The following is a 118,571-nucleotide window of genomic DNA, read 5'->3' on the forward strand; positions in this document are numbered from 1 at the left end:
AAGGATAACAGGGGGGCAGAAGCTAGGGCTCAGAGGTTGGGTATCTGTAGAATGGGAGAGAGGTGCAAACAGAGCAGAGGTGACTATTTGTTTTTGGTTTTGGTTTTATCCCAGGCATGTTTACTGGATGCCCTGAGGCCAGGCCCCAGGTCCAGCACTGGGATCCTCAGCACAGAATAGGAGAGAAACTAGAATCCTGGCTACTGGCCTCAGGCGTCCCTGTGGTCCTGACCAGTGGTAATAACCGGCCCTGAGCAGTGATTTCACCTGCTCTCGGGGAGTCCTGGATCCTGGCCTGGGAGATTCCAGGAAGCGGTGACTCACTCCCCATCCTGGTGGGACAGGGGCATTAGAGAAGGGCATGGAATTCCACCAGCCATCCAGCTCTCAGCTCAGCTGCCCATACTGCGCTTCAGTCTGTGATTCCGGCAGTCTGAGGGAAGGTATACCCTGGTCACTGGTGGGTATTTGTCATTTTGGATTGGATTGTCTCCAGCTACTATGACAGCAAGGACAAAGGAGCTCTCCCACATGCTGTGCCAGTGAGCAAGACCCAGACAAGGCTTATAACCTGTTTACACTACACTGACTGTTTTTAAAATGAATGTCATCAGGCTGCAGAGGTTGCTCAGTGGTTAAGAGCACTGACTGCTCTTCCAAAGGTCCTGAGTTCAATTCCCAGCAACCACATGGTGGCTCACAGTCATCTGTAGTAGGATCTGGTGCCCTCCTCTGGTGTGTCTGAAGACAGGTACAGTGTACTCATATAAATAAAATAAATCTTAAAAAAAAAAAAAAGTAGGTCTTTCCACTTCAAAAGAAAAAACAAACAAACAAACGTCATCTCACAGGGCAGTGGTGGCGCATACCTTCCATCCCAGTACTCAGGAGACAGCCAGGTGGATCTCTGTGAGTTCAAGGCCAGCCTGGGCTACATCATGAGTTCCAGGACGCCAGGGCTACATCATGAGTTCCAGGACGCCAGGGCTACATGGAGGAAAGAAAGAAAGAAAGAAAGAAAGAAAGAAAGAAAGAAAGAAAGAAAGAAAGAAAGAAAGAAAGAGCTGGGCAGTGGTGGCACATGCCTTTAATCCTAGCACTCGGGAGGCAGAGGCAGGCAGATTTCTGAGTTCGAGGACAGCCTGGTCTAAAGAGTGAGTTCTAGGACAGCCAGGGCTACACAGAGAAACCCTGTCTCGAAAAACAGAAAAAAAAAGAAAAGAAAAGAAAAGAAAAGAAGTCATGTCAGCAACTCTTGGAGGAGTTTTGTAGAGTTTATGTAGACACCAGGGAATGGAGCCTTGTATGTCTTTTGCTTTTATTTTTTTGTTTTTTAAAAAAAGAAAAGAAGGAGGCAGAGGCAGGTGGATTTCTGAGTTCGAGGCCAGCCTGGTCTACAAAGTGAGTTCCAGGACAGCCAGGGCTATACAGAGAAACCCTGTCTGGAAAATAAAATAAAATAAAATAAAATAAAATAAACTATGATAACTGGACATGAGCAGTACATATTTATAGCCCAAATATTTGGGAGGCAGAGGCAGGTGGATCTCTGAGTTCTATGCTAGCCTAGAGTACAGAGAGAGTTCCAGAATAGCCAGGGCCACAAACCATTCACCCCACCCCCAACCCCTGCCAACAACTCCCTCTAAAAATACAGATATTCAGGACATACAGAGTAGATGGTTGGAGGAATGGATAGCCTTGGTTGGTTGTATTACCAATATCAGTTAGCCACAGCTATGTAACCAATTACAGTGAGCATGGTATGAACGGTCCTCACTGTGCCCCTGGATTAGCTAGATAGATACAGCTGGGTTCTCTGCTCATGCTGTAAGGAGGGACCAATCAAGAATGGAGTCTCAAGTAGAGACTGGACTGGTGGGCCCACCCATCCTGCTAGAGCTCTTGCTCCCTGGATTAAAGCTCTGATGGTGGAGTCTGCTGGGAGAGGCATGGCAGAATTGTGTTCATGTTAGAGTCATTTGTTTTATGTGTATGAATGTATATCTATGCACCAAGCAGAAGTCCGGTGCCCATAGAGATCAGAAGGATCCATCAGATCCCCTGGAACTGGAATTATCAATGGTGGTGAACCATCATGTGGGAGCTGGGACTCGAATCCAGGTCCTTTATAAAGAACAAGTGCTCTCAACTATTGAGTTATCTCCCCAGCCCCCACCCCTGTCATCTCATGGTCTTACTGTGTGGCCCTGGCTAGCCTGGGACTCCCCATGCCAAGCAGGATTTCTTGAATTTACCGAGATCCTCCTGCCTCTGCGTCAGCCTCAGCCTCAGGAGGTCGAGTACAAAGGCATGCGCCCCCATGTCCTGCATGTGCAACTTGTAGGCTGGTTCTGTGGTGCAACTCATGTTCTCGTGTTTACAAACACGGAACCTACCACATCCATTGTCTTCTCTCCACCTGACTGGAGCGACTTGGAACGTCCAGTGCCTCTTGCAGATGTGTGTAAAAACAGAGGCAGGGTGATAGTTCATCACACCTGTGTGAGACAGGGCCCAGGGTCATTCCCAAGCCTGGAAAAAGCCTGGGATTCACAGGTACACCACCAACTCTTTGGGTCTTTTAAAGGAGGAAGCCAGGAAAATTGGAGGTTAACCTGTGCCAAATGGGTAGATTTTAGAAAGAGATAAAGGAGGGAGGGAGGGAGGGAGGGAGGGAGGGAGGGAGGGAGGGAGGGAGGGAGGGAAGAAGGAAGAGGAAGGGAGGGACAGACAGATGGTTGGGCAGATGGAAAGGCAAGAAAATCACAAAGAGAAAAAAATGGTAAAAAGGTACAGGGCTGACACGGGAGCACTGGAGGTGGAAGTTTAAGGTCATCCTTGACTACACATAACAAGTTCAAGGCCAGCCTGGGCTACTGGAGGAGACCCTGACTCCAAACAAGCAAACACTGAAGCAGCCATGAAGGTCAGGGAAGACTTCCTTGGGCCAGTGACCTTGGCTCTGCCCCATGTGCTAAGATTGCTGCAGCAGCTCATAGCCAGGGCAGGGTGGGGTCCTTAAGACAGAACCCTCAAAGGCCCAGAAGAGAAAGTCCTGCTCTTAGAGGTAAAATTAAACCAGGGCAAGGATGCCTATCAGGTGACTGAGACCCCAGCTTCTGCATCAGGTGGCTGGGGCAGAAGGCTGGCTGTGGACACGGGGAGCAGGACTTTCCTTATGTCAATTCCCAGCCCAGGCTTCTCCCAGCCTTCAGCTTGCCACACCGGAGGATGGGGACTTAGCCCTGAGGCTCCTATCCCAGACTCCCACTCTGCCACAGGCAGAGAGAAAGGTCCTCAGGCCTCTGTTCTCAGGGTACCCACTCTCACAAGGTAAGACAGCTTTGCCACATACTGAAAGCTGTCCAGCTCTTCATGCAGTGTGGGATGACCTTGATCTGATCCTGCTACCACACCTATCTTACCTATAAAATATCATATTAAAAACTATGTCCGGTGTCGTCCTGAAGCACTCGTTCTTTCCCCTTGGATTTTCTCTCTCTCTTTCTTCCTTTCTTCCTTTCTTTCTTTCTTTCTTTCTTTCTTTCTTTCTTTCTTTCTTTCTTTCTTTCTTTCTTTCTTTCTGTGTGTGGGTTTCAAGACAGGGTTTCTCTGTGTAGCCCTGGCTGTCCTGGAACTGACTCTGTAGACCAGGCTGACCTTGAACTCAGAAATCCTCCTGCCTCTGCCTTCCAAGTGCTGGGATTAAAGGCATGTGCCACCACCGCCCAGCGTATCCTGACCATTTTGACTTGTTGAAATCCTATTTATCTTCTTTCATATCTATGATGGTTTTGGCTAGCATGTGTGTGCACCACTGGCATGCAGTTATGAGGTAACCAAGAGGGTGTCGATCCCCTGGGACTAGAGGCATGGTTGTGAACCATCATGCTGGTGCCCTGAACTGGACCTGGATCCAGCAGCTGGTGTTGCACCCCCTGAGCCTCCTCTCCAGCCCCATAAACCCTTTGTTTTGATGGACTTGAACATCAAAGACAGTGCACATGATGTGTGGGCAACTGATGGTGGAGGTGAGGAGAGGGAGTCAGAGCCACACCCCACTTCAAGCTGGAGTTAAAGGCAGTTGTGAGTCACCCTAAATTCACAGAGACCCACCGGCTTCTGCCTCACCATTGATGGAATTAAAAGTGTGCACTATAGCCAGATGTGGTGGTACACACCTTTAATCCCAGCACTCAGTAGGGAGAGACAGGTGGATCTCTTGAGAGTTCAAGGCCAGCCTGGTCTACAGAGTGAGTTCTAGGACAGCCAGGGCTACTCAGAGAAACCCTGTCTTGAAAAAGCAAGGGGAAAAAAAGAGTGCTTCATGACAACACCGAACACAATTTTTTTAAAAAAGATTTATTTATTATTATATGTAAGTACACTGTAGCTGTCCTCAGATACACCAGAAGAGGGCATCAGATCTCATTACAGATGGTTATGAGCCACCATGTGGTTGCTGGGATTTGAACTCAGGACATTCAGAAGAGCAGTCGGTGTTCTTAACCACTGAGCCATCTCTCCAGCCCCGAACACATTTTTTTTTTTTCGAGAGACAGGGTTTCTCTGTATTGAGAAAGTGCTGGAATTAAAAGTATGTGCCACCACCACCCGCCTTTTTTTGTTTTTTTGTTTTTTGTTTTTTGTTTTTTCAAGACAGGGTTTCTCTGTGTAGCCCTGGCTGTTCTGGAACTCACTTTGTAGAACAGACTGGCCTCCAACTCAGAAATTCGCCTCCCTCTGCCTCCCGAGTGCTGGGATTAAAGGCATGTGCCACCATGCCCGGCTCAATTTTTTTTTTTTTCGAGACAGGGTTTCTCTGCATAGCTCTGGCTGTCCTGGAGCTCACTTTGTAGACCAGGCTGTCCTCGAAAATCAGAAATCCACCTGCCTCTGCCTCCCCAGTGCTGGGATTAAAGGCGTGCGCCACCACGCCTGGCTCAATTTTTAATATGATATTTTATTGAGACTTTCATACATGGTTTTTGTTTGTCTCTCTGTGTAGCCCTGGCTGTCCTAGAATTCACTCTGGAGATCAGACTGGCCTTGAATTTAAGAGCTTTGCCTCCTGAGTGCTGGGATTAAAGTCATGTGCCGCCACTGCCCAGTGAGTTTAGAGGTTTTCACTGGACAGTTTCTGGTGGGGTGTTTTGGCTCAAATTATCCAAACATTTATTAGAGTTTTTTCCTTTTTTTTCTTCTTGAGACACTCTTGCACTCTACAGCCCAGGCTGGCTTCAAACTCAAAGAGATCCACATGTCTCTGCCTCTGTCTCCCAAGTGCTGGCATTAAAGACATAAATGACTACTGCTGGCCTAGTTTTGATATTTTTAAAAAAGATTTATTTTATGTATATGAGTACACTGTAGCTGAACAAATGGTTGTGAGCCTTCATGCAGTTGTTGGGAATTGAATTTTAGGACCTCTGCTCGCTCTGGTTGGCCCTGCTTGATCCAGTCCACTCTGCTCCTTCAGGCTCAAAGATTTATTATTATACATAAGTACACTGTAGCTGTCTTCAGACACACTAGAAGTGGGCATCAGATCTCATTATGGGTGTTTGTGAGCCACCATGTGGTTGCTGGGTTTGAACTTAGGACCTTAAAAGAACAGTCAGTGCTCTTACCCACTGAGCCATCTCACCAACCCTAGTTTTGATATTTTTATTTTTATGTTTTCTGCTTCTTTGGAGGTTGTAATGGCTATTCCTGGTTGTCAGCTTGACTATATCTGGAATGAATTACAATCCAGAATTGGAAGGCTCACCTGTGATCCTGATCTGGAGGCTGGAAGATACAAGTTTCTGACCTGGATCTTGGCATGGAGATCTTGAGGCATAGTGACTATGAGTCCCAGGAGACTAAGACAGGGAGAGCTCCGAGTTCAAGGTCAGCCTGGGAAAAAACAAGTCCCAGATCCAGGCCGGGTGGTACACACCTTTAATCTGGGCCACACCTTCTGATAGAGACCTACAAGGACATTGGAAGAAGGAAGACTCCCTCTTCTTTGCCAGCACAGCTGTTGGAATCTACTGGCCTGTGGGACCGAGCAACTGTTAGATCTTTGGACTTCATTCACAGCTGACTGTAGTTGGAAAGTTGGACTGCAGACTGTAAGTCATCATCACAAATTCCCTTACTGTATAGACACTATCCATAAGTTGAGTGACTCTAGGGAACCCTGACTAATACAGAGATGGTAGCACTATGTAGCCCAAGCTGGCCTGGAACTCACTACGTAGTTGAGGGTGAACTCTTTCCTGCCACCGCCTGAGCCTCCTGTAAGTGTGACGTATGTGGCAGCAGGGATGGAAACAGCCTGGCTGCAGGCTTCATCTTTAGTCTGAAGTTTTCCCTCCTGGTGGCTTCTACCCCACCCCCCACCCCAGGCACCATTCCCATTGTGCTTCTATGGTCTGGAATCTGCGGCCTCTCAGGGATAATTCATGTTATTGAAGTGGTACTGAGTTCCCAAATTTACAAAGTAGCTGCTCTACTGGAAGTCACAGTTTTGGTTCTCAGCACTCTCACATGCCTGGTCACAACTATTTGCAACACCATTTCCAAGGTATCTGAGGCCTCAGTGGGGTCCTGAATGTGACAGACATACACACAGGTAAATATGATAAATCTCTAAATACTTCTAACTATATCTCTGACCCAGAGTTCTCACCAGAGTGATAACTCTTCCCGTCAGAGAATTCAGGGTAATGTCTTGGGGACATGAGAGGCTGTCACACTGGGGGAGCTCAGGTACAGATCGGGTAGAAACAGAATGTTGTCTATTGCCCCTGACTCTTTCTGGATCTGTCCTTGGAGTCTGTCAGGGGAAGGGTGGAGGTGGAGGAGGAGACTTCCTTATCACTGCCATAGTTTAAGGCAATGTCAGAGCAATGAAATGGAGGTGAAACTCCAGAGTCTCCCTGTGTGATGTGGGTGCTGGCCAGCAAACCTGTGTGCTCAGGAGAGCAGCCAGTGCTCTTCACCCCTGACCTGTCCCTCCATCCAGCCTGACTCTGTTTGTCTAGTCTGTGTTTTCCCTGGATTTCTGTCTTCACGTCTGTTTCTCTGATCTTTTTTCTTAATTTATGTGCTTGCATAAGTCAGTTCTCTCCTCCTTTTAAGTCCTGAAGGCTGAACACATGTAGAGCAAGCACTTTTCCCACCTTTCCTGGAGTCTAGGTCTCTCCCTCCCCCAGGACTCTCCTGGCAGTACACCCCGCCCCCTAGTGGCCTCGGAGGGAACCATAGACTCACGGATCTATGGACCTTGTAACCGGCCTGTGCGTAAACTTGTGTGTAGAGGGAGTCAGGCAGGGTGAGCACTCGTCCCTCAATCATACTCCAACCCTTATTTTTTATTCGTGCAGTTAAAAAAGGGCACAGATAAAAATAATTAGATTAACCACCCAAAAACACTGCAGCAGGTGAGTTGAGGCCAGCGGCGACGTCTTACCCAGCCACCTTTTTTGATAACTGTTATTTAAAATTCTGTGTTGTGTGTGTGCGCGCGCGCGCCTACCACGGAGTCCCTAGGTTCAGAGACAGCCTGAGGGAGGCATTTCACTCTAGCCACCTTGTGAACTTACGGGGATCGAACTCATGAAGTCAGATTTGACGTCAATCGCCCGCAACCTCTGAGCCATCTCACCAGCCCAGCTGCTCTTATTTTGCACAGGAAACGCTCCTCTCTATGCCATGGATCTCAGAGGCGCTACATTAAGGCTTCAGGTTCGGGAGTGTCGACTTTGGGCTACTTTTTGACCTTTGACCCCTCCCCCAAGGCCGTTAAGAGCAAGCCTGGGCTGGATCTCTTTAGGGATCCACGAGCCTCTCTCTCCACCCTCCCCCATGCCTCCAGTCGCGGCCGTTCCCCGGAGGACGTTGACGCGCGTGAACTCTAACCGGAGGCCCGAAACTCCGAGGTCACCACAGCCAGCCCAGAGGTTTCGCTGGCCCGTCGCGCTTGCTGACGGGCGTCTGCGACAGCCACTGGCAAATAAAGTCCCGCCCCCACACACCAGGGCCAACCACTGAGGGGCGGGGCTTGAAGCCACAGCCCACGGCCGCTCCCTTACAGTCGCTTGCTTACTCCCATTGACGGGCGTCTCAGACAACCAATGAGAATTTAGATCACGCCTTCTCAGATGGAACCCGAACTGTCCAATGTCAGCTCGGGCGCCCACCTAGATCCAAATAGCCCAATCCTCGTTGGCGATTGAGGCGGGTCCGAAAGGTGGGGCCTAAAGCTACAGCCAACTGCCGCGCACGTCGGCTCCGCGAGGGGGCGTGTCCACCGTTGCGACGTGCGACGACGGCGCGGCGCAGGGCGGTAAACAAGATGGCGGCGGCGTGTCGGTCTAGGAAAGGGGAGGCGGCTCACGGCGTCCGCGAGTGAGGCGCGAGTCGCCGAGGGCGGCGCCGGCGTGGAGTTGTCTCTCGCGGGCAGCATCTTTCTGCCTGGAGTTCGATTCCCCCCTCGCCGCTCCGGCCTCCTGCCTGTCGCGCGGCGGCTAGGCGGCGAGGGGGACGCGCCGCCTGGGGTGGTTTTTTTCCCCCCTCGGTCCCCGGAAGATTTCCTGTCCGGATTTCGTGTCCGCGACTTGCGGGTGTCCCGGTGTCCCGCGTCCGGGTGGAGTCTGCGCCCCGAGAAGTCGTAGAACTAAGGGGCCGCGCGCGGCTTCGGCGCGGGCCGGACATGGACGGCGCGGACCGGCCTCGACGCGGCCGCCTGGGCCCCTGAGCGCGGGGCCCAAGTGGCGAACATGACCTAGCGGCCCGCGCGCCGCGACGGCGGACCGTCGCCTCCGTCGGAAGCAGCGTCCCCGGGGACCCGAATTGGGGGGACGCGAGGGTTGGGGGGGCTCATTGCTTTTTTTTTTTTCATTCTTATTTTCATTTTTTTTCTCCCTGAGCACCTAGAAGAAAAGGGGAAAATCAAAAGTGAAGAATTGGCGCCCAGGAAGCGGACGTGGACCCGGTTGTGGGGACCGGGAGAGTTGTGGAGGTCGTTCCTGTTTTTCCCCGTTCCTTTTTTCCCCTTCTTGGAACATTTGGAAGAAGCGGGTGGGGGGGGGGGAATTCGAACTTGAAAAGAATTGGCGCTCCCGAAGGGGACGAGGACAAAGAGTGGGCCAGGATGGACGTGGCGGACCCCGAGCCGTTGGGCCTTTTCTCCGAGGGCGAGCTGATGTCGGTGGGCATGGACACCTTCATCCACCGCATCGACTCCACCGAGGTAATCTACCAGCCGCGCCGCAAACGCGCCAAGCTCATCGGCAAGTACCTGATGGGGGACCTGCTCGGGGAGGGCTCGTACGGCAAGGTGAAGGAGGTGCTGGACTCCGAGACCTTATGCCGCAGGGCGGTCAAGATCCTCAAGAAGAAAAAGCTGCGCAGGATCCCCAATGGAGAGGCCAACGTCAAGAAGTAGGTGCCAAGGGCCTGGGGCCGACGCGGGCGCTGCCTTGAGCTCCTTGGGCAGCCCTTCCTCCTACTTTCTGGCTCTTCTCTTTCCTCTAACCGTTTTCTCTTCTCATTTCCTTCCTCCTTTTTCATCTCTTTCCTTTTACTGCCTTATCTACCCCATCTATCCCTGAGCGTCACCTCGTGGGGTCTGTATGTTAGGGCAGCCTGCAGGACTGTCCTAGCAGGAGGTCGTGCAGCCAACTGCGCCTCCAGCCCCCCTCTTTGGGCCAGGTCCTGGCGCAAGTCGCGCCTGGCTTCTTTGGCGGGCGTTGCCAGGCGGGTGGCTAGTTTGTTTACGCAGCTAGAGGGAACCGGTGGGGCCAAAAATAATGGTGAAGGGGGTGGGGGGGGTAGCCGGCCAGTGCTTGCGCAGGTCCCTGCGGTGTCGTGCGCGTAGTTGGCGTCGTTGGCCCGTGGGGACTCTTTATCGCCTGCTAGGCTTGGCGGAACTTGGAAAACTTCACCTACCGGCTTCCAAGAAGGGGCCTTATCTTTGGGACCAGCACTGGCCACACTCTGCCTAACTGACCTTGCCTCTGGTCCTGTCCCAGGAAAGGCTGGCAGCTTCTTGTTTTTGCCAGCTGGGCACTGCTTTGAGTGGTACGTACAGGAAAGGAAGGTGGACAGATATCCAGGATCAGATGTGTGGACCCAGGGGTGGAGCAGGGCAGGCTGGTGGCCTAGGCTCCTCTCAGGACCTCCTTGGCCTTTTTTGTAGGAGTGGTCTTAGGTCAGTCTTGCACTGGGGAACCTGGGCACCCAGCATCAGGTGTTCCTTCAGAGGCCTGAGCTTGGAAATTCCTGGCTTGAAATCATTGTCTCAAGGTGGAGGTGCCAGAGGTTGCTCACCTCCAGGTGGTGTCTGCTGGTCTCCAAGGCAAGTGGCTTCCTTTGGCTTCAGGGTAATGGTTCTTGGAAGCCCACCATGTCTGGGAGGCTGCCCAGGCCTGCATCCTGGCTTGGGTCAGCTGCAGTCCTTGTAACACATGGCAAGCCTGTGTGCTCTCTCTGCCTGTGACAGAGGGCCCCAGAGCTCTGTCTGCGACTTCCTAGCCCTCACCTGCTGCTTTAGGCTTCCTGCCATCTCAACACCCAGGTTGGGGTGTGGCTTGCAGAGCCAGGCAGGTTCAGCTGAGAGAGATTGGTCCCTAGATCCTGAAGTAAACCCCCCCCCCCATGAATTAGTGATGCTGGACACAGTCAACACTGGAGGTCATCAGGACTGGGGAGCTCCTACACACTAGGGTGATATAAGGAGCCTGCACGGTTCCTCAAGACAGGAGTTGGTCTGGGCAAGTAGACACATGCCTCTCATTGCAGTGCTGGAGAGACTGAGGAAGGAGGATTGCTTCTGTTTCTAGACCAGCTAGGAGTGCATGGGAAAACCTGGTTTTATAAGGGAAACTGGTTGGTAGGGTGAAGGCCCCAGGACCCACAAGGTGAAAGCAGACTCAGTTCTCACAAGTTTGCTCTGACTTCCATGTGTATGCTGTGGCACATGTATATACACACACAAGATAAAAACCAGGAGGAGAAACTGAGGCAAAAGCTGCAGACTGACACACTGCCCTGCAGTAAGGTGCTTGACTGGCAGGATACAAAGCCAGGTATCTCCATGGGAGTGCTGGTGTTCCCCACTTCCTGAGTGGCTCCTGCAGGGCAAAGCCTAGGGCTGCTGCACCTGCTTGTGTGATCCCCACTCAGCCACAGCCTGGAAGGGGCAGCTTGGCGGGCAACAGCTGGTGCGGGCAGAAAGGCTCCTTTGTCTGCAGGGGCTTAATAGACTGCACTCCTGTTGTCTCTCTCACGGTGAAGTGTCTGGAACCTTCCAGGCAAGCCTCTGGGGTCCTGTCCTCCAGTCTGCACACAGAGCTTTCTCCTTCCAGTACCATACTGTGGATGCATGCCAGGGCGTCAGGTAGTGTAGTGCCTCCGTTCCTGGCAAGGCTGCAGAGACCTGTGCCCTTGGCTCCTGTCATCCCCACTGTGAGAAGTCGCAATAATTTTTTTTAATTTTTATTTTTTTTAACGTACATTGCTGTTTTGCCTGCATGTGCATCTGTGTCAGATCCCCTGGAACAGGACTTAGAGATAGTTATGAGCTGTTATGTTAAATTGAACCCAGGTCCTCTGGAAGACTAGCCAAGTACTTTTGGCTACTGATCCATCTCTGTAGCCTCAAGTAGCATGATCTTAGTACCAGCTGATAGGAGAGTTGAGGAAGTTGCTGGTGACCTGCTGCTAGCTCTATGGCTCTATGGCTTTGAAGCCCCCCACCCCTCAAGTGTACTGTGGTTGTCCTGCTCTGCCTTACCTGTGGGGCTTTGTGTGGTTAAAACCCCATGTAAACCCCCTGGGTGCATGGGCCTTGTTGCCACTTGCTTGTGCATAGATATACTTTGAGATGAGACAGGTTGATAAAGCCAACCCAGAATACGGTGGGGATGAGGCTCTTCCATTTCCATGTTGTCTGTATGGTGTAGTGGAAGGCATGGATCTCTCTCCAGCTGATGCCCTCACCACCAGGAGAATGCCTCTGTATGCTTGCTTTTTGTTGGTGTTTTGTTTTCTTGTATTGTGTTTCCCCCATCTAGCCCTGGGTGTCCTGGAACTCACTTTTAGACCAAGTTGGCCTCGAACTCAGAAATCCGCCTGCCTCTGCCTCCCGGGTGCTGGGATTAAAGGCGTGCACTACCACTGCCTGGTAACATTCTTTTTTTTTTAAGATTTACTTATTTACTTTATGTATATGTGTACACTGTAGCTGTACAGAAAGTTGTGAGCCATCATGTGGTTGCTGGGAATTGAATTTAGGACCTCTGCTTGCTCTGATTGTCCCTGCTTGCTCTGGCCCAAAGTTTTGTTTTGTTTTGTTGTTTTTTGTTTTTGTTTTGTTTTGTTGTTTTTTTCGAGACAGACTTTTTGTGTAGCCCTGGCTGTCCTGGAATTCACTTTGTAGACCAGGCTGTCCTCAAACTCAGAAATCTGCCTGCCTCTGCTGGGATTAAAGGCATGTACCACCACTGCCTGGCTCATTTGGTTGCTCTTTGCTAGTTGCAGGTCATGAGTGGTCAGCTGTGCCTGTGCTCTCTGAGTCCACTAGGTGGGGGCTCCTGCTTGTCCTTGCTCTTGACCCTCTTTCCTAGTTCCCCTTGCTTGCCCTGTAGGCAAGTGGTTAGGGCTGAAGGCCGTGCAGCCGAAAGCTGGGTCCTGGCAGTGTGGACCATGCCTAGTTGAGTTGCCTGTCCTTTGCAACTTGTCTGGCCACCATCTCTTTTGGGGATAGGGAGCACCTGCCTGGGCAGAGTGGCTTGTGCTGGATGGTCACTGGCCACTTAAAAGACAGGGCAGACAGTGTGTTCAGCTGTTGGGTGTCACCACCCTGTCCAGATCTGCACCTGTCTGCGTTGCTGGGGCCATGGGAAATGCTGGCAGCTCTCCAGGGACAACTGGAGGCCATACCATGGTGACTGGCAGGCTGTGTGATGTGGATGGTGAATAGTTAGGACATTAGCGAGGTGTAGGAAACACCCTGGACTTTGTTGGGTTTTCAGCCCTCAGATCACAAAACATCCAAAGCAGCCTTGATGAGCTGCTCTTGCTACCTCCCTGCCTGCCTGCCTGCCTGCCTGCCTGCTCCTGCTGTGAGGCCACCCTGTGTGCCCACACCCTGAGTGCCCACACCTATGCTATAGCCTCATGTGGCTTACTTTGTTGTGCCTGTGGCATCTAGAGATCATCCTCAGGTGTCACCTCTCAGTGCCCAGCACTTCCTTTCATACTGATAGGAACCTGGAACCTGTGACTAGATGAAGTGACAGGGCTCACCGGTATACACCACCACAGTCGGATATTTATGGGTATTGGGAGATCAAACTCAGATTCTCTGGCTTGCTTGTCAAGATTTACTGTCTCCCCAGTCCACTGTTAGCTGGTTTCTTTGGCAGGGAATTGATGCTTCCACAAGGGAACCATGTTGGTCCACAGACTCAGTACGGGGTAGCCAGCGCACTGGAATGACAGGATGGAGTATCTGCTGTGCGGGCAGAATTCAGGACTCTGCATCAGGCATGGGTCACACTTTTACTTTCCCAGTGCCAGACCCTGTCACTGAGCTCTGCTTCCTAAGAACTGAGTTGGGAGTGTCCCCTCTCTTAAGTTTAGAGTCTGCTTAGGATGTGGGATGTCTGTTTTATTTTATTTATATGAGTACACTAGCTATCTTCAGACACACCAGAAAAAAGAGGGCATCAGATCCCATTACAGATGGTTGTGAGCCACCATGTGGTTGCTGGGAATTAAACTCAGGACCTCTGGAAGAGCAGTCAGTGCTCTTAACCACTGAACCATCTCTCCAGCCCCTCACCTGCTTTTCTTAGTTACCTAAAAGAAATCCTGAACACAGGAGGATGGCAAAAAGCCCTGAAGCCAGGTGGTTGGGGTCCTTCCTGGGTCTGAACCTGCCCGGGCGCTTAGGCTCCCTGATGCCCTCAAGTACTTTCCTGTGGGTGAGAGTTGGATGCTGGAGGCTTCAGTAAGGTGGTTTTGTTTGTTTGTTTTTATGAAAACTTTATGAGTGTTTTGCCTGTATATTGTACTCCAAATGTACCTGGGTAACCAGAAGAGGGCATCAGATCTCCTGAAACTAGAGTTCTGGGTAGTTGTGAGCCATTGTATGAGTGCTGGGAATTGAACCAGGGTCATCATCAGCCCAGGTTAGCCTCAAACTCATAATCCCCCTGCTTTAGCCTCCTGGGTTTTGGGTTGCAGATACATAGCACCATGTCCAGTCATGAGGATGCTGTGCTACTGTCTCATCCACTTGTCTTCTTGCTGTCACCTAGCACCTGACTGAGGCCACTGAGGAAGGAAGCGATTGCAGGCAGAGTTCCTCCCTGTGGGGGAGGTACCTAATGACGAACATGTCACAGCATATCTGCAGGCAGGAGGCAGACTCCTCCTCAATCCTTTTTTTGGGGTAGGACTTTGTCCTTGCTCAGTCTAATCTGGAGACTCCCTCAGACTTGGCCAGTGTCTATAGAGTTGATCACTATTAACCACCACAACATCTGCTGTGTAACTTCTGGGGAGATGCTACGCACTGCCTGTTCACCCCAGGTAGGGAGCCCACGGCTGACCAGAGTATGGATACCACCGAGGTCTAGTGTGGTGAACCAGTGAGGTTTATTGGGGTTATTATTAGAGGAGCAGAGATGGCTGAATCCCCAAGGCCCTCCCCAGCATGGGCGACGGCTCTCAAATCTGGGAACCTAGACCACTGCAGAGCCTGTAGGCAGTGTGGCAGGCTGGAGAGTGTCCTTCAGGGTGGCTCTGTTCTAATTCTCTTCCAGGAAGGCTGCTGATGTCAGAGCTGTCTATGCAGTTCAGCCCCCCAGCCTTCGTTGCATTACTCTAGGGGGGAGGAGTGTAGTGACATTTTTAAGAATTCTGGAATTTTGGTTTCCTTAAAAAAAACACAGAAATGAGCCAGGCAGTGGTGGCACACGCCTTTAATCCCAGCGCTCGGGAGGCAGAGGCAGGCGGATTTCTGAGTTCGAGGCCAGCCTGTGGTCTACAGAGTGAGTTCCAGGACAGCCAGGGCTACACAGAGAAACCTTGTCTCAAAAAAAAAAAAAAAAAACAAAAAAACAAAAAAACCAAACAAACAAACCACACAGACATATAAGAATGTGCTTTTATTTTAATCCCAGGTGTGGGATGCGGGGCTGCTTCGAACTGTCCCCAGCAGCTATGATTTGCCTCGTGCTCTAGCAGAGGTGTGGTTTTGCCAGCTGCAGTTCTTTTCTGAGATTGTGTGACATTTGGAGTTCTGGGAATTTTCATCGGGTACATAAAAGTGAGCCCCAACCCCTAGGCAAGGTTGGTGATGTAATTAGGGAGGTTGGTTGCGGTTTGGTTGAAGAAGAAACAGAAGGAAAGAAATTAGATTCTTGGAGTTTCCTGATTTCTCTCCTCTATTCTTTTTATCTGTTTGGTTTTTCTAGACAGGGTTTCTCTGTATAGCCCTGGCTGTCCTAGAACTCACTTTGTAGAACAGGCTGGCCTCGAACTCAGAAATCTGCCTGCCTCTGCCTCCTGAGTGCTAGAATTAAAGGCGTGTGCCACCACGCCCGGCTTTCACTTTATTTCTTTTTTGACATGGTTTCTCTATATGGTCCTTGCTGTCCTGGGACTCATTTTGTAGACCAGGCTAGCTTGAGCTCAAAGAGACCTGCCTGCCTCTGCCTTCTGAGTGGAGATTAAAGATGTGTGCCACCATGGCTGGCTCCAGGGCACAGCTGTCAGCTGACTCACTGTTCTCTCTACCTTGATTTTTTTCTTTATTGGCATGAGTATTGGCCTCTCTGTCATAGGGGTGTCAACTGTGTGGCTACTACCTCAGCTCCTACCTCCCTAGTAGACTTCAAGCCCTGCCTTTGACAGTCCTTGCTGTGCCGTGGGATGTCAGGATGGCAGCCTTAGTTTTTATAGTAACTGCCTGGAAGTCAGTGTGGAAGTGGGGGGCTGGTAGAGTCTGGGGTTTGGGTCATGCTGCATCTGAGCACTGGTCCAGGCATCTTAGAGTTGGTTTCCCAAGAACCCCAAGCCCAAGACACATCTGAGTGTGTATCTAGCTGTGCTGTTTCCCTCCCGTGGTGTGGCTCCTGGGGACAGAAAGTGAACTAGGGTTGAACTGGAAGTTCTCTTCCCAACACTTTGAGGAAGGATAATTGTGTCTGTCCCAATGCAGACCGTCTCCATAAGTGCTGTGTGTCTAGGCTGGGGGGAACTGTTGACCTTGGACCCAGGCCTGCTTCCACAGCCCAGAACATAGGGTGGATGCCCAGTGGGCTATGCTCAGGGAGACTTGTAGAGGAAAGGGGTCTGGAGTGGTGAAGGCAGGCCTGGGAGGGGCACTGTCCACCCAGCTGGGCTTTTGGGTGAGGGTGCAGACTAACCTTCAGGGTAGATGATGTTGCCCTCACCCATCCTGGCATGCCAACCTCACCCATCCTGGCGTGCCAGCCAGCCTCCTGGAGAAGTGCATAGTCAATCACCCTGTGAAGCCCCTGTGAGCTGCCCACCACAGCCATAGTCCTATGCCCCAGTGAATCCTCCTGTCTCTGGAGTCACTTGTTCTGGACATCTGCTATCACGGAGGCCCACATTGTGTGGCCTTTTTGTGTCAGGGTTTCTCACTGGGCCGAGATGTCCCTTGACAAGTGTCAGAGCCTTGTTCCTGTTCACACCTGTGTGATACTTTCCTTTGTTATGTAGGTGGGTCATGTAGTGCCTGTCAGTGTCTGTTAGGGTCAGTGCCTGCCCCTTTGGCTGCTGGGTGACTTCTGTGATAAGGCTGTGCATGTCTGGGAGCTCTTGATATTGGGGTGCTGGGCCATTGCCTGGGTATCAGACCTGAGCTAAGGGAAGCTTCTGGGATAGGCCACTGGCCCCATCAACTTGTCACACAGTGGCTCTCGTGTGGGACCAGCGCCTTCCTCGATGGTATCGTGGTGGCTGTTGCCAGTCTCAGGGCTGACCTTCAGCTCATCGGGGCAGTCCAGGGTTGTGAGGTGGGGCAGTGCTTGGGAGAAGCCCCGTGGCCCTCTTAGCCTAGCCCGAGGCACGTTAGGTGCTGGACTTGTGCCGCCTCCCATGGGGCTTTGCTTGTCCTGGTGGTCCTTCTCCACTATGGCCTGAAACCACCACAGCCCAGATGACTGTCCACTCCCTGGGATTGAGCCAGGTGTCACAGGCAAACAGGAGGCTCCACCAGAGATGAGCATGTGTGCCATGACTAGATGTAGGCTTCTCACAGCAGGCAGGGTCAGCTAAGCAATGTCCTCTGTTGCAGGGAGATCCAGCTGCTGCGGCGGCTGCGGCATCGGAATGTGATCCAGCTTGTGGACGTGCTGTACAATGAGGAGAAGCAGAAGATATATCCTGTGGGTGGAGTGGGCTGGGGTGGCCCCTGTGTTAGGGGCTGGAAGCCTTCTGCAAGGCCTCTGGCAGCAATAGTGCTACATGTCATCCTGTGGTGCCTGTCAGCTCATCAGGCAGGGGAGCAAGGCATGGGGCTTCCACCTGGTGCCAGCCTGTTCTGAGCAGTGTGGCTGGGACTGGGCATGGCCTCACAGGGACTTGGGGCCTATGTACATTGACAGGGCCCCGGCTGGTTCTAGAGGTTTCCATGCTGCCCCTTCCCAGAGGTAGAGGTTGCACAGCCTACGTTGCATCTGGGCAGTCCTGGGAGCATTCTGAGAACCCAGTGCCCTGCAGCCCCAACTCCTGGTACCCATCTCTCCCTGTGGCTAGTACACCAGCTGATTTCAGTCCTGTTGTAATCTATGCTGACTCCATGTGGTCCAAGTCACTGTGGTGGTCTTGTGGACCCTGTGAGTACTGATAGGGAGCGCAGAATGGCGGGAGAGCAGAGTGGTGGTGGTCTGTTGGCCCAGCGGGGCCCTCCAGACCACTGTTGCTAGGAGCAGGGCTCCTGGGCTTGGTGTGCTGCTTTCCTTAGCGCCCTACGTATATGGTGATGGAGTACTGCGTATGTGGCATGCAGGAGATGCTGGACAGTGTGCCGGAGAAGCGCTTCCCTGTGTGCCAAGCTCATGGGTGAGTGCCCTGCTGGGTGCAGGAGGAGCAGCCATTGTCAGGAAACCCAGGTGTTTCTGGGCCCCCAGTTTTTAACCCAGCCAATGTGCTTAGGGTTACCCTCTTGTTAGGCCCTGTGGTCCCGCTGCCCTGCAGAGCCATAGTGGGTCTGAGTCCTGTTCAGTGCTCCCAGGTTCAGCAGAATCACATCCCCTGGTTAGCAGAGAACAAAGGGAAGGGAAGGGAAGGAAGCAAGCCAGAGGGGAAACCTGGCTCCCTGGGCCTGGGCAGCAGTGACTGCCAGTTGCCCTGTGTAATTTTAGTGGCCCAGCCTTCTGACTCTCAGGTCTGTTTGCCTGAGCCCTAAACATCTATCACCTTGTAGGCCAGGTCTCATGAGTCTCCCAAACTTCATATCAGACTTATGTAGGTACCATGGTATGGGCTGAGACACTGTGGGGCCTGAGCCAGTCCCACCCATTCAGGTACTTCCGCCAGCTGATTGACGGCCTGGAATACCTACACAGCCAGGGCATTGTTCACAAGGACATCAAGCCGGGCAACCTGCTACTCACCACCAATGGCACACTCAAGATCTCCGACCTCGGTGTTGCCGAGGTAGGCACCATGTGCAGGGATCATGGGCCGCTTCTCCTGAGCTGCCCTGACTCTCACTGCCCTGCAGGCCCTGCACCCTTTCGCTGTGGATGACACCTGCCGGACAAGCCAGGGCTCCCCGGCCTTCCAGCCTCCTGAGATTGCCAATGGACTGGACACCTTTTCAGGTTTCAAGGTGGACATCTGGTCAGCTGGGGTCACACTGTAAGTGTCTTGTGTGTACCCTGTAGCAGATGGGGGGCTGTGGGTTTTCCCTAGTGTTCTTGGGCCTTTTTGCCCACAGTGTGTGGCTAGCAGGTTGGACATTCCAGGTCTGTGGGTGTGGTTCCTCACCCTACCCCACCCCACTCCACAGGGTTTTGCTTGCACACAGATGTAGGTGCCATGACTGCACATCTACCAGTTAACATGTGTCCTGTCTGGGAGTTGGGGCACCTGTCCTCTGGTCTCCAGTGTGGCCAGCACTGACACTCTTTTCCTATGTGAAGTTACAACATCACCACGGGCCTGTACCCATTTGAGGGGGACAATATCTACAAGCTCTTTGAGAACATTGGGAGAGGAGACTTCACCATCCCTTGTGACTGCGGCCCACCACTCTCTGACCTACTCCGAGGTGGGCATCTCTAAATCACCCAAATGTTAGGACAGCAAGGGACAGAGCCCCTGGTCTGGAGGGGTTCTGACCTTACTGTCAGGACAGCCTTTGTCCGCCAGGATGGGAGGTTTCTGAGATTGCTTCCCCCCATCTGGGGCCGGGGTGGGTGGGTGGGGTCTCAGTGCTATGGGGCCTAGGAAGGCCAAGGGGATGGATGCTGTAGTGGTGCTGTAGCACAAAGCAGGCACCTGCTACACTCACTTATCTCTTCTGTCCTACAGGGATGTTGGAGTATGAGCCGGCCAAGAGGTTCTCCATCCGACAGATTAGGCAGCACAGGTGAGCATGGCCGGCCTGTCTCAGCCTGCTGGGGGTCTGAGCTGAGAACATGGTCTCAGAGGTGCTAGGTCATCACAGGAGTAAGGATCAGTGTGCTGTGTGTATTGATGTCTGGGAAGGCTGTGTGTGAACTTGGGGTGTGACAGGGGTGCCCAATGCAGGCCTCCCTACCTTTATCATTTTGTTCAGGAGTGCAGGCGTTATGTGGCCTGAGAAGCTGTAGATTTCAGGGCCTAGAATTAGAGACGGATCCTCCCATGGTGGGGAGGGAGGAGTAGATGGGGAAGTGTCACTTTGGATCCCAGCTGTTCCTTGGCCATCTGGACATGGAAATGTGTCTAGGGAGGCCAACAGGAAGCGTGAGGCATGGTGTCTTTCCTCACCTGAGGCTAAGAGCCTTCTGGGTAACAGTGGAGCCTCTGTCCTCCCTTTGTTTATTTACCAGCTGGTCAGAGCCTTTGGGTCCAGGCTTCTCTGTCCTCTTCTCCCTTCATGCTAGACTGAGACTGGCTCAGCTGGGTGTCCCCCAGTGAGGGCTTCTAGCCTATCCGTGTTCAAGGCGGGTGGGACTATAGGTGCAGGGACCTGATTGCCCACCCTAGTCCAAGGCGCTGTGGCTGTCATCAGTGGGTGGTGGTTTGTGCCAGTGCTATGGGTGTTAGGCTACCTCAAGCCTGTAGCCGGAGCACTAAGGCCTCGTCTTATGTAAGGACAGCCATGGTGTGGGCTTTGGTGGGTATTGGCCAGCCGTGGTCACAGTGCCTGGCACCTGATGTCTGTGCTGCACTTGGCCTTCTTTAGCTGGTTCCGGAAGAAACACCCTCTGGCTGAGGCGCTCGTACCTATCCCACCAAGCCCAGACACTAAGGACCGCTGGCGCAGTATGACTGTAGTGCCCTACCTGGAGGACCTGCATGGCCGTGCGGAGGAGGAGGAGGAGGAAGACTTGTTTGACATTGAGGACGGCATTATCTACACCCAGGACTTCACAGTGCCTGGTAAGCTGGCTTGGCGCAGCTCCTACTGGAGCTGGTGACTTTGTGCACTCTGGGGCTGGTCCCCTTCCCAAGTCTCCAGCCAGCTAACATGAGCCACCAGGACTGCCAAAGCCATCCTGGTGGCTGTGGCATTTCACTCTGGGCTAGATGAAGGGCTCCCTGGCTGCATCTAGCAGGAGGAGGGGAACCCTGGAGGGCAGTGGGTAGGGGCCCTGAGACAGCCACCTGAGGGAGGGTCCAGTGGCCCTCGGTCCTGGCCATGCCTGACCTTATATCGCCTTCTTCCCCAGGTGTCGAGGAGGCGGCCGAGGCAGGGCTTAGCGAGGATGCATGCGACACATGCATGTGGAAGAGCCAGGGCGCAGGCCTTCCTGGAGAGGAGCCCGAGGAGGGGTTTGGGGCTTTAGTGTAGCTCCCTGTCTGCTGCCCCACCCATGTCCTCCATAAAGCTTTGTCCACTGTGTCTGCAGGTGGATGCTTGCCGCGACTTCCCTCCTGTCACTACCCTGACAGGCTCCCCACCAGGGTTTCAGAGAACATGCCTGGGTCCAAGGCCTGAGCTAGGTCCTCAGTGCCAGGGTGGCCACCAGCCAGGGGCTCTTGGGGCCTTTGTTCCTGTGGCCTGCATGCCAGTCCCACTTAGCTCCTGGCCTTTCAAATAGCTTTGGTGGGAGGGTAAGGACCTTGGGCTACTGTGTCTCCTGTAGCAATTGAGAGTTCTAATAGCAGTGCCCGCTGGGTGCCAGGTGGAATCCACAAGGACAGGTATACACCTGATGTCCAGTATGGGCCTTGGCCACAGCCCTTTCTAAGGTTTAAAGCATCCCTATGTGGGAATAGTGTCTTCTACTCTGTCACGTGGAGCCCTTGTCTAGACTGTCCCACAGGCTGGGCTCCTGGCTGAGAGCTGGTTTCTCTGCTGGGGAGAAGATGTACTTAGGTGCTGGTTGCATGAGGGACCCTTAAGGCTGCTGTGGTTTGAAGGAAGGCAAGGGTCTGGGGACACTGGTTGGCCATGGAGCCCATTTGTCAAATGGGGTAGTGTTGCACAGAGTGAAGTGACCGTGCTCTGAGGATAGCCTGATCCCTCTGTACTTGGCATGAGGGTCGGACTCTGCAGCAACAGGACAGGGGCTTTCTACTCAGTGCCTTGTGTGGAGGAGGGGACAGATGCTTTCTCAGAGTCCACCTGACCTCAAGCCTCAGTCCCATGCAGAGTGAGCCAGAGTGGGTGCTGCTAGTGTGGCCAAGTCAGAGGGTTTGGGAGAGAAATTCTGGATCCAGGAGCGTGGGCAGTGGGCTGTGTGCTGGGTTCCACAGCCGCATTGCCAAGCACTGGACTGTGGAGTTACATGTAGACACTGACCTCTGGAGCCTGGGAAGCTTCAGGAGAGGCCATCTTTTGTCCCACTGCGAGGGCAGGCCAACAGAGCAAGCTGGTCTGCAGCCCTCAGCTGGATGATCTCCTTCCCGGTGCTCATCGCAGCTAGTAGCTCCCAGGCCGAATGCTTCATCTCCTTGTGCCTGTACTGAGGGTCTAGAGCCTCTCCCTTGGAGAGCTCTGTGAGCTGGTGCTGGGCTGCCCAGGCTAGACAGGCAGGTGAGCGTGGGCATGCTGCAGGAGGGCCAGGGCATAGCACTGTGAAGGCAGTGGGCCTGCTTGCCTTTGGAGCTACTGAGGGGTGGGTGGCACCAGAGGCTAGAGCACCTCCGACCAGCCTCTGTCACAGTTGGGGCTGGCTGGGCCCTGGGGCTTTGAGCTACCTGCCCCTTGGCTCAAGCTATGCTTGCCATCTTCCCGTAGGACAGGTCCTGGAAGAGGAAGTGGGTCAGAATGGACAGAGCCACAGTTTGCCCAAGGCTGTTTGTGTGAATGGCACAGAGCCCCAGCTCAGCAGCAAGGTGAAGCCAGAAGGCCGACCTGGCACCGCCAACCCTGCGCGCAAGGTGTGCTCCAGCAACAAGATCCGCCGGCTCTCGGCCTGCAAGCAGCAGTGACTGAGGCCTACAGGTGGGCATGGGCCTGGGTCCAGCCATCCCTGGTGTTCACAGTGGGTGTCTGCTGGGCTCCTAGCTCCTTCCCGTAGGGCAGTGCTGCAAGGGGGAAGGTCTGGTGGTTGAGGTGGTACTAAGTGACCACCCATTCTACCAACAGTGTGTCATCAGGATCTCTGGGCAGGTGTCCCTGCAAGGCTGGGTTTTCCAGGCCTGCCTGTCCACTCACTTCGGGACGTTGGAGCCGAGGGCGGACCTGCTGCCCCAGAAGCACTTTATGTCGAGACCACTGGCCGGCCTTGCCTGCATGCCGCCCTGCGAGCCTCGCTGTCTTTGGGTTGGTTTCTTTTTTTTTAATAAAACAGGTGGATTTGAGCTATGGCTATGAGGGTGTTTGGAAATATGGAGCAGGCGGGGCACAGGGTGGCCTGCAGAGAAAACCCAGAGCAAACAAATATGCAGAGACATTTATGATTAACCAGACAACACGACCAACCACAGAGGGCGCAGGGCAGGGAGTGGGCAGGCACTCACAGCGAGTCTGCCCTATCTTTTGGCAATAAATAAAGCTTGGGAAACTTGAAGCTGCCACCTGGGCTGTTCTGTCCGTTGTGTCCAAAGCCCAAGGCTCTCGGGGAGGAATGAGACGGGGAGCCTGTGCACATGCAGAGAGCAGGCGCGGTCGGTTATTGCTCAGAGAGGAAAGGTAGAGCGCATACCATGGACAGGGTAAATCAACTCAGAATATGGGGCGGCGAGCTCCTCTCTGATCCTCAGTGCCCCACAGTCACTTCACCTCCAGTAGGTTCGCTCACACAGTGGCAGGCAGTGTTACTGCCTGCCAGTGCTCACGAGTGGAGGGTCAGCTGATCCTGGAGGGAGGCTGCACATGCACCTCAGAACCTGCTCCACCAGCATCTGTGGCCAGAGGCTGGGTGCTGGGGTCAACCATATATGGACCGGAGAGTCCAGTCTCGTCATCCTCCCTGCAGTTGAGCCTGGGTCCTGGAGCCTCTTGCTTCCGGAGGCCACTGCGCTAAGTGCCCAGGGGACACTATATGTGCACACTTGGGATTTGGGGGCCGTGTACCCATGCACGGCCACCTCAGGTTGCTCCCGCTGTTGCCACCATTCCCACAGCAGCCCCATGTGCTGCCGGAGAAGCAGCAGAGAGGCAGGTCCAGTACAGAGCTTAGGCCGGGCTGTGGTCAGGGGATGTAGGGGCAGCAGCAGCGACAATCAGCACCTGGGATGAGGCAACTGGCTCAGCAAGACGGGGAGAGAAGAGTCTCTCGTCGAGGCTGGCTGCTAGCTTGTCTAGCAGGGCCCCGGCGGGCTCAACGCACAACCCAGAGCCTGGGCAACCACCGCCTCCACCGCCAGGCTCCTCCTCGATGACAGGAATGGATGGGTCATCACCCGTGATGGGCAGCGCACGGCCTTCAGGAGGACAATCAACGCTGTCCCCACGGCGTAATGGCGCACGTGTAGGGCGGGCCACTCCAGGGGGCGTGGCTGCACGTGCACCACCGGGGTCGCTGTGCTGCCGTCCTCTCTGTTGCCATTGCTTCCGCGCATGAGTGTGAGGATGTGCACGTGTGCGGTGACGCGGTGCATCGTCAAAATGAGGGTCATGGCGCAGGAACTCATGGAAAAGAGCGTCCGTCTTCTCGTCGATGCTGTAATCGCGGCGCGGCCTGCGTGGCCAGGCTCGCGGGCTGCGGGGAGGACTGCGGGCTGGAGCAGGAAGTTCTGAAACTTCGTCGCCTGCTCCGCGCCCCTCGATGCTCGCATAGCCACTGTCCATCTGTAGCAGGCGGCGGGCTTCGCCGTCCTTAGGCCTCAAAGCAGGTGGAGACTCCGGAGGGGGTGGGAAGGCGGGTGCTGCCCCTCCACCTCCGGAACCCGAGCCCGAGCTATCGCCGCTGCGCACTGAGTCGCGGTCATTGCCGCTGCTGCTGTGGTCCGATGCAGTGGCTGCATGGAGCTCGAGCGAAGCACGAAGGCTCCACAGGTCACGGTAGCTGCACTGTGCATGCTCGGCGTCCTGCTCTTGCTGCGGGTCCTGCTGCTGCGCATGCTCGGGCCCCAAACTGATGCCATGCTCCGGAGGAGTCTCAGGGCTCGCTCCTCCCGCCGCCTCTGCTGCCTCTAGCCTGCAAGGCCAGGCCCATGTGGTCAGAGCCTGCAGGCATTGCCCTGCCCTGCCGGCCACATGTTTGTGCTTTAGGGACTATGGACACGGAGGGTCTCCCATGGGGTCTGGGCCACTCCTAAGTAACTCTTGATTTGCAAGGGTACCAAGAGAATGGACCTGAAACAGACTCCAAATCATCAGCCCCTTGTCCTAGGTTACTGCACCCACTGGTCAAGGGCTGATACAGCCAGGTGTGAATCAATGAAGCTAAGGGTCAGCCCCAAGTTTGCAAGGCCTCAGCCTGCATCCCAGTGGTTTTAGCATTTGGGAGTTTTGTTTTTGACTTGGAGGGAGGGAGGTTATTTCTGATTGCAGCTGTTAGCAAGGCCGCTCCTTGATTGGGGTCAGGCATACATCAGGAGTGCAGGTAGGCAGAAGGGATGCTGGCACCACTGAGGAGCCCTTCAGGCCTCGGAGCCTGCCACATATCGGCAAGGCCACAGGAGGCCCCAGCCCACTGCCCTGCTCTGGAGGGTGTCTCATCTTGGAAACCCTGGGACCATCAACTGCCCACCTACCCTTACCCAAGCTCTCCCTGCTTCCCTCCTCCTTCTCCGGTCTGCGTTGGAGAGGTGGCCCCCACGAGGTGGCCAGGGTGACTCGAGTTCGTGTCCACAGGGCCAGGAGGGCAGTCCCTGGGCCACCTATGGGGGACGGGGCAGGGCAGGGGCCCACAGGCCCACCCTTAGCACCTCTATCTACTGAAAAATACCTGCCGAGAGTGGGGGGCGGGCTGGTGGGGCTGGCCAGAAAGGGGCGGGGGGGTGGGAAGGCCACCGAGTCGCCTGCGCTGGCAATGTACTGAATGAAGTCGGCATGGGGGACGTCCCCCTCCTGCTCCATGCTCTCACTGGCTGCCCGCTGCCGCTGAAAGTGGTGCCTCTTAGGGGAACCTGCAGTTGAAGATCAGGCCAGAACCAGAGATTAGGCGTGGGCTGAAAGCCCTCACAGGACGGCAGTCCGGATGACCCTGGCTGGACCCGTGTGGCCATGAGAAAGGATGCCCAGAGCCTCGAATGGCCCAGCTCTTGCTGAAGTCATGGCCTAAGCAAGCTGGGGTTGTTGGGAGCCTGCATGGGAGGGAGGGAGGAAGATGCCACCTGCAGGCCGCACCATGCCCTGGGAAGCTTAGGTGAACTGCACCACCCGTGCCCCCAGCTCCTGGCCAGAAGCCAGGATCTTACCCCAAATAGAACTGCCAGAGTGGGCAGTCCTCCATGTGGGCTGGGAGCCATGGGGCTGCACCAGTGGTTATGGCTAATCTGCACCAGGAATCCTGACTCCAGCTCAGAGCCCAGATCCTTACCAGGCAGTCAAGAGGACTGCCCCTCCCACCAGAGCACCGCAGAAAGGAAGTGAAGTGAGCCCTCTGCCACCCAGGTCCTCCCTGGTACTCCCTCACCCTGTGTCTTCCACCTCCTCCCCCACAGGAAAGGTCAGTACCTACGTGGCACTGTCTTAAGCAAGGCCAGGGCACCCTACAATTAGGCAGCCCTGTATCCTAGGGCCAGCAGGCTGCTACCTGTTTGTGTAAACTGCTTTATGGGCACAGGCCACACTCATTTGCATATGGAAGTCACTTCCTAAAGCAACAGCTGAGATGGGACACTGTCCTCACAAACACCCAGATTGTTACAGTCCAGGGCCTTATTGAAAGTTTTGGGGATTAGCTGGGCATGGCGTGTCCTGCTGCTAATCCGAGCACTTCAAGAGGGCTGCAGGAAGTTCAAGGTCTACTTGGGACACACAGTGAGACACCTCAAAATAAAAGGCATTCATAAATCCTAAAATTAGTCCAATGCTCCCTTTGTCTTTTTTTGGAGATAGGCTCTCATGTAGCCAAGGCTAGCCTCAAATCTACATAGCTGAGGCTGGCAATGAGCTCTTGTCCTCCAACTGCTGCCCTTCCATGTACTGGGAATGTGCACCAAAACACTGGAGAGGGAGCCTCGGCTTCACGCAGGCTGGCGCGGTCCTCTATCCCAATGGCTTGTTTCAACAACTCAAAGTCATACAGGCAAAAGGACCAGGTGGAGGTCCAGGGAGCTAGGGGATCGGTGTGCTGATGGATGAAGGGGGGACCACACCAGCTCTGAGCACCCCGGGGGCCTTGGAGCACCGGTGACAGGATGGTCATGTGCCTAAGAGACAGGGTACCAGCAACTGACAGCTTTCCTAGAGACATTCAGGCCCTGGGAGTCCCTGGCCATTTGAGAGGCCTCCATCAAGATGGCCCCTGGAGGTCATAGTCACTCTGGAATGCCTTACCTCTCGTGTCCAGACTGGACGCTCTCTGGCTGGGCTCCAGCTTCCATTTCTTGACCTTGAAGTAGGGGCTGGCTCCATCCAGGCTGGCATGTCGGCGTAGCCGAGTGAAGAATTGCAAAACAGTGCCCGACCCGGAGGAGCCTGTGCCCATCTCCCCAGGCACTGTTTCAGGCCCAGCAGCCTTGGCACCCCGGGTACCTGCATCTAACTGGAGAGGTGGGGGGAAGTAGGGATAACTGTCAGGCAGGAACGGGATCCCCTCCCCAGCAGGCCCTGGCCCAATCCCTGGGTCCCCATGAAGTGTGCCTTTGGCCACTCCCTTCTGGCAACCCTTCTCAAGCCAGCTCTGCCATCCTGCCCTGAATCCTGCCTTTCACGGGGGAAGGATCCTGCCTACAAGTTCTGTTCCTTGGGCTTTAAGTGAAGCTGTCCACTCTTCCCACCAGCCTGGCTCTTACAGGGAATCCTAAAGTACCATGGTCTGGGAGCAGAGTGGTTCTGAGAAAGAAGTCACCAAGATCTTGGGATACTGTAGGGACACCAGAGGGAACCCTCACCGAAATGCCCTCCCCAGAGTCACTGGAGGTTGAGGGGCTGATCTCTGAGAAGTCCACGGAGTTGTAGGGACCTCCTGGCAGGGCGGAGCTGGGGCCGACTGAGTGGCCGGTGAGGGTTTTCCCAGGGGGCTGTGAACAGAGAGGTTGGTGAGGGAGGAGGGACAGAGAGTACAAGTAGGTGAGGGGCGATCCCACCTTCCCACCCCAGCCTTCCAAGACCTGCTGAAGACCACAGGCAGCTGTAACCTTGACCTCACCTGGAAAATAGCCAAGCTGTCCTTGGAGGTGGTAGCTGGGTGGGGTGTGGCCGCTGCACTGGCCTCCCCCGAATCACACTCATGGATAGTAGCGATTTTGAGGGGCGGTAGGTGGAGGTGGGTGAGGCGGGCATTCTTGAGGTGATGGAAATCCCCTTCTGTCAGGGTGTACCTATGTTGGGGACCCCAGCAGTCAGCCCTTGGCAGTCCCTCGCATAGCACCTACATTTAACATCTTGACAGACAGGTCTCTCCCTGTTTAAGACTTTGAGCTTTTAATTCTCATGCCTCCACCTATCAAATGCTGGGGTGACAGGTTTTTGTTTAATTTCTGAGACAAGGTCTCTCTATGTAGACCAGGCTGGGCTTAAACTCACTAAATACCCACCTGCCTCTGCTGGAGACTGCCATTTGTTTGTTTGTTTTTTGAGACCAGGTCTCACTCTCTAGCCTGGGTTTGGCCTTGAACTTTGCAGCAATCTTCCTGGCTCTGCCCACCATGTGCTGGTGTTCTTTTTAAAGCAGGTCTTTGAAATACACCCATGGCTGACCTGGAACTCTCTCTGTGTATTTTCTATGCAGACCAGTCGGGGTCTGAAATTTGTAGCAATTGGGGCTGGAACCATGGCTCAGGAGTTAAGAGCACTATGGCTCTTGCAGAGGACCTGAGTTGGGTTCCCAGCACCTATACTGAGCTACTCAGAACCACCTGTAATTCTAGCTCCAGAGAGATCTGACACCCTCTTCTGGCCTCTGTGGGCACTTGAAACCACATGTACATACCCCCACACAAAGACATATAAATAGGTAAAAATTTAAAAATAACTCTAGTAATTCTCCTGCCTCAGCCTTGCTTAGACCTCGATATTGATACTTACTCTACTCTCCACCCTGCCAGCCCATACCAAGAGACCTGAGCCAGGATCCCCAGCTTTCATCACCAAGCTGCTGTGACCTCCCCCTGACTTCTCTCACCGGCGGCCCTTGTCCTGAGCCTTGCGGCTCTGTTCAAACAGGGCAGCCTCGTTGAAGGACACGCGGCGGCCGGTGGAGCTGGTGGCTAGGAAGCGCTCTGTTTCGGTGTCCTGGCCCTCGGGGTCTTCCCCCCTGCAGTCGGGGTCTGTGAGGAGAGCCAAGAGAGGGTGGGCCCGGGGTGGGCCGCGCGTGTCTGGCTGCCAGGCAGGCCGCTGGGCGGGGTGGGCTGGGAGGGGGGCACGGGCCGAGTGAGGGCAGGACGGGGCGGGCTGGGCGGGGCGGCGGGCACTCGCTCATCCGCTCACACACTCACTCGCTCTCAGCACGCGCCTGTGCGCACCTACGCCTGGGCGTTAAGGAAACAGAGATGAGTCGGACTCGAACTGCGCCCAGTCTGGTGGGGGAGACAGACAGACAGACCGTCAGGCGGCCCGAGGGGGCGGGCAGGGGGCCGAGGGGTGGGGCGCGGCGGGAGGCACAGTCAAGTGCAGCTAGGGGTGCTGCAAGCCGCGCGGGCCCCTCACCTTGTATAGGGTGGGTGCCGTTGTCCAGATAAGTAGTGGTGGTCTTCTCTGCTTCCTCCATGGCCCTGAGGAAGAAAGGGGAAGAAGAGTGAGCAGGAATGGGGCGTCTCCACTCTGAGGCTCTGCAAGCGCGCCTGGGCATGTGTCAAGTGGTTCCCAGGACAAGCACCTGTTGAAGCGCTGGTGCACCTCCCAGCAGCGTTTGCAGAGCAGAAGAACGCCAGACAGCACCACCAGCGTGCCTCCAACGAACAGCGACATCACCACCACCAGCAGCACATAGTTGTCCAAGATGGGGTCAGGCTCCGCCTGAGTCGGGGTTGAGTGCACAGGGCGGGGCATGTCAGGGCTCCACCGCAGAGTGGGGTTTCCATCCCACCTCTACCCCCAGTCTCCAGGAGTCACCCAACCCACCGTGGGGCGGCTGGTGGCATTGTCCCACGAAGTCGTCAGGGCAACAGTGGCGGTAGTGGCGGCCGCTGTGGCCATGGTGGCCGTGGGCTGCATTTTGAGGCTACAAGTAGGGCATAGAGCCAGCTCAGGTTCAGCTCTGCCGGCCCCTCCCCACAAGAGCCCCTGCAAGTCAGCCCCTACGTCCCCGTGCAGCAGCAGCAGCCGCCGTCACTGGGGTGACTCATGGACAGGTGGGGCCGAGTCTTACAATGTGAGTGCCCCCCCAACTCCCCATCCCCGCAGGGGTGCCTGGAGCCAAGGCTCCCCCCCCCCCCCACACACACACACGCCAGGACCTCTCTTTCGCCATCTTTATCACATAAAAGGTGTCATCGCGCTTGCGCAGCACTGTGTGTGTGTGTGTGTGTGTGTGTGTGTGTGTGTGTGTGTGTGTGTGTGTATGTGTGTGTGTAAATGTGGCTTTCCCAAATGCCAACCACCTCCCTGGCTGGCTGGGGTGGCCAGACCGGCAAGGTAGCGCAGCCATGCCCAGGAAAGGGAAAGCACCCTTGGAGGAACAAACACATGACGCCTCCACAGCATACTCAGGCAACATCCCAGGTGTCCTTCTTGTCTCAGGGTCTCATGGTGCAGAAAAGGAATTGAAGGTAGTGCACCTAAGGTGTGGGCGGGGCTGTACTAATGATTCCCCCACCCCCAGTCACGACTCGATAGGGAAAGGTCCTTGTTCCCCACACTGGTGGGAGTGCAAAGGACAAAAGACGCTCATCTGTTCCTGGCCTGAAAATTTTGGTTCCCATGGCGACGGTGCGCAGGGCCGCGCAGTGGCGGGGGGGGGGGGGGGGGCTGTTGCCAAGCAGAGGGAGGCGGGCGGGGGCGCGGGGGAGGCCGCCCACAGGGGCGCCCCAAGGCTTGGCCAAGATGGCTGCTCACCAGGCCTCTGCCAGAAGCGTGGAGAAACTGAGGCTAGGGCACATCATGGGGTGGGGTGGATTCAGAAGGGGCTTGTTAAAACTGCACCTGACTCAGTCCGGGAATGAAGATGATTCTGGAGTAATAAAGGCCATTTTGGCCATCCATCCCTACTTCCCACACCAGCGTGAGCATGCAAACCCCTTTCCCATGGAAGAAGAGCCCGCAGGCTCCACCGTCACCAGTGTTTTTCAGACTGGATGGTGGAGGAGTTGTGGGGCGAAACCTGAATAAACGATGTACCCCCCCCCAGAAGGCTACGTTTCCTCAGCGCACCCAGGCAGAGAGCAGCGGGCATCAATTTTGGTGGGTGGCATGGGGCGCATACGTAGGTCGGGAAATGAATTCAGGCTGGAGGGGGTGGGGCATGGTGAGGATGGTAATGAGAGGTGGGGGAGGAAGATGGCTGGAGACCCAAGGCGAGGAAGGCGGGGTCATGAGAGCCAGCGAGAACGCAAGCCTAGACATGGAGTCCCCACAGAACGTCCACCAGGCCCCCCAAGTAGGATACGGTGCGGAAAAGCGCAGAGAACGCGACGCCAGGCTCGTGAGGATCCAGGAGGCCAAGGCGACAACGCTCTCGCCCTGTCACTAGGGTAAACTGAGGCCAAGGGCAGGCATGGGCTGGCTCCCTCTCGGGGCTGCGGGCGGTGGGCGGGGTGCAGGGCCGCTCAGGCCGTTCCCACGCTCCGCTCCCTTCCCGGAGCCGCGCGCGACAGGACCAGTGGGCCAGGGCGGACCCTGGAACTGGTCGCCATCCCCTGGCCGCGCGCATTCGCCCGCCCGTCCCCGCCCGGCCCCGTGCGCCAGGGCCCGCCGCGCCTACCTCAGCGCCGGGGCGTGCGGCCCATGGGCGGCGGGAGGGCGGGCGGCAGATACACGGCTCTCCCGGTTGGCTCTGGAGCTCGGTGGCCGCGGAGCCGACGGAGAATTTATGAATGGGGAGAGCAGCGCACGGGGGAGGCGCGCAGGAGAGGTGGGGCCGCGCACGTGACCGCGTTGGCGGTGCTCCCGCTCCGGCCCCTGGCTCTGTGCACCCGGTAACCGCCCGGTCCCGCAGCCTGACCGCCCCCGCCGCTCTCGCCGCCGCGTCTGGCTCGCACTGCGATGGCCACCGCCTCCCCTTCCCTTCCGGCGGGGGCGTGGGGCGGAGCCTGAGCTCCCGCGCCCCCTCCCGCTGTAGCGCAGTCCCGCCCCCCTCACCCCTGCACGACTCAGCCTACCTGGTGCTGCAATGTCCCAGAACCCGGTGCGGGCGGGGCGCATTACGCCCCTAAGCTAACGCGGGTATCTCAGGTCTCTGGGACCCTCAACTATCTAGTTTGTCACCTGCCACTCCAGATGTGCAATTCCAGTTTGCATATCCCCTTGGTTTACAAGCCATGAGATATAGGTACATCCCCATCCCCACTTGCATGTTTTTCTTTTATGCTGCTCTTTGGCAGGTTCCTTTATGGGTCCAGCAGATAGCCAGTGCTGTAAAACACCTACTGGGAACTTGCCCTCAGAACTGTGATGGTCCCGCACACCTGCATTTGTAAGGTGAAATCAAGTGGATCAGGAGCGCAAGGTCAACCTCAGCTACACAGAATTCTAGGCCAGCCTGAGCAGCACAAGACCCCTTCTCAAACAAGAGAACTGTAGTGAAAGAGCTGAGCAAACTAAGGTACCTGCGGCCGAGCCCAAGCAGCCATGTTTCATCCCTCAGTCCCGAATAGGAAAGGAAGAGTGCCTCCCCTCACAAGTTGTCCTTTGACACCCAAAGATTTGCTATCCCCTTGCCCACTAACTAAATGAATGTAATAACATTTAAACTTGCATCCATAGAGGTCTGTTATGGAATGATCCATACCTTATAACTCCTTCCACTTGCAGACAGTTCTCTTCCCGGTGGTGCCTGGGTTCGAACCCAGGGTCAGTCTCATTATAAGAGCCTATGCACCAGGCGTGGTGGGGCACGCCTTTAATCCTAGCACTGCGGAAGCAGATGCAGGTGGATCTCTGAGTTCGAGGCCAGCCTGGTCTACAGAGTGAGTTCCAGGACAGCCAGGGCTACACAGAGAAACCCTGTCTCGAAAAACCAAAAAAAAAAAAAAAGAGCCTATGCTCCCAGACCATACCTGCTTATTCCCTGCTTGGCCACACAGTCAAATAAGTGTCATCATGAAGGTGGGTCGCTTACACTGACTTCCAGGACACCATCCTCCTTTTCATTTCAGTGAAGGGGATTAATCCACAGACCCGAGGCTGGCCTGCACTACCAGGATAGACTTCCGAACCCAACCAGGTTGGTCTCAAGCTCATGAGTGTGTCAGAACACATGGATTTTCCAAATACTAAATATTCTGGGGGGGGGGGTCGTGAATTTACATGCCTTTGAAGGTCAGAGGAGGATGTCAGATCTTCTGAAGCTACAGGCAACTGTTAGCTGTCCCCCATGGGCACTGAGAATGAAGCACACGTCTCTTGGAAGAACAGTGCTCGTTGCTGATCTCTGAACTATCTCTCCAGCACCCTAGGTTTAGTTTTTAGAAGACTTGTCTGGTAAGGCACAGTGGCCATGGGGGTAGGAAGAGGACACTCACCACCGGACAAGCATGATCTTTCTAGCGTTGAGTTCTTACTTCATGGAGCATTTGAGTAGATATGGGATCCTGGGACGGGTATGGGTGTGTGTGTGTGTGTGTGTGTGTGTGTGTGTGTGTGTGTGTGTGTGCGCGCGCGCGTGTGTATCTGTTTAAGAGCTGGAGTAGGGAAGGGAATGGGGTTTCTAGCTGCCCACTGCCCAGGGAAACTGTCCAGATTATAGAGACTGGGAACTAGGTGTCTCTCATAGAGATTGATTAAGGCCAGGACTGCTGGCTTTTGAGCAGGTCTGCGTGCCAGAGTCTCTAGTTAGTAGAATAAGTTTGTAGTCTAGCTTGTAGTCTTGCATCTGCCAGGCTCTGGTTCAAGGGTGACCACGACCCTCTAGCTGCCAGCTGCTCCTCTAAGATCCAACAAAGCTAATGGCTTTCCTTCTGTTTGCCCCATCAAGCCTATGCCTGCATTTTCTGTGAACCTACGTGGTGGGGCATGGGGACCAAGAGCTGAGCGGAGGCCGGAACCTGCGTGAGTGCGGGGGCAGGGTGATGACGTCATGACCGAGAGCGAGGCTGCGCGGACAAGACTGGCGTCAGTGGGGCCCCTTGGCCGCCTGCGCACGGGCTCCTGCGTCAGTGGCACGCAGGGGCGGAGGCCCGCAGGGAGGGGACTGCGGAGAAGAGCGAGTACATCTCCAGGTTTCGCGCGCCCTCTGCCGCCATCCGGTGCACTTCTTTCCTGGCACGACCTCTCCCCAGCACGCACCGCAGCGGGCATCATGAAATTTAATTATTTATTTAGCAGCTTCTCATGATGTAGTCCTGGTTGGTCTCAAACTCATGGAGCCCCGCTTGAGTCTTCCTCCGGGGAGTTGGGATTAACTGCGCCTGGCATATGCATATATATATATGTGTGTGTGTGTGTGTGTGTGTGTGTGTGTGTGTGTGTGTTTCGAGATAGGATTTTTCTGTATAATCCTGGCTGTTGGCTGTCCTGGAACTCACTCTGTAGACCAGGCTGGTCTCAAACTCAGAAAGCCGCCTGCCTCTGCCTCCCAAGTGCTGGGAATAAAGGCACGCGCCACCACTGCCCATCTATATTTGATGCACTTTTGGAAATAGGTTGTTCCGAGTGCGGGGATTGCAAGAGTGTGTCACCGCACTCTACATTTTAATTCTTCTGTTCCAACACGTTACAGGTTTGCTTCTTCTGGGCCTCGAATGCTTGGCACCTGATATCAAGCCCATATCATTTCCGCGCAAACATTCCCCTCCTGAGGGAATATGTTCGTTTGCAGAAAGAACCGCATCCCAAGAACCCAGAGTCGTTTGCTGTTAGAAGGCGAAGAAAACTACAATTCCCAGAATGACCCACCCGGCATAGGAGGATCCCACTTCTAGGCATCACTGCAAGGGGTGGGGCCAAGGGAAAGTATACCTCCCAGAATGCTCAGCGCGTACTGCATCGCGCAGCCTTCGGAGAATCCTGTGCGCGTGCGTTCTTGTGGGAACTGCGCCTCCCAGAAGGCACCGCGCGTCGTCCTTCTCCCTCCCTGAAGGCCGCCTCGCTTGCCCAGTGTGTCGGCCGCCCGCGAAGCTAGAGTCCACTGACTTTTCCGCCACCATGTTGCCCGCCTCACTGCTTCGTCACCCGGGCCTGCGCCGCCTGATGCTTCAGGCGCGTACATACGCCGAGGCCGCCGCTGCACCTGCCCCCGCCGCCGGGCCCGGACAGATGTCCTTCACCTTTGCCTCCCCGACGCAGGTACGAACTCACATCCCCCAGACTCGTCAAGCCCCTGATCTGACCCGTGGAAGAGGTTCTCTTGTATTAGGTCATTTGTTTCATCCCCATGGGGCCCTGTGAACCTCCCCCCACCCCAGACCTCACCCCTGGATGGGGTCACCTGGACCCAGGGCTCGACCTCAGTGTTCACTGAAACTTCATGCTCCACCCCTAAGGGCGTCACCTGGACATAAGACTCCACCCTCTGGGAGGTGGATCACCTATATCTGGAACCCAGATTTTGCCTTCACAAACCCTTCTGTTTTGGGGTGTTCTAGGCTCTACACCTTGGTGGTGGTCACTCAGGCCCTGTCCTTGGGTGTTGTACCCGAGATTGATATGAACCCCAGGCTCTACTCAAGGCTTAGGTGGTGTCACTTGGAGCTAGGATGAACAATGGAGCACAGAGCAATGCCTTTGGGTTTTACATGGCTCACAGTTTCTACCCGTGGGGGATTCCCCAAGTCCCCAAGCTGTTGCCCAGATAGGGGTCACCAGTACCCAGACCTGGAGCTCTTGGAAATTGCCTGGACCCAGATCCTGAAGGAGATTTGGACTCAGAACAGAAGCCTGGCCACTGTTGGGGTCACCTGGGATTGACCGAAGCTCCTCATCCTGTTGGGTTTGCCTGGACCAAATATCCTTTTTTTTTTTTTTCTTTAAAGATTTACTTATTTATTGTATGTAAGTAAACTGTTTGTTTTCAGACAAACCAGAAGAGGGCATCAGTTCTCATTATGGGTGGTTGTGAGCCACCATGTGGTTGCTGAGATTTGAACTCAGGACCTTCGGAAGTGCTCTTACCCACTGAGCCATCTCTCCAGCCCTGGACCTAATATCCTTAATTGGATAGACCTTAGCCAAGGTTTTACCAACTTACAGCCATGCTATTTGTAAGCCTGGGTTGGTTTTACACTTTTGACTACCTCATAGCAACTTCCTGAGTGGTTGTGAGACAGCCTTTGGGTTTCTCAGAAACCCCATACCAGGGGCTGGATCAGCACGCTGCACTACACTGCATTGCCCTCTGTTTCAGTCACCTCTTCTAGACACTCTTTTAGACATAGACATTTCACAGGTGAGCAAGCTGAGTCTAATGTCAGCTCTTGGTAGTGTCTGTGTCCCATCAGAATTCCATCCTCTCTGTGCCCACTGTACAGCAGGCATGGGATAATGCCTACCCCATGGTGTACACTCTCTGCAGGTGTTCTTTGACAGTGCCAACGTCAAGCAAGTGGACGTGCCTACGCTGACTGGAGCCTTTGGCATCTTGGCATCCCATGTCCCCACACTACAGGTCCTACGGCCTGGGCTGGTAGTGGTTCACACAGAAGACGGCACCACGACTAAGTACTTTGGTGAGTGTGGCCCAGGATGCATAGACGTTCAGGTTTGAGAAGGGCAGGGAGAAAGCAAAGGGAAGAAGCTTGCCCAGCCTGCCATGACAAAGATGTGGTCATCTGGGGCACAGAGTAAAGCCAGCAGCTGACCTCGCCATAGCTGGGCAGGAAGACATGGAGAAATGACGGTTGAGGAGCTAAGCCTTTAGGGTAAGATAGCCTTGGTGTAGGAGGGAGCCGGTCTGAAGGACCCACGTTTCCGGGTTGGACTTCCATCTTGCCCCTTCTCCAGATGAAGGGGTGTGTCTTGTCTTCTCTCATATCTCATTATTTAACAATACCCACGATGGAACCCAGGGCCTGGAGCTTTCTAGGCAGGGGATACAGCCCATGGTCATCGCTGGGGGATTCCAGCCGAGGGCTCCGGGCTCCGTCCACGAGTCAGGCCCCCACACACTGTTGTTCTGTATGGTTATGTTTGGGCAAGTACCAGAGCAGGCGTGGCGGTGAAGGTGGGAAGGATGTGTGCACACATGTGACGGAAGGACATTGGTGGCACCCTCCTTCATAAGCTCTTTCTGTCTTTGTTCCTTTGAGATGGGCAGAACCTGAGTTTGCCACATTCTTAGCGAGGCAGGCTGGCCAGTGAGCCACAGACACTCTCCTGCCCTACTCCTCACCATTAGGATTGGCTTCCCGCAAACTCTGCTCCTTCTCTCTGCACAGTGGGTACTCTCTCTGCACTGGCTCTGGGGCCCTTCAGTTTCCTTTTCGGTTTGCTTTCTGATTTTAAAGCAGTGTTTCCTTAGCCATGCTGACTTTGAATTTCTGATCCTCCACCTCCTGGGTGATAGGGGTGACAGGTTTATGTTGGCATACCCAGTTTCTGCCTTGCTGAGGGTTGAACCCAGGATCTTGCACATGCCAGGCAAACACAGTACCCACCGAGCCTCAGTCCTGGCTCCTCTTTTACACTTAGTTTGAGGGAAGACCTCTCTGTGTTGTCTTGAGTGGCTTTGAACTGGCAGTCCCCTACCTCAGCCTCCCCAGGGGGCTAGGCGACAGGTGTGCACCGGGCCTGGCCATCCTTTGCCACCATCCACATGCTTGGCCTGTGCCCCAGTCTTGCAGGGTCACTCTGCAAGTGGCCTAGAGTGGGCATTGGCCTGGGGAGGCAGAGGGCTGGTGGCCCTGAGCACACATGGGCGGTGAGGCTGCCCAAGGAGGCTGCTCAGACCCTCTCCTCCACAGTGAGCAGCGGCTCCGTCACTGTGAATGCCGACTCCTCTGTGCAGTTACTAGCTGAAGAAGCTGTGACACTGGACATGCTGGACCTGGGGGTGAGCAGTGGATGGGAAACTAAGGCAGGGCAGGGCAGGGCAAGTGCTGCTCACAGGAGTGTGCTTTCCTGCTTCCGGCCCTGCCTGTCCCTCACACTGGCCCACTCCTCTGCAGGCAGCCCGGGCCAACCTGGAGAAGGCGCAGTCAGAACTGTCAGGTGCGGCGGACGAGGCAGCACGGGCTGAGATCCAGATCCGTATTGAGGCCAATGAAGCCCTAGTGAAGGCCCTGGAGTAGGTGGTACCTACTGTCTGACACCCACGGGGAAACTGAGCCAGGTCCAGGCCGATGAGAAGTTCCCAGTGGGCTGAAGTGGCCACCAGGGGTCAGCAGTGCTCCAGTTGCTGGGCTTAAAGCTTCCTGGTGCCTGTCTGCCAGGTCATGGAGGATTCCCCAATCTGGCATCCCCACGATGCCTCTGGAGAGATGGCCTTGATTGCCCCTCAAAGCCACCTGAACCGTCGTCAACTTACCCAGCCTGTCTCCATTAAACACCAGGAACCAACTGAGTGTTCTGTTTCTAACTGCACAGCACAAAGCTAGGGCTCTCTTCAACCCTGCCTGGGGTTCCTGTGTCTGGCTGGGCCCCCAGAGGCAATCGGCGACTCTGGGTAGGAAACATGGTGGCTGGTTGTTGGGGTGCTGCCTGCTGGAATGGGTGGGATGGGCAAGCGTTGAGGGCAGGGCATGAAGTAATGGGTGTGACTAGTGCTGCTGGCCAGGCAAAGCGCCCTGACCACCAGCCAGGCCCCCCTGTCCCACCCCACAGGCTCTGGGAAGAATCGGGAACCACCTGCTCCCACAGAGGCTCCGCCCTAGGCACACCCAACCTGTGGGTGGCCCTAGCCTGGCTGGCTGCCTTCCCAGTCCCAGTTGGCACCTCCTTAGGCACTTAGGCCCCTAGCTGCCCCTGGGTGGGGTGGGGAGGCCTGGTAGGGGGTGGCCTTGGCACCACCCCATACCTTTGTACAACCACCCCTCCCCTTCCCACCCCACCCCCATGGCCAGGTATTATGCTGGCTTGCCCTCCTTTTATATAACCCACTTCAGCAGCCTGAGTAGAGTGCCATGGGGGGATAGGGGGAGCAGGGAGGCTTTGAGGGTGGTGAGTAGGTCTGAGCCTGCCATCACTGGGTCATCTGAAACACCTGGACAGTGACCAGGCGGGCTAGAGCCTGAGTGAGGCCTGTCGCACTGTATCAGGGCCCTGTGTGGGTGACTCCCTATGGCCACATGTGCCTGATCTGGGCATGAGTGTGCTAGAACCCTTCCCTTCCGACACTTGCAGCCTGGGGGTATTCCAAGATAAGTCACAACATGGTCATCTAGAGCCCCACGTTCCCAGCTCAGTGGTGTGTGGGCCACAGAGGTCACTGAGGTCATCGGGCTGGACAGATGTCAACAGGAGGCCCTCAGAGCAGCCTGGCCTGGCCTAGTATACCTTGTAGTGTGAATCCTTCATATCTTCCCCACCAGAACTCAGGGAGATATCTCCTATGAGGAGGTGTGAGCTTTGGAGCCTGGCCTCAGGACAGGACAGCCTGTGCTGGCTGGGCTGTGTCCTGGGACAGCAGAGCAGTAGGGCGGGACTGAGAACCTGGAGGTTGGGACCTTCCTGGAGGGCAGGGCCTGGACAGATTACTGAGTCTTGGGCTTCATGCTAAGGACAAAGGACCACACAGGAAGAAGAGACAGGAAGCAGGCAGTCTGGGCACCCTGCATTTATTACAGTGGCTTTCAGTCTGAATGGTGTCAGAGCCAGCCCACCTCACCTATCCCTTCCCTGAGGTCCCTCCAGAGGCAAACCCTGCCTCTGACCTCCACACTGCGCAGCTTCAGTTTGTACTTCTGAACAAACTCCTGCTCATCCCTCAAAGTCTCTGGGCCTCCAAGTGTTCTCTGGCCTGACCATGACCCTGGGAGACTGGGAGTGTCTGGCACGCCTGTCTGCTTGGGGGCCCAGCATGCCTGTCCAGAATGATCAGCCAGAGAGGAAGGTGACCTAGGAAGGAACTGGCCTGGGAGGGGCACCCAGGGTGGTGGTGGTGCTCAGACCAGATAAGTGCAAGAGACCGCATACGTGGACAGGAGATGGAAGGTTAGGGAAGTGATGGAGGGTCTGGCCACGCTCAAATGACAAAGGGCTGGCTCCTTGGTCCATAGGTGGGTGAGTGAGTATCCACCCCAAAGGCCAGGGCCAGGGCCAGTATGTGCCGATGCATCTGTGCTGTGAGAACAGATCACACATGCCAGGCTGCAGAAGGCCTTCCTTTGCTTGTCTGGTACTTTGTAATTAACCCAGAGGGGCCTGGAGATACAGACACATTCAGCCAAGCCCACTGATGACCTGAGCTGACTTCTGGGACCCATATGCTGGAGTGAGAACCAACTATGCTATGGTGTAGGGTGCATTAGGGACTGGGCTACTCAGAGGTCACACAGGTGACTGGCCTAGGCAAGGCCAGGGATGGATGAATCGTCACAGAAATGGCCTCTGAGGTCATCGTTAAAGGATGAGGAGGCTAGGCAGCTGTCAGGGGCACCTACTGCCTAGCAGGTGACACTACCCTGTTTTCCTGGACCTAGGCTGCTGACTAAGGAACCCCTTCCCGTTCCGCCCCCCCCTTCCACACGCGGGCGCCCCCAGGCGGAAGCACCAGGCCAACAGGAAAGGGGGCGGAGCAGGGAAGCAGGCCAAACACCCCCCCAATCCTAATGTGAGGTGAACCCCAGTACATGGGGAGGTAGGAGTTACCCAGGTCGGTGACACCCCTGAGGCACTGCTCTGTGGGTGCTGCGAAGCCCTAGGGCCGGTGTCCCTGTCCAGGCCAGCAGGCGGTGGGGTGGGGTGGGGGGGTTAGGGAATGCGTCACCATTGCCCGGCCCCCCGCCCCTTGCCCGCCCAAACTCCACCCCAGGGAAGGCGGCGCGGATAAAGGCTCAGGGGCCGCCCGCCCGGCCCCAGACCGGCACGGCCACCTCTTGCCAGGACCCATACGCAGGTCATCTGGAGCAGTGGTGACCCAGGACCTACGGAGCCGGTGAGTAGGGGCGGGACCGCACGAAACGGAGAGGGGCCCCCACCCGCCGTAAACTTCTCAGGCTGTCCCACTCTTTGTTCTTTGAATCGTCCGCACCTAGTGTGCCTCAGGACCCGGAGCCCTCCAACTTGTGGGGTGGGAGGGGCTGCGCACTATGGGCACCGCCCTGGCGGGACTGCAGCTCACGCCCCCCAACCCCCCCCCCCCCCCCGCACTCAGCCAGTGACCTTGAACTGTTTGTAGACTCAGTTTCCCTTTATGTGCGGTCTTAAGTCTTCTCTGCATTGCTAAGTATAAAGGTTCTCAACGGACCCTCCCCACATGCAGACCCCCAATTCTTGGCGCACCCCTTCCCCAGCCAAGACGCACGGCACTCCTCCCCCGGGACTCGGGCAGCGCTCCCGGGCGGGGACTGCAGAGGGCGCGCCGGGGCTGCTGACTCACCGCTGCCCGAAGCGGGGCGCGCGCGGGCGCAGCCGGGGACGCCGCATCACGTCACGGCTTGGGCGGGCACACCTCGGGAAACGGGCCGACCCGGGATTGGGAGGGGGGGAAGTCAGAAAAAAAAAAACTGAGGGTGAGTTAGGTTAGGACGCGAAGTGGCACTGGTTCGGGAGGGACGGATCTAATCAAAGCCACGTCACCGAGCTGCAGGGCCCTGCCCAAGCTGTGGGTTCCGCCCAAGTTCTCCAATATCATTGCATCCACCCACCCACGGGGGCGGAAGACAGCCCTGTCCTTGAGAGGCCAGCTCGCGACCCTTGACCATGAGGCTCAGGGCTCAAGCGACAGCTTCCGCAGGCTGTAGCTTCCCGGACAGACCCAGCGGGGAGGCGCCACGATTTCCTGTTCCTTATTCGGGAACAATGGCCGGCTCCTAGCCTTTTCTCCCGACCGCTCCCGTTGCGGACTGAAGGGGTTAGGCTCGCGCAGAGGGGCGGGGAGGGGGGGTGCTAAGTCCTAAAACTCGGGTCCGCTACCCTCAGGGCCCGCCCGCCCTTTGTTAAGGTCTTTGGGCCTTATGAATGGCTCTGGGAGCGGGTGGGGGGTCGCGGGGGCTGGTCAGGATCGGCCTCAGCCCAACCCTCTTGGCATCTCCATTGGACGCAGAAGGGACGGGGCGGAGAGAAAGGGAGGGTCTCGCTGCCACGTGGGGTAGCCCCGCGGCGATTCTCATTGGCCCGGTAGCGCGACGGACTGGGCGGTCTGTGTGTTTTGATTGGCCGCCGCCAGGCCGGCGGAGTAAGTAGTGAATGGGAGGGGGCGGTGGTCCCGCCCATTGGAACGTTGATACATGATAACTTTTTTTTTTCTTCGTACTTTCACCCCCAGATCTTGCGAGCGGCGGCTGCGGCTGTTGCTAAGGGAAGGGACGCGCGGGGTAGCACGACCCGAGAGGGATCCAGGCACCGTGCGAACCAGGATAGCTTGCCCCGTTTCTCTAGGACCCTCCCCGTGCCGTACCCAGGTCGCTGTCATCCGCCCTTGAAAACGGATCACAGACCCCACCCCGGGGCGCAACCCAAGGATCCCACACGACCCCGGAGCACCACTCGGATTCTTGATTGCCGGCTCAATTCCTAACGTTGGGACCTTCCCCAAGGGGCGCACGCACTGCTCCTGTCCCTGGGCGCCCGCGGAGCGGAGGAGGACCTTGTTTCGGCGGGGGAGTCCCGGCTAGGATTGGAGGCGACCCGCAGGCCCCCAGTTCTCCAGCGCGCGCCGGGGATGGAGCCGCAGCCCGGCGGTGCCCGGAGCTGCCGGCGCGGGGCCCCCGGCGGCGCCTGCGAGCTGAACACGGCCACGGAGTCGGCCGCACCCATGAGCCTGGCGATCCACAGCACTACGGGGACCCGCTACGACCTGTCGGTGCCCCACGACGAGACCGTGGAAGGGCTGCGCAAAAGGTTGTCCCAACGCCTCAAAGTACCCAAGGAACGCCTGGCGCTGCTTCACAAAGACACGTAGGTAGAGCGCCGCCCCCGCCTGCGCGCCCCCTGGCACCGGGCCGCCCCCTCGGGCCCGGGCCCCGGGCGGGAACAAAGAGCGCGCCGCGCGGGGAAGCAGGGGCAGCCAGACGGGGGGGGGGGGGGGGGATCGGGGGCGCGCCGCGCGCTCTCGGGCGCCCTCTGCTTGGCCTTACTTGCTTGGGCCCCTTCCCCCGCCGGGGTCTGCACAAAGGCAGGAGCACCCTGCGGGGCCCCAGGGTGCACGGGAAATACAGGGATGACAGGGGAGTTGTGGGCCCCCGGGATGGCACAAGGAGGGGTCCGTTCGCTGTGTGCCTGGGGAGGGGTGCACAGCCACCCCCTCTCATGCCGGCGGTCTCGCCGCTTCCGCATCTGCTTGGCGGCCCCCTCTGCGTCTGGCTGTCTCCCCATCACTTGCGTCTCTCTACCCCCCTTTGTTCTCGGTTCCCCACACCTCCTCCTCACCTGGTATTTAAATCGCCTCCAGGCCGGGGAGCCACCCCCCGCTCCCCCGTCCCCTGGCGGGCCTCTGGGGACACGCAATGTCCATCCCCAGCGGAGGGGCCCCAGTGGGGGAGGGGCGGAGGGGGAGGGTCTCCTTTGTTTGAGCAGCGGGCCTGCGCTGGCGAGGGAGGAGGGGGAGCCTGGGTCGGCAGAGCCCCCGAAGGCCTCTCAAAGAGGGCCGGAGCCCCGCGGCGCCCACAAAGACGAGCCCGGGCAAGAATTGGAGAGTTGTAGGCAGGAGCTGGCCTGAAGAGAGGCGCGGGGGAGGGTGGCAAAGAGCCCACGGGGGTTCAGGTGATAGCAAAGTCTCTTGTCTTTTGCAGATGGGTTAGTGCTTAGTGCTTTCACCTGGAGTTAAGTGTCAAGGCTTAGGGGGCTCCCAGGCCAGTAGGCCTCCCCACAGGCACTTGGGCCTGGAGAGCTGAGGGGTGGAAAACGCTCCTCTGTCCTCCCCTCTCCTTGGGCAGGCACAGCCCTCCTCCTCCTCCTCCTCAGCCTCCGCTTCCGCGTCTCTGTGTTGTCTCCCGTCTCACCCTCTTCCTTCCTACCCCCAGCCGGCTCAGTTCGGGGAAGCTGCAGGAATTCGGCGTGGGGGATGGGAGCAAGTTGACGCTCGTGCCCACGGTGGAAGCTGGCCTCATGGTAAATGACTGAGGGGCGCGTGCCCAGGAGGCTTTATAATCCCCTGGCCACCTCACTCCACAAATGCACCCACCATCTTCCCCTTGCAAAGAGCTCTCCCACTGCCCCTAGCACGCAAGGCTCACCCCTCAACCCCCACCCCCCTCACTGCTCTAAACACACTCTGAGGTTACTCTTCCGTCCCTCTCTTTGTAGTCCCAGGCCTCGAGGCCGGAACAGTCCGTTATGCAAGCCTTGGAAAGTTTGACCGAGACCCAGGTAAGGACCCACCACCCTCCCCCTAACAAGGGGAGGGGGGACTAGAGGCAGTGGCCACACCTAGGGACCTGGCAACTCTCGGGACACCCTTAGAGAGTCTCTGGTTGTTTGTGCTTCCCTGGTGGCCTGTGGGGGAGGGGATAAAAGCCCCGCCTTGGTGCCAGCTTGGCCTGGTCACCCCGCTTCCTCTTCCTCCCTGCCTCCCCCAGCACCTGACCACCTGACCTTGAGACATTTTCTCTCTCACGGTGGCTGCCACGGTGGGGGGGGGGGGGGCAATCTTTCGACCAGCCCTGACTGTGGGTGACCTTGGGCCATGCTCACAGGCCCCATAAACTCTCCCAGTGTGGAGGACGCAGCCCATAGGATAAGTCACTCGATGCCTTCTCACCTTTGTGAGAACAAGATGGCAAAACTTACTCTGCCGGGGCAAGGGGGGGGGGAGTCTCCCTCCTCCCCTCCCTCCTCCTCTCTCTGGTCTTTGTTCTCTGCCCCAACACGGGGAGGGACAGGCAGGGGCACCCAGCCCTGGGCCAGGGAGGCCTCCGCAGGATGTTAAGAAAATATTTAGTAAGCAGCCAGGAGGGAGGCTGGGCCTGGCTCTCAGGAGGACTCCCAGTTTTGTTGAGGGCTTCCCCCTCCTCCCTCCTTTTCTCGGATTCTTGGCCACAACAGGGCCCTCCTCTTTAGCAGCCTCTAGCTTTTCCAGTACAGTGACACAGTCGTCCTTAGCTTGCCCTGGGGAGCGGGGTGTGCACTGACTGCTGCTTGCTTGCCTTGATGAGGGGCACTGGGCAAGGTCCCTGGACTCCCCTGCCTGGGCCTACATACAGCAACCCTTCCCGTCGCTTGCTCCGTTGTCCTGCCTCCTGGTATAGGGGGCACAAGGGCTTGGGCGCTGGGTGGTCCTGCCTCTGTGGGAGGGATCTGGGAAGAACAAGGAGGTCCTAGAAACCGGACGAAGGGGCTTTTTTTCTGGGCCAGCTTTGCACAGATTTGCCTGCTGGCCTGTGGGGGATGTGCCTGGTATGAGGAAGTCAGAGGGGGTTTGTGGGTGGAGCCTCGAGATTCCCACAGTGGAAATTCTCACCTGGCCTCCCAGGGAGAGGGGTGACCCCAGGTGCTCAGGCCTTTCCCTGGAAAGGGTGGTAGGATTGAGGCTCTGTGGCTGGCAAGATGGGGGGGAGTTCAGGGTCTGTTGCCTCCCTCCCCACCCAGCTCTTTGTCCCCTCCCCATGGGGCCCCAAGTGAAGAAGGTTCCTCCAGCCCCCTGCCAGCAGAGCCAGGGGAGGGAGTTCTGCCAGGCGGTCTGCTGTGACTCATAGCCTCTATGTCACTTCTCAGAAACCTCCGCCCCCCACCCTGGCCTCTGGGGAGAACAAGGCTGATGGCCAGGGCCCCAGAGGTGGGAGGGAGGGTGCCCAGTGTATCCAAGGGTCAGGTAATCCCACAGATCAGCCCCCACAGAGTGGGGGTGCGTGTGAGCAGGTCAGAGAGCTGTTTAGCAGAGCATGTGGAGGCCCTTGGGGACAGGCTCCAGGTTTCCCCTTGTCTTCTCACAGCCTGAGACACATAAATATTTATCTTGGGAAAGCAAAGGTTAACGAAGGAGTCCCTTCTGGATTCAGCCTGCCTCTGGTACAGCTTAGCTGTGAAGGCTAGCTTGACAGGCTTCTCCTCTGCTAGATTCATAGGCAGACAGGATCTGGGCACTGAGGTGGGAAAGGGACAGGTGTGTGACACTTCAGGGAGGGCAGTGACCATCAGCTGGGCCCCACCCCTTCTGGTCTCAGTTTCCCCTTTAAAGGACCCAAGTTGGCTGAGAAGAGCCAGAGGCCGATCTGACCCACCTCTGTCCCCCCCACAGCCCCCAGCGACACCCGGGCCAGGCCGGGCTGCCGGAGGAGGCTTCCGGAAATACAGATTGATTTTATTTAAGCGTCCGTGGCACCGACAGGGACCCCAGAGCCCAGAGAGGGGCGGCGAGAGGCCCCAGGTCACATACTGCGGGGAAGAGCTGGGCAGGGTTGGGCCGGGGGCATCATAGGCGAGAGTCACGATGGCTGATGAGAGCCCCCACTTGTCTCTGCAGGTCAGTGACTTTCTGTCAGGCCGCTCGCCTTTGACCCTGGCCCTGCGAGTCGGGGATCACATGATGTTTGTGCAGTTGCAACTGGCAGCCCAGCATGCCCCACTCCAGCACCGCCATGTGCTTGCTGCTGCCGCAGCAGCAGCCGCCGCCGCCCGGGGAGACTCCAGTGTAGCCACCCCAGTGTCTTCACCCTGTAGGCCGGTGTCCAGTGCCGCCCGTGTACCCCCAGTATCCAGCAGCCCTTCCTCACCTGTATCCCCCTCACCTGTCACTGCTGGCTCCTTCCGATCCCACGCAGCCTCCACAACCTGTCCTGAGGTGAGGATGCAGATACTTATTACACGGGGGAAAATTTTGAGGGCTCCAGCCATAGCCTTGTATCAAATGCTTGTTGAGCTGATACAGTGAGTCTGGAACCTGGACAATCTCTGATGCCGACTGCCCTAGAGGCTGGGGAAGTCAGAGCCGAGGAACAGGCCCATCACAACTATACCCATTTGCCAATCTCCCACCAGCAGATGGACTGTTCTCCACCCGCCAGCAGCAGCTCCACATCCACCCCAGGCAGCAGCCCCACCCCTCGATCCCGCAAACCTGGTGCGGTCATTGAGAGCTTCGTGAACCATGCTCCAGGGGTCTTCTCAGGGACCTTCTCTGGTAGGTGTCACTGTACACAAGTGGTATAAGCATCTCAAACTTGACATCCTGTGTGCTGGCTGGAGTCTGGGCCATGCACCTGTGTGACTGTAGTTATGTGTGCTGCACTGGGACACTGGGATAGTGCCTAGGCCACCCTGCTGCTGAGCCACGCCCTCAGCGCCTTCCCCAGTGGGGGATTCTATGCAGAGGCTCTACCCTGCGTCAAGCTCCAAGCCTCCTTGGGGTTTTGGGGTTTTGTTTTGTTTTTTGAGGTAGGAGCATCCTTAGTTCTCCCACCTGGATAGGAAGGGTTTTTGTTGTTTTGTTTTGTTTGTGTTTTTCAAGATGGAGTTTTGCTGTAGCTCTGGCTGTCCTGGAACATACTCTGTAGACCAGGCTGGCCTTGAACTTGCAGAGATCTGTCTGTCTCTGCCTATGCCCATACCTCCCAAGTACTGGGATTATAAAGGTGTAAGCCACCACTGCCCAGCCCTGGCTTAGAGTTTGAAACCTCATTGTACCCTCTTGAGTAGCTAGGATGACAGGTGCATAGCACTAGCCCTGGACGCCTGCATACTCTTATCAGTGTGCGCAGGTGTGTCTGCCTTCTCTTGCTGACACCCTGCTAGAGCTCTGACCACTTGGGCTCATGACCCTCTTTCTCTCTCTCTTCCTGCAGGCACACTACACCCCAACTGCCAGGACAGCAGTGGGCGGCCTCGGCGTGACATCGGCACCATTCTGCAGATACTCAATGACCTCCTAAGTGCCACGAGGCACTACCAGGGCATGCCACCCTCACTGACCCAGCTCCGCTGCCATGCTCAGTGCTCACCTGCCTCACCAGCCCCTGACCTCACCCCCAAAACTACCTCCTGTGAAAAGCTGGCAGCCACCTCCTCCACATCCCTGCTCCAGGGCCAGAGCCAGATTCGAATGTGCAAGCCCCCTGGTGAGTCCCACCCCCCACCTTGCCTCCCTTTCCTCAAGGCTGCCTCTGTGCATGCTGGCTCCTGAGGGGACAGCTGACCTGCCAGGGGACCTCCTGGAGCTAGCAGCTGCTTCCCCCCCCCAGACCTGCCCTAGCTAGGAGAAAAGGAGGCAACTGTTGCTGCACAGTGTCCCCTTGTGTCCCCTGAAGGGCTCTCTCCACTTCCTTCCCACCCCCACCCCCACCCCAGGCTCCTCTCCAGATGGCCTTTGGCACTTTCCCTGAATGGTTGACTCAGTTCTAGCCCACCCCAACCCAGGCTGTGGGGTGGTCTACACGCTGCCCTACCTAGATCACCTGCCTCAGCCCTAGTCACAAAAGGGAAACTGAGACACAAGCTTTGTACCAATTTTTTCTGGAAACAAGATTCTTCTAGGTTTTTTTGTTTGGCTTCTGTCATTAGCAAGACCCCCACACACACCCCCAGCCCTTCCCTGGGAATTCTCCCCAAGGCTTCCTCTCACTCCATCAAGCCTACAGCCCTGTTTTCAAATGGTTTTTCCTGAACTTGAGTTTTCATCTCTGCTTCCTAGATAACTTGTGACAGGTGTACCCAACCAAAGCTTGCATATTTTTTTTCCTTTTGCTCTTTGGTCCGAGGTTTTACTAGGAAACTCTAGCTGTCCTGGAACTCACTTCGGTCTCCCAGCCTCAGCTTCTCCTCCTTGTGTGCTGGGATCAAAGGTGTGCACCACCAAGCCCATCTGACTTCCTGCTTTTCTTCTGTGACTCAACCCCTGTGCAACACTTACTCAGCCCACAGAACTGCCTGCTCTCCCAGCATGCTCCAGTAACTGGAGGAGAGAGACCGGGGCCCTGTGCTTCCTTGTACATTGCGAGGTCCTTGCTATCAGCAGTTGATGCTCCAGCCCCTTCAGAATGGGCCTCAAGATTAACAGGTGTCTGTCTCTTTTTGTAGGAGACCGTCTTCGACAGACAGAGAACCGTGCCACACGTTGCAAAGTGGAACGCCTCCAGCTCCTGTTGCAGCAGAAGCGCCTGCGCAGGAAGGCACGGCGGGACGCCCGGGGGCCTTACCACTGGACCCCCAGCCGCAAAGCTGGCCGTAGCGACAGCAGCAGCAGTGGGGGTGGAGGTGGCCCCAGCGAGGCCACAGGCTTGGGCCTCGACTTCGAGGACTCCGTTTGGAAGCCTGAAGTCAACCCGGACATCCAGTCCGAGTTTGTGGTGGCTTAAAGGATCCAGTCCCCTTGGGTCTGTACATCCCCTATCCCATACACGGGGCAGGAGGACGCCACAGACTGGACGCTGAGCGGCCCAGCTCTGGGGGGCACGAGGTCACCTCCGATGCCACTTACCAGCCTTTCTGATTCTTTTTTAGCTCCCCGATTGTCTACCCCGCATCCCTGGTCACATGCCCACTCTATTCCCTTACCATGGTCACGGCCTCTGCAACAGGGCCCTTCCCTCCCACCTCTCCAGCTCCAAATATGTAGCAGTCTGTTCCCGGATGGCCCAGACGGAGGAAGCCACCCACCCCAGCCCTTCCGCTCTGCCTAGCTCTCCCCACCCCCTTCCATAACCCAATTCAGGTTTTTAACTCAATGTAGATTCTCCAAGCACTTTACAGATGAGGGTTGGGGACCCCAGGATGAGTCCCACCCCCACCCCCACCCCAGTCTGCAGACTTGGCCACTGTTCCAGGCCAGCTGGATCCCCTGCCCCTCCCACCCCGGAAAGCTGATAGACTCACAGAGGATACCTTTGTCCACGAAGCCCACTTAACTCACAGCCTTCCTCCTGCCTCAGTCTCCCAAGTGCTACAATGACGGGCCTTTGCCACTATGCTTGGCTGGCCTTGCTCTTGCCACAAAAGCTCGTTGGATGGAAAAAGCTGAAGCAAGTGGCTGTTCTCTGATCAGGCGGGGGATGCCTCTTTTCCTCGCGAGGCGGCCATCCTCTCTGGACACTGGCCTCGCCGTCTCTTTCCTCCCTCCACACACCCACTTATTTCCTTAACCTTCTTTCCCAATGGAGCTTGGGGGACTATTTATAGATTTCATTTTTCTCACTGAGCCAGTGATGGTTGCTATCCTCTAGGAAAAAAAAAGAAACTGGGGTAGGTTGTAGGAGGGGGGCCCAGAAAGACACCCCTGTACCTCTTCTCCAGGCCCAGCCTGCCACTGGGGATGGGAAGAGGGGTTCTGGACTGTGCCTGCATTAACTCCACGCTGGGGAGGGCGCGCTGCTGGTCCACATTGGCTCCATGGGGGAGCCCTCCCCTTGAGTTGGGGCTGATATAGCAGGAGTGAATCTTGTGGGGGAGTTTTTTTCCTCCACATTTTGAGATTTTGTGATAAATGGGATGTGTGCCCACCCCTGACATCTGTCCATGTTGTCTAGACTCCACCTGTCCACGGTTCCTTTGTTCTAGGCTGTGAACCCGTCCTTGTCTCTTCCCCCACTGTGTGTTTAAACCTTAATGGTTTGGGATGTGAACGTGTGTTGGCTAGCTGTAAAGGTTTTTTGGGGTGGGTGGGTGGGAAGGGGATCCTGAACGGTAGAGGCCAAGCGAGAATTCGGTTTGGTTTTTTTTTTTTTCCTATTTTTTTTTCCAAAAAGAAAAGGGAGGGGGGTGTGAGTGGGTGCATTTTTTAAAGCTGTCTTGAATACCTATTTAAATGTGTGTTTTGGGGTGTTTTTTTTAGGGTTTTTTTTTTAAGCTGCCTGTGATATGTCCACTGGGCTGAGATTGGAGGCCTCAGGCAGGAGCCCACCCATAGTTCTCTTCCCTATGACGACTTCCCCAGATAGCATTAGCCACCCTGGGGGGCAGGGGGGGAAGAATCCGGCTGTGGGGTATCCACCTCGCCCAAGTCTCCTTTTACTGAAATAAAATTTGAGGGGAAGAGAAAAAACTTACACGAGCACCGAATTTCAAATAAACGAAAATGAGACATGACCTCTTGCCCCTGGCTGTTCCTTTAGGAGTTCCCAAGCCCCTTGTCTGGTGAGTAGTGAGCCCTAGTTCCTGCAAATGGTTTCCCAAGCAGCTCCCCCAGCTTGGGACCGGCAGGAAGCTGCTTAGGGTGGAGGGGGGGGGGGGCCTGGCCACTTCCTGCTACCGAGGACCAGGACGGAAGTACCTTTGGGCGTGGGGCCGGGGCTTGCCCTGGGCGACGCTTTCACCCTCAGTTCCTGGCTCTGAAGTGGGCTGAAGACGGGAACTTGGGAGTCAGTACTGGGGCAAGGCTTCCCAGCTCCCAGGAGTGGGAGGTGTTGCTCCAGCCCAGAAACTGGGAAGTGCCTGTGAGAGTCGCACGCCAGGCAAAGGGAGTCAGCACTGTGACTTGAGGTTCTCAGGGAGCTAGACCTCACCAGCCTCTTGTGACCTGCCTCTCCTCTCGGTGGCCACACCTGCGCATTCCACCCATAAGGATCATGCACCTTCCAGGCCTTTGCTCCAGCCATGCCCCATCTGGGCACAACAATCTCTGGTTACACCTGGGAACTTGCCAAGGTGGACGCCCACCTTTTCCTGCCCCCATTGGCAAGCCGACCTGGTGTTCCTCACGGCCCTATATCTATCAGACTGTTAATTCTCTTGTTCAGTGCTTTCCCAGGCCCACAGTCACAAGTAATTACACTCCCATTTTCCAGCCCAGAAAACTGAGCCCCCTGGCCCCCAACACAGCTCTGGGCCTGGTGGTTTAGGCCTGTGGTTGGAAGCTAGTCCTTGCCCTGAGCCTCACTGGGAGAGAAAAGCTGCCTTCCCCAAGGGTGGCTTGGAACAACTACTGAAGGGTTTGCTGCCCCTCCCTCCGCCAAGTAACCCCCAAATCGTCCCGCGCCCGCCCACACTAGGAAGGCGGATGTCCTGATCCCTGGAGAGTTCATGGTCATTGGGCTCAAATGTTTGGGGACATCTGAGGGCACAGGACGTAGGTGAGGGTGGGAAGTACCCGTGTGTCAGGCTTGGGGGAGGGGCAGCTGCTCCTTGTAGCTCAGAGCTACTTGAGGGACCAGGTAGGAGGCGAGGCGCCTGCATCACCAGCCAGGCAGGAATCTGCCAACCAAGTCCACTAGCATAGCGATGAGAGATGTCCCAGGGCACCTCAGGTCTGGCCCTTGAGATGACGTCCTAAAGGTGCACATGTGTTGGGGAGTCTAATGTGACAACCTTGTGAGGGTCTGAAACTCCCAGACCACAGTGCTTCCTGCACAGCGCGTATGGACCAACAACCCCAGGGTACAATCACCCTAGACCCAAGGCGGAGGCCCAGTGCGTACGGCAGAAAGAAAGAAACTGAGGCTCAGACAGCAATGGTTGCTGAGATCGCAGAGGGGCGGGGTAGGCCTTCACTTCCTTCCGCTCCCCCCACAACACCCCATTGAGGAAAAAGCTGAATGGGAGGGGACCGCTCCCCGGAAACCCGATGAGATGGAAACGCGGTTGTCAGGGCAACGCGCCAGGAGGGGCTCCCGACGTCATCGAGGGGAGGGCGTCCCGTCCGCCCCCGCCTGAGCTTCGGCCCAGGCTCCGCCCCCATGGGAAAGGGCTCATTGGTGAAACCTCCTTTCCGTCTTCTAGAAGTACCAATAGCTCGAGGTTGCCTTCTGGAGGCGGGACTTTAGCCTGGCAAAGCCGAATGCGCGAGCGCGGAGGCGCAGGGGCCCCGCCCCACTGCCCGCGTGTATGCAAACTTGGGGGCGGGATTCGCAACGCAGGCTTGACGGCTGCTACTGGGCGGGGACGGAAGAGGGGGCGTCACTGGGGGCGTCGCACGTGGACCCCCCAGCACAGGCGTGCCACGAGCACCCCCGCTTTGCACACTGGCATTTCCTGCCGCTTCTACTTCCAGTTGACTGACCTTCCCCCGTTCCCCTACAGTTCCCTGCCTCTTGGGAGGACTTGAGGATGGAAGGCAACCAGTAGGAGGGGGCTTTGCGGGACGAATAGGAGTTTGCCATGTGTTGTTGGAAGAGAGATAGGGTGTGTTGCGGCTGCATTCAGGTCAAGCTATGAAGGGGTTAACGAGATAGGAAAAAAGAAAAGCTGGTAAGGGCCTTGAAGGAGATCCCCCAAGTCTAGACTTGAGTAGATGGGGGTGGTGCTCCTGGCCATGACCCTGGTTATAATCACCCTTTGGGAGGTGGAGGCAGAAACAGTAGAACAGGTTTGCACTGCACGAAATTCCAATCATCCGGAATAAGCTGCGAGGGCTGATGGAAGGGATGGAGGATGGGGAGGGCAAAGATTTTAAAATGCATGCTCGCACTTTGGATGATCAGAGAACGACCCCCGGCCAGGGACACCAGGTCATCATCAGCTGTCTTTGCCCGTGGTCTCCATAAAGAAGTCAGGGAGAGGTGGGTGGCGCACAAGTGTCATCTCAATACTCAAGAGGCTGAGGTAGAAGGATGAGTGCAAGGTCAAAACCAGTCGGTGCTTATGCCCAGGCTGGCCTAGGGTGAGAAGACGAGAGTAGAGGCTGGCGACAAGGAATGGTGGTGTTTGCCAAAGCCGCAAGAGGATAACCTCGCAGATGGGCAGGTCTCTGTGACCAGGCAGCCGGGGGCGGGCAGAAAGAGGTCACTACGGGTCATGGCTTCCTGCCAGAGTCTGGAGTCCCCTGGGGGGAGGAGTGGCCACTTTCCAGTCGGGACCTGGGGACCTGGCAGTAAGTTCTGAGATGTCAGAGGTCTGGAGGTGGCTCCGCGTGGGCAGCTAGGAGGAGCAGAACCCGTGGAGGAGGCCAGAGATGGTACCCGCAGGGCACAGCCGCCCCCGTGGGGCCCCAAACAGCTCCACCCTCCTGCCGGGCCTTGGGAAGGAGGCTTTGCCGGCGACGGCTGGGCGTGGAGATCTTCCCAGGAGTCTGATTCCAGCCCCACCCACGGCCACCTAGTCCTCCCCGGTGTCACGCGGGGCAGGTGAGCCGCTCAGCCTGCCAGGTGGAGGAGGAAGGCTGTCACCTGCAAGACTCGCTGCTCCTCCAGGGCAAGGCTGGCTGGTTCCTTGGCTTGGTCCCTTCAAGGTTTTTTTTCTATTTCTGTCTCCATCCAAGCCCCTCTATTTTCGTCTTTTCACTGGCTGTCCCACCCCTCCCCTCCCCCACTTCCGCCCCCTTCTTCACCCTCCCCCCCTCACATTCCAACCTCCTCCCCCGCCCACAGACGTGGGGCCAGCTGCTGCTTTGGGTGTCCAGGGGACGGATAGGGAGGTAGGTCAGAGGTCCTCTGAGAACAGGCAGGGAGTGTGTGTGTGGGGGAACAGGAGATGGTGCCCCTAACCCTTCTGGAATGTGGGCGGAACAGGCCCTTATGGAAGAAGGAGCTCAGCCTTCACCCCAGCAGGCAGCCGCAGACAGCTGTCATGCCCCACAGTACTGAAGCAGAACACCACTAACCAAGAGGCCTCCAGACACTCAGTGCAGCTGCACAGGCCAGGAGCATTTACTGAGGACTTTGGGCCTGGTTCCCATTGCACAACACCCCATGTAACTCATCCATACCCCACACTTTGGTTCTTGAGCATCCAGGGTCATACATGTCCTAGTGAGTGTTCCTAGATGAAGATGAGGTTGGAGATTGCTAGTTCAAGGTCAGCCTGGGCAATTTAGTGAATGATATGCAACCCACACACACCCACACCCACAGCTGGGCAGGCTGGGTACATAACTTTGTGGTAAGGGCTAGTCTAGCATGCCTGACGTTCTGTGTTCCCCACAGGAAAAAAAGGAAGAAGAGTCAGCATATGTTTATGTTTGTTGTTTTAAATTGACTTCTTTCCTGTGTATGAGTGCTTTGTGTGAGAATAAGTATGTGCACCATGTTCATGGCTTCGGGCTGGCAAGCCACAAGAGGACTTGGGTTGAATCCCCTAGGACTGCACTTACAAATGGTTGTAAGTTATTGTGTGGGTGCTGGGAGTCCACTGGAACCCCCCCATCCCCAAAGAGCAGCCAGTGCTTTTGACTGCTGGTATATTGCTCTTGCCCCAAGAGTTGGGATATTTACACCCAGGTCTGAAGGCAGCCTCCTCCTTCAAACACAACCACAGGCCAGCCAAGGAGAAGTCGGGGTCTCCTTGCACTGCCTCTGGTCGGACTGGTGGGAAATGTGTTTGCTGGAGACAGATGTGCCCTAAGAAAGTGACTATTATCTTGTCATCCCAGCACTAGAGAGGCAGAGACAGGAGGATCAGAGTTCTAGGTCACTGTCCGCTACACATGGCCTTCTCGAGGCCCTGTCTCACAGGGACAAAAAGGAAGAAATTTGCAGAATCTTGGAAATCCGCACAAATTGGGGCAGTTAGGTGTCAGCTCAAGAGTTGGCAGCCAGAGAAGACATCGCAGAGGAGGAGGCAACCCAGCTGCCGCCCTTGACCTAGTCCCCATCAGACCCTGGAGGCTCCCCAGATCCCACTCACTTCTCAGATGAAGCAATGGGGTCAGGGAGGTGCCTGGGTGCCGCCTACCCAGACAGCTGGGCCTGTGGGCTACAGCTGACCCTCTGCACCTGGGTGGACAGGTGTTCCAGGGTGTCCGCTTGCATGGGGACCCTCCAGGCACCATGAGGTGGACAGATGCTTGGTGACCTGGGGATTTGTGCACACATGTGACTGTCCCTATGCAGCTAAGTGCAGAGGAAGTGCTGCAAACCACCAGCCCGAGGCAGAAGCGTCTTTGCTTACCTCTGTTTCCAGGGAGCCTGTTAGTGTGTTACCCCTACATGGAAGGCCACACTACTGTTAGATATGTGTTTGAGGGGGCATACTGTGAGTGGACAGGATGGAAGAGGGGTGGCTCTTCCTGCCCCAGGGGTGATGGGGTGGAGGTGGCCCTTGCTTAGCAGCATTTGAGAACCCTTTGGGGTAGATGCCTTCCAACCCCTCCCTTCCACTAGTTTTAGGAACCCAAATAGGTCAGTTCCCAGGCTGATGAACCTAGCTTCCAGGGCTTGCTGGGCATCACTGTAGGGTTGCTGGTGGTTTTTTGACATCTGATACAGTCCTTGTGCCTTTAGAATGAGTGCATGTTCCTGCTCCTACAGCCCTGACCTGGCTTCAGTGCACTGTTTTCCAGTCCCAGACATTTATTAAAGGCAGGCAAGTAGCCGGGTGTGGTGGCGCATGCCTTTAATCCCAGCACTCAGGAGGCAGAGGCAGGCGGATTTCTGAGTTCGAGGCCAGCCTGGTCGTCTACAGAGTGAGTTCCAGGACAGCCAGGGCTGCACAGAGAAATCCTGTCTTGAAAAACCCAAAAAAAAAAAAAAAAAAAAAAAAAAAAAAAAGGCAGTTAAGTTAAGCAGGTATAGGAAACCCGTGAGGACCTTCCACGGGATCTATCAGATACCAAAAGCATGTCGAGTCTGTGACTGTGAGCCCAACAAGTCTGCTGCAGAGGGCGTGGATGTGCATGTGTATGGCGTGGCATGTCATAGGATGTGTGTGCTGTCTGAGGCGTCCCTCTGCCGCTCAAGGCCCAGGTCTGGGCAAGAGCCTGCAGGGCCTGGCCCTCCCAGGCTTTCCTATTTCCATTCCTGGGGTGTGACTCAGGGCTGCAGGAGGGATGAGTCACAGGAACTTGAGCCTAGCCCGCCCTGGCTGCAGACCCCTTCCAGAAGCAGAATGCAGTCTCTTTGAGTGGCAGAGAAATCAGAGCCCACTCTGTAGCAGAAAGGCAAGCTTAACCCTTACAGGTGATTCTGGACTCACTAATAGGGAGAGCCCAGGTGCCTCTGACACAGCTCTCTGTTGTGCCCACCCAGGAACGTGAGTCACAGGCATAGATGGCTACATTACCTCCGTGGGTGCTGGCCCACCCAGTCACGTACACCTAACCCTGCATCTACATCCAGGTTGTGTTCGTGTATGTTGGCGTCACAGCACCCTGCCCACCCATCCTGTCCTTAGGGAAAACAGGTCAGTCATGCAAAGGTGACTGTGTCCTCTTCACACATATTTAACAAACCCATTTCCTCTGTCCACAGGATCCAGATGTTTTCTCTGAATCCTTACATTTCCATCTATGTCCCTCCGGGTCTTCTGCCCACGTGCACACATGTGCGCCACACCTGGCCACACATGCATAGGCTGCATCTTCCACCCTGGCTCTGGTCCCAGAGGATAACTAACTGGGATAGCTAACTGGGCGGGTTCCAGGCTTTGCCATCACGGTCCCACTTGTGCGCCCCCGCCGGGCAGAGGCCAGGTGCAGTGTCCCCGGCCCCCGCCCGGCCGAGAAGGGGGCGGTAATTACCGGGCCCCGGGGTGCCCCCCCCCCAACGCGCCTTTCATCCCGGGCCACGCCCGTCCCCAACCCAGACGCTTATTACCATCTCCCGCCCGGTCATTAGCCTGGGTCCGGGAGGACCCGGCGGGCGGACGGAGAACCGGGGATGGGGAGGTGGAGGCGTCACCCCTCGTCGTCTCTATAGCGACGCCCAGCAGCGGAGTGGGGTGCAGGGTAAGCCCGAGATCAGGACTGACTGGACTCGCCTTCTAGGGGTGCAGCTGACACCCTGCCCCCCTCTCGGATTTATACAAGACACATGGGATCCCTTTGGGAGTAGTACTAGTGTCCCGATGGGCGACACTGGGCCAACTGCTCTGCCCAGACGCGCAGGAGCAAACCTCGAGCGTGCAGTCCAGCTACCACCGAGCTGGGCACAGCGAAGGTAAACCAGCACTGACACTGACAGCTCTGGTTTCCGTCAGTGATAACTGTCCACGATGGCGACGTCTAGTGGCCATAGCCTGGCCAAGCAGCTGGTGGCCGCCTGGAAAGAGGTGGGACATGAGTCCTGAACACTCCAGCCGAGGCTGTAGCGCCCTCTCCTGTCCTTATCGGGCAGAGAGCACTATTTGGGATTTGCCCGTGGTTCAGGGATTCACAGCGTTGGTGGATATGAGGTGTGTGTAAGAGAGAGTTTCAGACTCCTTTAAAGCCCACCAAAAGAAACAAAGGGTCATGGTGGCAAGCTAAGCCACCTGTCCACGTGGTCACAGGTAAGTACACGGGACACGCTTTAGACACAAGTACACCAAAGGCGAAAGAAAATGCACCCTGAAGCCGTATCCATGGGTCAGACATTTTCACGCTTTTCTGGGGCTCGAAAATGGCTATGGGTAATGGTGGAGCCCGGCCCAAATGAGCCGGTTAGTAGTAAGCTTAGTAAGTGGGTGCTGGTTGAATGAATGAATGAATGAATCAAAGACTGAGTACGGCAATTCTCAAAACCAGGAACTGGAAGGTGCCAGAATGTGAGCCAGGCTAGGGGCCCAGCATGATCCTGGGAGCTGGGATTACAGGGATCCAATTTTCCCTCCTGTGGGCACATTGTAGGACTGTTGCTTCTGGCTCTGCTGGCTTGTGGTCCAGCGGTCCCTGCAAGGCACGATCCCCTCCCCTCCTGGATTGCGCACATTGAGGGAGGGAAGGCATCTTGGTCTCTCAGCTCTTTTTAATAACCTCCTTGCGTGAGTGGCTGACGCAGCAGGCTGCTCTGACGGGGATAGGAGGGCTGCGTGCAGAGAGCGAAGTGCAGAGGGGGTGGCCATGAGTCACCAGCTGCTGTCTAGGGGGAGGGGAGCATCGAATCCCTGAGGGGTCCTGGCATTCTTCTCCTGGTGACAGCTGGGTCACCTCGACCAACTTCATCTGAAGGTCAGTGAGTCTGAGGCTTAAAGCAGGGTTGGGATGTCTCAGTTCTCAAGTCACCAGACTGTACTCTCTCCAAGGGGCAGTGCTGAAGTGTGGATTTCCTATCACTGATATCTAGGGAGATGTCTGCACTGGCTTGTTCCTCAGGCCATATATTAAGCAGAAGCCATTGAAGTGAGAGGTGAACTGCCTTAGATGGGGGTTAGTTAGGATCCTTACATAAAACCGGGCGTGGTGGCGCACGCCTTTAATCCCAGCACTAGGGAGGCAGAGGCAGGTGGATTTCTGAGTTTGAGGCCAGCCTGGTCTACAAAGTGAGTTCCAGGACAGCCAGGGCTATACAGAGAAACCCTGTCTTGAAAAACCAAAAAAAAAAAAAAAAAAAAAAAAAGGATCCTTACATAGGCTACTCAGGACTCAGGACTCTCAAAACCACAGTGGAGGGAGAAGAAAATGTAGCCTGGAGACATGGGTCTGTTATCACAGCTACTTGGGATGTGAGCCTACGGATTTCAAGGATAGATTGAAAAATGTAGGTTGTCTCAAAGGATCAAATGGCCTAGTGGTAAAGGGCTCTTGCAGAGGACGTGGGTTCAATTCTCAGAATCCACATAAAGGTTCACAGCTGTCTGGACCTCTGCATCCAAAGGATCCAGCACTCTCTTCTGGTCTTTGTCAGCGCAAGATAGGCAAGTGCTGCATAGACATTCAGGCAAACACCCATATACATAAAATTAAAATACACTTTTTTGTTTTGTTCTCTGTGGTGTGTGTGTTTAAGAAGGCTAAGGATGTAGCTTGGTTTAGCCACTACTTAGAATTCTGCAGTGAGGGGTTAGGGGTGTGGCTCAAGGATAGAAATCCTTCCATGGCATGCTTGAGACTCTGGGGTCTCTTCTAGAAAATGCAGGTACACATTGAAAAGAGTGGTGTTTTGCCATCTGTGTGGTAATGTACACCTGGTTGGAGATGGGCAGAAATCAGGGTTCAAATGGTCGTTATACAGCAGGTTGAGATTTGTAGGAAAACTGAGTTGGGTGCAGGAAATCTAGAGAAAATCTTGACATTGTGATTAATACTGGGATGGAAATTTTAGGGCTGATCTTATGGAGTGTCCTTGGGGTCCAAAGAACTGTTAGGCAGCAGTTGTATTGGGAGGTACTTTTGGACTAGAGTAATTCGGTGGTTTTGGTTTCATGAGCAAGAACGGAGAAGAGGGGCAAGCAAGATGACTCAGTGGATAAAGCTGCTTGTGGCTAATCCTGAGTATGATCCTTAGGACCTACATGATGGAAGGAGAGACTCCATCTGTCTTCTGGCTTCACAAATGCGCCTCAGTTAAATAACTGTAATTAAATATTAAAAGAAAAAAAAGAACATAAAAGTGTTGAGTCGATGAGTCAAGGTTGGAGCCATATTTGGGAGTCTCATTGAGGTAGCAAAAGCTCTTTGTTCCCCGCCGCAGGACAAACGGGTCGGGAACGCGGAAGTGGGTCAGCTCCGCCTCCAAATCAGCTGTCCCCGCCTCCTAGTCGCTAGCGGGCGGGGGGTGGGGGGGAAAAATGCGGCCAGGAAAGATTCCAGCCAATCAAAACACTCAGCGCCTCCGCGCGGACTAGGGCAAAGCCAACGGAGTCCCGCCCCTCCACCGAGGCGCAGATGCCGAATCTAAGGCGTCGGATTGGTCAGCGCGGCGTGGTGGGCGGGTTAAGGGGCGTGGCTCCAGGAGTGGAGTATATCAGGCGGGACTCTTGCGCTCCCCCTCGCACTCGCGCCTTAGGAAGCTTGGGTGTGTGTGGCGCGCTGTCTTCCCGCTCGCGTCAGGGACCTGCCCGACTCAGCGGTGAGGGCTCTGGCGGCACCGGCTCTGAGGGGCCCGGGGCGGCGGGCGGCCTGTGACTCTCGGGCGAGGCGGAGCCGCAGCGGCACGCCCCTGGGACTTGGGGGCGGGCCCGGGTTGGAGTCCGCCCCGCCGGCGGCGAGGCGGGCAGCGGGACACTGGGGCCTCACGCTTGTCGGAGGGCGTCCTCCACCGCGCGTCATCCCCGGGCCGAGGCCGACCTTAACGGTGGGCTTTTTTTTTTTTTTTTTTTTTTGTAAAATGGCCGCCGCGATGCTTTGAAAAGCTTCGCCGGCGAAATGGCGGGACTGCCGAGTGCCCGGATGGAATGGCGCAGGGTGCGCGCTTGGCGCATGCGCTGCTCCGGGGGCGGGGCGCTCCTACCTCCAAAGTCCGGTTGTCCGCAGATGTGGAGCTGTGTCGCGTGCGACCCTTTTACTCCAGCTGGCTCTACCTCGGTTTTCTCTTCCCTTGTGGTTCCACGTGGGGAACAAAAAAGCACATGTAGGCTTGAATGTTGTCCTTTTGTGCCCCAAGTTTATTGCCCCCAAGGTAGACTGGTTTCGTGGTATAGTGGACTTATTTTCCAAGTTGTCGGTTGCCAATAATGACTTTGTCTAGATACCACGCCCCTTTCGCTAGCCACGCCTCTTGGGCCAACCTCCTTTCTCCCTTGAGTCCATCGTGCAAAAACATTTCTCTAGTCCTTGGCTGAGTAAGCGAGGCATCCCACAACTGGCACACCTCCAGACAGTACCCTAAAAGCGTATTTCAGTAGTGAAGTTTCTCTGGCCCAACAACTCTATGCTAGTGAGGGTAGGCAGTCACTATCATTTCTGTCCCCAACCACACACATTTGCAAAGTGACCATGCCATTTTGATCCTAACCTTGGGATTCTCTGGCCAGGTGTAATCAAGACCTAGAATCATTTAAGGTTAGCCTCAGCTGTATGACAAAGTATTCCATATGCCTTTGGGATGATAAAAGCAAAAAGAGTTCCCTCTTGTGTAGCCCAGAAGGGTATTGAACTTGCTGTGCAATTGTATTTGGTTTTGGATTCTGTTCCTTTGCCTCCAACTCCCACAGGCTAGGCGAGATGGGTATTTGTTTTGAAACAGTCTCTCAAACTGATCCACAGTGTCCTTTTTCTCATTGATCTTCCCATCTCGGTGACTTGAATGGCTGGATGAGAGGTGTGAAAGAAACCCCACTTGAAGCTGAGGTTTCCCAGTAAGACCATGGGGTCCTCTCCCCCCACCCCCATGCTTCCCCCCTAGCCCCCCCCCCCCAGTTTCTTTGTGTACTCCTGGTTATCCTGGACTCTCTTTGCAGACCAGGCTGGCCTCAAAACTCACAGAAATCTGCCTGCCTCTGTCTCCCAAGTGTTGGGATCAAAGGCATATACCACCATGTCCAGCTGTGGGTTACTTTTATTTATATACATACATACATACATACATACATACATACATACATACATACATATGTAGGTAAGGGATGGGAAGAGGCAGCTTTAACTCCTTAAAGCTTTCAGTGACTTATCCTTACAGGTGTTCCAAGGCCATCCTGGACTATAAAAGGAGACACTGTCTCAATTTTTTAAAGGCAAAGAATGTGGGGGGCTGAAGAGTTGGCTCAGGGGTTGAGAGCACTGCCTGCCTGCCAGAAGACCCAGGTTCAATTCCCAACACCCACATGGCACCTCATAACTAACTCCCAAGATCTGACAGCATCAGAGACATATATGGAGACAAAACACCAGTGCACATAAAATATGTTACTCTTTTTTTTTTTTTTTTTTTTTTTTTGAAAAGCATATTCTTAAATATGCTATTTGGCTTCAGTTTCTGGAAGGGGTGGTGGTTAAGGCAAACATCTATGGTGTGTGCATAGGCTGCCATGGCATCAGATGAAGGCAAGCTTTTCGTGGGAGGACTCAGCTTCGACACCAACGAGCAGGCGCTGGAGCAGGTCTTCTCCAAGTATGGGCAGATCTCCGAAGGTGAGTCTTGGGTCAGGATCATTGTTCTCGGCTTCTACTTGGGGGTGGGGGTGGGGGGCAGAGGGCTGACTGGGCACATCTAATGTCTCTCTCCTGCAGTGGTGGTGGTAAAGGACAGGGAGACCCAGCGATCCCGAGGCTTTGGGTTTGTCACCTTTGAAAATATCGATGACGCTAAGGACGCCATGATGGCTATGAATGGGAAGGTGAGGATCAGGTCAGCCAATTTACCTTGGATAGGTCTGGTGTGGAATCGGGTACAGTGACCCTAACTTTCTCCTGCAGTCTGTGGACGGGCGGCAGATCAGAGTTGACCAGGCTGGCAAGTCTTCTGACAACCGGTCCCGAGGATACCGGGGTGGCTCTGCTGGAGGCCGGGGCTTTTTCCGTGGGGGACGAAGCCGGGGCCGAGGGTTCTCCAGAGGTGAGTGCTGGGGTGCCTTGGCAGCTGGTGGTGGCACTGCAGCAGGAGTAGGGACTCCCTGACTCTGTTCTCGATCATCTACAGGAGGAGGAGACCGGGGCTATGGAGGTGGCCGCTTTGAGTCCCGGAGTGGGGGTTATGGAGGCTCCAGAGACTACTATGCCAGGTGAGCCAGATGGGAGCCTTGGGGAGGCTCAGCCTCGGTGGTGGCAGCTGGGCCTGGGAGGAGGGTGCACCAGGGGAAGGGCAGACTAGTGTAGGTGGTTTGGTTTTGTTCTCTACTGAGAACCAACTCTTGCCAACTATACCTGGTACGGGGCTGAGCCTGGGTGTCCATGTGTGTCCTTCCACAGCCGGAGTCAGGGTGGCAGCTATGGTTATCGGAGCTCGGGAGGGTCCTACAGAGACAGCTATGACAGTTATGGTAAGTCTAGCTCCAAGGATGCCATCTGAGTGGCTGCGGTTGGGCTCGGTGAACCCTTGTGTCCTCAGAGCATCTTAAGCCGCTCAGCCTTGGGCGCAGCTACCAGGCCTGCCGTACAGGTCAGGGCACCAGGTGCATGAAACCCTGTGCCACCTCCCACGCGCGCGGGCGGAGCACAAGCTCCAGTGACTTTACACTGTCCCGCTTCTGTCCTCAGCTACACACAACGAGTAAAAGCCCTCCGCGTCCAGATCGTCCTTCCATGGCTGTAATTAAGATGGGGGAGCTTCGCTGATCGTTGTGTAGTGAGCACCTTGTTCCCACTTTTGTAGTCCTTTCCGTTCTGACCCGTCAGCAGCCTGCTTCTGACCCAAGATGGCCTCGTGACTAGACCTGTTTTTAAGGAAGCGCTGTCTGTTTTTAAGTATTCTTAAAAACGTTTTGGAAAGCACTTCAGATTTTACTGTTTACCATGAGCCATGGGTTTTTGTTTTTTCTAAATTGTCGGGTTGTGTGGGTTTTGGTTACTCGTTTTTGTTTTTTCAGGTTTTTTGGTTGTGGCTTTTCTTTTTTTTTCTTTTTTTGTGTGGTCGCCCCTGAAGTCTGGCGCCCCACCCCTCCTGAGATGGAATGGACTCGATTTGAGCAAGCCATGGCCCTCCAGCTCCCCAGCCCGGCTGCGGAGTTGCAGCAGGTCCTGCCCATCGGGCACATGTCTCAAGCCCATGGGGAGCATAGCAGTCCGGGAGGCTGTGGAAATGTTTATTTATATTGTCCTTTTTTACCGAAGACATGCATACTCCATCGATGTTGTATTCACAGTGGCTGAGGAATTCTTGTACGCAGTTTCTTTGGCTTCACGAAGCCGATTAAAAGACCGTGTGAAATGAATCTCGCTCTGACCATTTCCCTTTCATTGCCGACACTGAGCTGCGGCTCCGTGGCCAGCAGAGCAGCTAGGAAGGCAGGGCAGTGCGGGAGGCAACAAGCAGCCAAGTGGGGACGGGAGTGGGCAGTGCTGAGGGGCTGCAGGGCGGCAGAGGCCTCGCCCAGTACAGGGCCGGGTGCAGGCAGGGCCAGCGAGGCTGCCTAGCGGCTGCGCCCCGCCAGTTCCAGGCATTCTCTGCTAGCCTCCGAAGCCGCAGCCCTCGGGGGACAGACGCGAGCCACAGACCCTCCGAGACTCGCCCGCTGCTCCCCCGCTAGCTCTGCAGCTGGCCTGTGCCTCGAGGTAACACTTTCGCTCGCGCTCGTGTCGCATCCCTCCGGTTTATAGCTCACTTGGACAGAAACTTAGACTTGGGGTTGACATTTGCTTCCTGGAAGTCTGAGTCAAACTGGTGGTACCTCCCGCCAGTATAACGCGGCCGGCCAGAGCTACCGGGCGCCCTGCCTTTCTGGGCATGTTTTTGGTCCTTGCTTGACAGGCTTTAGACCTGCGCTGCTGCCTTTAGTTTTTGCCCAGAGTCCGTGAAGCTGTTGAGCAGGACAGAGCCCGGCTCTGCTCGAGGCGGGCTGCAAAAGGGCGCTGACGCCCTGGGCATGGCCACCTTGGGACGAACCACTTGGGCGCCGTGAGGGTGGGAGGTGGGAGGGCAGGCGCTGCAGGCCCACAGGGATGCCAAGAGTCACGCGCCTTTGTTTGGCAGGATGAAGGGGAGCCAACCTGAGCCATGGGAGGATGGCTGACTCTGGGTCCTAGAGGGTTCCACAGGATCTGGAGCCATAGACTGCACACAGTTTGCCCGGTGAGTGCCCGAGGTCAAGGCCTGGGGTCCTTGGACACTCCGGGTGCTCAGAGGGTTGAGGGATCCCCCACCCCTAGAAGCTGGACTGGACTTTCCCTGATTGATCTCTTCTCTTCTTTTCCAGGCAATTCCTGAGCTAGCACCTGGCTCGTGGGCGATGCAGGCTTCTGTGGAAAAGATAAAGAAGCTGGGCTGGCGTGGTCGCTGGGACAGAATGTTGTGGGGGCGGGGGGGGGGGGGTTGGGTTGCCTGAATAAAGGGCTGTGACCCAGAACCCCCGACTCTGTGGCTTGGGTCTGAGACGTGGCAGGGATAGGGGTGACTAGGGCGCAGCGGGTAAGAGTCTTAGTGTCCACCCATCTCCATAATAAGGCGCTAAGATGAACAACCCTAGGATTGCGCAGGGCATTGTGGGCGGGGCGGGGCTGTGTGCACTTCCGCCTCAGCTCCGGCATGGCACTACGCATGCTGCTGCTGCTGCTGCTCCTCTGGTGTAGCAACCCTGGTTCCGCTGAAAACTCCAGCCTGCCGGGCCCACCTTATAACCACACAAACGGGAGGCTCCCGGACAGGGACACGGGCTCCGCGGTGCTCCGCTTGTTCTACGTAATCACTGGGCTCTGCGGCCTGATCTCGCTTTACTTCCTCATCCGGGCTTTTAGGTGCGTTAGCGCGGCCAATCAGCATCTAGTGAGTCAGGGGGAGGAGGAAATGGGCGGGAGGGCACGTGATTCAGGCTGCCGACTGGGTTTTTTTGTTTGTTTGTTTTTTTTTTTTTTTTTGGTTTTTCGAGACAGGGTTTCTCTGTATAGCCCTGGCTGTCCTGGAACTCACTCTGTAGAGTAGACCAGGCTGGCCTCGAACTCAGAAATCCGCCTGCCTCTGCCTCCCAAGTGCTAGGATTAAAGGCGTGCGCTACCACCGCCCGGCCGACTGGTTCTTATTCTTGTCTCTTTAATTGTGATTTTAAGGCTGACGAGGTGGGCAGCGACCGCAGTATGGCCATCCTCCTAACTCAGCCTCTCTGGTGGTGTGGTGACAGGGGTGGGAAAAAACGTGCTGTACTGCAAAAACTGCAGAAATTCTTTCCTTGGCTGAGGCTCATAAAAGTTTTGCCTAACACCTGCAAAATGCTGTGTGCTGATACATGTCTGTCATCTCAACACTTGGAACTGGAGGCAGGATGATCAGAAGTTAAGGGTCAGCCTGTGTTGCAATACACTGAATCAAAGAAAAAAGAAACCAGCCTTTCATCTTCCATTTTTTTCTTAGCTGCTATGACAGTGCCTTGTGCTTTAATTAGGAAGCTGTGGCTGGCAATCCAACCCAATAGTATCCATGCCTCTACCTCCGTGGTTTTCACTATGCCAAGAGTTGCTCTTATAGTTTGGGTTTTGTTTTTTTGTTTTTGTTTTTTGGTTTTTTTTTCGAGACAGGGTTTCTCTGTATAGCCCTGGCTGTCCTGGAACTCACTTTGTAGACCAGGCTGGCCTTGAACTCAGAAATCCGCCTGCCTCTGCCTCCCGAGTGCTGGGATTAAAGGCGTGCGCCTCCACGCCTGGAGCACTTGTAGTTCTTATGACAAAGGATTCACATCTGGCAAGTGCTTTGGGGGTGGAGGGAAGCATTGCGTGGGTACCCTGGACTTGGTGTCACCCGTGCTGAAGTTGTTTCTGAGGGTGTTTCTGTCCTGCAGACTCAAGAAGTCACAGCGAAGGAGGTATGGGCTCCTGACCAACACGGAGGAGCATGAAGAGATGGCCTCTCAGGACAGCGAGGAAGAGACTGTCTTTGAAACCAGGAATCTGAGATGGTAGGAAGGACTTCATCACTGAGACAAACTAGCAAGGGACAATGTCTCTAAAAGGGCTCAGGGTCTATCTCAGAGCTAGAATCCCCCAGTGAGGGGCTGGGAGTGTGCCAAGAAGGTGGAGTGTCAATAGGGGTTTTGGAAGCTCTAATGGAAACAGATGTTGGAGGAAAGTGCCACACAGGGAATGTGGTACCACAGAGGGTAGAGCAGAACTGCAATGAGAACAAAGGTGGCTTCCTCAGGGTTCTGAGCAGAGTTGAGTGTCCTGTCCTGGTGATGGCTGCTATAGAGCCAAGACCACAATAGGCACTAGATCTGGCTTTCCAAGGGCCCTGGACACCAACTTTATCATCTTCTGTGGTCTCTTCTCCCTACCCTGGTGGACCTGCAAGGGACATCACCTTCTACAGGCTGGGCTGGGCTGGGTTGGAAGGAGGCCCAACCAGTCCCATCCTTCAATACCATATCTTGTCCTGTTCCTTCCCTTGCAGATGTTGAGATGGAGATGACAGGCTGCAAGGACAAGAGAAAACATGTAGTTCTGTGAGCTCTGATGTCAACCTTCCTGGACAGAGCCTGCACAGGCCCTAGGGGGCAGCATAGAGACCTCATTGAGACTAGCCCACAGACTGGAGGGCCCCAAGGCCAGGCTGATGTGGGCTGCTCCGTCAGCCTGCCTCCTGTAAGGGACAAGAGCATCCTCTGATAAGGTGTGATGGAGCAGGGGGCCTGAGGATCTCTGTGCGCCTTCCTGCTGCTTTGGCAACAATAAATGAAGAGTGGCTTTGTAGCTTATCTGAGACCTCCCCCTTGATGCCACACTCAGGTGTCCTGGTGAAGTGAATGAGGGTGTCATGCCTGGCTGCCCTGCCTAGGACAGGGCTCTCCTGTTCATGTCACTGTCCCTAGAGACTATTCTTTTTCTTTTTCTTTTTTTATAGTATAGAATAGAGTTTATTCGGGGCATGGGGAGGGGAGTTAAGAGGGTAGCAGAGGCAGAGAAAGGCAGAGAGAAGGAGAGAGTAGAGAAATGGGGCCTGGTCATGGCCATGTAGAGAGGGGGGGGAAGGGAATTAGGAGTAAGGGGGCAAGAGGCAAAAGAGAGGCAAGAGGGTAAGAGGGTAAGAGCGAGAGAGACTATTCCAAGGCTCCAGTTATGACACTCTGGCTCAGTGTATAGTCACTTACTGCAGTTTCTCAGGATCCTATGGGCTACAGCTCAGAATTAGCCAGTCACCTGCCTCTCTGGTGCTTAAATTTAGGGAAGAGGGATAGGGATGCTAAGTCACTTGCAGTTTGAGGTCTTAACCTCAGTTTTCCTCAGTGTTGAGTCCACACTGCTTGGTCATAACAACTAATTGCCACCAGGTGGCAGCCACATACCACCTAGCCTGCCTCCCAGCTCCCCCACCCCCGCCCCCGCCCCCAGTTACTCTGGGACCAGGTCTCCTCTATTGGTCCTCTTTCAGAACCCTCATAGTCGGAACTCCTTGTCCAGCTCCTGCCCTATAGGTGTCCAGACTTCTTCCACTTCCATACCCACTGATACTCCCACTGGTCTGAGCTGGGTCCCTGAGGCTGGCTGAGCCTACTTACTATGAGTGTTGGTGTCAGGCTGGGTGTGATGGAGAGCCAAGCCATAGCCCACCCTGTATGTCTCTATCTGCCCCCTTCAGTGGCTGGGTCTCTCCTCAGCCTGGGGTGCTCCCCGCAGGAAACCTCTGTTCTGCTTTCCCAACTTGTACCCAGGGGAATCCAGAGCTCCTGAGTCACAGGTCTGGGGTTCCTGTGCCCTGTTGGTCATTCCCCATCTTTGTGTTATGACTGCTGATATGGGCCTGGTTCTAGTCCCTGGAGCTGTGCCCCAGGCTCCTCAGCTCAGCCATTGCTGGAGCTTCAAAAGAGAGGGTGATTAGTCTAATGAGATCAGGAGAGACCCCAGCCCCCACCCCTGCTTCTGCTCCCAGGGAGGGTGGCCCCACCACCATCCGCAGTCACTGAACCCCAGCATTAGCAGGGGTAATTGGCAGTTCCATCAAGGTTAATGCACTATTAGCCAGTGCTCTTGCACAGCTGAAAGCTGGGAGAAGGGCCTGTCAGGCAAGATGGAAGGCCTTGGGCCCTGGCCAGCCTGTGAGTGCCCAAGGAGTGAGTGTGTGCCCCTGGGGTGAGGAGTGTGAGTGTGTGCACCTGGGGTGGCTCTCAGCACACACACAGCAGGGCCAGGGGCTTGAACTCAGAATGCTGTTGCCACCTGTACCCATCCTGAATCTGAGCCTTGGACTGGCAGAAAGGCTCAGCAGGTGAAGCCACATGCTGCCAAGCCGGAGTTTGATCCCTGGACCCACGTGGTTGAAGGAGAGAACAAACTCCTGTAAATTGCCTTCAGAGTGCCACACCACAATACAGGAAAAAAATAAACTGTCCCCCGAAGCATCATCCCCCCAATATGGGCAAACCAAGCCTCTTGGTGCTCCCCTCGCCCCCAAAGAGCTAGCTGTCAGCTGCTCCATTGGGGACATGGGGGCAAGTGCATGTCACAGACCAGTCACATCTTCTTTGGAAGTCAAGAGTTGACAGCTGCGACCCTACATGGATGGAGTTCCACAAAGGGAAGGCAGGCCAGGGTACTCTGAGTCCCTCTGTAGGGCTCAGGCTAGCCTCTCCCAACAGGGGCCTGGGTAGGCACAGCAGTCTGCTGGGACTTGGACAGTTCTAGTTGTGGGAAGATGGGTTTGGGATCAAAGCCTGACCTGTGCCTTGAGCTTGAGGGGAGGGGAAGATGATAGACAGGAGAGAATGAGAAGGGATGGGAGGGGGGATGAATGGTGGGAGGGTATAGAAAAGGGAGGAGGGAGTGCTTGCATTGAGAAGAGAAGAAGGCAAGAGGGAGGGAGGATTTCCTCTGAGGTTCTGTTTGCCAGTAATGCAAAGATTATTATTTCTTTGGGCTCCAGTGGGTGCCTATTGCTTGGGTTGGGCAAATATCTACCCTGTCCTTACTCTGCAGGTGGCAAGCTAGAAGGGGGGCACTTGTGGGATCCATAACCCACCCCCAACTCCCAACTGCCCAGCCCTGTCTCAGCTCAGGCGGGCAATTTGGTACAATTTATTCTGTAATGAGAAATTTCTCTCGGCATAATTTTAGCCTCCTGCCTGGCAATGTGGCCTTTGATGGCTGTAGAGTCACCAGACACTGAGATCAGGAGCCTGAGGCTTTGCCCTGTGTACCAGAGTGGCATGGGTGGGGCATGGGTGACCAACCAGGGTTGATGAGTGAAGCCTGGAGACAGGGTTGGCCCAGGGCCACTGAAGACCGTCAGTGTGGGTTTGAATCATAGGGTGAGCAATGGCCTGAGCACACAGCCCCAGCAGATGGTTGAAGGACCCAGATATCCCATAACAGATCTCACCTGATGGATCTGAAGCCACCTTTGACCCTGGTAACTCCTGACCTTCATTGATGCTTGTCTCCATGGTAGGCCCCTGACCTCTGACTATCTCCAAGGCAGGGTCTTATTTCCAGTGACCACTGGCCTCATGGTCTGAGGCAGGATGCCTGCGGAGGGCATGGGACTTCCTAGGCTCCCTGTCACTATGGTGGCCAGGCAGGGCTCCCTGGAACAAAAGGCCTTCTGAGGCCCTGCTCTCCCCTCATCTGTGTGTCCTCAGGAGCGACAGGCAGGCTTGGGAGGTAGAGTGGGGGACAGCCGCCTTTGTTCCTGTCCTCACTCTGGATCTGACCTTGAGACAACAGACAAGAACAGAAGGCAAAGCTTTCTGCTCAAATCCACTGGCGGCAGGCAGCTCTCAACTCGGTGGCCCCAGCATGCAAATGAGGCCTGGTGATGTGGCCTCCTTGCTAGGTGTCCTTGTGACTGGCCCTGGTGATTGAGAACCTAACAGATACAGTCTAGTAGATGAGACTACCCTCTTGGTTGCCCTCCCCATTGCAAAGGGGGTGCTCATGTCCCAGACAGGGCAGCTCCCCAACATTCACCTTTATGGGCAGAATGCTTAGACATGTGGCCCTGTGTCCTGTGGGTGCCACCAGGGCTTGACCTGGAAATCCCAGAATACCCTTGACAGCCAAGTTCAGGTCCCCAAGTAAAGCCGGGCCTACAAAGAGGAGAGACATATTTCAGTGGAGAGTGGGGACAGAGCACTTCCAGGTCTGGGTAAAGATTTCACATCTGTGCCCACCCAGTGTGTGTGTGTGTGTGTGTGTGTGTACACACAAGCACAAGTGAACACATGTTTATGTGTGTGGCATGTGGGGAACTTGTCACAGAAGGCCACATATCTAATTTCTACAGTGCCACCCTGGCCTTTTTGGTCCCAGGTAATAATAACACTGGCCAGCTTTAGCTTTTCCCAGTCCGCACACAGAAGGACATTTTAGAATCCAACTGCTCTGTGGTCCCCAACACCAAGCACAGGACCCAGCAAGTGAAAAACAAGCCAGCAAACCCATCTGGTTCACACAGCTCTGATCTAGGTGTTGTAGGGAAAGCCCTCCCTGAGCGAGCAAGCGAGCGAGTGTCCTTTCACCTGCCAGGAATTGGGGTGATTCCCAGAGTTCCTGAAGTGACTCCCAGAGGCCTCAAGGATGTACAGTCGAGGAGGATGGAAAGCTAGGAAAGGGTGACTTGGAACTTTAGTTCTTTTCTGCTGCGGTTTCATGTAGCCCAGGTTGGCCTAGAACCCTCTATGTAGCCGAGGATGACCTTGAATGTCTGATCCTTCTGCCTCAGCCTCCCGAATGCTGGGAGGGCAGGTGTGCACCACCACAACTGGCCTACGACTTCTTTGTTTTATCAGATCTGATCTGACACTGTAGCCTAGGATGGCCTGGAACTCGCGTCAATCCTCCTGCCTCAGCCTCCTAAGTACTGAGATGCCAGGCGCGGCGCAAACAAGCACTTCGCTACAACCTACCCAGGGTGGGGCCACAAAGCCCCCCCACCCCCGCACAAGCTCAGCGCTCTGGGGTCCCCTTCCCGATGCGGGAGGCTAGGGCGGGACCCTGGGGATCCGCGGCAGAGTCTGCGCGAGTCTGGCCGGGGCGGGGCCCGGGCAGAGGCTTGGAGGGTCCGGGGCGCGGCGGGAGGGGGCGCCCGCGACCCTCCAAGACGCTCCAGCGGGGACAAAGGCGAGGGGAGCCCCCGCGCCCGGGGAACCCGGGAGAGCGCCTTGCGCAGTGCACCGCTCGGGCCTCTGCCCCGCGCCGCCGTCGCCGCCGCCGCCGCCGCCGCCGCCGCCGCCTGGTTTCTCGGCGCCCGCGGTCTACGGCGGGGGCCGCGCGCAGAGGCGGGGCGGCAGATCTCCAAGCGCGCGCGGCGCTCCGCCCGCTCGGCGGCGGAGGCGGAGGCGGAGACGGCGGGGCCAGGCGGCGGCTGGAGAGCGAGGGAGCGAGCGCGGCGGCAGCACCGGGGCCATGGCGCCCGCGCAGCGCCCGCTGCTGCCGCTGCTGCTGCTGCTGCTGCCGCTGCGTGCGCGCAACGAGGACCCGGCCCGGGCCAACGCTGACCGATACGCAGTCTACTGGAACCGTAGCAACCCCAGGTGAGCTTGATTGGGGGAACCCCCGGGGACCCCAAGAGGCCCCAGCCCTGGGGATTGCAGCGCACGGACCTCCTCCTGAACTTCGGGGGTGCCTAGTATTCCCCCAAGAGCTCCTGGACTTTGGGGGAAGCCCTCTGCACCCTCAGACTCAGGAGTTCCTTCTCTGTACTTGCTTGGGGGACACCCTTGAACCCCTGGCCTCTTGGAGGAGGGAGCACCCTGGAGGGCTGAGGGTTTGGCAAATATCCCTGGGGACTTCCCTTCCACCCAAGGAATCCCCGGACTTGGCTCTTTTGAGAAGGTTCTGAGAGTCCTGTCTTTGGTTCTCCAGATGAACTTGGGGAAGTTACAAAATCCCCTTTCTACCCCTATGTTCACTCGTTCACTCCAAGGGGTGCTCCAATCCCCCAGACACTTTAGAGGAACAGAGGGGACCAGGCACCAAAGCGACGGAGGTCAGTTTGAGGGGTGCAGCCTAGGCTTATCGTTTTCCACCTTTGTAGCTGCGGGGGGAAACTGAGGTGCAGGAGCCAGGAGGGGCTGCCTCAAGGTCATGCCCAGAGAACTGGTGCTAGGGCTGGAGACCCTGGTGGTACCCAGCCTGCCACACCCAGCAAGGCACCGGGTCCTGCCTGTCTGTTTGGTGGCACCCCATGGGTCAGACCCTGCCAGGCACTGGGTACAGTCAGGGGACACAGCAGAAGCCACTGTTACAGGCTGAGTAAAAAGTTTACAGCCACTGACCACATTCTGGAAAGCATAGAACCTTCCGGGTCAGAAGGGTCTCAGAAGTGGGGGCATGCTGGAGGGTGTCTTGGGAGATAGGCTTTGGGGTTCCAAGGCTTGGGTGCAGTATAGATCGAGAGTCCCCATGTGTCCGAGGCTGGCCAGTGAGGAACTTAGTTGATGGATCAGCCAAGCTGCCCTCTTGATCCATCAACAGAAAGTTGCAAAAAAAAGGTGGTCTTTGAGGCAAGCTGTGGCACAAGGGCCAACAGTGTCTCTCGGTGGGAGTGGGAGCTCTCTGTCCCCTACCATCAAGGCAGAGCTGTGAGGTCAGCTCCTTTGGGCTGAGGGCAGGGACCCCAGGTCCTCTCAGCAACCTGGCAGGACCATCGCTCAGTGGGCCCCCTACCCCCACGGCCCGCCAGCTACACTGGTCACATGTGGGTTTGATTAACACTCAGTGGCCGTGCAGGGAGCAGGGTGAGACTTCCTTGGCCTAAGTTTTCTAGTTTTAGCTTGTGGAGTCTCTGTCCCCAGTATGGCCTGTCCTTTGTCTGGAAAAAGCACAGAGGATGGAGGGAGGGGGTATGGAGAAGAAGGAAAAGGGTCATGGCTGCCCCTAATGGCCTTACTTGCCGTGGAGACACGGTCATGGGGCTGCAGGCTGGAACCCTGACTCTGGAAGGATGGAGGTGTCCCCTGCCACCACCAGGGTCCAGCTCAGGCTTGCCACCTCCTGTTGCTGTGTATCAGGGCAGGCTGCCTGAGAGGACAGACAGCTAGGCAGGTAGCAGAGCCAACCCCTAAGGTTGTATGTGTGTGTGTGTGTGTGTGTGTGTGTGTGTGTGTGTGTGTGTGTGTATGTGTGTGTGTTTGGAGGGCTCCTAGGTCCTTGTCTCTTCCTTGGGTTTCTTTCTGTTGTTGACCCTGCTGAGCACCCGACAGTGGGGCCTGAGGACAGATGACCACCATACCCCAGCTTTACCCATGACATTGTCATTGGCACAGCACATGGTGGGGTGTGTGTGTGTGCTGTGGAATCTTAAGATTCAATGGGTGTTCGTGGGTGGGTGATACAGGGAAGATTCCAGGTTGGCATCTAAGGGGGCCCAGTATCAGGGTACAGTCTGGGGAGCTGAGGTACAGCAGGATGGGGATGACATAAAATGTAGGGGACGCTGGGACCCCGAGCTTGAGTATGGGTCACACACAAAAGACACTGTGAACACAAGTGGGGGAGGGGTGGACTTGTTCCAGAGCACCCACATCCGTGTAGGGTACAGTGCCTGTCCAACTAGGACGGGTATATACACACATCGGCCATGTTCTCTGCCACCGGGCCAGCCACAGCTGCCCAAAGGCTGTTGATTATGTGTGCATTTCCCAGGGGTGATGGCTCTGCAGAGAAGGGTGGACATCCACAATGGGTCACTCCATCCCCCTGCCCAGGCACCCCTGAAAGCCCCTATCCAGGTCTGACCAGCCCAGCAGGCTCGCTGTCCTGACCTATGTGGATCTCTAGACTTATTCCCAGATGCCCCCTGCTTACCAGGACTGACCAGGACACCCCCCGGTGCTGACCGCTCGGCTGTTCTATGGCCTAACTGTGGCTAGTGTGGCTTCTGCCCCAGCTCGGGCACCTGTGTTCATGGAGTCTGCAGTGGTCTGCGGCTGCATGTTCTCCTCCACAATTCTGGGGGAACCCGGGATGTGTGTCAGCATGGAGCTGGCTGCCGCAGACTTTATGTGACACAGCGGCTCAAGCTGGGGTGAGTGTGTGTGTGTGTGTGTGCGCGCGCACGCGCGTGCGCATGGTTGTGCAAGAAAGCGTGTGTGCAGAGATTAGAGTAGAGCGGTGCACACACAGATCTGCATGTGACACGCTTGTGCAAATCTATGTCGTGTCATGAGCCACACCCATGCGTGGTCATGGCTGTATGGTTTGCGCAAAGGAGGGCTGCTGGTACGGGGACAGCTCTGCCCTCCCAGGGCCACAAGGACATCCACAGAAGTGGCCTCACCAGGTCCCACTCTTCCCTTTAGACAGGTCATGAGGATGGAAAGCTGACATCACATGAGAAGCCCAGTCCCTCCAGGTGCCACTAACCTCTGAGACATTGCTCAGCTTGGCCAGGCTCTGGGCATAGGGCAGCCTGGTGGTCCTGTGCCAGGTGACCTCATGTGGGCAGTAACAGTGTCACCACCGAGACATCTGAATAGGAAGATGACGCCCTTCCCAGCAAGAAAGCGTGTGTGCCTAGATTAGAATGGGAGGGGTATACACGCAGCTCTGCATGTGACATGCATGTGTGAGTGTATGCCATGTCGTGAGCTGCACCCAAGTGTGTAGTTTGTGCGGAGGGACCTGGCCACATGCTCTTCTTTGTGTTTCACGGGAGATTGTCCTCCAAGATTAGGGGTGCTCGGAGCTCTGGGCAAGGGCCCGAGGGTTTGGGGGTCTGAGGACGTTGTGGGTAGTGGACCTTGGGGAAGAGGCTGTGTGGACGATCAAGGTGTTTAGAGTGAAATGGAAGCTATAACCTGGGATAAGGCAAAGGTTTTCCGTGACAGAAGAGCCAGAAGGAGCCATCTGCCAACTGGAAGGAGGCTGAGGCAGGAGGATTGCTGTAAGTTCCAGGTCAGGCTGAGTGATATGAAATCCTGCCCTAGATGGATAAGTACATGGGTGGGTGGGGTGGGAAGGTCTAGGGCTGGGTTCAGTGGGAAGAGCACTCACAGTGTGAAGCCCTTGGCTCATTCCACCCCGGTGCCACACAAAGCAGGCAGTGGCGAAGGCCTATCATACTAACAATCGGCAAGTGGAGGCAGGAGGATCAGGAATTTTGGGTCATCTTCAGCAATGGTGAGTTAGAGGCTAGCCTGGGCTATGTGGGGCCTTTGATCTCCAGTCTCTCCCAGTTCATATGCAAGCTGTCTGTCACTGCCCTCCAGCACCCCGTCCTTAAGGATCTGACAGGCACCTCATAGGTCCCTCTGTCATGTCTCTCTCTCATAGGAAGAGACATGGCCCATCCTGTCATCCGTGAGTCAGCCATCATGGTCTATCCTTGTGTGGTTATGTCCAAAGTGCGTGCTGCATGGCCGTGATTGCCCTGGGCTTCAGGACTCATGTGCCTTTCACCAGTCCGTCTGGGTCCCCAGGAGAGATGTTGCCAAGATCATGGGGTAGTCAGATTGCTTCAAGGAGTGGACTGCAGGGACCTAGGCCTCTCTGTGAGAAAGAGAATCCTCAAGGCAGTCACTAACCTTAGTGAGAAGTATTTCATCTGCATGCTTCTCTGTTTTGTTCCCGAGGGGGGTGTTTTAGAGGTGCACAGTCCCCACTCTGGCCTCTGAGACACCCTTGCTGGCACCACCCGGAGCAAGAGTCAGTGATGGTACTGGCTCCTGAACCACACACACGCCTACCCAGAACCAGGATCACTAGCACTGCAAGGCTGTTGCAATTTTAGAGCCAAAGAGAGAAAGAAAAAGAAAATGGCCCATTTGTTCCTGTACTGTCTATCCGGTGGGTAGGTGTGCCCCCACAGTCGTTCCTCAGTTTCCCACCCTAGAACTGTACCCTAGGAATCCCTAAGGCCTCCAACCCTTGGCTTTTATTAAATTCTCTTGTTCAAACATGGGTTGAGCACCACTGTATACAGGGTCTGGGTTGGCCTCAGTTACAGATCAGGACAGAATAACTGGATAATGGTACATGCCGTGTGTGTGTGTGTGTGTGTGTGTGTGTGTGTGTGTGTGTGTAAGTACTGTCCTGGGCACATGCAAAGGTTCTGAGGTGTATGTAGACAGTGCTATGGGGCAGAGTGACCACAGTGTCCCGAGGAGGAGTCCCAGCCTGGAGACCATGGGTCATATGGAGTTGCCAAGAAAAATGAACAGTGCCAGGCCTCTGGGTCTGGGGGTCTGGTTTAGATTTAGAAAACCTGGCCATGGGTTTGGGGGAGGACTATGAGCCTGGCAGGCCTTTGCTGTGGTCCACTGCAATTCTGTCTGTGATCTAGAAAGGAGTGTCGATGATTTTTGAAAGGCCAGGTGTCGGGGGGCAGTTGAGAGGTGAGGATGTGAGTTCAAGTCCTGAGCCCACGTAAGAGGTGAGCCTAGCCGGGCGTGGTGGCGCACACCTTTAATCCCAGCGCTGGGGAGGCAGAGGCAGGCGGATTTCTGAGTTCGAGGCCAGCCTGGTCTACAGAGTGAGTTCCAGGACAGCCAGGGCTACACAGAGAAACCCTGTCTCGAAAAAAAAAAAAAAAAAGAAAGAAAGAAAAAAGAGGTGAGCATAGCTCCGCACCTGTAACACCAGTGCTGCCTGTGAGTGGAGCGGAGAAAATGATCTTTACAAACGTGCACGTGCAGACTGACAGACAGACAGACACTTGTGCATACACAGAGCAGGGGTGAGGCAGGGAGACAACTCAGTGGGTGAAGTGCTTGCCTGGATCCCAGCGTCTAGGCAAGGCGTCTGGGGTGGTGTGAGCCAGCTGATCAGCAGCCACGGGTCAGTGAGAGACCCCCACCTCTGAAAATAACCCTACCTACCTGCGTTGGTGACCATGCGCATTGAGAACAGGCTGACAGAATATGGCTGAGCTGACAGAGCAGGGACCTGCCACCGGCTGTGCTGACCCTTAGAGAGTCAGGACTATGGACACGCCTGTTGTATTTTATAAAAATGTAAGAAGGGAAGGAATATGTTTGGATATGCAGTAAGGTGTGGGGGAAGGGGGTGCTTCTGCAGGCCCGTGCTGAGACATCCCTTCCACCTGAGGGACCAGCCACACCACGGTATAATATGGTATAGTATAGAATAGAGTTTATTCAGGGCATGGAGACTGGAGTTGAGAGGGGAATAGAGACAGAAAAAGGCAGAGAGTAGAGGCCGACCATGAGCACGTAAGGGCAGAGGGAAATGGGGAGAGAGGGGATAAGGGGCCAGAAGACAGAACGGGAACAAGAAAGCTAGAGAGAGAGAGGAGGGGCGAGAAGCCCCTTTTATAGTGAGTCAGGCACACCTGGCTGTTGCCAGGTAACTGTGGGGCGGAGCCCAGACGAAATGCCATCAACGCCCAGCCCGCCCCCTCAATCCTAAAGATACCCACACGTGAGGCACCCAGTCCAGTCCGCACTCAGCCATTGCTCGCACCTCACAGGCTGCATGCATGGACCAGCAAACAGCACGAACGGCACTTACTGCTGTTGTTGACAGGGTCTCACGGTTGAGGGCTGGCCTCAAACTCGATGTGTAGCTGAGAATGACATTGAACCCTATGGCCCTCAGTCACTGCTGTGCCATGCAGTGAACCCCACACAGTGCACCAGGAAGCTCCCGTCCCCTTTGCAGGGAACCAGGCCTCAGTTTCCCCAGCTGTTATGGGAGGTAAAGGAAAGTGGCAGCCTCCCACTCCCAGCTACTAGGCTTTTATATGCTAATAAACATTCTCCCAGGTCCCCCCTCTGCCTCCCTCGGCCTGCGTTTACATGACAGGGACCCGGGGGACACTTGGAGAGATCTGACGGTTCCTGCTGCCTTAGCCTGAGGCAGAGATGGAAGGGGAACGGCAGGCCAACCTGGCAAGCCAACCTCTGTCCTCTAAGATGAGGCTGGGTCAGGCCCGTCACCCCCAGAGGACAGCTGGGGGACAACCCAGCAACCTCCAGGCTGAGGCTGAAATCAGGACTGGGGCGGGGGAGGGGGGGGTGCAATGGCCATGAGCCAGGGAACCTGCTAGAGAGAAAGATTGTGTGGTGTCACTCCCAAAGGCAGGAAGGAAGACAGTAGTTCAAGGTCATTCCATCCGCTTACAGAGTTCAGAGCCCGCCTATGTTTCAAGATATTCTGTCACAAAAAAAGGGCACAGAGAGGGCAACAAACACACCAGAGTCACACAGCATGGCAGGTTGGCTTGATCCCCAGGTATCTCCAAGATGATCTGGCCCTGTGGGAGGCTAAGCGAGAGAAGCAGGGTGTCCTCTGAGCTCTGCCTCCTCGCAGGGAAACCCAGGCAGGGATGATGCCGATGGGGAGGAGCGCGGTGGGGTGGGGGGCGGGTGTTAGGCAGTGTGGATGGGTGTGGACCTCAGATCCGTCTCCCGCTAACCGGCTCTCCCTGGCAGGTTTCAGGTGAGCGCTGTGGGTGATGGCGGCGGCTATACCGTGGAGGTGAGCATCAACGACTACCTGGATATCTACTGCCCACACTACGGGGCGCCGCTGCCCCCGGCTGAGCGCATGGAGCGGTACATCCTGTACATGGTGAATGGTGAGGGCCACGCCTCCTGTGACCACCGGCAGCGAGGCTTCAAGCGCTGGGAATGCAACCGGCCCGCAGCGCCCGGGGGACCCCTCAAGTTCTCAGAGAAGTTCCAACTCTTCACCCCCTTTTCCCTGGGCTTTGAGTTCCGGCCTGGCCACGAATACTACTACATCTGTGAGTAGCCCAGGCTAGCCCCCTTAGCAAATGGTGAAACCGAGGCAGTCTTCTCAGCTCTTGTCGACCCCATGTCCCATGACCCTGGAAGAAGAAGAGTGGAGTAGAGGGATCCCATTTCTGAGTGTCTCCTAGGAAGGCTCAGTGGGGAAGAGGGCATCAGAGCCCCTGAAGCTGCAGCAGATCCTGCATCGCCAACAGGCTCTCAAATCAAACCTCGAAAGGCCCCACCCATTTCTTCCTCCTCCCCTGCCTCCTCCTTTTAATTCCAGTGGGTGGGGAGGGCAGGAGGTGTTTAAAATGAAATCCTAGAATACGAGGGGGGAAAATGATATTTTGCAAGATGGAAATCCCAGAAAGATAATAATAATTCCTTACATTCTCCATGACGGATGTTATTTTTATTTTGTGCATTTTAATCTTCAGTCCCGGCATGAGGAGATGGGTGAGGGTGGCTATAACAGGCCGTGAGGCGGTATCCCTGTACCAGGGGTTGGTCCCTGGGCTCCAGATCTCCCATTCCAGCTGCCAAGGAGCCACCCTCATGTAGCCCAGGTTGACCTCAAACTCCATATGGAGCCCAGGACCTTAAACTCGCCATGCTCTCCCTTTTTCTCTGTGCATGTGCACACCCAGATGTTTTGGTTATTTTTGTATTTGCGCATATACACATTAATGTGAGTGCCCATGTGGACAGAGCCCGGAGGCTGGGTCTGAGTGTCCTGTCTTTCTCCCTCTCCACCTTTGTTCTCGGAGGCTCTCACTGAACTAGGAGCAGAGCCCGTTTGGTCCGTGAGCCCCAGTCAACCCCCTGTCTCTGCCTCTTCGGCTCTGTTGGTTATGAGCGGGTAGGCCCCACAGGCACTTTTCATGCATGCTGGGATCCAAACTCGGGTCCCAGGGCTCACTTGCTTGCTTGCTCGCTGTACCCACCAAGCCACCTCCTCGGCTCCTACTTTGCTCTATTTTTATTTTGCTTCAAACTTCACCTTAGGTTAGGCACAGTGGTGCAGGCCTTGAATCCCAACACGTGGAAGACAGAGGCAAGGGGATCTCTGACTTTCAAGCTAGTTTGGACTACATAGAGCGTTCCAGAACAGCGAGGGCTGCATAAAGAGACCCTGTGGCAAATCAGCCTGAGTAAATAAATAGATAAATAAATAAATCTTACCCTGTCCTGCCAGGGTTAGGCTGGTTGGTCTGAGACATAACTCAGCCTTTGGAGTCAGGTTTGGGTGGAGGAAACATGAAAGAGACTTCCCAAAAACCATAGGGCATTGTGTTTGGGGTTTTAACACATGGTTAGGAGTTCTGTGGGTAAGGTCAGCAGTGTGGAGAAGGGAGCATACAGCCCCAGCATGTGCCCTCTTTTCCAGCTGCCACACCTCCCAACCTCGTGGACCGACCCTGCCTGCGACTCAAGGTTTATGTGCGTCCAACCAGTAAGTGTCAGTAGGGGTATGGAAGAGACTCAGGTCCCCTTACCCTCCCTTTGACCCCATGACTAATCCAAAGAGCTGGGGGTCGGGGACTACCAATCCTGGGACCTTTGAGAGTGCATAGCCAGAACTGGCTGACAACCTGTCCCCTTTTGTGCTCACAGATGAGACCCTGTATGAGGCTCCAGAGCCCATCTTCACCAGTAACAGCTCCTGCAGCGGCCTGGGTGGCTGCCACCTCTTCCTCACCACCGTCCCTGTGCTGTGGTCCCTTCTGGGCTCCTAGTGTCAGGCCGGAGAACACCAGCCCCACCTGGACCCCGTGACCTTTGCCCTCTGACCTGCCACGGCCACCTCCGAGACAAAATCCTTGCTGCTTCTCTTTCATGGTGCTGTCCCGCCGGAGGAGGCCATCCATCCGTCCCTGGGATGCAACATGGGGTCCCAATGCCTGAGGAGAAGACCCCCCCCCAAGGCTGACTCGCTTTCACCAGGGCCACCAGGGCCATCCAGTGTTGTTTAATTACAGTCGGAAAGACTTAAGGTTTTTCTTTTAATTTAATTTATTCCCTGACATTGCTGGTGACACTGGGAAGGGAACAAGCCACAGGGATGAGGTGAAGCCATCTCTGTCCTTCCTGGAATACCGGAGATCCAGGGGCCTCCAGCTGCTCCTTTCTTCTGTGTCCTGTTATTTGGGTCCCAGATGGAGCCCACCGCGGACTTGCCTTGCATTCCTCAGGCCAGGCAAGCCTGAGCCAGAAAGGGCGCACGGTGCCAGCCCCTCTCGGGGACTCTGGGGGTGCCATCCCCCACTCTTCTTCCAGCCACTCTCGGGCCCCACTCCCACATCATCTCAGAAACCCTTCAGCCCTCGCAACTCGCCCCTCCGGGCCCCCCCACCAGGCACAACCATCCCCGGGGCCAGCCGGGACGTTGTCGGTTTATTTCTGTAAATAGAAACCAGCAAGTGTATACTGTGATTTATTTTAATGTATTCTTAAGGACAGAATGGAAATTCTTTAAAAAAAATTTTTTTTCCGACCTTCAATTCAAGGGGTCATTTATTTTGGTGGGGGGAGTGGGGTGGACTTTTTAGGATAGAAGCAACACTTTGCAATAAACTCATTTTTTTTTGTTCCGTTGGAGCCCTCCCCCTTGATCATGTGACCTAGTAATGTTTATAACAAAAAAAATTAAAAAAAAAAAAAGAAGAAGGAAAAAAAATACAGGACTGGAAAGGAAGGGGAGCTACCTACCAAAAATACAGCAGGCAAAGGACTGAGTGAAGCTGGCCACACCACACGTTTATACGGATTTCGGATTTCTACCCACGTTTCCTCACTCTGTTTTCTATATATTCTATATAAATATATATTGTGGATGGCCGCCATGGCGAGTGGTGGCTGGGGCTTTTCTAGGGGCGGGGGACGGGTGGCCCGGCCCCCTCATCACAATCAGCTTTGAAGTCTGTATTTTTTTATAATAAAATGGACAAACTGTTAAGCGTGGGCCTCTCTGTTACAGGTGTGCTAGATTTCCGACAGAGTTGGGGGTTCCGGGGAGTCCCCTGGCTGCGGACAGGGTCCGCTGCTTCCTGTCTGCTCTCACGGTTACTTACTGGGAGGGTCCACCTTGATGGCGGGCCTGTCGGCCTGTCACCCGCGGCTGGGTGGCACATGGCGGCTGAGGCTATTCAGGCCAGCGGTAGCGAGCACCGGCAAACAAAAGACAGCGCGGTGGGAGGTGAGACTGACACCGATGTCGCCCCTGGTCTTTGTGCCCGCGCTCCCACAGGCGAATACACAATAAATAAACATTGCTGAGACTCAGTTTCCCCATCTGACTCAGGGGTGTGAGCTGTAGCAATTTTAAAATGTCTCTCTGAGAGAAAAGAGACCTGGAGTCCCCAGCTAAGCCCCACTTGGGCTCATGGGCGACAGGTGATCCGACGGCGAGCCTGGGATCCCCGCGGTCTCCCCTCGCCAGCGTGTCACCCGCAGCGCCGGCACAGTTAGCTGAGGCGACGCTCCGAGCGCATTAATTCAGCCGCGTTGGGCCCTGCAACGGGGGACGCTTCCTAATGAGGCCGCGGACCGTACAAAGGACCTTGTGTCCGCAGCCCGGCCGGCGCTGCCCACGGAGGCGGACCGACGGCGGACGTGGCCTTGGAGAGGCCCGGCCGCACCGAGGACGAGTGCTAGGCTCAGAGGGGATCCCGAGAGCAACGCTACCAACGAGCCAGGGCTCCAGAGGCAGGGGCAGGGGAATGTCGGCGTTCGTGACCAGCCTGGGCTACAGAGTGAGCCCCTGTAGAATGAAGAAGGGCCCCCTTTCACCGAGGACCCCCAAGCGCAAGCTGCAGAGTCCGTGCAAAAGCCAGGCAAGGCCATGCAAGTCTGTGACCCAACTGGGGACCCGGGCGCAGGGATCTCTCCGTGTGCCGCTGTCCAGCCAGGGCCAGTGCTGGTGTCCGAGGCCGGAAACTCAGGACTTGTCCCTTGTCCTTCCGCCCCGGGGCGCCCCCACCCTCGCCCCCCCACCCAGGCGCAGCGCGGCGGCATCGGTATGCTGGTCCCGCGTCTTTGTCTTTTCCACCTGAAGCTTCCAGAGAGAAGCAATCTCTCTCCCGCAGCCCTTTACTGCCGCCTCGGTAGCCGCCGTGGACAGGGGGTGGTGGCGTGGGGGACAGCAAGGCTCGAGGTCCCCCAGGATCCTGATGGCGGCTCAGGCCCATCAGATCTCCCTTGTCCCAGCAACTGAAGACAGCACCCACTTCCTCCTAGACCCCCGGCCCCCAAACGAACGCCACGCCCTTCTTTTCTTTCTTTTATTCTCTCTCTCTCTCTCTCTCTCTCTCTCTCTCTCTCTCTCTCTCTCTCTCTCTCTCTCTCTCTCTCTCTCCTTCTCTTTTTCTTTTCATTTGGAAACAAGGTCTCAGGTAGACCAGGCTGTCCTTGCTATGTAGCCCAGGATGATACGAATTCCAGATTCTTTCTACCCCAGTGCTTGGGGTAGCAGCTGTGTGCGACTCTCAGCTTGGATTTTTTTTTTTCTCTTGTATAACTAAATCTCCTTTGTGTGGATATTTCTTTTCTTTTTATCTTTAGACCCTCTGCCCCCGTGGGTTAGGATCCAGCGCCATCTTCCTTCCTTCCTGCCACTAAGAATACATTTGGTACACAGTGAGCCCTCAATCGATGTTCATTGACCGACTGAAAACACGTTGTATATGTTTATGCAGGCAAAGCCGCATGATCAAAAAGAAAGAAAAAAAGAGCATTTATTACAAATTGTCCTGGGGAGGCTGAGGCGGGAGACTGAGGCAGTGAGTGAGGCCAGCCTTGACTACATAGCAAGTGCCCCCGTTTGAAACAAATAAGCCTTTGCATGAAAAGAAAAAATGAAAAAGTTAAATGAATAAATAAAAAATTTCATCTCTCTTGTAATGTGAATAAGTAAAAATATAAAATTAAATGAAAAATCATTTCATTTCTCATGGTCAGGTCAGAGCTCCTTGTAAGCTTTAAGTGAGGCCCTATGGTGTGCCTCTCCTCCATCTCAGCACCTGGCATCTGGGGCTATTCCATTGTCCTGGAATAGAGCTGCAGGGGCCACCCAGACACAGCCCGAAGCCACTAGGGAACCGTGTATCACCACAGTTGACACAACTACCCTGTGTCCCATAGGGACGTGCATAGACCTGGGGCTTCAGACCCCTAATCATGTTTCCCCTCAGGGGATGCCTGGTCTCAGGAGGGGGTAGCAAACACTCATTGAGGGCGGGGCTGGGGTCAGATAGGGCGGGGCTTGGAAGCAAGTCCTGGGTGGGAGGGGTGTGGCCTCTGAAGGTAGGTGCAGAGTGGGATAGAGGAGGTCTGGGAAAGGTTGGGTTCTCAGTCTTGGGGTCAGACGCCTCCTGGAACCCCTGCAGGTGCTGGAAGAGAGCTGCATCCCCCAGCCATTGGTGAATAGGGTTTCTGGGGCTCTCCCACAAGCCACTCCTGTTGCACAGAGGCAGGCATTTCCATTTTTATTGAACCCAGGGCAGTAGGTAGGAGGGTGGTGGGAGGAGGAAGGGCTGGGGACCAGGCTGCTCGGTGGGTTCTGTAGGCCTGGGACCCAATCTCTGTTCCGGGCTCCCCTATCTCCACCCTCCACACTTACAGGCCCACAGACCAGTCCTAAGAGAGGGAAGGACCCCACCTGGGTCCTCTAAGAAGGGTCCTAACCCCATCTATGGAAAACGGAACCCCAAGAGGGCGGTTCCGTTGGCCTTATGTGCAGTATGGCCAACGGAGGGAAGGCTGGGCGGTGGAGATTCCCTATAGCCTGTGCTTAGGCCTCACAGGCCGATAGGATGGGACGAGGATTGTGGGGATGAGTAGAGAGGTCTCAGAGTGGACAAGGCTGGAGCATGAGGGAGCCAGAACACACTCAGGGTCGCTTCCCTGCACTGCTGCTCCCGCTGGCCTTTCTCCATCTTTGCCTTTAAAGGGGCTAAAATTCTACCCCAGCCCTGCTCTCACAGAGTGAACTTGACTCCTGGGGATAAAAGACTCTTCCAGCACATCTTTAATCCCAGCACTCCAGAGGCAGAGGCAGGTGGATCTCTGAGTTTGAGGCCAGTCTGGTCTACAAAGTGAGTTCCAGGACAGCCAGGGCAATACACGGAAACCCTTGGCTAAACAAACAAACAAACCAGACCAAACCAGAATAGACCAGAAAACAAAGTGATGTTGTCTAGCTCCAGGTGCTCCTCACTGGGCTCAGCCTCTTCTCTCAGAGAAAGAGATGGCTGCTTTTCCTGCTGGGCCTCAGTTTACCCACAGTCTAGACCTACTGTATAGTTGTCTCAGGAAGGAGAGCTTAGCCACAGGCTCCATGTGAGTCAGGACCCTGTACATGACTTGTGGGTGGGTCTCTGGAGATCCCAGCCAGTGGGGAGCCAGCTCTCACCGGGCCCGCCCCCGGCCCTCCAGGCTTGCCCCAGTGTGCGGAGCTCATGGACATGGGACAGACCTCAAGGGTCCTTTCTCTCACAGACATGGGAGCCAGAGCCAGGTGTGCAAAGGGACCCTACCAGGGAGTCTGGCGACTTTGGGGAGCCCTGGTCCTGGCAGGGTTGGGCCAGTGCTTGTCCCAGTGTTGGGCCCCACCCCCACCTCCTGTCTGAGGAGTCCACCACAGTCCAGCTAGAGTTAAGAATATGTCACTTCCTCCAGCCCTGTGTGAGCGATGATACACACACACACACACACACACACACACACACACTCGGGTGGTATTAGTGTCATGTATCATACATGAACAGGACTGTGACTCGGTAGCCATGTCACTGGTTACAAGGGGAAACTGAGGGACAGAGATGTCCAGTGGCACTCAGACAGAGATGGCACCATCGGGGACTGAAGCCTGGCTTCCAGAACCTTCCTTGCCACCCACCACAGACCGAGTCCCTGTCCTCTAGCAGTTCCACTTGGGTAATCAGGATGTGCCTGAGAACATGGAGGACTCCTTTGTGAACTAAGTGGCCAGGCCCTGACCCAGGCATCCCTGTATCTCACACAAAACCAGCCACCATCCAGGAACACTTGCTACATATCTAAAGGAGCACTAGGGCGGACTCTGAGTCAACTGCTCCCCTATCAGTTGGACACGGCTGGAGGTACTAGCCTCATTTTCCATTGTCCCCTCCTCCCTCGGAAGGCCAGGGACAGGGCTGGTAGCAGGCAAGGCCTCTCTTGGATGAGGGAGGCAGCGGGGGACTCTGCGGGAGCCAGTGGAGCTGGCTGGCAGATCTTTAAATTAAAATACATATATACACCGGATAAATAACCCAGGCCCATATCCTGGTGACAGGCAGAATTAAGTTGCCTGGTTGGGGACCCGGCAGTGAACACTGGGACAGCACACAAGGACTGGGAGCTGTAACCCACTCTCACGCCTCAGCTGTCCCTATCCTACTGGGCTGACCTTCCCACACATGTCCTTCCTCCCTGCCAGGGACTTGGGATGGATGCAGAGGGGCCCCAAGGGAGATCTGTAGGCTCAGGATTCCTGATTCTGGGTCTTGGGTTCTCCAGGGGGCATTAGCCAGGCCTCCAGCCTTCAGGAGATGCTGCAGTCTGTTCCTTTGCTTTCACGGACCCAAGGAGGCCCCCCGGGGGCCTCCACACAACTGTGGGGTCCTCCCAGCCCCACGGAGAGGGGCGGAGGGCAGGAGGGGATTTTTCAATTAGGAATCAGCTAATCGCCAGAGAGGGCCGCTCTGGGGCCCAGTGAATCTTTTCTGAAAACCCTGTACAATGTAAATGGCCTGGACAATCCCGGGATTAGGCTATTGGGAGGGAAACCAAGGTGCGGGCTTGGTGGGGGATTAGCCGATGGAGGGGGAGAGCCCTTGAGAGCTTGGGACAGAGCGGTCCCTGGAGATGCCAGTCATTTTGTTTTAGTTTGGTTTGGTTTTTGGAGTTTTTAAATTTTGTTTTGTTTTGTTTAGTTTTTTCGAGGCAGGGTTTCTCTGTGTAGCCCTGGCCGTCCTGGAACTTACTCTGTAGACCAGGCTGGCCTTTAACTCAGAAATCCGCCTGCCTCTGCCTCCCAAGTGTGGGATTAAAGGCATGGGCCACCACTGCCAGGCTGAAGATGTCAGTTTTATAGCTAGGGAAACTGAGGCCCAGAGCGTGGGTGCAGGTGTCCCTCCGAGAATGTCTTCTCTAAGGCAGCCAGGGGCTGTTCTTTTTGTTGGTTGTCCTTCCCTCGGTTTCCAAAAAGGAGTCTTGGTGAGGGGTGGGTCTCCCAGGCCCAAACATGTAGCATTCGATCCTGACCAGCAAAGGCCCTCCAGAGCAGCAGGGGGCCCAGGGAGCTCAAAAGTCTGTGTAGCCCACCATGGTGTTCCTTTTCCTTGAAGCTACCCATGTTCCTCCATGACATTGACAGTGTTGAAAATGTCACTGCGGGCTGGAGAGATGGCACAGTGGTTAAGAGCACTGACTGCTCTTCTGAAGGTCTTTAGTTCAAATCCCAGCAACCACATGGTGGCTCACAACCATCCGTAATGAGATCTGATGCCCTCTTCTGGTGTGTCTGAAGACAGCTACAGTGTACTTACATATAATAAATAAATAAATCTTAAAAAAAATAAAAAGGAAAAAAAAGAAAATGTCACTGCTTGCTAGGTCAAATGCTAAGGTTGCCACCTGAAAAGGGAAGGCTGTGAGCCTCAGGGTCCTGTGGGCACTGGGGCAGATGAGGACTGGCTGCAGGGGAACCTTGTCCCACAGCAGTGGGGGTGGGGGTGGGCAGGGGTCTCAGAATGGCTCTGCTCAGAGCTGGGAGCTGACGGAAGCTTGGAGGAGAAGGATGCTTGGTGCGGGTTTATCTTTCCCTTTTATTTCTTTCTATTTGGGGAGTTTCTCTTATTATTTTGATGTTGTTTGGTTTGGTTTGGGTGTTTGTTTTGTTCTGAGAAAGGGTCTTATGTAGCCCAGGCTGGCCTCAAACTCATTGTGTAGCTGAGGATGACCTTGCATTCCTGATTCTCCTGCCTCCACCCCTCAAGTGCTTTGGTGACAGGCTCAAGTCACCAACCTTGTTTTATGGGGTTCTGGGGACAGAACTCAGGGCTTCCTGCATTGCTAGGCTAGGGCAAACTTCCCACTTGTTTGGTTGGTTGGTTGAGACTCTATAGTTCAGGCTATAGACCTGAAACTCACAACAATCCTCCTGCCCCAATGCTAAGAAGACAGGAGTGTGATACCATGCCCTGCTTCTCCTATTGAGGCTGCAGAGGGTTTTGATCTCTAAATGGCTCTGGCATTTCTCCCAGAATTCTCTGACCTCCAAGCCTCCCTGTGGGGCTGTGGGGGCTGTGTGTCCCAACTCTTTTCTCCCACATCCAACCATGGCTGTGAAGTTGCCTACCATTCCCCAGGGTCCCTACCCAACTGCATACATAGGAAATTGGAAGGGGCAGCTTTCTGTGCGTATGGAGTTCAGGACCTGCTTCATTAATGATTGGGTAAACTGAGTTCAGTTGATTAGGACTGTATTTCCTGGCCTTGTATAGGGCCTGTCTTCTGGCCTAAGACCCAGACACCTGCCAAAACTGGTTACCCAGATGCACAGAAAATGAACAGGGGGTGAGTGATTGCCAGAACTCACCCAGGCCCAGAAAAAGATGTCTCAGGCACACCCGTGGAACTCCATGGCTGACCTCAGAGTCCAGGCCTAGGTAGGCTCTGTGACTTACCATGACCACCATGATTCTCCCTGCTGTTCCCAGCGCCTGGTGGGGGTGGAGGGAGGCTTCAGGGTGTCTGGGGCTCAGGGCTCCCCTACTTCCCCACCCCCAGCTGTCAATCAGGTCCACCGGGCCCCCTTCAAGTCGTCACGGCCCAGCAGTGGCCCAGGGAGGGATTATTCTGGCCTGTCCAGGGTGGATTCAAGTGGAACAGACGCTGACGAGCGGAACGCGCCCCTGCGGGCTGGTCTGCCCGCCTTTGTCCACTGGCTGGAACGGCTGCCACCTCTTCCCTGAGCCTGGGTGCATTGTGCATTGGGTCCTCGGTCACTTAGCTGAGGTCCCCGGTCTACCTGGCCACTGGGGAGCGCCCCCACTTGAGCCCCTCCTTCAACCCCCTGCCTTCATTTCCCCACCTGTAATGTGGATGCCCCTTCTGTCCCTCTCCCTGAGTTGTCAGAGGGTGCAATGCGGGTCACGTGGGCGAAGTAGACTGTGGGAATGTCCCAGAGCTCCCGGGCATCGCATAGGGCATCCCCAGGGCGCACCGACAGTCCTTGCGCTCCCTTGGCTTGGCTTTTGTTCAGGAAATTCGTGATGGCAGGGAGAACCGATCCCCTCACAGTTTGAAAGGAGCCGAGGCAAATGCTGTTGACCCCTGACCCTGGCCCCCTAATCCCAGAGTTGAAACCGTTCCCCAAGAGGAGTCCCAGGAGATGATCTGGGGCTCGACCCTCGGCCCAGGCACCGAGGGGAGGCTTCCGGGTCAGGGTCTGCGGGCTTACAGAGGAACATGGCTGCCCCTTGGCCACGTGCCTGGTCACCCCACCTGGGAGGCCACTGCGGGAAACTGAGGTACAGAGGACAGGCAGAGCCTGCAGAAGGCCCAGATTCTGCTGTCCATGCAGGACTTGCTGCCTGAGTGCTGTGTGTCAGAGCCCCTCTGCCTTGCTGTCTCTTAGTCATCCTGGGGACCTGGAGATCTCTGTAGTCATTGAAGACACCTTAGGGTCTGACTTCTCTGTATCACCACACACCACTGGGAATAATCAGAACATCTTCCTGAGAAGAGAGAGGACACCTAGCCTAGGATACAGGAAGGACTTTGCACCCTGACTGCCTCCCTTGCAGCAGATTCCTCCATTACAGAACAGGACCCAGATTTAGTTAGTGTCACGCAGCTCACAGCCATCTGTAAGTTCAGTTCCAAGGGATCTGACACCCTCTTCTAGTCTCCATCGACACACACGCAGACACCACACATTTAATCCCAGCACTTGGGAGGCAGAGGCAGGCAGGATCTGAGTTCGAGACCAGCCTGGTCTACAGAGTGAGTTCTAGGTCAGCCAGGGCTACACAGAGAAATCCTGTTTTGAAACAAAACAAAACAAAACAAAAGGAAAACCCAAAGAAACAAACAAACAAAGCCACAAACAAGTTAGAGGGCTTCCTTGGAGCTATGGAATGAATGAATGAATGAGTGAGTGAATGACGGTGTGTGTGTGTGTGTGTGTGTGTGTGTGTGTGTGTGTGTGTGTGTGTGTGTCTTCCTCCCTTCCTGAAGCAGGCACCCTGTTCCCTGCCCTCTGGGTCCTCTGCGGCCTCTGGTAGGAGCTTCCCCCACCCACCCCACCCCTGCCCTTCGTGCACTAAGCCCTCCTCCGCCACAAGCAGGAAAGTGCTCGCATGCTCTGGTGCCCGTGTGCTCCCCGGTGGGCTCATGTCTGTTCCACCCTGCTGAGCTGTTCCCCACGATCAATTTCAATTTGGTCTGGTCTCTGCCTTGAAGCCGGACCCTTCCCTGGGGGGGTAAGAGAGTGGGAGGTGGGGTAGAGGGCTCTACTGTTACTGAGTCTGTTCGAGCCTCAGTTTCCCTGGGTGAGGAAGGAAGGGGACATGCAATCCCAGAGCTAGTCTTGCTGTTGCCTGTTCTCATCCTTTAAACTTTTGTTCATATATTTATGTTGGGATGGGCGTCTCCATCTACATAGCTACTGCCTAGAACTTACTCTGTAGACCAGGCTGGCCTTGAACTCACAGAGATCTGCCAGCTCCTGCCTCCCATGTGCTGGGATTAAAGGTGTAGCTACCACCTTTAATAGGTAGTCCTCTATTTATTATATGCCTACTGTATGCTTGATTTTGTGCAGGGGGAAAGGATGGGAATCACACCGTAAAAAATGAAGTTGTGGGCTGGTGAGATGGCTCAGTGGGTAAGAGCACCTGACTGCTCTTCCGAAGGTCCAGAGTTCAAATCCCAGCAACCACATGGTGGCTCACAACCATCCGTAACGAGATCTGACTCCCTCTTCTGGTGTGTCTGAAGACAGCTACAGTGTACTTACATATAATAAATAAATAAATCTTTTAAAAAAAAGAATATAAATAGATTTAAAAAAAAAAAAATGAAGTTGTTAATTTAAAGGAGGGGGCGTGGGGGGAGAAGGTGACCTCAGAGGTGTAAATGGCATATGGAAAGGCACCTGAGAGGCAAGAGTTGTTTAGTCCTTTCAGCGGGAGGACAGGAGGGGAGAACCGAGGGTTGTACACCAGGGTGGTAATATTATTACTAACTGTTTGTCCCTATCAACATTGATGGAGTGCCCGTTGTGTGCCAACAACCAACCCTCCTCATCTTGCTGGGCCCACAAAACTATTTGTTTATACCCATTTTATAAAGAGGAGAAACTGAGGGCCACAGAGGAAGGATGTCTCTGCAGAAGGTCATAGAGACACTGGGTTAGTGCCTCCAGTTTCCTAGACAAGAGTCTGGAAGGTAAAGTGGAATCCAGCAGGTACCCATTTGTCTCTTGGCCTTTGTCTGTCTCCTGGCCTGTGTGTCACCCACAGCATCAGTGGCCACTAGGGGGAGTGAAGAGGCCAACAGAGACCCAGCTTGGCTCAAGAGCCTCCAGAATACTACTAGTGGCCAGAACACTTCCCCTGGGAACCGTGACTGCCTGTGCCTGCCAGAGGGGCCCAGCCACTGCTGAGCCCAGCATGGCCAATATCCCTGTGGCTGAGCAGGTATGGCTAGGGAAACTGAAGCTGAGCCACAGTGAGAACAGGGGAGCCCTGTGTGCTAGGCTCAGTGGGGAGTGTGGAATGGAGGGGCCAGTTCTGCAGACACACCCTGAGCGGACACCAAGGTCGTGGGGTCCTTCCTCAGGCATTATTTCATTCATTCAACATTTATTTGGCACCATCTGCATGCCCCTCTTGCAAACCTGGCTGACAGAAACACATGGTTGAGACACCTTTCACTGTCTTTCTACTTCTCAATAAATTTTGGAAAGAAAAAGGGAGGGACATCAGAAAGGAACTGCAGGGTCTCCGTGTAATGGGCACCCCTGCGTCCCCTGTATGTAATCACCATGAGCTTTCGCTTCCCTGTGTTGGTACCTATGGGTTCCCCTCTGGATAATGGCCACATGGGTTTCCCTTGTAGCAGGCACCTCTGGGTCCCTACGGAATGTCACCACCCCTGGATCCCTGCCTTCTGATCCCAGACCTCTCTCTCTCTCTCATCCTAGAATCAAAGCACAGCTGTCCTGGCTGGCCTCTGTACAGGTCCGTCCCCTTTGTGTCACTCTGCGCCCTGGGACGGAGAGCTGGCGTGTCAGTCTGTCCGTCATGTTCACTGCTGACTGATGTTCCAGAGGGCAGGTAGAATGCGCGGAACGTGGGTTTGTCCTGCATGTGTGCCTGTGTCTTCTGTGGAGGCCAGAAGACAGCCCTGTCTCCTCACAGGGCGTCCCCAGGATCCCCACCCAGCCTGGCTCAGGTGGAGAAGAGGCAGCTTTCCGCCCCACACTGTAATAGGATTGAGACTTTTGAAGTTAACAGGAAATGGGAGAGAAGGCTCCTACTTTGAGAATCCGGGGTGTAGGGATGCATGGGGAGGGCTTAGGGGGCCTTTGTGAGCAGGGTTGGGCTCCTTGTAGCTTCAGGCTGCTGTGATAAAAGAACCGGAAAATCTGTGGTGTCAGGACAGTCCTTGCTTGAGACAGGGTCTGACTTTAGGAAAAGAAAGGGCGAAATTGCAGGGTGCTTCTGTGTGTGCATCTGCAGTGTTGCCAGGCCCTGGCCCAACTGGAAGGCTCCGGAGAGGAACATGGTCTCTCAGGCCCCTCCCGGGCCACCACAACTAGGAATTTTGGGATTTTTAAGAGTGCTGGTTGCAGGGTGTAGGGGACAGCTCTTGCTGCCCTAGGTTTCCATACTTCCCCCAGGAGCAGAACATTCTAGACAAGGTTTCTGTTGGCCAGGAGACACAGCACCAGGGCAGGGGAGAATCTGTGTCTGTTTATTTTAGTGGCGCATGCCTTTAATCCCAGCACTTGGGAGGCAGAGGCAGGCAGATTTCTGAGTTCGAGGCCAGCCTGGTCTACAAAGTGAGTTCCAGGGCTACACAGAGAAACCCTGTCTCAAAAAACAAAAAACAAACAAACAAAAAACATTTTAGAGTCAAATGTCTCTTGTTTTTAAAGATTTGTCTTGATTTTGTTTATTTAAAAACATTTGTTAACTTGCAAGGGGGATAACATTTGAAATGTAAATAAACAAAATAACCAATTAAAAATATTTGTTGCTGTGCAGTGGTGGCACACACCTTTAATCCCAGCACTTGGGAGGCAGAGGCAGGTGGATTTCTGAGTTCAAGGCCAGCCTGGTCAACAGAGTGAGTTCCAGGACAGCCAGGGCTACACAGAGAAATCCTGTCTCGAAAAGCTAAAAACAAACAAACAAACAAAGCATTTGTTAATATATTTACTTACATATTTATCAGTGTATGTTTTATATACAGGGTTGGGTCAAAGGACAGCTTGAGGAAGTCAGTTCTCTCCCTGTGGGACCCAGGGACTGAACTTACGCTTGGCAGCAAGCAGTTCACCCACTGAGCCCTCTCAGAAGTCCTTTTTTATTTTTTTCTCCCAAGACAGGGTTTCATTGTGTAGCCCTGGCTGTCCTGAAACTGGAACTTGTTTTGTAGACCAAACTGGCCTCGAACTCAAGAGATCTGCCTGCCTCAGCCTCCCAAGAGCTGGGATTAAAGATGTACACCACCACTGCCTGGCTTAAAAAGATTGACTGTTTGAATTATTTTTTTAATTATCTATCTATCTATCTATCTATCTATCTATCTATCTATCTATCTATCTATCTATCTATCTATCTATCTATATGCCAGGAGAGCCCAGAAGAGTGAGCCAGATCCCCTGCAGCTGAAGTTATAGATGCTTGTGATGGGTGCTGGGAAGGAAACCTGGGTCCTCTGAAGAACAGCCAATGTTTTTAACCACCGAGCCCCCGTCTCTAACCCACTGAGCAGTTGTTTTGTTTTGAAACAGGATGTCACTATGTAGCTCTGACTGTTCTGAAACTCACTATTTAGAACAGGCTGGTCTTGAATTCACAAAACTCCATGTGCCTTAGGCTCCTGAGTGCTGAGAATATTGTGAGTGTGTGTGTGTGTGTGTGTGTGTGTGTGTGTGTGTGTGATCCCTGTCTTCCTCAACCCCCCCCACCTTGTCATCTGTGTCACAGTCCCTCCCACTGAGCCCAGCACTCCCGAGTACTCCTGAGCTGGCTGCCAGAGAGACCCAGCATCTGCCTGGCTCCATCTCCGCAGTGCTGGGGACTTGAACTCAAGTCCTCACGCCTGCATGGTGACCAGTGTACTCGCTGAGCTGTCACGAAGCCTCCAAGCCTATGTGCTTTATTAATGATCTTTTTTAAATTTCCAAATTGTGTTTTAGTCATCAGGGAAGTGGCCTATTCTAGAGAGTCCTTAGTCACTGGCCAGGATCCTGGTGCCAGTGTGGGACAGCAAGCTATACAAGAAAGGACTTGCCACTTCTAGGACCCTGCGCTGTTACCTTTGATGTCTTGCTTGGGTCTCTGGCCCCTGTGCAGGCCGGCTTGCTGACAAGCATCCTGCACTCTCTGTTCTATTACAAATGTCCCCAGCAGTAGCATACATACCCCCTACCTTGTCTCCATTTGCCTTCCCTTTTGTGACAAGGTTAGAGTTTGGTGTCTATCTCCTGCTGTATTCCAGGCAAACCTAGAACTCACAGACATCCTTCTGCCTCAGCTTCTGGAGTGCTGGAATTACTTGTGTGGGGTATCACACCTCGTTACATGCCATCTTTCTTTTTGAACCACCACTGCCCCTCTCTTTTCTTTACTTAAAAATACATTTGGGAGGCCGGGCGTGGTGGCACACGACTTTAATCCCAGCACTCTGGAGGCAGAGGCAGGCAGATTTCTGAGTTGGAGGCCAGCCTGGTCTACAGAGTGAGTTCCAGGACAGCCAGGACTATACAGAGAAACCCTGTCTCGAAAAACCAAAAAAAAAAAAAAAAACCCAAAAAACCAAAAAACATTTGGGGCTGGCGGTGGTGGCGCACGCCTTTAATCCCAGCACTTGGGAGGCAGAGGCAGGCAGATTTCTGAGTTTGAGGCCAGCCTGGTCTACAGAGTGAGTTCCAGGACAGCCAGGACTACACAGAGAAACCCTGTCTCAAAACAAACAAACAAACAAACAAACAAAAATACATTTGGGGCTGGAGAGGTGGCTCAGTGGTTAAGAGCACTGACTGCCCTTCCAAAGGTCCTGAGTTCAATTCCCAGCAACCGCGCATGGTGACTCACAACCATCTGTAAAGAGATCTGATGCCCTCTTCTGATGTGTCTGAAGACAGCTACAGTGTATTCATATAAATAAAATAAATCTTTTTTAAAAAAATACATTTGTGCCAGGCAGTGGTGGTACATGCCCTTAATCCTAGTACTGGAAGGCAGAAGCAGGCAATTGGATCTCTGAGTTTGAAGCCAGCCTGTTCTACAGAGCAAGTTCCAGGACAGCCAGGGCTACATAGTGACACACTGTCTTGGAAAAAAAAAAATTGAACAAAACTAAACCAAACAAAAAAACTTCAAAACCAGAAAACTCAAAAAACAAAAACCTAAAATAATCCACTGATAATAGATACAATTTACTTTAAATTTGAATTTTGCATAAGTCCAATATTTATTCTTTTCTTTTATTTGGTAACTACCCAAAACCAGACATTGCATAAGTCCTCTTTCCCTATAGTGGAAGCCATGTGCTTCCTGCCCAGATCTGCCAGGAACAACCCTGCCTGCCATCACTTTCAAAGGTGGCCCAGTCCCGGCACCAGTGCCCCCCATGCACACTGGGTCCCTTTTCAATCTACCCCTAGTCTTCCAAGTCTGAATGGGAAGCACGGGGAGACAGGAAACAGATTCCCTGAAACGCTGCTCTTGCCCGAAGTGTTATCTGACTGCTCACCAAGCCCTCCACCCTGTCCCCAGGGTCTGCTGAGCAGCCCACCCACAGCATCTTTTGGGGGGGTGGTGGTGAGACCATCTCCTCCTTAAACCTTCATCTTTAAGCCAGCTGTCTCTTGGCAACAGTCTTTGGGATGACCTTTGTGGCAGGGAAAAAAAAAAAAGGTGACCTTCCCTTGGAGCCCCTCCTTCCCAGCCCCCTCCCCCGCGGTTTGAAAGCTGCTGTCTAAACAATGCATTAGGATTTGAAAGCGCACACACGCACATGCACAGAGGGAGAATTTCTGTCCCCGCATCTGCTCCTGAACTTGAAATACCGAATGAGGATACAAAGTGGGTCACCAGCCAGACACCCACACCTGGGCTTGGGAACTCGAGGGCACCCGGATTCCTGCTCCAGCTCTTTGTCCAGGGAGAAGGGCCCCAGTCTCAGTTTCTCCAATCTGTTAAGTGAACCCCAAGGAGCCCCTCATCAGCAGGGCCTCAGGGATGGCTGAGAGGGAGAGTTCCCGGATGGGCAAGCAGTGTGTGAAGCTGGGGGCTAGCTTGGGCTTTGTCCATACCTGTCCAATCCTGAGAGAGAGAGACACATAGAGACATAGAGAGACAGGGAAGGCCTTGGTGGCCCAGGCCTGCCATCCTAGCATTTGGGAGGCTGAGGCAGGAAGATCAGACTACAGTGTCTCAAAATCAAATATTGAAGAGGATGCCAAAGTGGCTGTGGCTCAGTGGGTGGAGCACTCGTCTAGCACCACAAAGCCCTGGGTTCTATCCCAGCACCTCATAAACCAGGTCTGGTAGTGACGCCCAGCAACCCACATGGAGACAGGAGGATCAGGAGTTCAAGGCTATCCTCCACTAGACAGCAATGTGGGGGTCAGACTGAGCTTTATGAGACCCCATGGAAGGAAGGCAGAAGTTAAGCAAGGGAGGGGAGGAAGAGCAATCTAAAGACAGACAGAAAGCAGGTGAAACTTGCCTGAGCTGTCTGCCTGTCTGTCCCTTGTCTTTTGTTTGTTTGTTTGGTTGGTTTTTTGAGGCAGGGTTTCTCTGTGCAGTCCTGGTTGGCCTGGAACTCACTCTGCAGACCAGGCTGGCCTAGAACTCAGAAAACTACCTGCCTCTGCCTCCCAAGTGCTGGGATTACAGGCATGCGCCACCACTGCCCGTCCCATCCCATGTCTTGGAAGACCCTGGTAGAGCAGGCAGGAGGGCTCAAAGAAACTGAAAGGGGAAAGCCAGGCCTCTTACAAGGATCAGTGGTCAGCAGAAGGAACAGCTTGTACTGGGGCCTGAGGCAGGACCTGGGCCTCCCGGGCTGCCTGGAAGCGGATCCCCACCATGCAGAGGGTAAAGTGGAGTCAGAGCAGTCATGTGAGCAGCTGAGACCTAGTGTGAGATGTCCCACGGCAGGGAGCAGCAAGAAAGGCTGTGCTGAGATGAAGAAGGGACTTAGGACAAGGGTCCTACCCACCAGAGCTTCAGCCCTCTCTTTTCCATTCTCAGAGGCTAGGGGCATGCTGAAAACTACCAAGGATCCAAGTGTCAGGAGTTTCCTTCTACTGCTACCTTGCACCCAGCACGCACAGCTGGCGGTCAGCCATGCAGGTGTTCTCTGGTTTCACTCACATCTGCAATGACTCAACTCCTAAGGTCACATTCACAGGTTCCAGGGTTCAGGGTCTGGATGGATCCTTCTGGAACACCCAGGTACCCATGCAGAAGACAGTGGGAGCACCCTAAGGGCGGTTCCTAGCTTGGGCCTGAGCTACACTGGGCTCTCACTGTGAGCAGACTCCATCTGGGTGGCATTCAGCAGCTGGAGGCCTGTGATACCTGGGAAGGGTAGAGTGCTCTCAGCAGGTCCTTGGTGACCAGGAATCACAGGGCTGAGCGGCTCCTGGGCTGAATCCTAACCTTGCAGCTGTCTAGCCCGGGGCCCAGGGCAGCAAGGCCAGGGAGATGGGGTTCAGGTCAATTGCCGGGCACCAAATCTATCTGGCCGTATGTCTGTCTGTATGTCTGCTTGCCTGTCTTTGTCTTTCTCTGTCTCTGTTGCTCTTTGTCTCTCTGCCTTTGTCTGTGTCTCTGTCTGGTTCTGTCTATCTTTGTGTCTTTGTGTCTACTGTCCCCCATGCCATCTCTCTGTCTCTGTCTTTACATTTCCAAAGAGACCACGGTTCCCAAGCCTTTAGCATTCTACCTCCCTCTCCTGGATAGCAGTTTTATTGGAGTCAGTATATTGTGTGGGGATTGGATACCTGAACCTGGATGGTAATTTAAAGGTTTTCACAAACAGTACCCCAGGCTGGAAATCACAGCTCAGAGCCTGGAAACAGACCCCGCCTCGGGCCTCTCAGATCTTCTGGAGGCAGAGTCGGTTATGAGCTGTGTGAAGTGGGTCCTAGGAGGGAGCTGGGAACCAAACTCAGTCCTCTGCAGGTAATCCCAGCACTTGGGAGGCAGAGGCAGGCAGATCTCTGAGCCTGGTCTACAGAGAGAGTGAGTTCCAGGACAGCCAGAGCTACACAAAGAAACCCTGTCTTGAAAAACAAAGAAAAAAAAAAAATAAGGAATAGGAAAGGAAAGAGGCGCTCTTGACTACTGAGCTGTCTCTCCAGCCCCAACACACACATAAAATACATAATAAACCACGTAGAGCAGAGATAGAATGTATGCATGCTAATTTCAAATCTGTCACTCAACACTTCTTGAACATCATGCCTTTTTCTTTGTACTTTGTTCTCTGAGGCTAAGGTTTTGTTGTTATTGCTGCTGTTGCTGTTTGTTTGTTTTTTTTTTTTTTTGTTTTTGTTTTTTTTTTTTTGTTTTTTTTTTTTTTACCAAGGTTTCACGTAGTCTAGGCTGGGCTAGAACTCACTATTCAGCTAAGGATATTCCTGCTTTTTCTGTCCACCTACCTTCCCAGGACAGGTGCACACTAGCAGGCCCAGTTTAGCCTGTGCTGGAGAGAGATCCCAGGACTTCCTGCACGCTAGGCTATAGCACTCCTCAGCCCCTTGACCACAGAGGCCACCTGATTCCCCTCCCTGGACTTGGGTAAAACCTGATGTACCCTGGAGGCTTGGGGTGACCCTACCATTGAGGACAGTCCCTACAGTGAGGGTCTAGGACACATGTGACTCTTTGGGGGCTTTCAGGACAGCACCCTGAGCTTGCAGTGTGTGGGGCTGCACTGGGTTAACTTGAATTCTTGTCTGATTTGAAAGTCCCAGGGGTCTGTTGGCATTTAAACTTGAATATGCATATCGCTCAGTTGGAGGCTTTGGTTTTCTGGGGCAGTGTGGTTAGTTGTGTTTTCTGTCTGTCCATCACCAGCTGCTTGATGTGAGGTGTATTGTGTGAACTCTGGGACCTATGTCTTCTTCTTGAAGACTTTTCTGGTCCCATTTGAGGGACAGAAAGAAGGCAGCTGGGGATTTTTTTTTTCTTCCAAGTGAGTTTTAGGGATGGCAGAGATTCCAGGTCCCAGACTGACCCTGTTTAGCTTTGGGAAACTATCCCCAAAAGTCTCCATGTAGACATCTGCTGGGAGAGCAGCCCCAGGAGCCAGGGAGGGCCTGGGGTAGGCCAAGGGGACATGGGGACTTATAAAAGACCCCTTGAGTTTTTCTATTGATTTGGATCTCCCCCAAATCAGACCGCCACGGCTGCAGACATCTCGGTCTCTCAAGCTGGGTGCACAATGTCGCCTGTCGACCCGAGTTTTCTGCAATCTCCATCTCTGTAGTTCTCTGTCTGCCCCCAGGCAGCCGTGGAAACTAGAGCTGAGCCTCCTCCAGGCAGGCTGTCTTTGTTGGGGCTTTGTGTCCCCATTGGGAGACAGTAGGGTACGCTTTCTTTCTAGCTGCCCACTGCACAAGGCCAGGGTGACAGCTCTCAGCAGGGGGGCTGTCACGCTTGACCCATGTGTGTCTGAAGGCTAGTGGCCTTTTTGGAAAGGGGAGGATGGCCCTCAGTTACTCAGCTCCTGCAAGGTCTCCGGCCCTTTCCTTCCCAAGAAGAAATGAGTCCAGGCCCCACAGTATCCTGAGCTGTTACCAGGACATTGTGCTGTTGTTTGAGACAGAGTTTCAGTCTGTAGATCAGGCTGGCCTCATCATCTCCTTCCTCTGCCTCCAGAGCGCTGTGGTTAAGAGCAAGGGACACAACACTTGCCAAGGGGAAGATTGGCATTACCAAATACAGAAGAGAGCAAGGCATGTGTCATATACATCTTAAAACGGTTTGTTTATTTATTGTATGTGTGTATGCGTGAGCTTGGGTGTGTGTCCCTGGAGGGCAATAGGTGGTGTCAGACCCCTCAAAGCTGGAGTTACAAGTGGTTGCTAGCAGAGCCGTGACTGCTGAGATCTGAACTTGGACTCTCTGCAAGAGCAGCAAGAGTTTTTAACCACTGGGCTGTCTCTCATCATCTTTTGATATAAAACATAACGGAGGTGGACAGTGTTGCCTTTAGTCCCAGTATTCCAGAGGGGAGCATAAGTATCTCTGAGTTCAAGGCCAGCCAGCTCTATAGAGAGAGTTCTAGGACAGCCAGGAACCCTGATTCTCAAGAAACCAACCCTCCCAAATACACACACACACACACACACACACACACACACACACACACACACATATATATGTATATTTTTTTTAAAGAAGCTTACTGCTCACTTGGAGCTCCTTGTTGGTTTCCAGGGTTTGACCTGTGTTCCACATCAGACCCTAATGCTGTGCGAGGATCCCAGGTCTACACGATGTTTACATAAGTTTCCATCCTCTGCGGTGTGGACCGCAGGGAACCGCTACTCCACACCCTGCACACGCAGGCCTAGGCCTCCGTGTTAAAAACCGGTAATGGTTCCGGGGAGCGGAGCGCGATTCCATGAATAAAACAGGAGGCTTGCAGCCAGCTCTCCTCTCCCACAGCGAATGCATAATCAGGCCGCAGGCTGAGAGACGGATGAGGCTCGCTGGAGCGCGCGCAGAGACGCCCAGGCAGCAATCAATGAGCCGTCGCTCATCCTCTAATTGCTGGGGTGCACCGACTGGGATGACCCACTCGTGAGGGGCATTCCATACCTGTTGGCTCCGGGAGGCCTCTGGAGGCCCAGGCTGCTTCCCCCCAGCCCCTGAGGCCCATCTGTCATGTCACCCAGCCTGAGCCATGCCAGATCAGATTGTAAGGGACGGTGGGGTTTGGTATGCTCATATCTGCAACAATTTTCCCACCACCTGCACTGTGTGGCTAGGAATCTGGGAGAATCCTAGTCCCAAATGTGTGTGTAGCAGTGATGGAACCTGACAACGGGATATGGCAATTGTCCTTGACCCTGTTAAAGCTCAGGGGGCACTGTTGGTCCTGGTGGAGGGCTGCCATCAGTGAGGTTGAGAACGATGTGTGCTGCCATGCCCTCGGCCTTACTATTTTGCATTACTTTAATTTACGGTCAGAGGACACCTTATGGGAGTCCAGTTTCCTTTTCCATCCTGTGGGCCCTGGGATCAAACACAGGTTGCCAGGCTTGTGGTCAAGTGCTCTGCCCCACTGAACACCTCAGTTCCTGCCGCCTCCTCACCTTGTCCCTGCCTTCTCCCCTCCCTTATTTCTTCCTTCAGTCTTCACATTTTGTCGTCCTTCCTTCCTTCCTTCCTTTCTTCCTTCCTTCTTCCTTCTTTTCCTTTCTCTCTCTCTCTCTTTCTCTCTCTCTTTCTTTCTTTTTTTTTTTTTTTGTTGTTTTTTTTGAGACAGGGTTTCTCTGTGTAGCCCTGGCTGTCCTGGAACTCACTCTGTAGACCAGGCTGGTCTTGTACTCAGAAACCTGCCTGCCTCTGCCTCCCGAGTGCCAGGATTAAGGACGAGTGCCTCTGCCTGCCCACTTGATACTCTTTCTGTTACAGCGACTCCTACAGCCTGTGTTGTCCTTAATTCCCAGTGATGATCTCGAACTCTGGATCATCTTGTCTCCACTTCCAGGACTGTCCTGGTCATGGGATTTATAACTCGTGGGCAGCTGGCCTCATGCAGGCCAGGTGGGGAGGAAGGGGCTCCCACCTCCCTGGGAGTTCTGCGAGCTTTTTTCACAACACCAGGGAACCTGTTTCCCCAAAACGGAGCTGGACTCAAACCTGTCAATTGCTATAAAAATGTTTTCCAAAGGAAGTTGAGGTCAGCATGGGGGACAGGCACGTGCATGGACTATTTGGACTGGAGTGTAATATATGGTAATCCATGGCTACAGAAGGATCTGGGACTCACCTCACAAGCCCCAGACTGTCACTCAGGCCTGCTCAATGGCAGGAGCAAGAGAGAGGGGATCGGGGTGGGGCTGGGGTATAGAAGGCAGCTTTTGGATACCTGTTTGGACAAAGGTGATTTTCTTTTTTCTTTTTCTTTTCTTTTTCTTTTCTCTCTCTTTTTTTTTTTTTTTTTTTTTTTTGGTTTTTTTGAGACAGGGTTTCTCTGTATAGCCCTGGCTGTCCTGGAACTCACTTTGTAGACCAGGATGGCCTCGAACTCAGAAATCCGCCTGCCTCTGCCTCCCGAGTGCTGGGATTAAAGGCGTGCGCCACCACGGCTCCAAAGGTGATTTTCTTTTTCTCTCTCTTTGGCTTTCTTTTTTAAAACAATATTTATTTATTTATTTATTTATTTATCTATCATGTATATGAGTATACTGTAGCTGTACAGATGGTTGTGAGCCACAGTGTGGTTGCTGGGATTTGAACTCAGGACCATTGGGAAGAGCAGTCAGTGCTCTTCTTAACTGCTGAGCCATCTCGCCAGCTCTCTCTTTAGGTTTCAAGACAGGGTTTCTCTGTGTAGCCCTGTCTGTCCTGAAACTCCCTCTCTACATCAGGCTGGCCTTGAACTCAGAGATCCACCTGCCTGTACCTCCAGAGTGCTGGGATCAAAGGCCTGCATCACCTTGCTGGTTTTATCTCCTTAAATTTATGCATTTTAATTTTTTTTTCAAACTTTTTTTTATTATTAGGTATTTTCCTCGTTTACATTTTCAATGCTATCCCAAAGGTCCCCCATACCCACCCCCCAATCCCCTACCCACCCACTCCCCCTTTTTGGCCCTGGCGTTCCCCTGTACTGGGGCATATAAAGTTTGCAAGTCCAATGGGCCTCTCTTTGCAGTGATGGCTGACTAGGCCATCTTTTGATACATATGCAGCTAAAGACAAGAGCTCCCGGGTACTGGTTAGTTCATATTGTTGTTCCACCTATAGGGTTGCAGTTCCCTTTAGCTCCTTGGGTAATTTCTCTAGCTCCTCCATTGGGGGCCGTGTGACCCATCCAATAGCTGACTGTGATCATCCACTTCTGTGTTTGCTAGGCCCCGGGCATTTTAATTTTATATGAATGGGTGTGTTGCCTTCATGCCCGTGCCTGGTGTCTTAGAAGGCAGAGAGTAGGGCTGGTGAGATGGCTCAGTGGGTAAGAGCACCCGACTGCTCTTCCGGGGGTCCGAAGTTCAAATCCCAGCGGCCACATGGTGGCTCACAACCATCCGTAACGAGATCTGACGCCCTCTTCTGGAGTGTCTGAGGACAGCTGCAGTGTACTTACATATAATAAATAAATAAATCTTTAAAAAAAAAAAAAAAAAAAAAAAAAAAAAAAAAAAAGAAGGCAGAGAGTATACTGGATCTCTGGAACTGGAGTTCCAGGTCATTGTGGGTGCTCGATGCTGAGGCCCAGTCCTTAGCAAGACCAAGTGTTCTTAATCACTGAGCCGACTCTCCAGCACCTACAGTGAGGTTTTTATACACTTAGAAAACAAAGAAGTCTAGAAGGTTCTTGCCTGGGACAGGAAGTCCTTCTTGTATTGCCTGTATCCCTCAATTTCCTCTGGTGACATGGCTGTAGAGCCACCCACAGGCTGTGACTAGCAAAAGTCTAGCTTATGCCTTTAATCTTAGCTCTCAGAAGGCAGAGCTAGGTAGATCCAGATCTCTGAGAGTTCAAGGCAAGCTTGGTCTACAGAGTGAGTTCCAGGACAGTCAGGGATACACTGAGAAAACCTGTCTTGAAAAAACAAAATGAATAAATACAAACAAACCTCTGTTTAGGGGTCAGCAAGATGAGTCAGGGAGTAATGGTGGCTGCCAACCAGCTGGGGACCTGGGACCCACATGGTCAAAGGAGAGAACTGACCACCCACCCCACACACAAACACTCACGCACACCCAGAGGCACATAAATAGTTAAACCCAATGAATTTGAAAAACAACGTAGTAGTCGTACAAGGGGCAAACCCTATTACCAAGGAAGACACATGGCAGGAATCTGGAGAGCTGTGGAACTAGCCGTGGCACCATCATGGAGGAGCAAAGCCTGTGACCACCTAGATAAATATTTTCCTTTCAAAACCGTCTCCTGCAGCCCAGGCTGAACTCCAAACTGCTGTGTAGCTGAGCTTGATCTCCTGATATCCCTGCTTCTGCCTCCTCAGGCATGACCAGTAGACACCACCACAGTGATTTCTGGGGTCCAGGGGATGGAACCAGGACAGCATGGGACCATGTGCGTGCTCAGCCAGCCCTCTGTGAGCTTAGGGGTACAGCTGGCTGTGCTGAGACTGGTACCCAGCTGCAGGACTCTGGTGTAACCAAAACCTTTTAGGGCATAGGGGGTGATTTCAGCTGGTGTGATAGTAGAAACTCAGTCTGGAGGAACCTGGACTAAGGCAAGGGCCTAGCACCCCTCCTCCCCATTAGAAGGTGCCAGGGCCTCTACTCTGTGAGGGGTCAGCTTCTGCCTCTGTCTTCTAGACCACACCTGATGACAAAGTTCTGTCAAAAGGCCACCCTTTTCACTTTGTGACTGTATTTTTAGCATTTTAGTTTAAAATAATTAAGGTATTACAAAAGGGTACAAGGGACCAACCAGGACAGGCCTGGTTTGTCTTGCCTGTCATCCCAGCCTTGAGGCTGAGGAGAGAGGATCTGCAGTTGAAGACTCACTGGCACATTATTCTGTGCCCCCCACCCCATTGAGGGTTTCTCCGTGTAGCCCTGGCTGTCCTGGAACTCCCTCTGTAGACCAGGCTGGCCTTGAATAAAAGATCCACCTGCCTCTGCCTCCAGAGAGCTGGGATTAAGGGCATGTGCCGCCTTCTGCCCTGCTCCTGGGCACATTTCACCAAGACTTTGTTTAAAAAACAACAACAAGGGCTGGTGAGATGGCTCAGTGGGTAAGAGCACCCGACTACTCTTCCGAAGGTCCAGAGTTCAAATCCCAGCAACCACATGGTGGCTCACAGCCATCCATAACAAGATCTGACTCCCTCTTCTGGTGTGTCTGAAGACAGCTACAGTGTACTTACATATAATAATAAATAACAAAATGAGGACTGGGGGTGTGGTCAGGGTGGGGGCGTGGCCAGGGAGAAGCCCATGCCTAGAAGCCCCCAGTGAGGGGCTGGGGGCATTGTCAGGGGTGGAGCCCAGGGAGGGCCTAGGAATAAAGTTCTGGGATTCATCTAACTTCTAAACAAAAAGATAAAACCTCTGAACAGACAGAAGCAGAAGTGAAAAGCACAGTTACTCGCCGGGTCTTTGAGGGTATGCACTGGCGCTGGCTGCTCCGTGCTGATCAGAGTGTTGGGTTGGCTGGTCTTTGCTTTCTGAAACAGAGTTTCTCTGTGTAGACCCAGCTGTCTTGAAACTCGCTCTGTAGATCAGACTGGCCTCGAACTCAGATATCTGCCTGCCTCTCTCTACCTCTTGAGGGATGGGATTAATGGTGTGTGCTACCATGCCCCAGCTGGGTTGATCAGAGTGTTTTGTTTTGTTTTGTTTTGTTTTGTTTTTTCAAGACAAGGTTTACTCTGTGCAGCCCTGGCTGACCTAGAACTCACTCTGTAGACCAGGCTGGCCTCAAACTCAGAAATCCGCCTGCCTCTGCCTCCCAAGTGCTGGGATTAAAGGCGTGCGCCACCACGCCCGGCAGGACTTTAATTTTTTTTTTAAAGGTTTTTTATTTATTATTATATGTAAGTACACTGTAGCTGTCTTCAGACACACCAGAAGAGGGAGTCAGATCTTGTTACGGATGGTTGTGAGCCACCATGTGGTTGCTGGGATTTGAACTCTGGACCTTTGGAAGAGCAGTCGGGTGCTCTTACCCACTGAGCCATCTCACCAGCCCCAGGACTTTAATTTTTAGTTAAACAAACAAACAAACAAGCAAACAACCCTCCTCGGGTCTCCAGGCTTAGTGATGTATATCTTTATTCCCTGCATTCTGGAGAGAGACGTAACTGGACTTCTATGACTGGCCGGGCCTACTTGGTGAATTCTAGAACTGTTATGGGCTATGTAGAAAAAGACCTTCTTTTGCAACCCACTCCCCCCCTTTCAAAACAAACAAACAAAAAAGAAAACAAACCATGGAGCTGTCAAACAGCGGCCCAAGAGGGAAGCAGGACAGAAAAGCAAACGCAGTGTTTAGGGTGTTTACAAAACATTTACAGCTGTGTTGTATTAAAAAAAAAAAGAGTGAGAGAGAGAAAGCAGACAAATTCTGCCTGCTTAGGATCTTTGCTCTGGGGAGACAGGGTACAGAGAAAGGTGAACGCCTTCAGGAGGGTTCCAAGCCCGGCAAGGTGGGCTTAAACACCAGGGGACAGAGGTGGGAGGGACTGCCCAGCAAACGCACCCTTTACTGACATCCCTGGGGAAACTCATCTTCTTTTCCTCTCAACACTGAATCCAGCTGAGACCTTGGATGCCTCTCTAGCTCTGAGAGTGGGTCCCCAGTCCCTCACTGGGGGATTCTAGGCGCGGCTCCACAGAAAATTCAAGACCATTCTGGGACCATTCAAGACCATAATGAATCTCAGAATCAGGACCAAGAGAGGCTCGGTGATGTTGCTTGGTAATGAATCCTTTTGAACACTGCACAATGCACAAGGTCTTCATTTGGTCGGGGAGGGCTACAAGCATTCCGAACATAGAAAATTCCCCCTATAGCTAGTGTATTTTCTTATAGATTTCAAGCGAGATTTGGGGGTGACTTAGAATTTTGGGTTCTCCAAGCAGATGCTGTCATCGAAAGGTCACCTGAAGCTTTTGGGGAAAAGCGGAAGATAAGAGGCCAGGTTGTGGGTGGAGACTGCCTGAAGGGAGCTTCCAACAAATAAGTGTGAGCTGCTGTGGCAGGGGACAATGAAGGAAACACAGCGACAGCAAATGAGGAAGTCTTGTGGAAGAACAAGGCAGTAGAAAAAAAAAGAGGAAAAACAAATCCTAGCGGAGAGGGTTTTTGTGTTTTTTGAAATGTAAATGACACTCCCAGAATTGCCTAATAGTTAAAATGAAAGACTTAAAAAGAAATAAATCAAAGGCAAAAGGATGGAAACTGGATGGGGCCTAATCCTTGACTGTGCTGGGGCGGCTCTGAGGTGCTGCTGGGGCTGGGACCAGGCTGGGCTCCTCTCTGTGAGAGGACGTTGCCAGAATCACAGAGTCACCGCAGCCTTCAAAGAGAGCCTCGGAGGCCAGGGTCACTTTCTAAGCGTCCGACTCGTCCCCAACCCTCAGTCCCCTTCTGATCCTCCTGGCGCTCAGCTGCGGGTGGGGAAGCATCCCTCCCTGGGGAGGATGCCTGGTTTGTGGGAGTGGTTTTCAAAGGCCTTTGTTAGAAACACCGCCAAGCTGGAAATCTGCCTGTGTTAATACCGCTGCATTGCAAACACACAGTAGGGCTGGCAAAAATGAGGGTATTTGTCTGCCTTTTCTGTTCTCCCGTGTTGATTTGTTTGCTTTCCAGACAAGATAGAGTAGCCCAGGCTGGCCTAGAACTTGATGTTTAGCCAAGGCAGACATAGAAACTCATCCTCCTGCTTCAGGAATGCTGAGTTGACAGCCCAGCACTCTACCCACTAAGTGACAGTGCCATCCTAATACAATCATGTCCCACACCCCCTGTTGCCCAGCCCAGCCTGTGGTGTGTGCCCAGGTGTCTAGTGAAGGATGGAGCTCTGGGCTAGTGAACATGTCTCCTGTTGCCTGAAGCTGGGCTCTGGGAGCTGATGGGTCCTGGATGGAAATGGAGGCTAGGAAAGGCTGAATGGAGGGAGAACAGAGCTGTTGCTTTAACCTGAAACACTACAGATGGAATCCAGAGCTTCCACACAATAAGCAAGAGTTCTGCTGATATCCCTGCTAGCCCCTCACTGGGGGATTCTAGGCAGGGCGCCACCTCTGACCCCACCCCAAGACCCTCATTCTAGTCAGGGCCCCACTCATAACCACACACCCTCCTGGACATAAATTGTATCCTCAAAGACATATACAAAATTGGGTTTGGTGGCACCTGTTTTTAATCCCAGCACTGGGGAAGTTGAGGCAGCTGGAATTCTGTGAGTTCAAGGCCAACCTAGTTGAATTCTCAGCCAGCAAAGGCTGCATAGTGAAATTCTATATAGAGAACAAAAACGAGGAGCTAGCAAGATGGCTTAACAGGTAAGAGCACTGACTGCTCTTTTAAGGTTCTGAGTTCAAATCCCAGCAACCACATGGTGGCTCAGAGCCACCCTTAATGAGATCTGACGCCCTCTTTTGGTGCGTCTGAAGACAGCTACAGTGTAATTATGTATAATAAATAAATCTTTTGGCCTGAACGAGTGGAGTTGACCGGTGTGAGCAGGGCCGACCAGAGTGAGCAGGGGTCCTAAAATTCAATTCCTAAGAACCACAACCAACTGTACAGCTACAGTGTACTCACATACATAAAATAAATAAATCTTTTTTTTAATTAGGCATTTTCTTCATTTACATTTCAAATGCTATCCCAAAAGTCCCCCATACCCTCCCCCCACACTCCCCTACCCACCTACTCCCACTTCTTGGCCCTTGCATTCCCCTGTACCGAGGCATATAAAGTTTGCAAGACCAAGGGTCCTCTCTTCCCAATGATGGCTGACTAGGCCATCTTCTGATACATATGCAGCTAGAGACACGAGCTCTGGGGTGTACTGGTTAGCTCATATTGTTGTTCCACCTATAGGGTTGCAGACCCCTTTAGCTCCTTGGGTACTTTCTCTAGCTCCTCCATTGGGGGCCCTGTGTTCCATCCAATAGCTGACTGTGAAATAAATAAATCTTAAAAAAAAAAAGAAAGAAAGAAAAAAGCTGGGCGGTGTGGCTCACACCTTTAATCCCAGCACTTGGGAGGCAGAGACAGGCAGATTTCTGAGTTCGAGGCCAGCCTGGTCTACAAAGTGAGTTCCAGGACAGCCAGGCCTGTACAGAGAAACCCTGTCTGGAAAAAACAAAAACCAATAAACCAAAAACAACAACAACAAAACAAAAGAAGAAAAAGAAAACAAAAAAGAAGAACTAAGTCCAGGTCCTACAGGATCCCTTAGAACATGTGACTATTTGTAGTATTTCTTTGCGTATGGTGGTTGGGGGTGGGTGGGTACATGAATGGCACAGCACTCACGTGGAGGCCAGGGGACCATGGCACAAACTGCTTGTCTTCTCTGTGTAGCTCCTCATGAGTGGCTGAGCCTCCTCTCACCGAACCATCTTACCTGAATGTGACTGTATTTTGAAATACTTTTGTTACTCAGGGTTCTTTAAAGTAACAGAATTTGGGCTGGTGAGATGGCTCAGTGGGTAAGAGCACCCGACTGCTCTTCCAAAGGTCCCGAGTTCAAATCCCAGCAACCACATGGTGGCTCACAACCATCTGTAACAAGATCTGATGCCCTCTTCTGGAGTGTCTGAAGACAACTACAGTGTACTTACATATAATAAATAAATAAATCTTTAAAAAAAAAAAATTTAAAGGTTAGCTTTATAAAAAAAAAAAAAAAAAAAAATAAAGTAACAGAATTTATAGGATAAATCTTTCCACATATACAGAAAGGGGACTTATTGGAATGGCTTTTAGTCTGTGCTCTAGCTAGCCCAACAATGGCTGCCTATGAATGGAAGGTTCAAAATCTAGTAGTCCATGAAGCTGGAGGTCTCAGCTGGTCTTCAGTAGATGCTGGAAACCTGAAGAAGTAGGCTCTAATGCCAGTGAAGGAATGGACTTGCTAGCAAAGGGAGAACAAGCAGGCAGCGAGAAACTTCCTTCTTCCACGTCTTCATACATAGTCTTCCAGCTGAAGGTGTGGCGTAGAGGTGGAGTTTCCCAGCTCAAAAGATCTGGATGAAAGTCATGTATTTCTACCTCAAAGATCCGGATTAATACTGGATCTTTCCACTTCAAACTAAGCAAAAATCCCTCCCAGGTGTGCTACTCAAGTTAATTCTAGATGTAGTCAAGTTGACAATCAAGAATAGCCATCACAACCTTGTAGAAAAAATTATTTTAAACAAGGCCATCTTTTTTTAAAGTGTAGCATCCTTGCTTCAAAGATTAATGTCATGATAAAATAAGGGGACTTGTGACAGAGACCTGGAAGCAGTGCAGAGCAGAGGCAGGGCCTGAAGTGGATCAGCTACTAGCCAAGGGATGTCTGCAGCCCCAGACCCGACAGGTGAAAAGGAGCTACAGTCACAGAGATTATCCACAGCTGGCAAAACCAAGCCTCTGCTAGAGCACGAGGCAAATCATAGTCAGCTGCTGTGGACAGTCCAAAGCAGCCCCACATCCCACACCTGGGATTAAAACAAAACCATTCTTACAGTATTTCTGGGTTGGTTTTGTTTGTTTGTTTGAGCCAGGGTTTCTCTATGTAACCCTGGCTGTCCTGGAACTCACTCTGTAGACCAGGCTGGCCTCGAACTCAGAAATCTGCCTGCTTCTGCCTCCCAAGTGCTGGGACTAAAGGTGGGCACCACCACTGCCTGGCTTTGTAATTTTCTAATTACAAAATCTTATAGTTTTAAAATTCATAACTGTAATTTTACTACTATTATGAATCATAGTGTAGATACCCTATGAGTTTCCACAGGGTCTTAGGTGGTCCCTGTGAAGGGGTCATTTGACTTTCAAAGGATTCAAGACCCACATGTTGAGTACCATGACTATTAACTCTTTAGACATGGTAAGGGTTAGGGTTCTTCTAGCCAACAAGATTTTCTCAGGTTTCTCCCTTCTGTGGAGAAGCACTGAGATGTGGGGTCCCACCCAGGGGGAGGGGTGCTTATGTACCCCTTATTTCTGCATCATGTACATTATGCATAGCCCTGAGCCATCTTGATGCACCCAGGGTACCTGGAGGGGCCAAAGGCACTCGTAGCCCACAGCTGTACTTGTAGGCAGGGCTGATCTTGCCTCTCCTCCCTGGGGAGCTATGGGAAACAGCAATGTGGGTGTTCATACTGCAGACCTCAGCAGAACAGTGTACACATAGTGTCTCTTGTGGATTGGGTGCTCCTCTGATCAGAAAGCAGTCTTGCCGGGTGGTGGTGGCGGCGCAGGCCTTTAATCCCAGCACTTGGGAGGCAGAAGCAGGCAGATCTCTGAGTTCGAGGCCAGCCTGGTCTACAGAGTGAGTTCCAGGACAGCCAGGGTTACATAGAGAAACCCTGTCTCAAAAAAAAAAAAAAAAAAAAGCAAGCAGTCTTAGTGGAGGTGACTCTTCCTCCAGTGGATGCTGGTTGGTGAGGTCTGCACAGGCCTGGCTGACACAGTGGGGAAGTGCCTGGTATGGAGCCCATGGCTCTGCTGAGCACCCCACAGGGCTCAGGACACCTGATCCTATTATAGACTAGCTATGGATTCCTAATATATAGGTGTATTTATTGTTTTTGTCGTTATTATTATTTATTGAGACAAGATTGCCTGGTATATCCCTGGCATGCACTCTGTTGACCAGGCTGGTCTCAAACTCAGAAATCTGCCTGCCTCTGCCTCCCAAGAGCTGGGATTAAAGGTGTGCACCACCACTGCCCAGCTCGTGGTTTTTATTTCTTCCAGTAAGACAATTACTGCAGGTCCAGTGTAATCAATGCAAAAAGAAGGACAAAGACTACAAGAAGATAGATGAACCTGCCCGCTGTCCACTACTCTGTGGCAGCCTGTGGGACAAAGAAATGGGGTCCTGCGTCAGCTCGGGGCTAGGATCACTGGACGAGGCGGGACGCTGGAAGTCTGACTGCTCGGATCCCATGGCACTGTCTGGTGTGTGTTGGAGTTTGAGAAACCGCAGGATTCTGCTCTGGGAGTGAGGAAGGCTGAGTCTGGGGTCGACTCTTGGGCACCACAGACGCTGCTGGGTACCTTGGAAGAGCCGTTTCTGGGGTCCCTGGGCCGCATGGAGGGCAGGGATGACAGGTCCTCATTCTCGGACATTCCAGACGCTACTGTATGTCTGGGAATTGCTGAGAACAGAGTGGGGATCCTCAGGCAGATTCTAGCTGGGGGCCAAAGGGAGAAGGGTAGGAGGAGAGCACTCAGTCTGGGTCCCGAGGGAGGAGAGTGTCTGGCTTGCTCAGTGGCTAGCTCGGTGGGTGGTTTGACTTGGTGGCTTGGGTTGGCAGCCATGGTTGGAGCTCAGGGAGGCCTCCTGGCAGGACGTTAGACAGGTGGCTCTTTAGAGGGAGACCTGCTCCATTGCTCCAGCATGGCGGTTCGGGTGAGAAGAGGCAGTCAGGGTTTTAAGGTGTTTATTGTAGAAAGGCAGAGAGAGGGAGAGAGTGGGAAAGTAGAGGCCAGCCATGGCTACGTGGAGAGGGTGGGAAGGTAAGGCGGAGAGAGGGGGAGCAATGGAACAAGAAGAAGAGCAAGAGAATAAGAGGATAAGAGGTAAGAGAGCGAGGAGGGGGCAGGCAGCTCCTTTTATAGTGGGCTGGGCCATCTTGGCTGTTGCCAGGTAACTATGGGGGTGGAGTCCAGACTGAAAACCAGGAGTTTGGGGCATTGCCTACAAGAGTGATGGCCATACATCTCTCTGCGGGGGGTGGGGGTGGGGGGGGTGGGGGATTGCGAGGAGGGGGGAGGCGGGGCAGGGGGGACGGGGGAGGGAGTTGTGGGAGGCTGTAGCTGCACAGGAACCAGGGGGCCAGGAGGCGTGGCCGAACACTACCATTCCTTAAGGTCACTGGGATTTCAGGCCTGTACTAGACCAGGGACCAGGCTGTCTGGGCACAGCTCACTACCTCATAGCAGCCCCACACTTGTATCCATTCACAGCCAAGGGCAGTCGATGGAACCAGTGTCTTGCTCATAAGCCAGGATGTGCTGCATGGTGGTGCACACCTTTCACCCCAGTGCTTGTGGGTTGAGACAGGAGACGACAACCCTGAGCTTTAACAGCCTGAGCTACATTCTGTTTCAGAACCACAGAGACGCTGACTTGAACAAACTAACAAAACCCAAACAAAACAGTTGGATTTAATCCCAGCACTCATGCGGCAAAGGCAGGTGGATCTCTGAGTCTGATCTACACAGTGAAACCCTGTCTCAAAATTAGCAACCCTTCACCCACCACACCCACTGCCACCAAGAGCTCTGCACCGTGGCACATGCCTGTCATTCCAGCACTGCTGAGGCAGGGGAGTCAGCAATTCAAGATTCAACTAGGCTGCATTCTCAAGAGTGAAGCAAGGACACATACACACACTCACGCACACACACACACATACACACACACCTCCAGAACAAAACAAGGGCAGGGAGCCCTGGTCCCATCCTCAGTTCCATGAAAACCAAGCATGGTGGTGCATCCCAGCACCAAAGAGGAGAAGGTAGCGGTGGCAGCAGGAGCCCACATGAGACCCTGCACCCCCCTAAACCGCCAAAATATATTTTTGTGTTTTAATCACTTGCCTTGTGTTCCTGGAGTGTCTCATGGCCTCAGGACTTTCAACTGACCATCTTGGTGTCCTCCCTCTGTAGGAGACAGGCATGTGTCCCTTACCTGTGGATGTCGGCCCAGGACTGGCTCTAGCAGGGCCCTGAATCCTGTCAGTGTCAGTCTTTTCCTCCTTTCTGAACAGGTTCAGCTCAGAAAAGGTCTCGCCATCCCATCCCCACACTCAGCTCAGGGCCTGAGATGGTAACAGGGAAGGTCAAATAGCATCCCTCCCCATCTGTTCCTGGCTCTTGATCTCAGGTCCCGCCTCTCAGAGCTTTGCTAGCTCTGTGCCAGGTGCTTCTGTGTCCTCCTGTGGAGGAGCCTGGCTGTGTCTTTTCAGGTCCTTTTATCTCCTGGCCTCCGGGCCTCCCTTACCACCCCCAGGACTAATTAAGGCATTTTCCTAAACAAGCCCAGTTGCATCTCAGAAAATGAATTCTGAAGCCAGCTGGTGAAATGAATTCCCTCCCCTATCTTCTGTCATACAGAGTGAGAGACTGAGGGTCCCTGCAGCAGGCCAGTGTCCCAGGAACGATGAGACCGCAGGATGATGATTATGTCCAACCTGGAAACATTCCACCTGTGTTACAAGGTTGGTAACAAATGTCCCCAGGGCTCAGTGACCAAAGACAACTAAGGCTTTGTTTTGTTTTATCTTTTATTATTTTTAAGTTTTGTTTTGAGACAGGGTCTCGATTAGCCCAGGCTGGCCTCAAAATTTACAAGGAGCTAAGGATAACCTTGAACTACTGATCTTTGAATTCCTGCCTCTATCTCACAAGTGCTAGGGTAACAGGTATGCTACAGGAGCAAGCAAGTTGGCTCTTCTCCATACCTTGTGACTGCTCCATGCCTAGACAGCTTTGGCCATTGATCTTTCCTCGGGGCAAATGTCCAGGAGTGAGACTCTCTTACTCTGAGGGGGGTGGATTTGAAGAAGGCGTTTGCTGCTACATCCACTCTAGTAGTGACACTTTCGATAAGGTCCCAGAAACCTGGACGCTGTCCCGAGGTGAAAAGTTCAAGGAAACTTAGACTCCTGGAAATTTGGCATTCCCATAGCTAGAATGCCCCAGATTTGTCCCTGCAATAATGTAGAGGGTCTTGCATGCTTTCTTACAGTATCTTACTGGATAAGAGTTAGAAATCTCAGCACAGCCGGGCGTGGTGGCGTACGCCTTTAATCCCAGCACTCAGGAGGCAGAGGCAGGCAGATTTCTGAGTTCAAGGCCAGCCTGGTCTGCAAAGTAAGTTCCAGGACAGCCAGGGCTATACAGAGAAACCCTGTCTCAAAAAACCAAAAAAAAAAAAAAAAAAAAAGAAAGAAAAGAAAAGAAAAGAAAAGAAAAGAAAAGAAAAAGGAAAAGGAAAAAAGAAATCTCAGCACATACTACTCTCATATGCAGGAATTTACCATTATTTAGGAAGAAGGAAGTTTGTGGTCTAAGGAGGAACCAGAGTAGATACTTAGAACTATAGATAGCTGAATTACGCCCACGCCCATACACAGGAATTTACAATGGCTTAGGGGGAAGTGGACTATACTATAGACTAGAATAGGAACTGTGGCTAGGGCTTGAAGCCCTTGCCTCTGACTTCTAAGATTAAGCTGACCTTAGGTGGGGCTGCTTTTTTTTTCTTTCTTTCTTTCTTTCTTTCTTTCTTTCTTTCTTTCTTTCTTTCTTTTTCTTGGTTTTTCGAGACAGGGTTTTTTGTTGTTGGTGGTGGTGGTTTTTTTGTTTGTTTTTTTGTTTTTTTATTCGAGACAGGGTTTCTCTGTATAGCCCTGGCTGTCCTGGAACTCACTTTGTAGACCAGGCTGGCCTCAAACTCAGAAATCTGCCTGCCTCTGCCTCCCAAGTGCTGGGATTAAAGGGGTGCGCCGGTGGTGGGGCTGCTTTTGATCCTAGTTGTTAACACAGAATTTTATCCCAGTTGGTTCCTGCCAGTCCTTCGTAGGCATCCTCTGTTTTGTGTAAAAGTCACTTATAAGACTGGTGCTCCCTTTGAGACAAAATTACATTCAGATCCACACTCCCTTGTCTTGGGTCTGTTTGTCACCTCTCCTTCTCTCCAAATCCTTGTCCACCTGCAACCAGAAACCGAGTTTCGCCAGTGGATTGAGGACCCAAGTGAGGTTTGTCCCATCTCTGCTGTGCTGCAGCCTCAGTGGCCAAGGGGATGCTCTCTTTCTCCTGCCTTTGCTAGATAGTGTTTGCGCATACATGTATATGTGTGTGTTAGTGTGTGTGCATGTGTATGTGTGCACGCATGTGTGTGCCCACGCACACATGTGCCTGTGGAGGTCAAAAGAGGGCATCAGGTCCCCTGACGCTGGAGTTACAGGCTGCTGTTAGCTGCCTGATGTGCATTCTGGGAAATAAACTCAGATCTCCTGCAAGAGCATCAGTCTGCACTGTTAACCACAGCTCTACCTGTGTGTGTGTGTGTGTGTGCACGCATGCACGTGCCTGTCTGTGCATATGAGCCTAAACTCCAGGCATCCAGAGACAGGATTAGAGGCATGCATCATTACACCTGGGTTTTTGTTATGGATTCCTGGGATCGAACTCAGGTCCTTGAGTTTGCATGGCTAGCACTCTAGCTCCTGAGCCTTCTCCCCAGACTCTTTCTCTTTGTTCACTGCTGAGAGCTGAGAGATGCACTGCATGTAGCAGTGAACTCAATCTAAGACTGAAGTCTACACGTACTGCTAGTCCAGGGAACTTCCAATTGTGGATGTTCTGAAAGATTACATTGGAACATCACAATCTCCTCTGAATTAAGGTAGCATAGCACTGGTATTCCCAACATCCAAGACCCCAGTTAGGTCGTGAGGGGACCTTAGGAGGAACCGCATTGCCCTCACTGTGTCCCTGCTCAAGTTTTACAGTTTAGCCCTGATGTAGGATATTCAGTGCATAATGGACAGGACAGTCACTTGTCATGGAATCTCAGAGGACCCCCAACAGGAAAAGACATGGGAAAATGCACTAGCAATGGGGGTCAAGGCCTCTGTTCCTGGGTGCCCGACCCTGGCACATCTGTTCACTGAAGCTGAGGAAGAAGAGAGTTCATAGTGAGTGGGTTAAACAGGGACCAAGTTAACTGGTTCATGGGTAAGTGAGTTAGTAATGAATGGATCAACTGGCAAGTTGGTTAAACCATGAAGAGGTTACTAAATGGATGGGTTGATTAGTAAACGGCTAAACTGATGAATGGGTTGGTTAACTGGTGACTGGGTTTAACTAATTCCTTACATTACCATCTTTTGCTCACTGCTTCTGCTTCAATTGTGAACCTATAGAACCAACCTTGCTGAGAGACCTGGCCATCCCATGCATCCCACGGACACGCTCACACCACCCACTCACCCACATCCCCTCCACCACGCATAACCTCCAAGCTTATGCAGACCAGTAATGCTTGGTGGTGACAATGTGACAATCCTCACTTCAAGAGAATTACCTGAGAATCAGTGGCCTAGAACACACACACACTGCCCACTTTGGCCAGTGCTGTCAGGAGACCCTAGTACTGCCATCTAAGCTTCTGGGCCTGGGATTCCTGACCCCATGTCACTTGTGGCACAAGCCACCATCCTAATGACACCCAGGGTGCAGGCCCGTCATCTCACCTCTGTGGCCAACAACAACACTTGTTCTCCATCTGTAATAAGCACAGTAGAAAAACACTTAGGTTGGAGAGATGGCTCTTCCAGAGGATGGAGGTTCAAATCCCAGCACCCACGTGGCCCCTCACAACTTCCTGTAGTACTCCAAGATCTGATGGCTTCACACAGACATGCATGCAGGCAAACGCCAATGCGCATGAAATGGGAATAAGTAAACCATTTTAAAAAGGAAAAACAGTCATGAGAGACCAGGTCAGTGACATTGCTCAGGTGAGCAGCCTAACTGCCTTAGTTAAGAATTTGAGTGTGAACCTCACCTGCAGTGGTGGCACACGCCTTTAATCCCAGCATTTGGCAGGCAGAGGCAGGTAGAGTTTGAGGCCAGCCTGGTCTCTACAAAGTGAGTACCAGGACAGCCACAGCTATACAGAAAGATCCTGTCTCAAAAAAACAAAAACAAAAACATTTGTCGGCAGCCAAACTGGAAACTTCCAGTTCTAGAAAAGTCCATGGATACAGGTCCTGGATGCAGCCCCCCTCCCTCCCAGTCGCTGACTATG

General features: G+C 54.1%; 7 protein-coding genes across 51 annotated transcripts; 6 read left to right on the forward strand and 1 right to left on the reverse strand.

Annotated features, from left to right (window-relative positions):
* Window positions 1-8,294: 8,294 nt before the first annotated feature.
* Window positions 8,295-23,207, forward strand: Stk11 (serine/threonine kinase 11). Of its 9 annotated transcripts, none has more exons than NR_126043.2 (11): window positions 8,323-9,435; window positions 17,330-17,413; window positions 18,007-18,096; window positions 18,561-18,693; window positions 18,761-18,897; window positions 19,182-19,309; window positions 19,573-19,630; window positions 20,432-20,628; window positions 20,919-22,228; window positions 22,433-22,639; window positions 22,784-23,207. NR_126043.2 is itself a non-coding variant. In NM_011492.5 (10 exons), the coding sequence occupies exons 1-9, from the start codon at window positions 9,146-9,148 to the stop codon at window positions 22,624-22,626; spliced, it is 1,311 nt and encodes a 436-aa protein (NP_035622.1). In that variant the 5' UTR covers window positions 8,323-9,145; the 3' UTR covers window positions 22,627-22,639; window positions 22,784-23,207. The 9 variants fall into 9 exon arrangements, 5 of the variants coding, with proteins under 5 accessions (XP_006513506.1, NP_035622.1, NP_001288783.1 ...); XR_003948637.1 differs by lacking the exon at window positions 8,323-9,435 and adding an exon at window positions 9,476-10,351; XR_003948639.1 differs by lacking the exon at window positions 20,919-22,228 and having other exon boundaries at window positions 8,303-9,435; window positions 19,049-19,309.
* On the reverse strand, window positions 22,962-32,883 carry Cbarp (calcium channel, voltage-dependent, beta subunit associated regulatory protein). 16 transcript variants are annotated; one of them, NR_036582.1, is made up of 11 exons: window positions 31,614-31,895; window positions 29,816-29,915; window positions 29,571-29,710; window positions 29,402-29,466; window positions 29,218-29,271; window positions 28,878-29,022; window positions 27,903-28,074; window positions 27,646-27,774; window positions 27,089-27,296; window positions 25,533-25,713; window positions 22,962-24,779 (listed from the first exon to the last, which is right to left on the reverse strand). NR_036582.1 is itself a non-coding variant. In XM_006512976.3 (11 exons), the coding sequence occupies exons 9-11, from the start codon at window positions 27,237-27,239 to the stop codon at window positions 23,816-23,818; spliced, it is 1,296 nt and encodes a 431-aa protein (XP_006513039.1). In that variant the 5' UTR covers window positions 27,240-27,296; window positions 27,646-27,774; window positions 27,903-28,074; window positions 28,878-29,022; window positions 29,191-29,271; window positions 29,402-29,466; window positions 29,571-29,710; window positions 29,816-29,915; window positions 30,400-30,629; the 3' UTR covers window positions 23,076-23,815. The 16 variants fall into 16 exon arrangements, 15 of the variants coding, with proteins under 15 accessions (NP_001182197.1, XP_006513039.1, XP_006513032.1 ...); XM_006512976.3 differs by lacking the exon at window positions 31,614-31,895 and adding an exon at window positions 30,400-30,629 and having other exon boundaries at window positions 23,076-24,779; window positions 29,191-29,271; XM_006512974.3 differs by having other exon boundaries at window positions 23,077-24,779; window positions 29,191-29,271; window positions 31,614-31,943.
* On the forward strand, window positions 31,226-38,356 carry Atp5d (ATP synthase, H+ transporting, mitochondrial F1 complex, delta subunit). Of its 8 annotated transcripts, XM_030245211.1 has the most exons (8): window positions 31,296-31,383; window positions 32,233-32,453; window positions 33,007-33,074; window positions 33,825-33,898; window positions 34,569-35,134; window positions 36,360-36,513; window positions 37,747-37,835; window positions 37,951-38,342. In XM_030245211.1, the coding sequence occupies exons 5-8, from the start codon at window positions 34,994-34,996 to the stop codon at window positions 38,071-38,073; spliced, it is 507 nt and encodes a 168-aa protein (XP_030101071.1). In that variant the 5' UTR covers window positions 31,296-31,383; window positions 32,233-32,453; window positions 33,007-33,074; window positions 33,825-33,898; window positions 34,569-34,993; the 3' UTR covers window positions 38,074-38,342. The 8 variants fall into 8 exon arrangements, with proteins under 8 accessions (XP_017169541.1, XP_030101071.1, XP_030101072.1 ...); XM_017314052.2 differs by lacking the exon at window positions 33,825-33,898 and having other exon boundaries at window positions 31,226-31,383; XM_030245212.1 differs by lacking the exons at window positions 33,007-33,074; window positions 33,825-33,898.
* Window positions 38,357-38,532: 176 nt separating this feature from the next.
* Midn (midnolin) lies at window positions 38,533-50,896 on the forward strand. Of its 8 annotated transcripts, none has more exons than XM_017314035.2 (9): window positions 38,533-40,877; window positions 42,210-42,841; window positions 43,906-43,993; window positions 44,189-44,251; window positions 46,119-46,247; window positions 46,344-46,661; window positions 46,862-47,000; window positions 47,662-47,934; window positions 48,893-50,896. In XM_017314035.2, the coding sequence occupies exons 2-9, from the start codon at window positions 42,606-42,608 to the stop codon at window positions 49,168-49,170; spliced, it is 1,524 nt and encodes a 507-aa protein (XP_017169524.1). In that variant the 5' UTR covers window positions 38,533-40,877; window positions 42,210-42,605; the 3' UTR covers window positions 49,171-50,896. The 8 variants fall into 8 exon arrangements, with proteins under 8 accessions (XP_017169524.1, NP_067540.1, NP_001334046.1 ...); NM_021565.2 differs by having other exon boundaries at window positions 40,800-40,877; window positions 46,859-47,000; XM_006513913.4 differs by lacking the exon at window positions 38,533-40,877 and adding an exon at window positions 41,612-41,795 and having other exon boundaries at window positions 46,859-47,000.
* A 7,621-nt stretch (window positions 50,897-58,517) lies between these two features.
* Window positions 58,518-65,314, forward strand: Cirbp (cold inducible RNA binding protein). Of its 8 annotated transcripts, NR_152857.1 has the most exons (8): window positions 60,367-60,444; window positions 62,336-62,444; window positions 62,544-62,650; window positions 62,730-62,868; window positions 62,953-63,034; window positions 63,222-63,292; window positions 64,942-65,040; window positions 65,165-65,314. NR_152857.1 is itself a non-coding variant. In NM_001379422.1 (7 exons), exons 2-7 carry the CDS (start codon window positions 62,342-62,344, stop codon window positions 63,524-63,526), a joined length of 519 nt encoding a protein of 172 aa, NP_001366351.1. In that variant the 5' UTR covers window positions 58,518-58,604; window positions 62,336-62,341; the 3' UTR covers window positions 63,527-64,183. The 8 variants fall into 8 exon arrangements, 7 of the variants coding, with proteins under 7 accessions (NP_001366351.1, XP_006513228.1, NP_001366353.1 ...); NM_001379422.1 differs by lacking the exons at window positions 60,367-60,444; window positions 64,942-65,040; window positions 65,165-65,314 and adding exons at window positions 58,518-58,604; window positions 63,510-64,183; NM_001379424.1 differs by lacking the exons at window positions 64,942-65,040; window positions 65,165-65,314 and adding an exon at window positions 63,510-64,183 and having other exon boundaries at window positions 62,257-62,444.
* A 157-nt stretch (window positions 65,315-65,471) lies between these two features.
* Window positions 65,472-67,647, forward strand: Fam174c (family with sequence similarity 174, member C). The gene is made up of 3 exons (NM_027207.2): window positions 65,472-65,702; window positions 66,737-66,853; window positions 67,345-67,647. Coding segments are annotated over exons 1-3 (327 nt in total). The 5' UTR covers window positions 65,472-65,493; the 3' UTR covers window positions 67,346-67,647.
* Window positions 67,648-72,009: 4,362 nt separating this feature from the next.
* Efna2 (ephrin A2) lies at window positions 72,010-82,538 on the forward strand. The gene is made up of 4 exons (NM_007909.3): window positions 72,010-72,418; window positions 79,280-79,593; window positions 80,970-81,035; window positions 81,197-82,538. The coding sequence occupies exons 1-4, from the start codon at window positions 72,291-72,293 to the stop codon at window positions 81,316-81,318; spliced, it is 630 nt and encodes a 209-aa protein (NP_031935.3). The 5' UTR covers window positions 72,010-72,290; the 3' UTR covers window positions 81,319-82,538.
* Window positions 82,539-118,571: the final 36,033 nt, after the last annotated feature.

Source organism: Mus musculus, chromosome 10, assembly GCF_000001635.26.
Source record: "Mus musculus strain C57BL/6J chromosome 10, GRCm38.p6 C57BL/6J".
Lineage (NCBI taxonomy): Eukaryota > Metazoa > Chordata > Mammalia > Rodentia > Muridae > Mus > Mus musculus.

What these genes read in the sequence shown, in the direction of transcription:
- Stk11 (NM_011492.5), top strand. Translation starts at nt 9,146, where the DNA reads ATGGACGTGGCGGACCCCGAGCCGTTGGGCCTTTTCTCCGAGGGCGAG. An exon ending in AATGAGGAGAAGCAGAAGAT is followed by an intron (nt 17,414 to 18,006) that starts ATATCCTGTGGG and finishes TTAGCGCCCTAC; the next exon opens with GTATATGGTGATGGAGTACT. An exon ending in ACTCTCTGACCTACTCCGAG is followed by an intron (nt 19,310 to 19,572) that starts GTGGGCATCTCT and finishes TCTGTCCTACAG; the next exon opens with GGATGTTGGAGTATGAGCCG.
- Cbarp (XM_006512967.4), bottom strand. Translation starts at nt 30,795, where the DNA reads ATGATGTGCCCTAGCCTCAGTTTCTCCACGCTTCTGGCAGAGGCCTG. An exon ending in GTGCACCAGCGCTTCAACAG is followed by an intron (nt 29,467 to 29,570) that starts GTGCTTGTCCTG and finishes TTTCTTCCTCAG; the next exon opens with GGCCATGGAGGAAGCAGAGA. An exon ending in ACTCTGGGGAGGGCATTTCG is followed by an intron (nt 27,297 to 27,645) that starts GTGAGGGTTCCC and finishes CCACCTCTCCAG; the next exon opens with TTAGATGCAGGTACCCGGGG.
- Atp5d (XM_017314052.2), top strand. Translation starts at nt 34,994, where the DNA reads ATGTTGCCCGCCTCACTGCTTCGTCACCCGGGCCTGCGCCGCCTGATG. An exon ending in CCTTTGCCTCCCCGACGCAG is followed by an intron (nt 35,135 to 36,359) that starts GTACGAACTCAC and finishes CACTCTCTGCAG; the next exon opens with GTGTTCTTTGACAGTGCCAA. An exon ending in CACCACGACTAAGTACTTTG is followed by an intron (nt 36,514 to 37,746) that starts GTGAGTGTGGCC and finishes TCTCCTCCACAG; the next exon opens with TGAGCAGCGGCTCCGTCACT.
- Midn (NM_021565.2), top strand. Translation starts at nt 42,606, where the DNA reads ATGGAGCCGCAGCCCGGCGGTGCCCGGAGCTGCCGGCGCGGGGCCCCC. An exon ending in GGGGCGGCGAGAGGCCCCAG is followed by an intron (nt 46,248 to 46,343) that starts GTCACATACTGC and finishes TTGTCTCTGCAG; the next exon opens with GTCAGTGACTTTCTGTCAGG. An exon ending in CTTCTCAGGGACCTTCTCTG is followed by an intron (nt 47,001 to 47,661) that starts GTAGGTGTCACT and finishes CTCTTCCTGCAG; the next exon opens with GCACACTACACCCCAACTGC.
- Cirbp (XM_006513165.1), top strand. Translation starts at nt 62,342, where the DNA reads ATGGCATCAGATGAAGGCAAGCTTTTCGTGGGAGGACTCAGCTTCGAC. An exon ending in GTATGGGCAGATCTCCGAAG is followed by an intron (nt 62,445 to 62,543) that starts GTGAGTCTTGGG and finishes TCTCTCCTGCAG; the next exon opens with TGGTGGTGGTAAAGGACAGG. An exon ending in TCCAGAGACTACTATGCCAG is followed by an intron (nt 63,035 to 63,221) that starts GTGAGCCAGATG and finishes GTCCTTCCACAG; the next exon opens with CCGGAGTCAGGGTGGCAGCT.
- Fam174c (NM_027207.2), top strand. Translation starts at nt 65,494, where the DNA reads ATGGCACTACGCATGCTGCTGCTGCTGCTGCTCCTCTGGTGTAGCAAC. An exon ending in TTCCTCATCCGGGCTTTTAG is followed by an intron (nt 65,703 to 66,736) that starts GTGCGTTAGCGC and finishes TCTGTCCTGCAG; the next exon opens with ACTCAAGAAGTCACAGCGAA.
- Efna2 (NM_007909.3), top strand. Translation starts at nt 72,291, where the DNA reads ATGGCGCCCGCGCAGCGCCCGCTGCTGCCGCTGCTGCTGCTGCTGCTG. An exon ending in TGGAACCGTAGCAACCCCAG is followed by an intron (nt 72,419 to 79,279) that starts GTGAGCTTGATT and finishes TCTCCCTGGCAG; the next exon opens with GTTTCAGGTGAGCGCTGTGG. An exon ending in CCACGAATACTACTACATCT is followed by an intron (nt 79,594 to 80,969) that starts GTGAGTAGCCCA and finishes CCTCTTTTCCAG; the next exon opens with CTGCCACACCTCCCAACCTC.